Source organism: Marmota marmota, unplaced genomic scaffold (assembly GCF_001458135.2).
Source record: "Marmota marmota marmota unplaced genomic scaffold, marMar, whole genome shotgun sequence".
NCBI classification, from domain to species: Eukaryota; Metazoa; Chordata; class Mammalia; order Rodentia; family Sciuridae; genus Marmota; species Marmota marmota.
The window spans coordinates 4781614-4921194 of record NW_026000130.1 but is presented as its reverse complement, the minus strand read 5'-3'; the positions used below and the strand labels follow the sequence as shown (position 1 = coordinate 4921194).

Genomic DNA, 139581 nt, shown 5'->3' with positions numbered 1-139581 from the left:
TTTAGCAATCCTCCCTCCGGGTCCTGACCTTCACTCTCTTTCTCTCTGCCTGCAGGGTGACACTGTATGCCGAGTTCCTTCCCATGAAAGCCAGGGCCAAGTGTATTTTGCTGATTGAGGTAAGGAGGGTGGGGGATGGGCCTCTAGAAGAGGCTGGCTCTCTGGCAGGTGATTCACAGGTGTCCTGAGACAGGGGACAAGGGAAAAGGACTTTAAAAAAATTAACAGACTCAGTATGAGAAGACTCAGATGGACCACCCCTCACGTCGATTCCGACGGGCTGTTCTTCAGTCTGGACACACTCTTTGATTGACAGGAAAATTAAATCAACTGTCCCTTTAAAAAAAAAATGGTGGCAGTCAGGTGGTATGTCCTTATTCAATTGGAAATGGCTTTTACCTAAGAATAGGCGTTGAATGACACCTTGAACGGACAGACGAACTCCTGTCCCCGCTCTTATCATCACCCGCCACCCCTGGTTTTCCCCAGACCGGTACATATCTTGTGAGTGATCTCTGTCCTTGGTCACCCCCATGGGCCAGCCAGTCCCACCTGCCCTCCTACTTCCTGGGCTTATGACCCATTTCCAACCAGGACCTGAAGGATCTCAGGGCAAACACACGGCTTTCCAACAGCCCTCCACACAGGGGCAAAGGGATTAATTGGCCTCTGCTGGACATGGACGTCCACGGTATTGACTGTGAAGCCCCTGGGACCTCCTCTGTCACTGTGACCCCAATGACAGCGTTGGTCATGTGACCCCACAGGCCAGATTATCCATCCTGGCAGCATGCGCTCCTGACCAGCTGGGGTGGGAGTCAGCTGGTCTACACTGGATCAACCAGTTGTTTAAATAGAGAAATGCATCTGGGTCCCCCTGATCCTGGGCTCCAACTAGCCCTTGTCACCTAACACCCTGTTTCTCTCAGGATCCCTCAGAGCTTCCCACGATCCAGCAGCTAAAGCGTTCTAAGTTGCTGAGGCTGGCCTCGAACTTGTGATCCTCTTGCCTCAGCCTTCGGAGGAGTTGCTGAATGACAGGGGTGCACACCACTGAGCCGGTTAAGGACCAGGTGTTTGTAGTTGTAGAGGGGTTCCAGCAAGGGACAGTAATGAAGGCACCCTTTATTACTGCAGTGTGTCACTACCCAGGGCCTGTAAGGACCAAGGGACAGAGTAGTTAACAGCCCAGAGAGTTGTTTGGTGAAGGCTCTGGAGAGGGGCCGTGACCCCCTGAGGGGTGCAGCCAGCCCTGCAGGGAGGGGGCCAGAGGAGTGAGGGGGCCTCAGCCTCTCTCCTGCCCTCCCACCCTCCCTCTCCTGGGGGCTCCCTGGGGGCTGCACTCAGGGAAGACTGCGGATGGCATTGGGGCAAAGAGGTGCGCAGTGACTTGCAGAGACATGGAGCGATCCCACAGGGAGGGACCAGCCCATCCTGTGCAGGATGCTGGACACCACATAGCAAGGGGGGTGGACGGACCCAACAACAGAACAGCGTTCCGTGTGTGGCACTCTGTGCGCAGCAGCAGCATGCTGAGACACAGAAGCCAGGCACACGTCCATCTGTGGATGCCAAAGAGGAAAAATGTGGTCCATCCACACAGGAGGTTTTTNACACAGGAGGTTTTTTTTTTTTTGGTACCAGGGGTTGAACCCAGGGGCGCTTATCCACTAAGCCACATCCCCAGCCCTTTTTCGCATTTTTATTTAGAGACAGGGTCTCACTGAGTTGCATAGGGCTTTGGTAAGTTGCTGAGGTTGGCCTCGAGCTTGCAATCCTCCTGCCTCAGCCTCCTGAGCCGCTGAGATGACAGGTGTGTGCCACCGCACCCAGCCTAATAGGATATTATTCAGTCTTAAAAAGGAAGGAGATTCTGATGTGTGCTACAACTTAGATGAACCTTGAGGACGTGACGCTCGGTGAAGTAAGCCAGACACAAGTAGACAAATATTGTATGATTCCACTTCGATGAGTAGTTAGACTAGGCAAAGTCATAATAAAATAGTGAGCGTGGGGCTGGTGGGAGGGCCAGGAGTTCCTGTTTCATGGATATAAAGTTTTTGTTTTACAAGATGGAAAGAGTTCTGGAGACAGACGGTGCATTGGTTGTACAGTTTGAAAGTATTTCATAGAACTGAGCCATACTCTTAAAAATGGTTACAATGGGAAATTTTATATTACACGTATTTTGCAAAAAATAAAAAGGGGGTAGGGACCCTAAACCCAAAACCTCTCAATGCGCCCACTGTCATTTTGACATCACATAATACTGAGCGTATTACCTGCTCAGCCTGAGCTGCTAAGCTGCGCGTCCCGCAGGATATGCAAATATCATCGGTGTGGGCAGGACCCTCGGAAGATGGACAGCCCGACGGCCCTAGCCCAGCCCTCTGGACCGCAGAAAAAGGTGGCCATCCTGACCTTGCTGACCCCAGGGACCCCCTCCCCACCCCACGACTGACCCCGATTCTCCCGTGCCAGGTCTTCTGGGCCCTCGGGACGGTGTTCGAGGTCATCCTGGCGGTGTTCGTGATGCCCAGTCTGGGCTGGCGTTGGCTGCTCATCCTGTCGGCTGTCCCGCTCCTCCTCTTTGCCGTTCTGTGCTTCGTAGGTATCTTTAGGAGATCTCCTTCCCTGCCTCGCACTTGACTGTGTTTTGGTGGAAAGCCGGTGGAGGACAGCACCAAGACCACCTTTAAAATTTGTTTTTTGAAATCGGGAAATGAGATAAGGGAACAAGGCCTGAGGTAGCCCCAATACGGGGCGATAGATTTCCTCCAGACAGACACTTCTGGGGTGCTCTCCTGGAAGACACCTGGGGTTAGAGGAATACATTGGCCCCATCATTGCCAGATCCACACTTAACAGTGACCATAGGGTTCATTGGAATTCTTAAGCTATAAGTGACTGACACCTAATTCACACTGGCTTGAGTAAAACAAAGGGGTAGATGCATGACAGGATTAAATATCTAGCTTCAGGCATGGCTGGATCCAGGAGTTCAAATTAGCTCTGCATAAACCACACCCTATGGTGAGATCAAGCTACACACTCCCATTTCATGCACAAAGCACTTTACTACCAGTGGGGTCTCAAAATAAGCCGATAGATTAACAGATCTCATGTATGGTAAATGCTACAATAATTCATGGAAATAACAATGGGTATTAATGATACTGAGTTTAACTGTGTGGCCATCTCTGTGCCAGGCCCTCTACATGTATACTTATTCCTCCCTGTAACCACAGGAGGCAGGACTGATGAACCTCTACATTAACTAGGGGGGCAGATAAAGCCCTCAAACTTTGTAGCTTAACACAATAGAAGTTTATTTCTCACTAACATACCAGTTGAGAATGAGCGTTCTGGATGGCCAGTGGGATTCTAGACCCAGGTTTTCTTTGCAGCTTGGGGCTCTGCCATCTTCCAGGACTTTGGAGTCTTCTACGTGCAGATAATAGACAGAGAAGGGAAAGTGGAGATTGCACGCTTGATTCTTGGACAATCCTGGCCCTGGGATAGTTTACTTACATGCTATTGGATAAAAGAAAGTCACATGGTCTCACCTAGCTGCAAAGGAAGCTGGGAAATGTAGTCCATGGCTGGGTGGCCACATCCAATGATAATTCTGCACTTTGTTAAAGGAAGCAGTGAACTTTGGTGGGCATTGGCTAATCTCTGCCACAACCCACTTTACAGCTGAGGAAACTGAGTCCCAGAGAGTCCAGTGGACTTGTCAAAGGACCTACAACAAGTAAATAGTGGAACTCAAATCTGAGCTAGATTTTATGACTGTGCTTTCTCTGCTATACCTGTTGCTTGGCAGGTTACCATGGCTTCATTTGACAGAAATGGGTTGATCTGGTCACTTGGAGCTGGCACTCCATTAGGCTTTTTCTCTCTCTTTCTCTGAGTTTGCAAGATGATGCTCAACACAGGTGAGATAGTTTCTTGAGAATTGGGGGTGACATTTTTGATGGTGGTCACAATTTAATTCAGTCCTCCCAGCGCCAAATAGTAATAGGAGGTGACAGTAATAACTCCAGTAATCCAGGGGGCTCCAAGCCACACACTTTGCATAGATTATCCCATTTAGTGCTCTCAGCAACCTTATGTGGTTGGATCTATTATGACCCCCATTTTATGGGGGAGGAAATGGAAGAACAGAGAGATCAAGGCATTGCACAGGATCACACAGCTCAGAAAATAGCAGAGTCAGCATTTGAAGCCAGGTCTGTGGCTCCGGAGTCCCCAGCTTGGCGACCCCACCCTCAGATGAGAGCCAGGGGCTGGGAAGTTCCACCCTCACCAGCCATGCCTGGGTCTTCTGTCCCTGCAGTGGCTGCCAGAGAGCGCGCGGTATGACGTGCTATCCGGAAACCAGGAAAAGGCCATTGCCACCTTAAAGAGGATAGCGACGGAGAACGGAGCACCCATGCCACTGGGGAAGCTCATCATCTCCAGACAGGTCAGTGCCTGGACCCCCGGCCGGGGGCATGCGTGTCTGTGTGCGTGCAGAGGAGCGTGTACACGGGGACACTATGTGCGCATGTCCATGTGTGGGCAGGCATGTGAGAGAGCGCATGTATACAGGGTGGGGTCTGCACATGCGTGTGCGTGTGTGTGCGCGTGCACATGGAGTAGGGGGGTGGTGCAGAGGCAGGATCTGCAAGGAGAATTTGGCAACTTCAATCTGTGTATCCTCTGCCAAGTTCTAAAAATGCTACGTGGACAGGTTAGCCCATTGTAGGAGGTGCCATCTGCTGATGGTCCTGTAACTGCCTCTGCTTGGGGTCTGCCTTTCAGGACTGATGAAGTCCTGCTAGTAATGTGATTGATGGGCCACAGTTGTGCAGTAAGATCATTATATGCTGGGGATGTGGGGGATGTGGTAGAGTGCTTGCGCAGCACGTGCAAGGCCCTGGGTCTTATCCCCAGCACTAAATAATAATAAGAAGAATAAAAAGCTGGACACAGTGTGCATGTCTGTAATCCCAGCAGCTCTGGAGGCTGAGGCAGGAGGATCACAGGTTGGAGTCCAGCCTCAGAAACTCAGTGAGAACCTGTCTTGAAATAAAAAGAGCTGGGATGTGGCTCGATGGTAGAGTACCCTTGAGTTCAATCCCCAATACTGCAAAATAATAATAATAATAATAATAACAACAACAACAATAATTTATTACAAAGATATTTTTATTTGTGAAGACAGGGCTTGTAGGTGAACTAAGTGACCTATTATCTGGAGGGCTGTTTTCATTGTTAGCATGTTTAAATAACAAGCATTTCTCAAACTGCTCCTAGGAAAAACATGTACATGAACTACATCAAAGAAGAGCATAATCGCGGTCCTAGAATGTTTTTAAGGGAACATTGTAAAGCAAGGACTTGATAAGTTCTTGGATACTGATAAATCATAAATCTCATGACATTGGCAAATAGGTCATTTAGCTCATCTGTCTTTCGGAGGATTGTCCTGTGGTGGGTTGGCTTGTAGGTACCTTATTGTCACCTTGACCTAGAGCTAGCTTTGGAGGAGGAAGTGTGTGTGTGTGTGTGTGTGTGTATGCATGCATGCACGTGCGTGCATGTGCATGAAATGCCTGCACACCCTTGGAGTAGATTCCCACACCTGGGTCCATGGGACTCCCTGAGGGACCTCATGGCGTCCCAGTTGGAGGGGGTTGAGGCTGGCGGCGGTCGGTTGAGTCCTGGGTCCTCAGCATGATTGTCCTGCCCACAGAAGCTCCCTCCCAGCACTGGGGTGTACACAGGGGTCAGGCCACCAGCCAGAGCCCCACACAGCTGGAGGGGGGGGACAGTAAACCACGTGTCCTTGTCTTGAAACAGGAAGACCGAGGCAGGATGAAAGATCTTTTCACACCCCATTTTAGATGGACAACCTTGTTGCTGTGGTTTATATGGTAAGAGCTGCATGGCGACTGCTTTGGCCCTCCTGCACCACCAACTGGGCATGGAATTGGCTTTTGTATTAATGTGATGCACAGAGAATGCCTCCATCGCAGGCAGCAGATCTTGTTTTTGTTTTTGGTTTGGTTTTGGTTCCAGAGCCTGAACCCAGGGTGCTTAAACACTGAGCCACATCCTCAGCACCTTTTATATTTTATTTAGAGCCAGCGTCTCATCCAAGTTGCTCAAGGCCTTGCTAAGTTGCCGAGGCTGGCTTTGAACTTGGATCCTCCTGCCTCAGTCTCCTGAGCCACTGGGATTATAAGCGTGTGCCACCACGCCAGGCTCAAACTCGATATCTTTTAAAAGGAAATTTTATTTTTTAAACAAGGGCTGGAGGACTAGCTCAGTGGTAGATCTCTTGCCTAGCAAGGTTAGGCCCTGGGTGAAATCTTTAGTACTACAAAAAAACGGGTAAAAAACATTTTATATATCTGTTTTGAAGGAAAACACCTTAATTGCAGGCCATAGATAAAAGGTACTATCAAAGTTAAATATAGTAAGCTGGGCACGGTGGCACAGATCTGTCATCCCAGTGGCTCAGGAGGCTGAGGCAGGAGGATTGCAAGTTCAAAGCCAGCCCCAGCAACTCAGTGAGGCCCTAAGCAACTTTATGAAACTCTGTCTCAAAATAAAAAAGGGCTGGGGATATGGCTCAGTGATTAAGTGCCCCTGGATTCAATCCTCAGTGCAAAAAAAAAAAAGTTAAATATGGTAAAAAGCAACTATGTTGAGCTTTGAAGCAAGGAGCCTCTATATTTAAGAGACAGAGACTGGGGGGCAGTGGAGATGTTATGGATGTATCCGCCCACACACGGGACTGGGATGTAATCAAAAGAATCTAAAGAAAATTTAAAAGAGGATTTTCTACAATAAGAGTTAATAAACCAGGCACCCTGGTGCATGCCTGTCATCCCAGTGGCTGGGGAGGCTGAGGCAGGAGGATCTTGAATTCAAAGCCAGCCTCAGCAACAGCGAGGCACTAAGCAACTCAGTGAGACCCTGTCTCTAAATAAAGTACAAAATAGGGCTGGGGATGGGGCTCAGGGGTCCAGTGCCCCTTGGTTCAATCCCTGGTACCCCCCCCCAAAAAAAAAAGTTAATATGCATGATCTGTTAGTGTTCTCTCCGACTCCATTGCCTTGGGTACCACTGGTGGTACACGGTCCATAGTTTGAGAACCAGGATTTGGTCAACATGACCATTCTTGGAACTTCCAGTTGTGACTCTGTTCAGTTTTTCTTAAACAACAACCATAAGAAGGGGCCTGATCGGGGAGATGTCTGCAGAGAGCAATTATCTGAATCAACTTTCAGCCATCCTGTCAGCTAGCTTTGTACCAAGTCGTGAGCATCATGGCATCAACGGTGTGGAAAACCGGTTCAGGCTTCACGTGCTTTTTTAAACCAGTCCCCAGCTTTCCTACCCACCTTTGAGCACTGCTGTCATGATTAGCAGGGCAGTGTCCCCTCAGTGGCCAGTTACAGAGGAGAGGAGAAAAAACTCGATAATACACAGAACCAGGGTCCAGCCGCCCCCACACTGAGCTGAATCCATTCACCAAGCCCATGCAAATGTGGAGGAAGCCAGATTTTTCAGGGGGTTGGCTGGAGTGCAGAGCACCTCCCTATTCAGCAGGTAGCCAGTGGGTGGACAGCCCTGGGGGGAGGCGTGTGTCTGGGGTATGATGCTGCTGACCTTTCAAAGGACACAGAATCAATTCCTTGGATGACATCACCTGCTTGCTTGGTACCTGTCATCTTCCTGCTCAGGGTCTTCAGGAAGGCACTCAAAGACTCAGCATGGTCCACAGACGCCCCCTAAGTGGGTGGACGCGGATCCTTCCCAAGGGTGTGGGAGGAGAGGTCTTGGTGCCCTGCTGAGCTCTTCACCTCCTTGCTCTCTCCTGGCAGGTTTTCCAATGCCTTCTCTTACTACGGCTTAGTTCTTCTCACCACAGAACTTTTCCAGGCCGGAGACGTCTGCAGCAGTGAGTACTGAGATTTCCTCACCAGTCCCCCTCCCCTGCCCCCGGCCCCAGCAGGCGCACGCTGGCACCCGCTCCCACGCACACCAGTGGCTGTCCTCTATCAGCCTGGCCTGGCACAAACTGTGGCCTCCAAGATACTGCAGAGAAACCCAGATTGTTATTGAAAGCTTGGTCCTTGTCCCCAATGCCAATCCAGTAATGAGGACACTGTTTTGAGAAAAAGGAAAAAGAAGTTTTATTGCTTTGTTAGCCAAGGAGAAACCAGGGGACTCTGCAGCAGAGGCTGTGATTCTGCCCAGAGAGGAACAGGGGTGTTTTGTGTTTGTTTGTTTGTTTGTTTTTTAAAGAGATGATTCATTCTCTGTAATTCACTTGTTAATTTGGGAGATGGGCATTTCTGAGACCTTCTGATGCACTCCCAAGTCTGAATTCCTTTGTTCCCAAGGTGAGGTGCTCTTGCGCTCGAGGACACGGAACTCTGCCTTGGATGGGGAGGAAAGGCGACCCTGTTTTCAGGGAGATTAGGGACAGGGAAAGATTCGGTAGCAGTAGAGAGTGTGGAAGAGAAAGTAACAGGTCTTTTTAAAAATAAATTGCAAGCCAGGCGCGCCTGCATCCCAGAGGCTCCAGAGACTGAGGCAGGAGGATCACGAGTTCAAAGCCAGCCTCAGCAACAGCGAGGCCCTAAGCAACTCAGTGAGACCCTGTCTCTAAATAAAACACAAAATAGGGCTGGGGGATGGGGCTCAGTGGCGGAGTGCCCCTGGGTTCAATCCTGGACACCCCAAAAAAGTATTAAAAATAAATAAGTGGCAGTGGCAGAGCAGCAAGGGCTATTATATTCAGTGCATAAGGTGGACCACCATTACCAGGTGATCTGGTCATGATGGAGCCAACATTTACAGTCTCATTTTAGGTCAGGGTGGGGGTCCTGAGGTTAGCACATCAACGTTTTAGTTTATTTTAATAGACAGCAATTCATGAATCTGGCAGTGCCAGTGGTTTGGGCTTCGCTAAAGGGATACAAGGAGAAAACTTTTATAAGTGTCAGAAAACCAAATGGCAACAAATTTAAGTTTCAAATGTAACTGGGGGAGTAGGAATGTGACTCTGTTAGGATTCCAGCTTAGCATGCCTGAGGCCCTCGGTTCAATTTTTGGCAACACACACACACACACACACACACACAATTTTTGTTTTTTTTAAATAAAATAAAGATCTAATTGCTGAGCATGGTGGCACACATCTGCAATCCCAGCGACTCAGGAGGCTGGGGCAGGAGGATCACATGTTGGAGGCCAGCCAGCCTCAGTAATTTATGGAGGTCCTAGGCAACTTAGTAAGACCTTATCTTTGAAAAACACAAAAGGACCGGGGATGTGGCTCAGTGGTAAAGTGCCCCTGTGTTTAATCCCCAGTAACAAAACTAAGAATGAAAAAGATCTAATCGGCTTTTCTTGGTGTAGAGTTGGGGAAAACCCCATTCCCTAAAACAGAAAGGGTGTCCTGATGGACAGTGCCCAGGAGGAGAGCCCTGGGGTAGAAGAGGGCTGAGAGATCCAAAAATGGAATGGAAAGCAGATTGGTTGTCTAAAGTCACTTTCCCGAGAGGGTTAAACCCGGGGAACGTCCTTGTCAGGTCCCCTAGGCCCTTTCCTATTGGCTGCTGTGACTCCAGCTTTGGCAAAACCGACCCCTTTCAAAGTTCAGTTTGATTCTAAGCGGTCAGGTCAGCGGGGGCTGGGGCCAGGGGCAGGGGCCAGGGGCAGGTGCAGGGGGCAGGTGCTGGGGGCTGGTGCAGGGGGCAGGTGCGGGAGGGGGATCATCTGTGGACGCTAGCTGCCTTTTGCACCCCACCTTGGCACCAAAAGTAAAAATAAAAAAGATCTAATTGGCTTTTATTAGCTCTGCAGAAAAGCCTTTATCAGAGTTGTTGCCAGAGGCCTGAGTCCAGGGGTCCCAACTAATCAGGTCTGGCTGCTTGCTCCCCAAAACCAAGCAGGAAAAACTCATGGTGGAAAGAAGGAGAAGAAATTGGATCAGTGTGGTCACATTGGGAGAGCAAAGTGCAACCCCGCAGTTCAGCCCTGAGCTTTAGTTTAAATAGAGGAAGAACTGGGTCAGGGCGAGAGGTCTCGTCATTAAGCTGTCTTAATTATTCATTAATTATGTTCTGGCGGATTGTTCTCAGTTCTGGTTCTGAAGGAGGCTCTTTGTCCCTTGGGAGGGAGGGCGATTCCCACTTGCTGCTAGAGGCTCACCTGGCCCTGGAAGGGGCGGGTTCCCTGTCCATGATACCATCGCCCCGGCTGGGAGGTGGCTTTTACAGTGGGCTCATGTCCCTGTGAGACCAGGACTGAAGACTTTTAGGCGCCCCTTCAGGGTCTGAAGCAGGAGGCCATGAGTCTTGCCTGGTCTTGATGGGGGACCAGGTGAGTTAGGGGAACCCAGGGCTGACCCGCCTTGTTGTGCTAGTTTCTAGCTGCGAGCTGCTTAAGGATCTGACAGGTTGACAGCTGAGCAGGTGACACAGCTTAAGGTAATAAAGGGGACGACACAAAGGAAGGGGAGACGACAAATTTCCTCCTGATTTTAGTCACCAGGGGCATCAGCTCTGCTTTTACCAAGTGTTACTGGCCTGACGCTGGGGATGGAATAAATCGGGACCAGCCAAAACTCAACAGGACTCTCCCTGTCCCCCTCTTTGCCTAGTCTCCAGCCGCAAGAAGGCTGTAGAAGCCAAGTGCAGTCTGGCCTGCGAGTACCTGAGTGAGGAGGACTACATGGACCTGCTGTGGACCACCCTGTCTGAGTTCCCAGGTGAGGGCCCTAGGCCGGGTGAGGCCGGGCAGGGACGCCTGAGACCATGGTATCCGCTCAGCTGGGGGCCCACCTCTACCACCCAGAAGCAAGTCCCCGTTTCTAGGGAAGCCAGGGATTTTTTTTTCAACCCTTAGCTACAAGCAGTCAAGAACTGTGATGGACTGAGATTTTTTTAAAGGGGTGGAGATTTGGCTTTGTGGCACGGGAGGTCCTGGGTTCGATCCTCAGCACTGGGAAAAAAAAAAAAAAAAAAGAAAGAAATTCTTTGAAGCCTGACCAGGTAAGCTGCCCAGATTCTTGCATGCTAGCAGAAGACACGAATCTCCTGGAAGAAAGCAACATGAGTGACACATTGTATCAGTTCCTCTTGCCCCAAGTCCCACGCCCATGATGAAGAAGAGCCAATAGGATGCTATACATGCAATCGATTTGCAACATGGCTGAGTGTGTGAGTCCATTTGTCATTACTGTAACAAACTACCGGAGAGTGGATACTTTATAAAGAGGTCTATTTAGCTCAAGGTTCTGGAGCTTAAGTACCAGGTACCAGCATTGGGTTGGCTTTGGTGGGTGATATGACAGTGGTGGAAGCACATGAGAGAGGGAGAGATGACATAGCAAGACAAGAAGCAAAAGGCACTGGGCAGGGGCAGTAGCAGCTTCCCACTGGACCCCACTCCTCAAGGTCCCGCCACCTCTCAACATCACCACACTGAGGACCAAGCTCCTAACAAAGAACCTTTGGGGGACACGTTCAAACCATATTCCAAACATAGCCTTGAGGAACCCCAAGCTTAGGAAACCCAAATCTTTTATAATGGGCTTCTGGATGTCTGTCCATCCTTTGCTCCAAAGGGAGACATCATCTTTATTATATTACTTAGTGAACGTAGCTGCCCTCTGCACCACAAGGAGACAATACCTGTACCTTCCAAGGCTGTTTGCTGTATACAGCAACCTTGCAATGACGGTGTGAAATAATAGTCAACTTTGAAACCAGGGCTCTGCTCCTGAGATATGCAGAGATACAAGAGACCCAGGGAGAACTGCCCACCAACACCAGGAAGATGGGAAAGGACAGAGGGGCGTCCGAAATGCAAAACGGCACATGATGCAAAGGTTAGGTATCTTTTTTCCTTGAAGAGGAATGGTAATTGCAACACTAAGAATATCAACTTTTTTTTTTTTTTTTTAAGTACCAGGGATTGAACTCAGGGGCACTTAACCACTGAGCCACATCCCAGCCCTATTTTGCATTTTATTTAGAGACAGGGTCTCACTGAGTTGCTCAGGGCCTTGCTATTGCTGAGGCTGGCTTTGAACTCGAGATCCTCCTGCCTCGGCCTCCCGAGCTTCTGGGATGACAGGCGTGCGCCACCACAAATACTTACTGTAAACCAGGAATGGTGCCAAATGCTTTACTATACGAGCTCAGTCATCTTGTGAAGTAGTATAATTAATCCCATTTTACGAGGGAAGATGTTGAGACTTGGAAAAGTGATGAAACTTGGCCAGTGTAGTGGAGATGGTTCCTACAGCTTACGTCGACCAGTCTCTGCATCTCTGTACCTCAGTGAAAAGCCTCCTTATCTGAAAGGGGGCAGCTGGAAGAGCAGAGTTGATGCCCAGGAGCAGCCTTCCAACAGTGACCGCAGGGCTTGGGGTATAAACACCCGGCTGCCTTGCCTACCAGGCAGGAGGGTCCATGGGGCGTGTCCTGCTGGCTCCCAGGTCCTCCGGTGGAACTCGGCTCTGATGGCCGGGCACGGGAGTGACTTGCTTGAAACACGACCTTCTTGGTCATCTTCCCTCATCCCACTGCCCACGGTCCTCCTGGTGCTTGTGTGAACAACCTCCTGAGTCTGCCCCTGGCACCTGCATCCTTGTCCCACCGTCCACTTCTGGGAAGACCCAGCCAGGACGCTGAGTGTCCCACAGCTGGCAAAGCTAAGAACTGGGTCCCTGCGCAGGGTCCAGAGTCTAACCCTGCGACGCCCTCACTTTCCTAAAACCCTTTCCGCATAGAGCATAATAGGTAAGATTAAAGGCTCACAGGTTAAGGCTCAGCCCTGCCAACCACCATTTCTGTGACGTTCAGTGTGTGACATTTCCATAACCTTAAGCACTCACCGTCCTTGTGATTTCTCTCTGAAATGCAGATTCTTCTTTCCTTATTTATTGTTTTATATGTTTTTTTTTTATTCATTGACACATCCCAACCTCCTAGCATAGTTCCTGACCACAGTAAACACCCTATTAACCAACTATTGAATGTAAAAAATGGGATTATTGGTAGTGTTTATTTAGAGAGCTCTTTAGATGATTAAATATGATAATAGATCTAACAAGAAGTATTTCCCCCAAATATAATCATTAGTAGTAATAACAATCACTATGCAATATGGCCTCTACTGATTTAGGAAAGGTAGGGTTTTTGGGGTGGGTTTTAGTTTTTAGTCTCATTTAACAGTTGAAGAATCTGAGGTTCAGAGACGACCTGGGACTAGCCCAAGAACACAGGGCAAGTTAAGAGACAGATGCGGTCTTAGAACCGGGTGTTTCTTACTCCCAGCCTGAGCATGCTGCTGCCTGGATTCAGTGAACGTTACCATTCCAGTTCTTTTTGGCACCTGTATTACCTATTGTCATGCCACAAAGTGTCACAAAGTTTAGTGGCTTACAACACCACACTTATTATCTCACAGTCGCTTGAGTGGGTCAGGAGTCTGGGGGTCGTGGCTTCCTTTGGGTCCTCTGCTTTGGCCCATCTCCCACTGCTGCAGTTAAGGAGCCGGCCAGGGCCTGTGGTCTCATCTGAAAGCCCAACTGATGGTCATTGAAATCCTCCAGGGTTGGTGGACGGAAGGCCTGAGTTCCTCCCTGGCTGCTGTCTGGAGGTCACCTCCAGTTCTTTGCCAGGTCACCTTCTGCATCACACCAAGGATGTTAGAAGAGCCCGGGGAGAGAGGGGACGGGGGATGCCAGCAAGACGGAAGCCAGTCTTGGGAACCCTAACCCGAGCAGTGACCCCCCCCTCCCCTCTTCTGTCCTTAGAAGCGAGCCACTAGCTCTGGACCACTCTCACGGGGAGGGGAGGACCAGGGTGTGCATGGCAGGGAGGGTCATTGGGATCCACAGCAGAGGCTGCCCACCATGCCCCTGCTCCCGGCAGGCGTCCTGGTGACTCTGTGGATCATCGACCGCCTGGGCCGCAAGAAGACCATGGCCCTGTGCTTCGCCATCTTCTCCTTCTGTAGCCTCCTGCTGTCCATCTGTGTCGGGAGGTGAGTTCCCAGAGGGAGGCTCACGGCTGCCCGGCAGCTGCCCAGCACACCAGGCTCGAGGCTGGGGACTGTGACAGGGGTGAGGGCAGCAGGGACCTTTACCCCGGATTTGCTCTGAGAGCATCAAATCCAGGCTTTCCCCTCCTCTCCCAGTGAGATCACGCACAGAGCTGTCACACTTACGCAGGGATTCAGAGCGTCCGTTGGTTCATTGGAACTGACCCCGTTTCAAGTAGACCCAGTCTGATAATTGGGCATATCTCCATTTTCCCAAATCCCAACAACCTCAGCCTCTAGAAGCGATCGGTGCCTTCTCTTGACCTGAGAGAGCCCAGACCAAGCCCCAGGAGGAATCTATGGACCATGGAAAGCCGGGCGAGATGCAGCTTGGACCAGGAAATGTTGGCATTCCGGGACATGGAGTGGGACCATCGAGGGTCGGGAATCAGGATTGTCCTATAAATACTGAATACCCGTGTCCGTTCCCTGGCTCAGCCGGCTCCTGGCTCCACTCCTGACCCCCTAAGTTCCTCTCTGGGCTGATTATTAGTATCCAGTCTTGCCCCCCAAACCGGGCACTATAGATGTCCCCATGTCTCAGCCTGGTACCCTGGAGAGGGTCCTGGAATATGTATACCCAGGGGGACTGTCACTACCCTGTGTGTCTACATGTGCGTTCGATGGAGGTGACCTTCGCCAATTTGCAGGGTTTAAATTCCACCTGGAAAGGTAGGATTTTGCTGAGGGGCAGCTGTGTGTGTGTGTGTGTGTGTGTGTGTTTGCGCGCACACACACATATACACAAATACCTGATCACCTGCTTTTTTTCCCTTTCCCCAGAAACGTGCTCACCCTGTTACTCTTCATTGCAAGAGCATTCATTTCCGGAGGCTTCCAAGCAGCCTATGTTTACACACCTGAGGTAGGAGAAGGGTCTGGGAACGACTGGGGTGGGGTCGGTGGACCCCATAAACTGCCGCCTGGCATGCTCCTGTGGAATGTGTCCTTGGGTCCAAAGGGCAACTGGGAAGCCCTTCATAAAAACATCTGCTCAGCAGCAGAATCCAGATGTCACCTACCTGTGTAAACACAGAGAGAAAGGACCCCACATTCTCCTCCCTGGGGACAACTCTTTCCAAGCTGTCTCTGTGGGTGCGTGTGAGCAGTCACATTGGGCTAGCGGTCACTGAGAAGAGTTTAATAAAGGGATTGGTTACACAAGTGTGGCACAGAGCCTAGGGGAACCAACGCCCCAGAGTGTACAGTGAGGTGCAGGTGCCCAGGGGGACTGTCACTATCCAAAGCTGGTTGGTGAAGAGAGAGGTGGGTGGAATTTTTTTTTTTTTGGTGGGGGAGTACCAGGGATGGAACCCAGGGGCACTTAACCACTAAGCCATATCCCCAGGGCTTTTTATTTTTACTTTGAGAATGGGGTCTTGCTAAATTGCTGAGGCTGGCTTAGAACTCATGATCCTCCTGCCTCAGCCTCCCGAGCCGATGGGATTATAGGCATAAGACTGGGTGGGATTTTTAATGGAAGGAGACAGTTGACATTTAAATCTCAGTGTTCAGTAATCAAGTTTGACTGTGACACACCATACCCTTTCATGTACAGATGATTCACTCTGTGTGTGTGTGTGTGTGTGTGTGTGTGTTATCAGGGATTGAGCCCAGGGCTTTGCGTGTGCTAGGCAAGAGGTCTACCCCTGGGCTACACCCCCAGCCGCACAGATGATTCCTGATTTCTAAATGTTCAGCTTTAGGACGGAGTGAAAGCCCTGTGCTATTCAGTAGCACCCACACTGTAGTGTTCGGAAGGTTAGGTGTATTAAGTGCATTGTTGAGTTTTTAACTTGGAAGGGATTTATTGGGCTCTAACCCATCCTCAGGCAAGGGACCTCTGTCCATGGCTGCTCTGTGCTCTTTGGCATGGATGCCAAAGACCATCTGACCCACATTGCCCAGCGAAACTGTAACAAATAACCCCCAACATGGATCGGTAGATGTGAAAAGAGTTCCTCATCTGTGAAGCAGTCCAGTATCTAGGTGATCTAGGTTGGGGAGCAGCTTTCCATCCTGCAGTGATCAAGTGACTTTATCCCCCAGGGGATACTTGGCACCATCTGGAGGTGCATGGGGTTGTTGTAACTTGGGGCCAGGATCAGAGGCCAGAGATGATGCTGAGCTCCCTGCACAGCAGGGTCCCCATGACAGAGAAGGACCCATCCTAACCCCCGAGGGTGCTGAGGTCGAGAACCTGCCTGCCCCAGGGTCCTGGAGTCTTCCCGGAGACAGAGGAAGCCAGTGGAGAGGACATGTCCCCTCTGACGATCTTGGCCTGAAAGATGCACGTCCCCCTCTCTTGGTCCAGGGGACAGCTGTGCACGTGGCCACACCGGGGTGTAAACAGAAGCTGTGTAGCACTCTCGTCTCTCTTTGTGAAATTCCTTGAAAGCCCATGGTCAGAGCCTTAAGGGGAACTCGGGAGAAGTCGCAGGTGGGACCCTGTGGGTACAGAGGAGTCTCTGGGGGCCTCCCGGGGCAAGAGGAGCCCCGGACTGGATTCTTGCCCACATCCACCCCTGGGCCTCTGCCTTGGCTGAACTTGCTGCCCACTTTGGGGTGCGAATGCCCCTGCCCCCAGTCTCACACCCCTTAACTGTGTCAGCAACACCTGGAGGACGTGTCTGGACTTCAGGCCTGCCCATGGGGGTGGTCACTTCGGTCCTGAGCTGCAGGGGACGGAGGGAATTTCGCATCTTCCTGAGCCCACGTTTGGTTCCGTTCCAGGTCTACCCCACGGCGACGCGGGCGCTGGGCCTGGGCACCTGCAGCGGCATGGCCAGGGTGGGCGCGCTCATCACGCCCTTCATCGCTCAGGTGGGTGTCACCGACGGCAGGGGAGGGGCTCCAGAGCCCAGGGCACAGTGAGCAGCTGCTGTCCCTCCGAGCCCTCGGCGTTCACTTCACGAGAGTGGGCCTGCCACCCGCCTGCGTGCAGATGGGAACACAGAGGCACAGAGGGGGAGAGGAGTCGCCGAGGTCACACAGCTGGGACCTAGACAGGGCCACAGTGGAATTCAGGTCCTCCCTGGGCAGGAGACCCTTCGAGTGCTAGATGGTTCGACCCCAAGCAATTTCGATAAGCTGGGCATCAGTGCCCTGGTGTGAGGCAGGAGGGGGGCCTGAGCCCAGGAGTGTGAGGCCAGCAAAGCCAACAAACCTACCACCCCCCAAATTTGGGGATGAAAAATAACTGGATCAACGTGGGAAACTAATGTCCTAATCTCTCTTTTCAAAACTGAATTATAAGGGAGAGTTACACAATTTTGCAACTCTGTGTGCCTCTGAGCATTTCTGTTAAGCTTTGGGGATCTCACTAAGTCTATTGCTTTTTGAATATCCAACATTTTTTTTTCTGTTTTAATTGAGATAAAAGTCCTGTAATTAAAATTAATTTTTGGGGGGGGGGTACCAGGGATTGAACACAGGGACACTTAACCACCTGGCCACATCCCCAGCCCTTTTTATTTTCTTTTTATTCTGAGACAGAGTCTTGCTAAATTGCTCAGGGCCTTGCTAAGTTGCTGAGGCTGGCCTCAAACTTGCAATCCTCCTACCCCAGCCTCCCATGTTGCTGGGATTATTGACAGGCACCACCACACCCAGCCCTCTGCCCTTCAAACAGCCATTCCCTCCATTCTCTCCTTCCCCAGTCCTTATCAACTGTCCTTCTGCCCTCTGTCTCTGTGGATTTGCCTATTCTGGATGGTTGAAATAAATGGAATTCCAACACATGTGTTAGCCAAGTATTTCTCTGGCGCTGTGGTTGGCCACTGCACACCACTCCTAGCTGATGTTGGCTGTGAACCTACCATGGGGCTGCAGAGTGCAGGTGCTCTCAGCTGTCCTCTCACTCACGTGATAGTGCCCTTTTGCCCATTCCGCAGATGAGGAAACAGGAGTCAGCCGTGCCACGTGGCCTGCCGTGTGTTGTAAAGCTGGGAACTTGGCACAGGCCAGAGCAGAATTATGAGGAGTCCAGACTCTTGGGCTTGATGTGCTCAAGTTCAAATCCCAGCCCCATCCTTATTATCTGTATAACCCTAGGTATGCCTTTACCCTCTTTGAGCCTCAGTTTTCTCCTCTGTAAAATGGGGGTAAAGTGCTCCGCTCACAGGGCTGTTTTGTAGAGTTCCTGTGACGATTCCTTCCTCCCTCCATCCTTTCCTTCTTTCCTTCCATCCTTCCTTTCTATTGAACCCTAGGGTGCTTAACCACGGAGCCACATCCCCCCAGACTTTTGGATATTTTATTTAGAGACAGAGTCTCACTAGGTTGCTTAGGGCCTTACTAAGTTGCTGAGGCTGGCTTTAACTCAGGATCCTCCTGCCTCAGCCTCCCGAGCCAATGGGATGACAGGCGTGGGCCACCATGGCAGCCAGAGGGGATGTTCTCACCCACCTGCGTCTCCCTCCCCAGGTGATGCTGGAGTCCTCCGTGTACCTGACGCTGGCAGTGTACAGTGGCTGCTGCCTCCTGGCCGCCGTGGCTTCCTGTTTTCTGCCCATCGAGACCAAAGGCCGAGGACTCCAGGAGTCTAGCCACCGGGAGTGGGGCCAGGAGATGGTTGGCAGAGGGACACACGGTGCAGGTGTGGCCAGGTCGAACTCTGGCTCTCAGGAATAGTGACCGCTGGGGAAGCTGAGCTGGTGTCTTGGAGGCCGCAGAGCCGGGAGAGCTGGCGGGGCCCAGCCGGGCAGCTCGTGGTCACTGCCGACGTCGGGAACTCACCCGAGAAGACGGACTGGACTAACAGGGTTTTGTGTCTTGACTCCGTTTGCCGTGTTCACTGAGGCCGCCCGGGATGGGGAGGCTCTGCTCTAGGGGTTCTCTGTGTAGAGGAAGGCTTACTAACGACCTGTGGGTCTGCATGGGAAAACTGCCACTTGTAGGTGAGTCTGGGGGTCCTGGCAGCCAAGCAAATGCCACCCAGAGTCACCCTGTCACACCTTCAGTGAACCACCACCAAAAGATCTCTGTAGATACTGTCCAGGCCCAGACCCCTGTGACACTTGCCATCCACCAACTGGACCTGTTCAGTAGGTATCTCCTACACCCCCCGGCCCCAGGCTTTCTTCTTTGAGATGACAGGTGACCTAGGTGTGTGGCCTGAGCGGCTTGTTCTTAGACTGGGGAAATGCTCTCTTGCCCATCAGCAGGGGTCCTCCTGACTCCCTGGGGTCTGCCCAGTGGAGACTGGCTGGTGCACCTGCATTGGAACCTGAGCCCTGTGTCCCCACGTGGCTACCTCTGGAATTGTGTCTCTGGCTCCAGGGCATCCGGACGTGTCCCTGGGAAGAGCAAGGTTTGCACACGATGGCAAACTCAGAAAGCTGTGATCCCACTCCCAGCCCAGAAATTGGGGGCTGAGGCGCAAAGGAGAAGAAATTCAAGCTCGAAGCCCAAACAGGAGTCACCCCTGTAGCAGCAGCAAAGGCCACACTCAGGTGTTCTGTCCAGGTCTCCTCCTGGGCCAGCCTGAGTGGTGCCTCCTGGGGAGAGGAAGTGGCTCACTCAGGTTTCAAGGTTGGATTTTGCGCCTAGGTAGAGGGCTGAGTGGGCAGAGGAACCAAAAGGACGTGCCTGGGTCGGGGTCAGGGGAGCAGGAATCCCTGACGCGCACATGCTCCTTCCTTCCTGTTTGTGGGCACCCCCTGTTGAGGGCTGTGCTGGTCCAGACCACACAGTGAGCTCCCGGGTTCCCACCTGTGGCACCGCCCGTGGGGATCCTGGAGCGGGGAAGAGCAGGAAGGCCCGGATGTGGGAAGAGTGAGCATTTTCAGAGGAGGAGGAAGGAGGCCGTTGGGGGCTTGGTGTTGGCCTTCAGAGGAAGCCGGCTGCATCCCTCCCAGGATTGGTCGACACGAGCCTTTTCCCCACGGAGAAGGCGGAGGACCTACGGAGGGAGGAAGGAGGCTGCCAGAGAGGACCCACCCGTTGCTCGATGTCAAGGGAGCCCAATGTGTGCGTTCATCTCCTATTAAAACATGTCGGTGACGGACGTGGCGGAGGTCTCAGCCTGCTCATTTGTCATAGTGTCCCAGTGGCCGTTCAGTTTGACAGTCTTGGGAACTCTGTCCATCCGAGGAAATCTCAGCGTTTTGATAGGATGACCTCTTCCAAAAAGAGGGGGAAGTTGCACAATTGACCTGCACCATCGGGCTTGGAGTGTGTTGGTCATGACCCTTGGTTCTAAGGATGTGGAGGCCATGATGGATGCCTTCTTCAGGCTCAAGTCCTAGGTCGGCTGCAAACACTCCCCGGTCCTTGGAAACAGGCTGCAATCCCCCCCAGTCCAGGCTGTCCGACAGCACACAGCTTGGCAGATCTATCGTTATCTCTCTCTCTCTTTCTGACATCCACATTTTCTTGAACTCCAAGTAGCTAGAGCTCTAGTGATTTCTGGACATCTGAGTTCTCCCAGGTAATACAATCTTTCTTTTTATTTTATTTTTTTTTTCAGGGGTGGGGTGTGGGTACCAGGGATTGAACTCAGGGGCACTCAATCACTGAGCCACATCCCAGCCCTATTTTGTATTTTATTTAGAGACAGGGTCTCACTGAGTTGCTGAGGGCCTCGCTTTTGCTGAGGCTGGCTTGAACTCGTGATCCTCCTGCCTTAGCCTCCTGAGCCTCTGGTTTTGTTTTCTTTTTTTGCTTTTTGCCCCCCAGATGCTCAGATACTGCCAGTGGAACACATCTGCTTCTTCACCCTCAAATAATCCAGTAAATTGGGGACTGGGAAGGAGTATTTGGTAGGCAGGAAATATTTTCTAGGGACTATGTTGAAGGAATCAGTTTTCTACTTGAGAGAAAGAAAGTTTAAAATTCTTTACCTTCTAATTGGCTTGCCCTTTAAAAACAAATCAATGTTATTGAATGATATAAGAAATGTCACAGTAGTCATAAGTCTCTGAAATACATAGGGCCTGAAGCTAAAGATGTTTGTATCTAATTTTAAACAATTCTCTCAAAAGCTCCTATTTCCATTAATGGAAATGTCATTTGTTTCTCTCCACTTTAGAAAGGATTCCAGAAAATGTCAGAAAATGTTCAACATAGCCAGGGTCTTTGATTCTTATTTCAAGCATTCTCAAGGGTACATAAATGACCTTGGTGTTGCTGGCAGTGACATGAAAGAGTATCTAGGGGTCAGCTTTGAAAGGAGTGTAGATTGTGTGTGTGTGTGTGTGTGTGAGAGAGAGAGAGAGAAATTGAACTGAGGGGAGCTTATCCACTGAGCCACATCCCAGCCCTTTTTCATATTTTATTTAGAGACAGGGTTTCACTGAGTTGCTTTGGGCCTTGCTAAGTTGTCGAGGCTGACTTTGAACTCATGATCCTCCTGCCTCAGCTTCCTGAGCTGTTGGGATTACAGGTGTGCACCACCCCACCTGGGGATATTCAATATTGTAATAATGTTAGTCACTGGAAGTCTTTGAATGATGACAAGTTTCCCCTAGTTGTTACTAATAGACATCAAAGGACTGGCACACCCTTAGCCACAAGTAGCAGCTCAACAACAGCCTCAAAGTCAGACAGAGTCCAGGGGAGCTTCAGCAGCTCAGCAGTTCATCAAGGACCCAGCTGCTTTGTGCCTTTCCTCCCCGTCATCCCCTGCATGTTATCCATTAGACCCTATGTGTGAAACCTCGTGGTCACAAGATAGCTGTCAAAGTGCCAGCCATCAAATTTATTTTCCCAGGAAGTAGAATCGGAAGCAAGTGGTCAAGTGTGGCCTGGTCTCATGTGATGGAATGGAGAACTGGGAGCCCCCAGGCCCAGGCAGCTCCCTCTCTGCAGACTGACTTCCATCTCCTCGTGCCTGCTGTGCGTGCATAACTGTGCTTGTGGCTTCTGCTCCCTGGGACTCCCTGTCCTCACAACTGAGCTCTGCAGACACTGGCTCAGCTGCTGGATGTCCCACTTCTGAATTCTGGAGAAAAGAAGGTGATTGGCCCATGTGAGCATTGGTCCTGGGGCTGATTTTAATTGGGTGGGGGGAGTGGAGTCAAGAGAGACTGATGTGGCAGCTGCGGCCTGCCCTTTCATCAGAGTATCACAGGCAGCTGCCAGATGTCTGAAACCCACAACAACATACCAACTTGGTTCTGTTATTAAAGTCTCTTGTGGATCGTGTCATGCACGGGGTCAGTGTGTGTGGAGTAACTTCCAGGAACCGGATGTGAAACTCAACACCAAGGACGAAAAATGATAGCACATGGTCCTTGTCTTTTTTTTTCTTTTGGTACCATGGATTGAACCCAGAGGCACTTAACTCCTGAGCCACATCCCCTCAGCCCTTTTTATATTTTACTCAGAGACAGGATCTTACTAAGTTGCTTAGAGCCTCGCTAAGTTGCTGAGGCTGGCTTTGAACTTGTGATCCTCCTGCCTCAGCCTCCTGAGCCACTAGGATTACAGGCGTGCACCACTGAGCCCAGCCATGGTCCTTATTTTAATGAGACACGGTGAGGTAGGAGAACAGGCCCAAACACCATTGTAGAAATGTGACATGGGCCCTACTGGATGGAGGAGGCACCGAGGCTGCAAACCCAGAAGCTCTAAAACATCATGAAACATCTCTGACCCCGCAAAGTGGCTTCCTTGGGGTCACTTACTACCTTCTACCCTTGAGCACCTTAAACATCACATAAAACCATCCTTGATTAGTCAAGGATATTACAGGATGAGCTCCTTCACACGCCCCACCCGCCCATGCCAGAGTACAGAGCACTTCCTTTTCTCTTATCTTTTTTGAACCCAAGGGTGCTCTACCTATGAGCTACATCCCAGTCCCCTCTTATTTTTTATTCTTGGCTTTGCTAAGTTGCTGAGGCTGGCCTTGATCTTGTGATCCTCCTGCCTCAGCCTCCCGAGTGGCTGGGATTACAGGTATGCGCGACTGTGCCGGCTGAACAGCGTGCTTTCCAGATCTATCAGAAAAAGCATAATTCCACTCCCAATAGCATCAAAGAGGATAGCAAATGTAATTTAGGATTGGAAGACATGCCAACTACAAAACACTGCTGAAAGAAACATCGAAAAAATGGATAGATGTTCTCTGTTCACGCATGAGAAGACTGAAAAGTTTTAAGATATCAATCAACATTCATTGAATTTTCTATAGCTTCAACACAATCAAAATCTTAGCTGGTGTTTTTACAGAAATTGGCAAGCTGATTATACAACTCACATAACTATGCAAAAGACCCATAATAACCACAAAGAAAAGGAAATGAGAGGGAAGGAAAGGGAAGGAGAAGAAAAGGAAAAAAAAAAACTTGAAAAAGAACAAAGCTAGAGGACTCGTACTCCCCAATTTTAAAATGCACTACAAAGCTACAGTAAGCAAGGCAGTGTGGTACACAGGGAAGTCGGATAGAACTCAGAGTCCCCAGAGAAACCTATACATTTATGGTCAACTGGTTTTCAACCAAGGTGTTAAGACAATGAAGAAGGAATAATCTTTTAAAAATTCATCAAGCTGCTAACAATCCCTGAAAGATCACCTTAAGGGAAAGAGAGTTGTTTTAGGTAAACTACAGAAATCCACGTTGACACAATCTCTAGGACCTTGTAGGTTACAGAATACCTTCATGCTCCTTCTGATTCTGCATTTTAGGACAGAAACATGAGGAAGCCATTATTTCCAAGAAGTTCTTACCACTTACAAAACAAAACCCAGATCAGAACAGGAGGGTCACCTGGGTCTGAACGTGGACTTTGCTGGCCTCATACGTGGCATGCTGGCCCTCGAGCGCTGTGATGGACCAGGTAGCCTTGAATAGTCGGGGTCACTTTCCCTGAAGAATTTCAACTTGGGGAAAGAAATCGCTTAAGTTCTGAATCTCATTCTAAGTGCCATGGAGTGCCCCTTTCTGGGGAGCCTTGCTGGAGTCCCCTAGTCTTGTCCCAAATGTGGTTCTGAGGAGGGGAGATTTACTTCCTTTTCAGTGTGTTTGCTGAGAGAGTTGGGCAAGAGGCCCAGCCAACCAATGCCTCCGTAACTGTGGGGTTTGGGTTTTGTTTTGTGGTGCTGGGGATTGAACCCAGAGACTCATGCAGGCTAGGCAGGTGCCCTACACTGATCTATGTCCCCGTAACTGTCCATGTTCTCCTCAACTTGGAATTCACTGTTGTGTGCTGGTTGAAAGTGAGATACCAGAGCCATAGTTTGGAGCCAACTCTTGACCTTGGGCTGCCTTTCTGTGCCTTGGTCTCTAACCTATGAAGTGGGGATAAGAGCTACCCACCAAGCATTTGTGAGGATTGAAGAATAATGGGCACAGGAGCTGAGCACAGAGACTGCTACCCAGTCAGGAGGCAGCAGGTTTCAGCTATTGAAATAAAAATCACTGTCGTTAGGATAGAGCTCCTAGATCTTGGCAGTCTCACCTAATTCGGCTTAGGATTGTCCAGCATCATGGCAGGTGCCTCATGCAGAACCCCGTGAAATGACATGGGAAGGGACAGGTGCTGATGCATGGGCAGAGCCTGGGGTAGCATCCTATGGACCAGCGGAGACCTCCCCTCAACACACAGGGTACCACTGATCCAAGATGCCCAAAGCTTCCTAGGCTCTGGGCTTTCCCACAGACCCAGACACGTGAAAATTCAACCTCTGAGGTGGACGCAGGTAATTAGGGAAGAAGATGCTGAGGGTCTCTGTGATGGTTGATTTTAGGAATCAACAGGACTGGATTAAGAAATACCTAGAGCACAGGGTGTTTCCAGAGGAGACCAAGGTGGGAGGTGTTGGACTCAGTGGGGAAGGTCAGCCCTCAGCGTGACAGGCACCATACAGTACAGTGGCGCCTGATAGAACAAGAGGCAGAGGAAATGTTTCTCTCTCTCTCCCTCTCCCCCCCCCCTTGGTCTCTCCCTCTCTCTGGTCTCTGTCTCTCTCGGGGCTGGGAAGCTCTTCTGCTCTGGGACATCAGAACCCCAGGCTTTCAGGCATTTGAACTCTAGACTGACACCAGTAGGCCCCAGTATCTCAGACCTTTGGCCACCGTTTTCCCTGGTGCCGAAGATCTCAGATTTGGACTGAGATGTGCTATGAGTATCTAAGAGTTCTAGTGTGCAGGTCATGGGACGGCTCAGCCTCCAGAATCACAGGAGCCAACTCCCTTAACAAATCCCCTCTCATTTGTCTCCCAACCCATCCATCTGTCCATCATCCATCCATCCATCCATCCATCCATCCGTCTGTCCGTCCATATATCTAATCCATTCATATCCATCATCCATCCACCATCTACACCCATCATCCATCCATTCATCTATTCATCTATCCATCCATCCATATCCATCATCTACCATCCATCATCCATCCATCCATCCATCCCTCCATCCATCCATCATAAATCCATATCCATCATCCATCCATTCATCTGTCTGTCCATCCATGCTTTGGGTTCTGTCCCTCTGGGGAACCCTGACTAATTTAGTCTCCTAGGTTCATTTAAGGCTTTAAAAAACATCCAGCAGCCTTTTTTTCATCTCAAGGGTGCTAGACCCCAGATAAACCAGAGGCTAAATCTGCACACAAACAAGGAAGGTGCTTGGTGAATGAGTCTATAAAGTGGTTCCTTGTGGGATATCCTCCCCGTGGCCCCCTTAGAGGTTACCTGTGCCCATGGGGCTACTCTGTGGACAGCTGATGCCAGTGGAGTCCTGCGCTACCAGTTCCCTGCTTCACCTCCTCTGGCTCCTCCACACCCCAGTCCTACCTAAACCTCCTCCAACAACATCTGCTACATCATTTCTTCAAGTGGGTTCTCGTGAGTGTTCTGGATTTCATAGCCAGACGGGTTCAGGAGGTACTGGGTTAAACAAAGTCAGGTAAATGTTTTTGCAGCAGGACTTTTCCAGAAACTTTAATATGTTAATGATAATAATCAAGTGAATTCATCTCAGCTAGCCTCTATTTTCTGGGGTTCCAGGAAGCTGGTCTCTTTAGTTTTCCGAGCTGCCCTTTCTTCTGGGGACTTGTGGAGTAATAGCCTCAAATGTCCTTCACAGCATCAGACCCAGAGGCAGCAGAGAGGCCTCAGTGATCAGAGGGGGGTGCCTGTCCAGGCTGGACTCCCCTCCAGGACTGGACCTTGTGTTTTCCTGTCACCTCGGCCTTCTTTGCTGCAAGAATCCAGGGTGGGACGAGCAGGTTGTAAGCAAGAGCTAAAGCAGGAGCCATGATTAGTTGGCCAAGGGGAATAGGGGGTCCCTGTGGGCAAGGTGGTCCTCAGAGGTGGGAGGGTGGCCCCCTGGACAACTTCCTTTCCTCCAGGATCTTGCCAAAGAGCTTGGCTGCCTCCAGGGCACAGCCCCAGTGAATGGTGATCCCTTGGCCTCCGTGGCCATAGTTGTGGATGACCTGGGAGAGGCGAGAGGCAAGGTCACTAAGTGTGGCGGGGGTGGTTGTGTGCCACAGTTAAGGACACTCAAGTGCCCTGGCAGACCCGAGAGCTTTCTCAGGAGGCCTTGGCAAAGCCCATGTAGGAGCTTCTCCCGGGGCTTTGGTGGGATGCTGGGCTCCTGGGAAAGCAGAAGGGGGATCGTTGCAGAGCTGCAGGTCAACCCCGACTTGTCTTCTGCTTAGAGGGTGGGCCTGCTGTGTACAGGAAAAGCAGAATCCCATCCAGAGGTGCGAGATCTCCACATCCAAGTGTCGGAAGCCCCCTGAGTCACCATCTGCTCCCATCCTGCTCAGGATGGATGGACCCTCCCCGTCGACAGACAAGCTCTTCAACCCACCATGAGAAAAAGCAGGGGTACAGGGTGATGTGCTGATCCCCTCTGGGGACCCAGGAAGGCCTCTGGGCCTTTTTCAGAATGAAAATCATCATCAGGAAATGAAACTCCATATCTGACTCCCCCCTCCACACACAGGACACACACGTCTCTGTGTATTTACAACCTCTCCGCAGACACACAAGCCTTTACACACACAAACCCCTACCCACTTCACCCCTCCATGCACACACGGAACCCTCTGTACCTGCAGACGCACACACACGTGACCCTTGACACGCACACCACCCTGCAGACACAGGCACACACCGTATGCCTGGGGTGGGAAGGAAGCATGACTTCATAGGGAGGTGGCTTTGCTGGTGGCAGCCCAGCTGCCACCTGCTCAGGACCGTCCCTTCAGCTTGGGACAACCCCATAGTTTCATTAAACCTTCCCTGTGACAGTGAGACCCCAGAGAGCGGACAGGGCAATGACAAAATGGATATCGGGAGATGTCCCTGGAGTCAAGTTCAAGTCACACGCAGCCCGGCTCCTCACCAGCCGTCGGACGGGGGCAGGAGGCTGCACCTCCCAGAGCTCCAATTTCCTCATCTCAAGCATGGGGCAAACTGTCCCGATCCCAGAGAACTGCAGGGGAACGACCTCGGGTCGATCATGTCACCGGCTGGCCTCTGGGGACTGACACCTGTTTTGCTCAGCCACAGACTCCAGCAAGCCGAGGCACTGCCATCAAGGAAGCCCGTACAAGCCTTCAACCATTCTGAGCCTCAGTGTCCCCATTATAGACAGAGGGATGTCCCCGCCATGCCCCTGACCTCAGGCTGTGGGGGACTTTTCCCTGGAAACAACGGAGTTGTCTTAGGAGCCCGAGGGCTGCTGTCCCTACCAGGAGCGCACACTATACCTCTGTGTCTGCAGGTCCCCCAGGGAGCCGGTCCCTCTCTAGCCGGATCTGGGGGCGCGCAGGCCGGAAGCCAGCACCCACACCGACGAGTCTCGCATTCTGGAAGGAAAAGTGCCAGCTGCTCACCTCTGCTGGTTTCCTGTCCTGCTGCCATTGTTAGGCCACCTAACGAACCACCACTGCCATCGCTGCGACCACCGGTGCCAACTCTCTCACTCCATCTCCATTCAATGCCACCGACACCACCAAGCACTGCCCTGATATTACCCACAGTCCCCACTTCGTCACCATCGTCATCACCGTTCTTTGCATTTTTGTACTTATCAACACCCACCGCCACCTCCATCCCTATCTTCGTCACTGTCACAGCCCTTGTCACCACTAGTAGGCAACGGGACAACTGAGCTTGCTGTAACAGGCCCGTCTGCTCCTTGTGCAGACAGACGAGGTCACTTGGGCAGTGTCCCCTCAAGAGGAGACAATTCTCAGCCTCGGGCATTTGGACTTCATTAGCCTGAAGCCAGGACTTCCCTAGACATCGTCAAATCCCGGTGCGTCCCACAGTCCCTTGCTGGAACTCATCTGTCCACTTGTCCTGCCCCTTGTTCCAGGGGCGCTGTCTTCCCATCTTCCTCTTATTGTTATTCTCATTATTTATTCATTTATTTTGGGGGGGTACGGGGTATTGAGCCCAGGGTGCTTTACCACTGAGCCACGTCCCCAGCCCTTTTTTCTTTTTTCTTTTGAGACAGGGCCTCACTGAGTTGCTCAGGGCCTCGCTAAATTGCGGAGGCTGGCTTTGAACTGGCGATCCTCCTGCCTCAGCCTCCCGAGTCGCTGGGATTCCAGGTGTGCGCCACCCGCCTGGCTCTCTTCCCGTCTCCGAGTGTCCTAATAACCAGGAGCCTGGTCTAGGGCACCGAGGCCCGTCCCCACCTGACCTTCAGCGTGGGCTCCAGTCTGCAGCAGCCTTCCCAAATGGTGTCGTGGTCCTGGGTATCGATCAGCTCCGTCCAGTTCCCCAGCTGGAAGATGCCGCCCAGAGTGACCGTCTGGCTCCTGGATTAAAATGCGCGGGGTGGGGGGGAGACAGAGCCTTCGAGGTGCGTGTGGACCATCGTGAGCTGCCTCCTCCTGCCCTCGTTACTAAGTCACTACCACCACCATTGTCACCACCATCGTCACCACCCAAATCACCACGGCCATCACCATCAACCCCATTCAGTGCTCTGCCCACCCCTTTACCGACACCATGAGCACTGCCTTGCAATTGTCATTTCTGTCACTTGTCAACATCATGGCTGGTTGTCACCTCCATCAGCACCCACTCATCCCCGCACACGATCACCACCACTCACAGGACTGATGTCCTCGTCAATACCACGCCACCCCCCATCACCCCACGATCGTCACTGCTCCACCATCTGGACGCCAAGCAACACAACACTCCATCAGCACTGTCTCTCCCACCAGGACAACGCTGTCACGCCATGCCACTACCAAAAAGTGTCATTCCATCACGCGGCCACTGTCTTCACTAACATCGGCCACCGTCTTCACTAACATCGTCCCCTCCACCCTGGATGCTGTTGTTGCAATCAACTCCAGTCACCCTCCTCCCGTTTGCAGTATTGCCCACTTACACCCTTCCTAATTCCACTGTCATCGTATCCAGCACCTCGGTCCCTGCCTCGCCACTAGGGTCATCCAAAGAACCCTGGAAAGAGCCAGACGGAGTGAGGCCAAGCCCTGCCTTCCAGGGGTTTGATTGCCAGGTCTCTCTCACAGAGCACTGCCCCACTCAGCAAGGGGCCAGGGCAGGCAGGGGGACATAGAGAGGGCACAAGGTGCCTCCTCCACCCTAGAGCAGGCCGATCATTACCCTGGGATGATGTACGGGGTCTTGTAGATGCCTCTCTCTGGGTCATGGGTGATAATGAAGTGCTTCATCCACGGGGCTTCCACCTGGTGATTCGGAACAGAGACATCTTGTCAGGGGAGCAGGATCAAAGGGCTTCCTTGAATGGCTTCTGGCTACAACCAGAAGTTCCAACTAGAGTAGCTGGGCTGATCCCGCCCACTCCACAAACCTCCTGGCCCCAGGCTGCACCTAACTGCTTGTCCCTTGCAGCAGACCCACCCTGATTGACAGCTGCCCCTGCTCCCTAAAGTATGCTCACCTGTGTGTCGAGGAAGAGCCTTGTCACCTGGGAGAACGTGCACCTGCACACCCATGAATATACACTCTGCACTTACACCCAGGCAGCCCCACACACAGGGATAGGCAGCTTGAGACGATGACCAGTCCCCGGGCTCTTAAACCAGGTGGCCCGAGTTCTAATCCCAGTTCCACCTCTCATTTACCACATGTGAACTCAGGCCTGCACTTGACCCCTCTGTGCCTCAGCTGCTGCTTCTGTAAGATGGCCACGGTGATATGGTAGCACCCATCTCAAAGGGTGGTAGTAAGGACTAAACTAACCAAGCACTGTGCTTAGATCTATGCCTGGCACTTAGTACACATTGCATAACTATTTACTATTTTTTTTAATTTTTAATATTTATTTTTCAGTTTTTGGCAGACATAACATCCTTGTTTGTATGTGGTGCCGAGGATCGAACCCGGGCCGCATGCATGCCAGGTGAGCGCGCTACCACTTGAGCCACATCCCCAGCCCCATTATTTGCTATTTTTATTACAATACAGGCATAAGCAGCTGTTCCTACAAACATATCCACACGTGCTTTGCCATGAAGAAGAAATTGTCCATTGGGCACACCTGTGGTGCATGCCTATAATCCCAGAAATTTAGGAGGCTGAGGCACGAGGATCACAAGTTGGAGGCCAGCCTCAGCAAATTAGTGAGACCCTGAGAGACTTATCAAAATTTTCTCTCTCAAAATAAAAAGGGCTTGTGTATAGCTCAGTGGTAGAGCACCCCTGAGTTCAATCTTTGGGGAGGAGGGGGAGGGGGGGAGGAGGAGGAGGAGGAGGAGGAGAAAAGAAAGAGAAATCCCAAAAGAGCATTCAGGGTGGACAAGGCAGGATGGCCCTTCTCCTTTACCATGTCAGTTCCCCAAAGTCTGGGTCACTCTGACGCATGTTCCCCACTCTTCCACTAGCTGTGGAGGTGAAATAAGCATGCACAACAATCATCCTGTCAGCGGAAGCTGGGCGTCTCACTCTCACACTCACCCGAATGACCTGTCCCCGGCCTGGCTGCAGCAGGGGGTCTGGCTGCAGCGCCCCAGCCCACACCCCGGTGCAGTTGATGATCACATCCACGCCTCCTCTTGCCACCTGGCAGCAACCAACAGGGTGGGGGGATGATGAGGACCCTGGCATCCCTGTCTCTGCCTTCCTCCCTCCTCCTACCCCACAGCTGGGGAACAGTGGCTAGGAGTCCCCATGGGTGGATCAGAGGGAAGTGCCCCAGCATCTCCTTTCTGCCATTTACCCACAGTGTGACCTCAGAAATGTCCCTTTATCACAGCCGCCCCCATTACAGAATGGGGCCTGCGTCACCAGATGACAGGCAGCCGAGATCCCCGGCAGCTCTGTGTATAAAGGAGCTGGGCCCCGGGGGCTGTGGAGTGGGGAGACCTCTGGGAACCCTGAAGGAAGTCAGAAAGAAGCTGATGTCCCCCTTCTCCTTCTGACTCCTTTCCATCTGGTCTTCTATGGCGCCAAGGTGTTTGCAGAAAGATGCTAGAAACCCCAGCTCTGTGGGTGTCTGGGCCACTCGTCCACTCAAGGACACACAGTGCAATGACCGCCCCAGCACCCCAGCTCAGCCCTGACCGTGGATCGCAAGGGTCCATCAGGGCCCTGCCCAGAGCAGGTAGGTCCTCACTATAGAATGCAAGTACTGAGTACTAGTGCTCAGTACTGATAGCCACATGTGCTAAGCACCTTTCACGTGCCAGGCGTTGAGTGCTAGGGCTGAGTGGAGTCGCCCAGCACTCTTGGTGCTCAGTCATTGCCTGGTGATGGCGGCTGCTTCCACCGTCATCCACGGTGGTGCTGTTCCTTTGATCCGGGTCCCAGCTGAGGGCCTGGACTATTCAGAAACATCAACCTCAGTGTCGTAGGAAGCACCCAAGCGCCTGGACTTGGAAGGGGAGGGCAGCTGATCCCACTCTAGCCCTGAAGCTCACTGAGGCTCAACCTCATGGCCGCCAGGATTCCACTGTTCTTTATTCCTGCCACTAATGTCTGGGCAGATTCCTCCTGGAATCTCAGAATGCCTGAGTCCTCCTGGGGTTCAGAGAAGGACTAGCGTCGGGGACAGGCCTCAGGAGACTCTGGGAGTCTGGCAAGGAGCCCCCAGCCCAGCCGCAGGAAGCAGAGGCCCCTTCCCTCCCACACCCAGCCGTTCCCCCCATGGCTCACCTCCTCCAAAGACGCCACCTTCCGCAGGAAGAACTGCACGCCCCTCTCAGTCAGCCTGGGACGACCACACGGGTCAGAAACACCTAGAATTCAGTTCTCTGCCCGGCCTCCCAGAGGGTGGGGTGGGAACATTTCTGAGGACACGAGTCCCACCGGATGCTCTTTGAGAATAGGGCAGGGTGGGCCAATTAGATCACCAGCACCTTGCTGGACGAGGGGGCCAGGAATTGTCCCCTGGGAAACAAGGTCTTGGACATGACCCAAGTCCCTGGCTGGGTGGATGGCGGAGGGAGAAGGGAGTCTTCCTGAAGGTTCTGTAGTGAGTCAGGCAGTGAGGGGCTGGGCTCAGGCTCCTCCCTCCCTTGCTCTCTGCCAGCCCCCATGGCTTGGTAACATCAGGGGGATGAGATTTGGGGTGGACGAGGGGCAGAGTCGGGCCAATGCCAAATGCCCCTTTGACAAAAGCAGGACACAAGGAGGGAGGAGGCTGGGGACACTCACCCCTCCCTTGAAATGTCCCAGAGGAGGTCTGGGATGTGGCTCAGTGGCAGAGCGGTGGCCTAGCATGTGTGAGGCCCTGGGTTCAAGGCCCAGCAATATACAACACAACAAAAATGTCCCTGAGGAAAAATATCTGTCACTACCAGTAGTATAGTAAAGATATCCAAAGAATAGGACGTAAACCATCTTTAAGCTGAAGGATAACCTTGGGATGATTTCATCTGCATATTTCCTTCAAGATAGGAAAAATTGGGGCTGGGATTATGGCTCAGTGGTACAGACTTGCCTCACACAAGTGAGGTCTCGGGTTCAATTCTCAGCACCACAAAAAAAAATAAAATAAAATAAAAATAAAGACATAGAGCTACATTGTAGCAACAGATCACTTAAAAAAAAAAGGAAAAATTGGAAGCATTTTCTTCTGGAAGAGGCTGGACGGGGATCATAAGTGTCCCCAGGTTAGGAGAAGTGACCATGTCAATAGTCCCCAAGCCTGGCTGGTAACTAGAATCATCTTTCCTGTTTTGGTACTTGGGATTAGACCCAGGGATGCTCTACCACTGAGATACATCCTTAACCCTTTTTAATTTTTATTTTGGGATAGGGCCTCACTAAGTTGTTGCAATCTTCTTGCCTCAGCCTCTGGATCGCTGAGATTACAGGTATGCCCCACCACCCCCGGCCCAGGGAAATTTGTGAAATAAATTCTGAACCCCACTCCAGGGTTTCTGATTCAATGAGTGTAAAGTAGGATCCTGAAATGTATATTTTTAGGAATCACCCCCAATTATTTGGTACAAGTCACCATTCATTCCAGAATTAAAAAAAAAAACAACTCAGTAAAATAGTAAACTATAGGGAATACATGAAATCTTTCTTAATATGAATGTATGTGAATATAAATGTGGATGTATTCCTCAAGCGAGTGTTTGCAAGTTTGGAACACCATGAGATTGCTATTAACGTCAGGAAAGAAACAGGGATATCCATTATTCCATTATTACCCATATTAGTTAACATTCTAGAGACACCGACCAAAGCTGTGAGAGGGGAGACAGGGAGAGAGAGAGAGAAGGCGTCTAGGTTGTAAATATAGTCATGCATGGTGGCACACACATGTCAACCCTGCCTTGAGAGGCTAAGGCAGGAGGATCACAAGTTCAAGGCTAGCCTCAGCAATTTAGTGAAACCCTCATGGAGACCCTGTCTTGAAATTTTAAAAAGGAAGAAAGAAGGAACTGAAAATGTAGCTCAGTGGTAAGGTGTCTCTGGGCTCAAATTCACTGTATTAAAAAAAAGAAGAAGAAGAAAAATGGTGTCAATATACCTGGGAAACGTAGGAGAATGCACTAGAACTTTCCATGAAGTTGTTAATAAATACATGCTATAAGAAGCGGCCTGGGTGTTTCCAGTGCCCAGCCAGGTGCAGAGCCACGGTCTCAAGGACAGTGGTGATCAGAACCAAGGACAGCGCCCACACCTGGCCTAAGGGTTTTCTTCAGCTGGGGAATTGGTCTCTACCTGCAGGAACCCCATGACACTGCTGTCCCCCAGCAGGGTCCCTGGCAGGCGCCCGCCGGCCTGAGGTCTGAACTTACCTTTCCGTCAGCCACTTGAGGTAGGTCTTGCCATCCAGGATCAGGCTGGTGTTGAACCAGCCATAGCTGGAGTCCCCGCCACCGGCCAAAGGAAACAGCAAGTCAGAACCCCAGTTAGACTGGAAGGCTGACCAGTGGAGGTGGGGTCAGTATTGTTCCGTGGGTCCCCAAGAATCACGGGGTGACATTCATGGGGCTGGGGGAGGGAGCGATTTTGAGCTCAATGAAAAGAGCTATTTTCTGTCAGAAAAAGCCATCCCTGACGTTGGAATATAAAAATGGAGATGGGATGTGCCATTGGTAGAGGGGATTCAGGCACAAGGTGGGGTGAGGAGAGGATCCGGAGGCAGTGGGATTCGAGGCCTCTGTGAAGGAGTTGGACGGAGCATCAGGAGACCAGGGCACCACAGGGACCAGGGGAGGACGGGCCACAGAAAGCCGGGCGCCTCTCTCTGCTGCCCACGGGATGGTTCTGTGTGAATTCCGCAGTGCCTTGGCCCCTCTGCCCTTGAGGGTACCCTTACCCATAATCAGGGAACATGTCCAGCTCTCTGGGGGTCAGCTTCCGAAATCCCAGAACTAAGTCTTTCCAGACAGGGTCCTTAAGAGCAGGAGAGAAGAGGGACAAGGATTGGTGACAGTCGGTAAGAAAGAAATAACAAAGACTTAGACGGCCCTGTGTGCGAGGCTCGGTCCCACGAGTTTCCCGCGTAGAGATCCGGTTCATCTTTACAACCAGCCACGAAGGTGGGGTTACGGTCCAGATGTGGAGTCCTCTCAAAGCTCAGGTGTGAGACGACGTCAAAGGTTTGGAGGAGAAATGATGGGGTCCCAGCCTTGACCTAACCGTGAGTCATCCCTGATGGAGTTACTCAGTGGTGGCGCGTGGCAGGTGGGGCGTGGCTGGGGGCAGTGATTCACTGGGGGCGTGGCTATGGGGAATATATATTGTATCTGGAGAGTGGAATCCATCTCTCTCTGCTTCCTGATCGTCACCTGCGTTGCTCCCTCGGCCATGATGTCCTGCCACACCTCGAGCCCAGAGGAATGCAGCCTGCTGTCTACCGAGACCTCTGAACCGGTAAGTCCCCCCAAGTCAACTTTCCTGCTCTGCCATTACTCTGGTTGGGTCCTTTAGTCACAGCCATCGAAAAGCTGGATGCTCTTCTTATCCCACAGAGGGACGGATGGAGGCTCAGAGCTCCTCCAGGCTCACACAGGTAGTAAGTGGTGAAGCTGAGACCTCAGCCCACACAATTTGACTCTGGAGTTCAGGTTCTTACTTTTGGGGGGGGCGGGTACCAGGGATGGAACTCAGGGGCACTTGACCACTTGACCACGGAGCCACATCCCCAGCCCTATTTTTTTGTATTTTTGTATTTGTATTTTGTATTTGATTTAGAGACAGAGTCTCGCTGAGTTGCTCAGGGCCTCACTAAGTTGCTGTGGCCGGCTTTGAATGCGCAATCCTTCTGCCTCAGCCTCCTGGGCCTCTGGGATGACAGGTGTGTGCCACCGCACCCAGAAATTGTTCTGTTTGTTGTTGTTGTTGATATTGTTTTGTTTTTGGTGTGTGCGGTGCTGGGGACTGAACCCAGGGCTTTGTGCATTTGAGGCAAGCGCTCTACCTACCAAGCCGTTATCCAGAGCCCACAGTCAGGTTCTTAACCACTCTACAAAGGGTAAGGGTGAGGCTGGAGGTGAGTGATAGAGGAGAGGTCATAAATGGGGCAGAAACAGGGGCACCAGAGACAGTCACAGAGGGTGAGAGTAGAAGGCAGAGGGCACATGGGACCAGGCCTCCTGGGTGGAAACCCCAGATTTGCCACCTTATCTCTCGAATGACTGGAGACTCCGTTTTCTGGTTTGGGACAATCGTTTCTCTTGGCCCCATGACAGGAAAGAGATAGCGCAAGGCCAATAATCCTAGCACCAGAGATAAGGAGGGAATGATCCTAGCACAGAGTTGGAGAATGAGTAATGAGGGAGCTAAGCACCCAGGGCTGGGCCTGCCCCACCCCACCCTCTCCAAACAGCCCGAGCCCATCCTGAACGGCCTTGCTGTCCCTCTGTGGGCATCCCGAGGTCACAGACCACCTGGATTCAAACCCCAGCACTCTCTCTCTCAAAAGCTCTGTGGCTCCGGGTGAACCACTCCATTTCTCTGAGCCTCAGTTCTCTTCTCTGCAGATGACTCCCTGTTATTATAAAAATTAAAGGAGCCACTGGTTGTCAAAGAGTTAGGACAGGGCCTGGCACCGATTTTGCTATCACATCGTAAAGACCCCAGACTTCAGGGGACACACGACATCATGACTTTGGAATATGTAAATTTTGCCCATACCAATCAAAGGCTAGATCCACCCGTTCATCAGAGATTTGGGTATCTGCCAATTTAATAACAAAATTTGGAACAAAAGTTTTACATGTACATATACATTATATATACACACACATGTACACATACATATGTATTTCCTCCCTCCCTTCTTCCTTTCTTACATTCTTTCTGTGCCAGGCTGGCCCCAAACTCCCGGACTCAACCATCCTCCTGCCTCAGCCTCCTGAGTAGCTGGAATGATAGGCATGTGCCCTTGAAGCCTGTTAGATTCTGTTTGTGCTTTTTAAAAAGCATTTTTAGACAGGCACAGTGGCACATGCCTGGGGTTCGTGCTACCTGGGAGGCTGAGACAGGAAAATCACTTGAGCCCAGGAATTTGAGGCCAGCCTGGGCAGCAGAGCCAGACCTCTCCCAAAATTTTTTTGATTATGAATTAAAATAAAGTGGACCCAGCTTGAACCCAAGACTCTGCTGCCTTGACTCGGCCTCCTGGAATCTGTAGTTAGGACTCCTCACTCACCGGAACAGCTTCACGGAAGAGGTTGTAGCCCGAGATTAAGGCCAGGCCCATTTTGTCAGCACTGGGAGAATGGATTTGACTCAGTAGGTAGTCAAAGGTCTGCTGGTTCCAGTCCCTGCAAGGGTCACCCAGAGGAGTGTCACCTGATGTCCTGAGCTGGGCAATAATTCTCAGAGGTCAGCTGGGGGTATGATGAGGTGGTGGAGAGGCATCCAAAATCCAGACACCTACTAGGTGCAAGCCTGCGCTGCTCCAAATGCCTTCACTTCTTCCGATATTTCCCCAACTAATGGGATGGAGTCTCTCTCTCTTTTTTTAGTACCAGGGATTAAACCCAGGGGCGCTTAACCACTGAGCCACATCCCCAGCCCTTTCTGTTTTATTTTAAGACAAGGTCTCACTAAGTTGCTCAGGGACTTGCCAAGTTAGAGTCTGGCTTTGAACTTGCAATCCTCCTGCCTCAGCCTCCAGAGCTGCTGGGAAGACAGGCTGAGCCTCCGCTCCATTAAGGGACAGAGAACAGGCAGGAAGGGGATGGGCATCTCTGCCTGGGGCTCACAGAGCTGATGATTTCCGATGAAGGAGGCTCTGACCTGGTTTGGGGGGGACGATGATACAGACTGGCCACGAGACCCCACCCATTGTGAACCCTACATCAGCTTGCTATCCCCACGTGCCTTCTCTCCGCACCCTGTGCACACAGCCCAACTACACTTCTACTCTACCCAAAGGACTTAAAAACAGCACACTACAGAGACACAGCCACATCCATGTTTATAGCAGCACAATTCACAATAGCTAGACTGTGGAGCCAACCTAAATGCCCTTCAGTGGATGAATGGACAAAGAAACTGTGGCATTTATATACCATGGAATATTACTCAGCCTTAAAGAAGAATGAAATTATGGCATTTTCAGGTAAATGGATGAAGCTGGAGACTATCATGCTAAGTGGAGTTAGCCAATCCCCAAAAAACCCAAATGCCGAACATCTTCTCTGATATAAGGAGGCTGATTCATAGTGGGGTAGGGAGGCGGAGCATGGAAGGAATAGACGAACTCTAGATAGGGCAGAGGGGTGGGAGGGGGCATGGGGGTAAAAAAGATGGTGGAATGAGATGGACATCATTACCCTAAGTACATGTATGAGGACACAAATGGTGTGAATATACTTTGTATATAAGCAGAGATATGAAAAATTGTCCTCTATATGTACAATATGAAATGTAATGCATTCTGCTGTCATATAGAACAAGTTAGAATAAAAAGTAAATTCTAAAAATCCACTACAGCTTCTAGATTCACTTGCGTGTACTGGGGCCATGTGACTGTGTATTGGCTGGAGATTCTGCACAACACTGGCCCATGAGAATGGTAACATTGGAGGTCACCTTGGCAGTGACCTTAGAAGCCCTTAGAAGGGCCATGTCAGTGGATGACAAAGCCATGAGAGGGAGGGAGCTCTTGAATTGCTGCCCACTGACCAGGAACACTGGTTTTGGAATCTACAAGAGAATATTTTATTGGTTTGTTTGAAACATTATTTACTGCAGAGGGAGGGGTCGTCCACTTGTTGAAGCAGGTGTTAGTTTTTTGTTTTCTGGTGCTGGGGATTGAGCCCAGGGCCTTGTGCATGTGAGGCAAACACTCTACCAACTGAGCCACTTCCCCAGCCCATAGATGGTACTTTCTAAACAGATGTAATGACCTTTGTAACTCCTCCTTCTCCTTCTTCTGTGTTAGAGATTGAACCCAGAGCACTGTACTATTGAACCACATCTCTTTTTTATTTTGAGACAGGTTCTTGCTAAGTTGCTTAAGGCCTCACTAAGTTACCAAGGCTGGCCTCGATACCTGTGATCCTCCTGCCTCAGCCTACCGAGTTACTGGGATTACCACCATGTGCCACAGTGCCCAGTTATGACCTTTGCATTGATCCACCTGCTCAGAAATTTTCTGGATTCGTCAATGCATATGGTACGAATGGAGACAAACCTCCTAGCACACAGTATGTGGTTTAGAGTAGAGGGAATATCCTTGAGTATTTCCTTTCCTTTTCTTTTCCTTTTTTTTTTTTTTTAACCTGAGATTGAACCCAGGAGCACTTAACCACTGAGCCACATCCCCAGCTCTTTTTAGTTTTAATTTTGAGACAGGGCCTCACTAAGTTGCTGAGGCTGGCCTGCAACTTGTGATCCTCCTATCTCAGCCTCCCAAGATGCTGGGATAACAGGCAAGCACTACAGCACCTGGCTCTTTCTTTCCTTTTTTGAGCAAAAGACAGAGGGTCTCATTATGTTTCCCAGGCTGGTCTCAAACCCCTTGATTCAACTATCCTCTGTCTTTTGCCTCAGAATACGTGGTTTGCCCAGTTCATAGGTATTTTCTTTATGTCATGCCGGATCAGAGCTTCCAAAGGTACTTACTCTCGGTGATGGGCACCCTGACAGGGAGTGTCCTCTCTGCAGACTCACCCCCGTGGCCCCCCAGACTACCCTCTGGGATCCTCACTCACATTTCCCGGGGGTCGTCGGGCGGGGAGACGTAGGGCTGGATGAGCCCGGCAGCCACGTCGGTGGTGGTGTGCGGGGTGAAGCGGTCCGCGTAGACCTTCATGTCCAGCGGCTGCAGGTCCGAGTGGTAGCGCTGGTGGATGCAGAGGGCGGTGGAGAGTCCGATGACCCCGGCGCCGACCACCACCACGCGCATCGTGCCGCCTGCGAGAAGGCAGGGTGAGACTCACCATCTCCGCCACTATCACTGCAATCGCAGTCTCCTGAAGGCTCCGAAGGCACCAGGCGCCACCAAGCCCTTTCGTTTGTCTGGTGCTGGGGATTGAACCCAGGGGCACGTCACCACTGAGCCCCAGTCCTTTTGATTTATTTATTATATTATTTTGAGACAGAGTCTTGCTTACTTGCTGAGGCTGGCCTCAAACTCACAATCCTCCTGCCTCAGCCTCCTGAGTCCCTGGAGTTACAGGCATGCGCCACCCGTGTCAGGCCTGCCAAGCCCTAATATCCTCAGTAATCAAGATCCAAAGATGCAGGATGATCAATTTTCACATTTTTCACGTGGAAACACTGAGGCATGGAGGGGAAGGGCCTCTGCCCGAGGTCAAAAAGCCGGAAAGTGGTGGGGCTTTCTCTGGGAAGCCTGCCAGGTGTCCCATCCCTTGGCTGGGAATACAAAGGGCCTGGCAGAGCCCCTGGATGACAGTGTCCTGGGTGGCCTAGAGGTTAGCGCAGTGGGGTCTGGCTTCAAGTCTTCGGCCTCAGCTCTGCCACCTACCTGCCTTTGACCCCAGGCAAGATGCTCCGTGGGCTTCAAGTTTCAGTCATCCGTACCTCAGATGAGACTTTGGTGCCCAGCGCAGAAGTGATTTAGTGACCCTCGTGAAGCACCTGCCACGCACCAGCCCCAGCGCTGAGGGTTTCACGTGCACCGTGTCACCTGAGCTTCCCAACAGTCTCCTGAGATGGCAGCTGTTGCTATTTAGTCCCATTTTACAGATGAGGAAACCGAGGCACAGGAGGAGGAAGTGACTCACCTGGAGTCACACAGCCAAGGAGTGGTGTTGCTGGGATTGGAGTCCCACCCGAGTGAACACTGGCTGTGCGCATGCGCGGCTCTGAGTCCCTCAGTCCAGGGTGGGACTGGCCTGAGACTCAGCCTGACTCCCGGTGCTTGGCCGGCTGGCCCCGCTGAAGTTTAGCTTTTGACCTTGAACTGCTCTGTCAGCTTCTGCTGAGGGAGAACAAGAGGACTGTTTGTGTTCAGGAGGGCCAAAGTCCACTCTCCCTCTCTGTCTTCCCAAGCGGCCTCCTGGGGTCCTTGGCTCTGGCCGCTCAGCCTGTGGCCCTGAATAGCAGGACGTTCCCAATATGGCCTAGTTTTGTAAAAGAGGGGAAATGACTCCAACCCGCAAGAACTGGACTCCTGCGGGCTTTCAGAAGCCAAATTGGAGATAGAATCAACAAACAGAGAGGAGTCATTCTAGACTGTTCTCCCTCCAGCTTGGAATCTGAGCTTGGATACAGGCGCTGGTGGGGTGGGGGGACAGACCTTATCACGGTGGCTGTGTCTCCCCTGCACCCTCTTTTCCTCAGACATGGCTGACCTCATCTGCGAAATAAGGGTGACCCCAATCTCCCGGGTTGTGCTGAGGGTTAAATGGGAACCTCTGCAGAAGTTCTAGGTATGGTGCCTAACACACAGAGGAGGCCCTCACACAGAGCAGGCGCTCTCTGTCCCCTAGCCCTGTGACAACCACAGAGGAAAGAAAACATTGGCCATAGAGGAGGACAGAGGAAGAAAGAGGCATCAGACTTGGCTTCACTTCCAGCCTGCGGTGTCACCTGCGGTGTCGCCTGCTGAGTTACCTTTGCCAAGTTCCTCCCCCTTTCTGGGCCTTCTGACGGTTCCTCCGTAATCGCTGGAGAGCTGACCGCTTTTGTACATTAATAACAAAAAGGCTCAGGAGTAAAGGAACTTTCTTTCAATTTCCAAATTCCCTGTGATAAATCTGAGGTTGGGGGGAGGGGAGGAGGCCGTAACAACTCAGAGCCATGGTCAGACACCTCCAGGTTTGCAGCCCCGCCCTGGCACACACCCGCTATCGGATCTTGGGCAAGTCACCTGACGGGTGAGAGTGAGCAACCTTTTGGGTTTGCCCAGGACTCAGGTGTTCCCAGGATGCACACCTGCGGTGCTAAAGGCAGCAGAGTCCAGGGAGCCCTGGGTGAGCTGGGCTGGGATCCTAGGTCTGCTCTCTCTAGAGCTGCCCTTTCTCCATCTCCCTCTGCCTAGGAAATCAGCAAAGGGCTGAGAAAAAAGGGGCTGTTTATAAAATAGGAACGTGTGGTGGGGGGGAAGGGAGGTGCTAGAGGAGGCTTTGGAGGCTCCTGGGAAATGAAGAGACTTTGGACTGAAGTAAGGAAAAGAGAAGAGCAGGAGAGAGGACCCAGAGCAACACCGGGATCAGGGGCAATACCACGGGCAGCTTCCAGAACCTTCTGGAAGAACAGGCCCAGGGTCAAGAGGGTCAAACACAGCGCAGGGTGGTTTCTCCAGTGCAGAACTTTAAAGATGAGCTCATTGAGCTTGTGCAGCTGGGGAAATGGAGGCCTAGCTACTGTTTTCGGTTCCCTGCATCCTTAAAATATCTATGTATATTTTCTATTTTCTGGTACAGGGGATTGAACCCAGGGGCACTTAACCACTGAGCCCCACCCCCAGCCCTTTTTTATTTAGAGACAGGGTCTCACAAAGTTGCTTAGTGTCTTGCTAAGCTGCTGAGGCTGCCCTTGAACTTCGATCCTCCTGCCTCAGCCTCCAGAGCCTCTGGGATGGCACCTGGCTTGTGCTAAGAATCTGAAGTGCCTTATCTAGTATGGTCCTTGTGACACATTCAGACAAGCGAGCTCACGGCCTGAGACACCCCGTTGGTGACAAGCCAGGCCAGCCTGACTCCTGTCTTTGTACACTGTAACAGGCTGCTGCTGCGGGGCTGGAAAGTCCAGCCATTCAGAAAATCGCAAGTTGGAGCAGACCAGGAGAAACAGCTCATGTTTCAGAGTCCTGCATCTGCAAAACCCTCAAGTGCAACATTATGGGATTTGTAGTGTGTCGGTGAGAATCAAAGACAAAACAGTCCCAAGGTAATTGTCTTTAGGAAGCAATGCACACCATGAGTCCAGTTTGAACCAGATGATAGCAGCCTCAAGCATGGAGGGTGAATATAAATGCCTGAGATTCTCAAGAGACTTGGGACCCAGACTACAGGATCCGACAGACCTAGCCTCAGGTGAAACCCCAGGAAATGAACTTCTGGACTTGGTGCAGAGATCGGATATGAAGTCAACCATTTCTTGCTGTTTTGCTGGTGCTTTTTTAACAGTGTTGAATTTCTCCCCTATTTTATGCCAATTCCTTCAACCAGGAAAGTGAAGCAGCTGGAGTTATTTTGTGTGTGTGTGTGTGTGTGTACATGTGTGCATGTGCACTTGATTATAATGCCTGTGCAAGGACAGACCCATAGGAGAACCAACATAATTTGGATTCTACTTCTTGCCAGACACATGAAGACACAGTGCATACCCAAGCCCCTTAATCCTCTGGACAACTCCAAGAGGTGGGTCGGGCTTGTGGTGCACACCTGTGATCCCAGCAGCTGGGGAGGCTGAGGCGGGAGGATTTCGAGTTCAAAGCCAGCCTCAGCAACTTAGCGAGGCCCTGAGCAACTTAGTGAGACCCAGATTCTAAAAAATATATATATAAAAAGGACTGGGGGCGTGGCTTAGTATTATCTTTATTCTACAGGAGGGACAGAGATTCAGAGAGGGGAAGACATTCACCCAAGGTCACACCGCCTGCGTGAAATGCATTCAGATATGACCCAGGTCTAGCTGGGCTTTCTGCCTGTGTCATAGAAATATTTAGGCAGCTGGCACTTGACACTTTCTGCTTGCCTCTCAGTCTCGGCTTTGTTTGCAGAAGACCTCCCTCCTGTCCTAGAAAGCCCTCTGAGGCAGCTTCTGCCTTTGATGGCTACATGCTCATGAACATGAAAGATTGGTCCTATGAAAATCAGAGTCACAGGTGAGGTATACCAGTGAGCACAAGTCGGCTCTTCCAGGTTGATCACGTGGCTATGTCTTATGAGGTTGATATTTTCAGAGTTTATCTTTAAAACAGAAACGAAGCTATTAAAAAAATAAAATAGGCGGACACGGTGGCGCATGCCTGTCATCCCAGCAGCTCAGAAGCCTGTGGCAGGAAGATCACAAATTCAAATCCAGCCTGAGCAAAGTAACGAGGCCCTGAGTGATTTAGCAAGACTCCTTCTCAAGATAAAATATATTAAAAAAAAAAAAAAAGGGCTGGGGATGTGGCTCAGGGGTTAACTGCCCTAGACTCAGGTTCAATCCCTGGTACCAAAAAAAAACAAAACAAAAAAAAACCCAGCAATGACCACCACAAAATGGAACCAGCCTACCCACTCCCCCCTCCCAAAGATAATAATAATAATAAGGATCGTTAATTGAGTACTTGCTAAGTGCCTGATTCTACCCTGAGCATTTTATAGTCACCTCCTCTAATGTTCAGATCCGCCCTGCTAGATAGAGGTGAGTAAGGCCCCTGTGTTCCGGATGAGGAAACCGAAGCTCGGGAGGGGATTCTCCTTACCTGCAATCCCAGCCCAACTCCAAGGCTCGAGCTTCACCTCTGGGAGATGTTGGCCCAAAGTGCTCTGTCCTTCTTTCCTCCGTCGCCTGCCTCAGGCGCTGCTGTTGAGTCTGGCCTGTTGACACTGGGACATTATATCCCTCCGCCCCCTGCCCAACCCCCAGCTCAAAGGTGCACCTGTCACTCACCCCACGTGCCACAGACTTCTGGAGAAACGAGGCAGCGCCTGGGGATGCAGGTTCTATTTCCTGCAGGATTCTGGGTTGTCTGCCTGCCTGCCAGGGAGGACAGGAGTGCAAGGTCAAAGTCCGGAGCTGTGGATGGGACACCGTGCAAGGGGTGGGCCACAGTACCGCGCTGCTCCGCGGGACTGGACCCAGCCCGGCAGGGAGAACACGCCTCCCTCACTCCCAGTCTCACAGAAGTCCCTGACTTTTCTGGCTGATCCCAAGCCCCTGTGGACAGGCCTGGGGGAGGGCGTGCGTGGGGGGCATTCTTGGAAGACTGATGGGCACAGGGAGCTCTGTCTTCCGGGCCAGCTGGAGACCATCCTCTCTCTTCCTGCTGCCACCCTGGCAGAGGGGAGGAGGGTTGTTCCCTGGGCCACTGTGAGCCTGGCCTGTAGGGTGGGGTGGTAGCTTGGCAGTCCCAGAGGCACAGGACAGGGGCTCTCGGGCAGGCTGGCCAGCGCAGTGCCATTCTGGGACGCCGGAGAGACAACACTAAGGAGGGACTTGAGGGGACGCCTGTCTGGGCTGGGAGCCTGCGTGGTCCTCGGCTTCTGTATCCCAGAGACGCAAGGGGCAGGACTCCAGGCCCTTCCTCAGCCCAGACCAGACCTGGAGCTGGCACTGGGGGAGCCCAGGGCTCCTCGGGCACCTTGCTCTACGCGCAGAGGGCGAGACTGAGGCACAGAGAGAGGCCACCGAGACCTCGGGGAGCTCCCCCGGCCAGCTGGGGTGGTCCAGGCTCCTGACCTCCAGCAGCACCCAAAACAGGGGAAGAGGACACTGAGAAAAGGCACGCGGGATACTCAGCGCCTAGTGTTTGCTCTTTCACAGTAAAAGAAAAAAATGCACGGGGTAAAGCCCACCTTTCACTTCTCATTTGAATGTTTTTTTACAACACCATGTATCGTGTGTGTGTGTGTGTGTGTGTGTGTGTGTGTGTGGTGGTGGTGGTGCCGGGGACTGAACCCAGGGCCTTGTCCATGCGAGGCAAGCACTCTACCAACTGAGCTGTGTCCCCAGCACCTGCACCATGTATCATTGTTCTTGTATTTAAAAAAAAAAAAAGGCTTATTTATTTCTGCTATCAAAGAACAGAATTATGACAGTGTCATTTAACAATCCTAATTGGCTTCATTTTAAATTTTAAAATCAGGTAACACTTCATTCCATAAAACAGAATCAGTTTTCCTATGAGCCAAGCACTCCTCAAAAATGATTTGATGAGTGAACATCCGATTATTTATCTTGCTTACACAAAATAAGGACAAGGGAACTTCACGATTTCGCCAGTTGAGAATGGCTGTTCTCCTTCCGATCCAGATTTCTCTTGGAGGACCAGATGTGTCAGCTTGGTTTGATTGACTCCATGTTTGGTTTGGTTTGGTTTGGTTTTTTTCCCTGGAATATTGTCTCTGTTGAAAACTGGCATCACAAAGAAGGTGGCAGCAGGAAAATTTCAGAATCCAAAGTTTAAAAATAAGTCTTGGGCAGTGTGGGGTTATTTTCTGTCTCTGGGGGGGATCATCCGGTGTCCGAGGCCTGGAGACAGAAGCAAAGTCCCCAGCCGCCCTTCTAGGAGATGTCACTCTCAGTAGCATCTGGTGTCCTGACCTGTGCTAGCCCAGGAAGATGGTGGGTAAGGAGCAGCAGGTCACAGGGGCCCCCTGACCCTCTGGGAGACAGAGCTCTCCCTGGGAAGACCCCGGGGCTAAGGGTCAGCGGCCAGGGGAGAATCAACGACTGTCCTCGCCTGTGGTCCCTGAGGTCCTGGGGCAGGGATGCAGGAGGCAGCCAGTGTCACAAGACGTCCCTGTCTCCAGCCAGGCCAGGCGCCTGGCTAAGCGAGGAGAAAGATGGTGTCCCTCCTCAGGGTCTGGCCCCTGCCCCTGGTCTCACTTCCTCCCTGGCACAGCCTGGAAGGGGAGGAAGTGACACCCAGGGGAAGGCTGGGAAGTGAGGCCACCGTCACATTCAAGTTCAGGGTGTGACAGCTCAGTTGGCCTCCCAACAGGCCCCATACTCGGCTCCCCTTCATGGGCCATGTCCCTTCTGAGAGTCATGCCCTGCCCTTTATAGGCACAAGGACCCAGAAGTTCCAGGGACACGTCCATGTTTAGGCCCTCGGGATCTGGAAGTTCCTCAGGCATCCATGTTTAGGTCCCTGGAACTCAGGGACACGTCCATGTTTAAGCCCCAGGATCCAGAAGTTCGATGAGTGCATGTCCATATTTAGGCCCCCGGATCGGGAAGTTCCTCGGGCGCAAGTCCATGTTTAGGCCTAAGCATCCGGAAGTGCCTCAGGTGCACGTCCATGTTTAGGCTCTAGGATCTGGAAGTTCCTCAGGCGTCCATATTTAGGCCCACGGATCCAGAGGTTCCTCGGGTGCACGTCCATGTTTAAGTCCCCCGGGTCCAGAAGTTCCTCAGGCGTCCATATTTAGGCTCTGGGATCCAGAAATGCTTCAGGCGTCCATGTTTAGGCCCCCGGATCTGGAAGTTCCTCGGGTGCACGTCCTTGTTTAGGACCCTGGATCCAGCTGTTCTTGTATTTTTTAAACCTTTATTTTATTTGTTTATTTTTATCTGGTGCTGAGGATCAAACCCAGTGCCTCCCAGTTGTTAGACAAGCACTTTACCATTGAGCTCCAGCCCCAGCCGGCCATGTATGATACTTATTGTATTTTTTAAACATTTATCAATCTATCTATTTATTGATTTATTTAGTGGTAGATGGACACAATATCTTTATTTATCTGTTTTTACGTGGTGCTGAGGATCGAACCCAGTGCCTAACATGTACAAGGCAGCGCTCTACCACCGAGCTACAGCCCCAGCCGACCATGTATTATTTTTACAAATGATCCTGGTCCAAGTTCCTCGTGCCTCTCATACATCTTGAAGCACTTAGAAGTTCACAGAAGTTAGCCATATTTTTTTTCATATTTTCCCACTCACTTTCTAGTCACATTATATTTTGTGAAAAAAACATTTTTGGTACCAGGATTGAACCCAAGGGTGCTTAACTGCTGAGCCATATCCCCAGCCCTTTTTAGTTTTTGAGACAAGGTCTTTCTTGCTAAATTGCTTAAGGGTCTTGCTAGGTTCCTGAGGCTGGCTTTGAACTTGGAATCCTCCTGCCTCAGCCTCCCAAACCACTGGGATGACAGGTGTGGGCCACCATGCCCAGCTTGTCTTGTGATTTCCATGTACCAGTTCTATATACTTATCTGGCTGATCTCATTTAATCTCAAAACAGCCCTGTAAGGTAGATGCTGTTATTATCATGCCCACGTCAGTGCTGACAACCAGAAATGTGCCCACAATATTTACTAAAGCCAAACATCCTCCTACCCTAAGACTGGCATCTCACTCTTTTATAGATGCCCAAGAGAATGAAGACACAGATTGGTCAAAAGGCTTGTATAAGAATGTCCCTGGGCTGGGGATGTAGATCAGGTGTAGAGTGCTTGCCTAATGTGGGTGAGGCTCTGGGTTCAATCTGCAGAATTCCCAAGGGAAAAAAAAAATGTTTCCTTCCAGTCGAAGTAGTGTATGCTTGTAATCCTAGCAACTGGGGAGTCTAGGAAAGGAGGATTAAAGGAAGTTCGAGGCCAGTCTGGGCAACATAGTGAGTCCCTTCTTCAAAATAAAAAATTGATAGTGCTGGGGATGTAACTCCGTGGTAGAACATCCCTGGGTTAAATCCCCAGCAATGGAAAAAGCAAATCCCTAACCTCAAACCAGAAGCAAAGTCAAATGTTTATCAGCCAAACAGTGGTGTTTTCAAACAGTCTCATGGAGGAATATTACTCAGTGATGAAAAAGAAAATACAACAACCAGAATGAGTGTCAGTCTTACAGGGAGGAGAAGCCAGGCACCTAAAAGCCCAGACCGTACATTCCCATTTTTTTTTTTTTTTTTTTTTGAAAAGCCAACTGACCATGATAGGGGGTGTGGGAAAGTGGCTACGTCTGAGAGAGGAGGGAGAAAATGTTCTGAGATGCTGGAAACAGGTCTCTTAACCTGGGTGTTGATTATAGGAGTGTGTGCACGTGCAAAAATGTATTGACTTCATGCTTAAAATTAAGATTAATGTACTTGACAAAATGAAAGAGGGAAGGAATAAGGAGGGAAGGGAAAGACAGAAGGAAGGAGAGAGAGACAGAGACACAGACAGACCTTGCTCCCAGCCCCACTGTGTAGAAGCAGAGGCCCAGCTATCCATCCAGGTCAGGCTTGTCAGATCCAGCAAATAGATTACCCAGGATTGTACCTGTTGTCCCTTCCCCAGACGGCCAGAGTTCACGGCTGGGTCACTTTGTCACCATGACCAAGAGCTTAACCAAGAATGTAGAGTGGCCTCCGTCACCTGTGCCTATGCTGCAGGCCTGGAGGGGGGCTGTGGCTTCAGAAAGCCCTGAGCTGAGTGCAAAAAAGCATGTCCAGTACTGTTATTTAATTTGGGAAAATGAACTTAGGACATGCTTATTGTCATCTCAACCCAAACCTCGGGATATCGGATATCCCCTTTCTTTTCTTTTCTTTTCCTTCCTTCCTTCCTTTCTTTCTTTCTTTTTTTTTTTTTTTTTGTAGTGGGGATTGAACATAGGGGTACTCAACCACTGAGCCACTTCCCCAGCCCTTTTTTGTAGTTTACTTTATAGACAGAGTCTCACTGAGTTGCTTAGGGCTTCAATAAGTTGTGGAGACTGGCCTCCAACTTGAGGTCCTCCTGCCTCAGCCTCAGTGTGCACATCTGCACCTGGCCCCTTATCTTTATCAGAGTGAGGAATACTGATATGGTTGAACCCATCCATTTTATAGTTAGGGAGACTGACAGAGAAAGAAGAAAGAAAGAAAGAAAGAAGGAAAGAAAGAAAGAAAGAAACCAAATAGAGAAAGGGATGTGTGCCATGTCCCCCAGGGATGTGGGGCCCACTCAGAGAGCCAGGGGAGAGCAAGACCTCTCTACCACCCTCAAGTTCAGGGTTCATTGACCATCACAGCAGGAGGCCCCAGATCTTTGGAAGCAATTTCTGTTTATTTGACCAGTCAAAGGCCGTTTTGATCCACTTGCTGGCTGGTTGGTGAAAAACACAAACTCCTCACCTCCTGGGGCTCTGAAATACACTCAGGCCAGGGCCAAGTCTTGGAGAATCCTCTATGGAAATCAGAACTCCAGGTTGGAGAGGGGGGTTGAGGTCACAAGTTTTCTCTCTCTCTCTCTCTCTCTCTCTCTCTCTCATATGAAATTAGCCTTATTATAAATTTTCTGAGTATTACAGCACCCTCTGTTAGTTTATATAATGCAGAAGATATAAAGAAGATTGCAAGCTGGGGTCGATGGGTCATGCTGTAATCCCGGTGGCTCAGGAGGCTGAGGCAGGAGGATCACAAGTTCAAAGCTAGCCTCAGCATCTTGGCAATGTTGCAGAAACCTCAGTCCTTGTCCCTGATGTCCATCCTAACAATGACAGGGTTTTGAGAAAAAGGAAAAGGAAGTTCATTGCTTTGCTAGCAAAGAAGGAACACAGGTGACTCCTGTCTTAGAGGCTGTGATCCTGCCCATCAGCAGGAATAGGGAGCTTTTAAAGAGGTGAGTCAAAGGCTACATTCCACGTGTTCTCTGTCTGGAGTGGTAATTCACGTGTTAATTTGGGAGAGAGTCCTTTCTGAGATCTCCTCGTGCCATCCCCACAGTCTGGATGACTTTGTTCCTATGGTGGGTGGGTGCTCGAGGACAGATAAATCTGCCTAGGATGGGGAAAAAATGTAATCCTGTTTTCCCTGAGATTATGGAGGGGGAGAGAGGAAGAGAAAGAAACATATCCATTTTAAAAATAAGCTACAAAGACAGAGCAGAAGGGCTATAGTCAAAGCATAAAGTGGACCCCGGTTACCATTCCCACTGTCAATTTCTGCATTCCATTTCTATGGGAAAAAAATGGGCAACAACATCTCCAAACTGCTTCCTGATGAAAGGGGTCAAAGTTGGGGGAAGCAACCCAAAGTCCTTGTTCTCCAGCAGGTGAGACACGGACAGTTAAGGGCATTCAACATCAGAGCAGCCCAGAGGTCCACAGTGGCAGATGGCCAGTGACTGGACAAGACATACATAGGGCAGGGATCATGCTAAGAATAAATAAGACAGTGAAACATTACTTTTCTTGTAAACAGCACAAATGCAATTAGTATTTCAGCCTGTCTATAAAAACCATGAGGACAGTAACTCATAATCATACCAGTAGAAAACAGGTCAAGTTTATCAATGTAGGGGGTTAGGAAGATTTGTAGATCTATGTGATTGGACTCAAATTAACTCAGGACAAACTTGAACTCTAGAGCTCTTTGTGATCATTATTATTAGGCAGTCTCACACACAAACCCTTCCTTTCTAGCCTCCAGCTTTATTTACTTTTGGTAGGGCTGACACAAGTGTACATCTTAAGTTAAATTTTAAAAAAATCCTTTTCCTTTTCAATGTCCACGTAGGACTGTGCTCAGACTATGCTCTCCTGACAGGTATTTAAGTCTGAGTTGGTCAAAACTGACCTTGTTCCTATCTACTCTTAAGAGTCAGCTGAGATTCTTCAGAGATCATTCTTCTTGGGGACATATGTGAAGCCTCTTGGGTCCTTTTGCTTTCCTCTAGCAGTGGTGCTCTCTGCCAGGATGTGTCAGGGTCCTGCTGACCATATGTGGTTCCTCTTGGAAGCATCAGGGACATTTCCCTCTCCAGTGACCCTCTTTTTTGCAGAATGTGCACTGGTTGGCTTCCTGTTCTCTAGGGTCCTCTTGATCTCCCTGATCAGCAGATGGAGTGACTCACCAGAGTTGCGGGTCCAGAAAGGGGTCTGGGCATTCTCTTTGTGCTGGCTGACCTTAGAGGGCAAGAGCTAAAATGTTGGCTGCTTTTTCCTTGGCCCTTTTACTTCCTTGACTTTGGTCTGCCAATTTTTGGTTTTAAACACCAGCAAGCCAGTTTCACCAGTCTTAAAGAGGGAGTAACAGGTTATAACTTCAATGTCTATAATTTTACAGTTACCCCTTTCATTTAATTGGGGTCATCAGGAGTATGGAAGTCAGCATTACATAATATCTGTCCTGTAGGTGATGGCTTATTAGCTCATATTAACTCAGGTTGTTTTTCCTTTAGAAGCAGTACCTCTGCAAAGCACTAACCGCAGCAGTTATAGAGATTACAAGGAAAATACAAAATGAAATTAACAGAGCAGAAACATATTAAGTTTGTGTAATAGCTATGAACCAATAAAAATGACGTTTATATCTTGAACCTTCACTTAGTTATGTATGATATCCTCTGTTTAAGATCACAGTCATCTTTACAATGAAAGTCAACCTTTTGAACACAACTTTAAATGAGCTGAAGTCTAGCCTATTTTGGAGCCATTCAAATGTGGCGTAAGGTGAGAGACAGAGCTTTATCTCAGGAAAGGTGGGCTCTTCACAAATACGCAATACAACATTATATCTGAAACATGAATCAAAGAAAGGCTAAGAGAACTTTCAATTTTCTTTTTGTAAAAAAAAGTAGCAAAAATTCTTCCACATTTTACAATGTCACCTTTAAACTGATCAGGCTCTCCTTATAATCTTCCAAAAATGCATTTAAATTCCAATTCCAGTGTGAAGAGTACCACAAAATGGTGTGTGTGTGTGTGTATAATTTATTGACGGGTCACATTATTCAGCTATAAAACATCAAATGACATGACTAAATTACAAACCAAATTTGTTATTTCATGGTAGCAATAATCCCAGTTCTGCATGAGTTACCAAAAATCAAAGGACAGCCTTAAATCTCTTATACATTTAAGAAACAGTGTTAATGATCAGAAATTGACTTAGTCAAAGCAAACAGAAATAAGAGAGGCTCAAGTGTCATGTGTGCCTGATGTCAACTCCCAGCTCCATCCGGCAGAGTCCCCAGGATCTCAGTGGATCCTTTCTGGAAATTGGAAATCTCATGTGCAAAATGTATGGGGATGGGAGATCGACATCACTTGAAAAAAATCAGATGAAAAATTATCAATGAAAAAAATCAAATAACTAGAGCTTTTCTTCTATGGCTCAATTAAGAGGAAATGGTGATTGACACCAGAAGCAAATGTCAACTAGTAAGTCATCCCTCGTCCAAAGGCACCCACCCCACAAAAGTTTGAGATTTTTGACCGGAAATGCATTTAATTTATTTTAGAGAGATTGCTAAATCTACGACAATGAGTCTCCCCACTCAGCAAAGCCTCTCCCTCTCTCCAAATATGTCTTCTTTTTCTTTGCTAGAGTTTTATAACTCTTCATGTTTTTCTCCCCAAAATGGGATCCTCTTTTCCTATGCTGTTTACTGACCTGCGTTTTTACACTTAAAGTTTAGCATTTTAAAACAATAGAGCCCCGGTGACTGGGGAGAGGCCGAGGCAGGAGGATTGCAAGTTTGAGGACAGCCCCCCAAAATTAAAGCGGCCTGAAGCAACTTATTGAGAACCTGTCTGGAAATAACAACAAAAGGGCTGGGGATGTGGTTCAGTGGTTAAGCGTCTCTGGGCTCAGTACCAGATACCATTAAAAAAAAAAAAAAGCATTTACTATCCCATACATTTTCTTTTTCTTTTTTTTTTTTTTAAAGAGAGAGTGATAGAGACAGAGAGAGAGAGAATTTTTTAATATCCATTTTTTTCGTTTTCGGTGGACACAACATCTTTGTTTGTATGTGGTGCTGAGGATCGAACCCGGGCCGCACGCATGCCAGGCACGCATGCCAGGCAAGCGCGCCACCGCCTGAGCCACATCCCCAGCCCCCTATCCCATACATTTTCTGTGGGTCTGGAACCTGGAGCAACTTAGCCGAGTGGATTCTGCTCACTGTCTCTAGTAAGTTTTCAGTCAAGGTTGATCTGTGTCTGTGGTCTCTTCTAACAGCTGCTGGGGCTGGGATCTGCTCTCAAGGTGGGTCATTCATATGGCTGGTAGATTAGTGCTGGTCATTGACAAGAGGTTTCAGTTCCTTGTCACACGACCTTCTCAGTGTCCTTATGATGTGGACACCTGGCTTCCCCAAAAGGAGGGATCTCAGACAGAGCGAGATGGAAGCCACAGTATGTTTCAGATTAGCCTCAGAGGTCTGGCCCTGTCCTGTGTGTGAGTTCATAGTGACTCTGCGGTGGGTGCTATTTATTGTGGGAGGTGGCTCATTAAGGGTCGTCAAGGAGGGCCATCTTTTGTATGTACCCAGATACATCTGCCCAGTTCCTTCTTATGGGATATTTAATCAGTCCACCTTGCAAGTTGAGATTCTGAAGCCCAGAAAGTGTCATTAGGCTGCTTGCCGTCACTCAGCAAGTTAGAGGCAGAGGACAGTCTAGCCCAAGCCCTAGGACAACACCCCTACACAGGTGGGAGAGAGCTTTCCCCCTCCTAGGGAAAACCCCAGAAACCAGGCTAAATTAGGGGGTAAGCAGAGGGAGGAAGGCTTTGGCCTACTCTGCATAGGAACCAGGGGCCCTTAGTGGCATGGTTGCTCGTCTCCGTTGACCCACCCAGAGGCTTTGGTGTAGTGACCACCAAACCCATCCCTGGGCACTGTGAGCCAAATAGGCAAAGCTTTGAGTCCTCAGAAAACTATTCCCTGCACAAAGGGTACATCCAAACTCACCTCTCAGCCTAGAAAGGGGGACATGTGCATGGGCTCTGGAATTTGGTTGACCCAGGTTCGAATCCTACTTCTGAGCCTCAGTTTCTGCAGCCAAAGGAATGATCCTATTACATGTATCAGTGTCCTGTGGCTGCTGTAACAAAGTGGCACCAACCAGGTGGCTTAAACAACAGATATTTATGCTCTCACAGTTCTAGAGCCTGAAAGTCCTAAATCATTCTGACTCCTGGCAATGGGGTCTCTGCCGATGATCAAGGGAAAGTGAGATAGTTAGCAGGGGTCCTAGTTCATTACGACTGTGTCCCTAGGGAAAGGGAAACTAGACATAGAAACAGGGAAAATATCTCGTCAAGCTGTTGGCGGGATTAGCTCCCGTGGAAGACGGAGAATTCATTCCATACATCTCTCTCAGCTGCTGGCAATCTTGGATGTGCCTTGGCTTGGCTCGTGGCCACAGAACGTCTTCACAAGGCAGAAGGAAGAGATTTATTTAGCTCACAATTCTGGAGGTTCAGAGTCACGGAATGGCCCCATGTAGCCGCACTTGGCCACACCACATTCTGATGGATGGCATCATGGCAGGAGTTAGTGACCAGGGGGAGACTGTGGAGTGCATCTTGCTCTTTTGTAACAACCCCCGTGTGAGAACTCACCAGGGTCCTACAAGCACTCATTCCATCTGAGGGCAGAGCACTTAATGACCTAAGGACCTCCCGTTAGGCCCCATCTCTTAAAGGGCCCACCATCTCCTACTATTCCTACAGTAGGGACGAAGCTTCTAACACAGGAACCCTTGGAGTCACACCCAGACCACTTCTAATAACATGACCACCTCTGCAGGATCCCTTTTTCTATGAAGATGACAGAGTCACAGGGTCCAGAGAGTGGGACAAGAACATGTTTCAACCTACCAGAGCTTTGTTATCTCTGAATTTCATTACCAAAGGAATAGTTAAGAAGGAATTATAAATATTTGTTCCAAAAAGGGAACTAGAGGGCTGGGGTCGTGGCTCAGCGGTAAAGCACTCGCCTAGCATGTGGGAGGCGCCAGGTTCGGTCCTCAGCACCACATATAAATAAATAAATAAATAAATAAAGGTATAAAGAAAAAGAACTAATACATCACTTAAAAAAAAAGGAACTAGAGTTCTCTTCCCTTCCCTCTTCCTAAACCATCCTGGGAAAAGATGATAACATTTTGCCTGAATTCTACTTTTTCTTATTTTATATTATTTTATTCTTCCGTAGCACTGGGGATTGAACCCAGGGATGTTCTACTACTGAGCTACATCTCCAACTTTTTTTATTTTTTATTTTGAGACAGGGCCTTGCTAAACCACCCTGGCTGGCCTTGAACTTGACATCCTCCTGCCTCAGACTCCTGAGTAGCTGGGATGGCAGATTTGCACCACTGTGCCTGACTCTTTTGCCTGAATTCTAAAGCAGCACAACATGGATTTGCATAGTAACTCTACCACACCCTCGTTCTGTGAACTTGGATGAGTGACCATCTCTGGTCTCCATTCCCTCACCCATGAAATGGGATCATCCAGGAAATGAGAATCACAACTGACAAGAAGTGACTGACATACCTAATACTGCCCAACCCAGGGATGCACAAGGCATAGACAAGGGGCCCCAACACAGTCAGGGGCCAGGGAAGACTTCCTGGAGGAGGTGTCCCTGGAATACACCACATCCCACCGTACTTGAGAGTACCCAAACTCAACAACGTGCAATTTTTTTTTTCGATATTTATTTTTTAGTTGTAGTTGGACACAATACCTTTATTTTATTTATTTATATGTGGTGCTGAGGATCGAACCCAGGGCCTCACATGTGCTAGGTGAGTGCTCTACCGCTGAGTCACAACCCAGCCCTGTGCACCTTTCAATAGTTACACAACTGAACTGTGACTGCAAGGGTGAGGTCAAATGTGATTACACAAGTATTGGTAAAAAAAGGGTCACAAGGATGATGCCCCTTGGGAAGGGCTAGACGTAAAATAGCTCCAGAGCCGCCCCTAGCAAGAGCCTCCTCCTCTGCAGGTTCCTTGGGACTCCACTGACTGTGGTCTGAGGGTTTTCACTTCTCCTTCCCACCCCATCTCTTATAGGTCACCAGAGTCAAGCTGCAGGCTGTTTGTTTGGTACCAGGGATTGAACCCAGGGGCGCTTAACCACTGAGCCACATCCCAGGCCTTTTTTTATATTTTATTTAGAGCCTGGGTCTCACTGAGCTGAGGAGGGCCTCGATAAGTTGCTGAGGCTGGCTTGGATCCTCCTGCCTCAGCCTCCGAGCTGCGGGGATGACAGGCATGCGCCACCGGGCATGGCTACAGGCTATTTTCACGGAAGAGTTTAGCATGATCAAACTTTTAAATCAAGACGAATCAATAAAATTGTTATGGGAGACTGAGGTGAAAGGAAATTCTGTCTTTATTAAAAAAAAAAATTGGGGGGGAGGGTGCTGGGGTTGTGGCTCAGTGGTAGAGTGCTTGCTTAGCACGTGAAAGGCCCTGGGTTTGATTCTCAGCACCACATAAAAAACAAATAAAATAAAGGTATTGTGTCTATCTACAACTAAAAAAATAAAAATTAAAAAAAATTTTGGTTCCTCATGGACTTTCTTGCATTCTTTTTTAAAAAAATTTTTTTTTGTAGTTGTATATGGACAGCATACCTTTATTTGTTTATTTCTATGCGGTGCTAAGGATCACACCCAGTGCCTCACACAAGCTAAGAGCTCTGCCGCTGAGCTACAGCCCCAGCCCTTGCACTCATTTTTATATCCTAAAAAATTGCATTAAAACTTTATTTATCCTGCTGGGTGCAGTGGCACACGTCTGTAATTTCGGAAGTTTGAGGCAGGAGGATGGCAAGTTCAAAGCCAGCCTCAGCAACTTAGCAAGGCCCTAAGCAATTTAGTGAGACCCCAAATTTAATTCATTCTGATCACTGAGTTTTGGGGGCATCCCCTTCTGTTTTGCTCTATCTGTGAGGACTGTGGGACGGTGGTGGAAGAGAGATGAATGTATCCTGCTGGTGGAGTAGCTGTTGATCTGGCTGAGAGCAGACAAGGGCTATGAAGTCCAGGAAGGAACTCTACTGAGGGGCAGGGAGGGTTGGGGGCAAGAGTTTACTGTGGGAGAAAAGAGAGCTTCTCGCTGTAGGAGGAAGTGAGAAAGGGTGGGGCTCACCTCCAGAAAGATAGGGCCAAGCCAGAGGCCGTGAGAGGCAGGCAGGGCCAGGGCAGGGGCATTAGGACCTAGGGCCAAGGACAAATAGCAGGATCAGATCTAGGGCGAGAGTTTCTTGGTAAGGAGGCCATGGCAAGGGGTCTTAAATGGTAGTCCCCAAACCAGAAGCATCATTGGACTTGCAAATTTTCCAGTCCTACCCACAACCTAGTGAATCAGAAACCCTGGAGGGTGGGGCCTAAGGTGTGTTTTCTCCAGGGGATTCTCTAACCCTCAAACTTGAAAACTAACATAAAGAAGACACAGAAGAAATAAATAAAGCATGAATGAACCCACATGCATTGTCACATGCAAATGCTTGGACAGAGCTCCCCGGGGAGAGGATGTGGGGAGGTTTCAGAAGCTTATGCCTATTTCTGATAATGTGCTTGGATTTGAGAAGACAGTCCCTTTTCTATGGAACTGTGTCCACAACGCAGCTTTATATTTGACCTTTTAAAATAAGTATTAAATCCATGTGGCCATCTGTCCACTAAGAGCCTGGACAGGTGTGTAGTGCTGGCTGCTCTAATGTGAGGGGCACTTTGGGCTGGGGTGTAGCCCAGTGGTAGAGTGCTGGCCTGGCTTGCACAAGGCCTTGGGTTCCATGTCCAGTAACACAAACAACAAAACACTCCCTTTTCCCTAAAGGTGGCCCACTCTCGACAAAGCTTCCGAACGAAAAGTATTTCATTTGTTTCCTGCTACTGGGGATTTAATCAGGGCCAGTCGACCACTGAGCTACATCTCCAGCTCTTTATTCCTGATTGACAAGCCCCCTGAGATGGACAGTGCTGAGGCCTTGGCCCAGGGATTATGGAGGACTTGATGGATCAGGAACACCCAGTGGGTTTCTGTTTGGGCAAGGTGGAGCCATTTGCTACAATGGGGAGCAGAACTGGAGGCCTGCCTTAGAAGTGTGCCTACTACACATAGTGGTGTTGGGAGGGGGGTTCTGGGTGAAAGAGAAGCTTCCCATTATTATGTCCACCAGTACAATTTCCTTGGTGTCTGCCTCATATCCCTTTCCCTCTCTCCACCCCCACACTGCTCTCCCCAGGACCACAGAAGCCCACTGCCCAACGGTCCATTCTCTGCCAGAGCCATCTTTCAAGAGTGGACTTGACTCTCACCACTCCTTCCTCTTCCCCCAGCGGAGCCTGAGCCTCTGGTTGACAACCCCCTTCCTGTTTCCAGTCTTTGTGAAGGGGCTCCGCAGGGTCCCTTGCCAGCGGGCTGTCTCCTCTCCCTCCACGTGTTAAGCCCGCGCACAGTCAGGCCTTGGACACATCTCTTCCTCGGGGAAGCTTTCTCCCACCCCACCCGCTTGCTCTCCAAGGATCTAGCTGGGTTTCTGGACACATAAAAGGAATCCATAGAACAAGACTTTTTTAAAAAACGCCGCTGAGGCTCCCACCCAGGGGCTGCGGCTTGCTGGGGAAGCAGGCTACCTCGGATCTACACAGTCAACCCCAAGCAAACTCATCTTGAAAATGCACTTAATAACCCGATGAACCCGTCAGATCTCCGACGGCGCGCAGCCTACTCCACTGCACTTTCTGTGGCACCCTCCCCAGTGGGTTCAAGAAATAGTTCACAAATGAATGAAGGAACCAACGAATTGCTGCAGAGACTGGCTGGAGGAGCGCAGGGCGCAGGGTCCCGGGGTCCCTTTCCTGGTCCCTGCAGCGCCTCTCCCCCATGCATCCTGGCTGAGCGGTCCCCAGGCCTCAGTTTCCCCACCCGGGATTGTGCGACCAGGTCCCCAGGCCAGAGCGGCGGGCGCAAGGGAGCCGCGCGGCCGCNNNCCGCGGGACCAGCCGTCATGAGCAGCTGGCCTGGAGAGCCAGTGTGGTGATCCCCCGCCTGGGGGCAGCTGTGCGGGGACCCGGTGTGCGCGAGTCGCCCGTCCTGAGATCTGTGACCCGTGGCAGCTCTAGGCCCTTTTCCCGTGTGCCTGGCTCTGTGTGTGTGAGACTGTGGGTGACTTTGGTCCGTGGGTGACGTTCTGCCCGGTCCTGGGCTGGGGACTGTGCAGGGGTGATGCTGTGGGAGCGAGGCCACCAGTCCTGATCAAGCAAAGGTGTGAGATCTTGAACCTGACTGCACACCTCTAAGGTCTGGCTGTCTGTGGGACAGTGACTGAGTGCTCTGGGCGCTGTGCAGCTGAGACTGGATTTTCACCTTTCATCACGCCATTTAGGGCTGGGTGTTCATGTGCCTGTGTCCCCCTGCCTCGGCCCCTCCTGGGATTTGGTGGCTGCATTCCCCGAGCTGAGGGTAGATGGCTGCACTGGGAGGGTTTTTGAGGGTATTTGTGTGATTCCTTGCTCTAGGGCAAATGGGGGAACTGGCACCCTGAGTCTGCAGGATGGGAGCCCCAGCCTCTGAGCAGGTCACTCCTCTTCAGCTTCAATAGGCTGACCCTCTGGGTCCAGTCTCCACCACCCTCCCTTAGAGAACCCTTTAAAGGCCTCTCATCCAAATTCCTCTCCATGGCCGGGCTGAGCGTTGGCCTGCAGAAGGAGCAGCTGGAGGAGGAGCCCCTTACTCTCTTTAGGGAAGGCCCAGGAAGTTGTCAGGCCGGCTCTCGGTGGGGGAAGTTGACTGGCTGTGTGAGTCTCTGTGAGACGGAAGGGAGGGGACTCCGGCTGGGTCTCGCAGCCTTGTCTCCTGCGATGTAGCTTTTCAGCATGGTTTTGCTGAGCTTGGCAGGAACGTGTGCAGCGAGGCTGCGAGGTTGAGCCTCCACAGCCCACTCCTCTCCAAGGGCCGCCAGTGAGTTATCTCTTGTATAGACAGAAGGTTCTAGCACTCCCCCTCTGTGAGCTGATTAGAAGCAAACGGACATTGGTTGCTGCTTACTGTTACTGAGAAGTTTGGCTGCCTATGGCAGCTGCTCCCCACAGAGATCTGTTCTCGTCCATCATTCCTGTTACTTCTGTCTGGCAGTTTACAAAGTACTTTACAGTGCACTTCATCTCCTGTTCTTTTCGCATATGTGAGCTGAGGGGAGAGCTTGGCTTCAGGAAGGGGTTGCACAGGGCCTCTCAGCCTGCGTTTTCTGATTCCTGAACCCTACTCAATCTATTCCTGTCTTAGACACACTTCTAGAATTTAATTCTTAGTTGAGATATGTTCACCTAACAAATTCACCATTTTAAAGTGTACAGTTCAGTGATCTTAATATATTCACAAGATTGTGCAACCATCACCACTATAATTCCCGAACGTTTTCATCACTAGGAAGAAACCCGTGGGCACGACCTGCGGCCTCCCCTTCCCATTCTGCCCAACCGTGGGTCTCCACTCATTGGCTTTCTCTCCATGTTTGTTCTGCACGTTTCATGGAACTAGAATCATCCGACCTGTGGCCTGTGTGTCCGGCTTTGTTCACTTGGCCAGGGTTCCTCCATGTTGTGTGGTGTTTCATCACCTTTTTTTCTTTTCGGTACCTAGCATTGAACCCAGGGGTGCTTAACCTCTGAGCTCCATCCCTGTCTCTTTTTAGTTTTTATTTTGAAACAGGATCTCCTTGAGTGACTTAGTTAGGGCCTAAGTTGCTGAGGCTGGCCTTGATCTTGCTATCCTCCTGCCTCAGCCTGCCCCGAGTCGCAGGGATCACAGGTGTGTGCTACCTCGCCCGGTTACTTCATTCCTTTTTTGTGTTTGATAACACTGTCGTACACAGGTACCACGTTTGGTTGCACATTTGTTTTCTTTCCACTAGGCCCATTTTAAATTATTATATAAAGTGTCTTTTTTTTTTAAACCAAGCACCAAGGACCTAGTTGAGCAGAATAAAACTCGGCTGGATTTTATTTGACTTTAGTATATCAGCAGCCTTTTTTGCTCAATGAGGAGCAGAGGTTGGCCTGTTTTCAGGAGGGTGAGGCTGTCTTCCAGATGTGAGGCCAGAAGCCGGCTGGAAGGGAAGGCAGGTGTGTGTGGAGTCAGCAGACCCGGGTCCAGACTGGCTCTGCCTCTGGTCTACCCTTTCTAAGGTCACTTCCCTTCTCTGTGCCTCAGGTCCTCTGAAAGGACTGGGTCACCTCTTCAAGACGCTCTGTAGCTTCTCTGGGGTAACCGACCTCACCTTGCCTTGCATCAAAGCCTCAGAGGCTGGCTGAGAATCAAGTGGCTGTGAAGTCTGTACCCCCACGTCCCTTTATCACTCATCAAAGGGCAGCTCCTTGGGTGAGTCACAGACACCTCAGCAGCTTCCTGACACAGCTGTGGGACTCTGAGGGAAATCACAGCCCTGGGCCCTGGAGCAACTCTCTCTCCTCAGTTTTTTTTTCCCTTTTCTTTTTCAATCTGTAATTATCTCATGCATGAGCTTATCTCAGGTCCTTTGTGGGAACAGGCAGAGCAGAGAGTAGATAAATCAATAGCTTTCAGGAGTGGATCATAACATTGTTATTTTTGACCAAGATTCAAGGTGACCGATTTTCATAAGCAAATTGCCAAGTGGTTTTGGGGGGGGGCGGCCAGGGTTTCTCTGCCTGGGCCCTGCTGACCCCTGGATCCCGGGGTTCTCTGTTCCGGGGGGCTCTTCACGTGCTGTGCCATGCTCAGAGCTTCCCCTCCTGCACCCACTAGATGCCAGTAGCACCCTCCAACAACAACAAACGCCTCTGGACGCCGCCCAGTGTCCCCTCGTGGAGAGTCACCGGGTCAGAGTGTTGTTGTACTTCTCTGCAGGACCCAGCCCCGTGGTCGGGTTTCACTTCTCCAGTGTGGGGAAGGGACCCTGAGCACATGGACGCCTCTGCATGGTGCTGAGCGTCATCTCCACACCACTCGGGATTCCGGGATCCTTGGTGTACTCATTCTTGTTGGAACTGCCACCTCCCTGTTGGGGGTGTGTCCCCTGCTGCGCTGGGCCTTCTCCTGGCATCCTGGGCCTCTGCCTCGTCCTGCCCTCAGTGGGCCTCTCCTGGCCACCCAGCCTCCCCAGGGCTTCCTTCTCCATTCACTGGGCGCCTCTGTGTACGTCCCTGGGGTGCGGAGGCGTTTGGGGGGCACGCGTGATTTCTGCTCATTTCTGGAAAACAGTAAAATAAAAATAAGTGATTGGGACTTCAGTCAGAGTGACTTTTGGAGTTCCACCTCTCGGCCTTTCGCTTTTAGAAAATATTGGGTATTACTTCCTTTCATTTATATGAATGAACCAGCAGCCTGGAACCTTCCATATTAAACATTTAAGTCTTTTTGAGAACCAGCAAGATCGTCTCAGGCCCACGAACGGCCAGCTGCTTGGCTGCCCTCCACGGTCCAAGACTTGCCTGGAATGGATTTCTTAAATGGTCTTCCTCTCAGGGCTGTCGCCGGGTTGGCAGAGGAAGTGGATTCCATTAAACACGGCCCCTTCCCTTTAAGAGAAAAAACAAACAACAGCAAAAACAAAAATGAAATAAAATAACCCAGGGTGAGATCTAGAGCAAGTCTGAAGAGCACTAAGGGCTGAAGGACTGTCAGGTGGGAAATGGTCCCTCGGGGCTCAGCCCTCCAGGCCGTGGGTGGCAGGAGGGTTGGCATACAGTTAGAAATCTGGAAATTCCTCCCTGGGAATCACCCCAGGGGAACAGCAGACCAGGCTGGCCAGGAAAGGGCAGGGCTGTTTCAAGTGGCCAGGTTTCCTGGACATCTTTATCTCTCCCGACACCAGGGCAGAGGGCCGGAGCCTGCTGTCTGAGGCTTGTTGACAGTGCTGTCTGGCTGTGACATTCTCTTTCTTTCTCCCTAGTTGGAGGCTGGCAGCGATGAAGACCGAAAGTTAAACCTCAGGTAAGGAGGCCTTTCGTTTTTGTTGTTCAGTCTTTCTTCCAAACAGGTTTGGGATACTTTTGTTCCCTTCTTAAAGAGAAAACCTTAGAAAGAATACACCAAGTTTTTTTTTAGTGCTTTTACAATTATTCATAAAGCATACATAAATATAAAAGTACTGCTTTTAAAATCTCCAGGCATGGAGATATGGTCCTGTGACCATCCCAGCTGTTGTGGAGGCTGAGGCAGGAGGATCACAAGTTTGAGGCCAGTTTGAGCAATATAGTGAGACCCTGTTTCAGAAAACAAACACAAACAAAGCTGGGGCCTGGGTAGTGGCTCAGCGGTAGAGCGTTTGCCTAGCGTGTTCGAGCCCTGGGTTCGAGCCTCAGCACCACATAAAACAATAAATAAATAAAATAAAGGTATTGTGGCTAACTACAACTAAACAATAAATATTAAAAAAATAAAAATAAAAAGCCGGGCGCAGTGGCACATGCCTGTAATCCCAGTGGCTCAGGAGGCTGAGGCAAGAGGATCGAGAGTTCAAAGCCAATCTCAGCAAAGTAGTGAGGCCCTTAGCAACTTAGTGAGACCCTGTCTCTAAATAAAATACAAAATAGGGCTGGGCATGTGGCTCAGTGACCGAGTGCCCCTGAATGCAGTTCCCAGTACCCCCAAACAGAAAAATTAGACATGTTTAACTGTAAACAGCTTTGGTGGGGGAGGGGGTGTCGTTGGAACTGGAGCCCAGGCCCCTGAGCATTCTGAGCCATGCTCTTCCCCTGACCGTACCCAGCCCTGTACACACCTTTGATAATACGCAATAGCATTTGGAAAAAGAAGGAAAATAATCACCATTATTCTATCAGCTTAGCATTACCGTTGTGCACTGTTTTATGTACTTTCTTGCAGATTTTTCCTCTGATGTTTCGTTTTGTTTTGTGTTTTGTTTTTGCAGTGCTGGGGATTGAATCCAGGAGTGCTCTTACCACTGAGCTGCAACCCCAGCCCTTTTTATATTTTGAGACAGGGTCTCATCAAGTTGCTAAGGCTGGCCTCCCACTTGTGATCCTTCTGCCTCAGCCTCCCAAGTTGCTGGGACTCCAGCTGTGTACCACCACATCTGGCTTTTCCTCTTTTTCTTTTTTTTTTTTAAGAAAACAATTATTTTAATATGCCCTCATTTTTTTCATACTACTTTTTGATAAGGTAGCCTTTTGAGGTAAGCACAGCACTCATTTGAAACAGATATTTAGACCCTAAGTTAATAGTTAACTTGAGGTGGTTTTTGTGTGTGTGTGTGTGTGCTATCTGTGCTCATTTAAAAAAAAAAAAAAATTCCTTAAGATATCATCCTCACTTACCAATGATATTTTTTTTGTAGGTTTTTTTTTGGGGGGGGGGTACTGGGGATAGAACTCAGGGGCACTCGGCCACTGAGCTATATCCCCAGCCCTGTTTTGTATTTTATTTAGAGACAGGGTTTCCCTAGTTGCTTAGGGCCTCGTTGTTGCTGAGGCTGGCTTTGAACTTGTGATCCTCCTGCCTCAGCCTCCTGAGCCGTTTGTTTTGTTGTTGTTTTTGCCAAAAATTAAGGTCTTTTCTCTGTTGTGGTTTTTGCTTTTTTTTTTTTTTTTCTTTTTTCCAATACGAGGATCAAACCCAGAGGCACTGAGCTACATCCCCAGCCCTTCCTTTTTATTTTTTATTTCGAGACAGGGTTTTGCTAAATTGTTAGACTGGCCTCAAACTTGCAGTCCTCCTGCCTCTGCCTCCAGAGTAGGTGGGATTAACAGGAGCGTACCTTTGTGCCCAGCAAGCCCTTCTCTTTAGGAATTTTTTGGTTCACAGAGGATTCAGCACTTTATTATATAATGTATTTCTTTGTACCAAGGAGCCAATCTTGAAATTAGACCTTGGAATGTTCAAAGAAAAAGAAAGTAAACACACTGTCAGGGATATGGTTCATTCTTTGGAAAAGGAAATCGGTCTACAGAAATGACAGTCAACAGTTCATCCCTGAGAATGGGCATGCTCCTGGTTAACCGCCCAGGGGGACGCGGTAGGAACCTGGTGTCCAGGGGTTGAGTCCAGGAAGGGGGACGCTCACTCTGTCAAGATTTCCTGGGTAGAAACAGCGGCCTGCAGAACCCAGGAGCTGGGTCTTTGCTCACTGTCGTGTTAGGCTCAGCCCAGGGCAGATGGGCTTCTGAACCCTGGGGATCTGGGTGGGTCGGGGGTTCCCAGGCTGGAAACAGCTGCATTCCGTGGGGGCTGGGCCTGGAGACCGGCCCCTGTGCTGGGAGAAAACAGGAAGCCAAGGCTGGTGGTGAGGAGGAGGAGAGAGGGGCTGCTGGGGCTGCTGCCACCGAGGGCGAGGGGAGGGCTGGGTCTCCGACTTCCCCTGGGCCCCTCCCCTCCCCTGCCCCCTCTCCCCCTCTTGTTCAGGAGATGACCTTGAGCTGTCACCTAGACCTCTCTGGGGGTCATGTTAGCTGCCTGTGTTTTGCATTTGGAGTTAAGAACTGTAAGTGGCAGTGGGTGACATGGAGAGGTCTATGTGGCCCTTTCTCAGTAGGAAGGAGCCCCTTCCTCTGCCTGGTCGGGAGCTGGACGGGGCCTTATGAAAGCGTGGGAGTTATCCTCAAAACCACCCTGGAGGGGCTTCTCCCAGGGGGAGGTGAGACAGTGTGGTCAGAGGAGGTCACCATGACACTTCTGTTGCTTCTGGCCCTGTGTGTACCTTCCCTCATCACCTTTCTGTAGACCAGTTCAGTTGTCCTGTTCATTTGGCCCTCTTGGACCTGCACTTGAGGGAATGTGGCTGAGCGCGCCCAGGTGGTCCCAGGTCTCCCTGGGGTTCCACTCCGAGGACTCCTGCTAACCCTCAGGGCAGGAGCTTCCCAGGATGCCCAGTCCCTCCAGCCTGAGGCCCCCTTCCTGCACAGAGCAGGTCCTGCATGCCATTATGACCACGGGATGGGGCGGCCCCTCCTCTCTGTTTTGCCAGCTCACCCCCAGCCCCACCTTTCAGGCCAAGGTCTCCTCCTGCCTGTGGGTCCTCCCAGCCCCCAGACCCTCCTCTGTCCCTTTAACCTTTGACTGAAACTCACTCAGGGGGTCCTCATTTGCATTCTCAGGCCTTCTCAGCCTGTCTGGGAGGGAGGTCTAGGGTGGCCAGCTGTTTCTGTTTGCCTGGGGCCAGGGGAGTCAGGGCAGCAGATTCTCTGTCCCTGATCTGATCCTGGAGGGACTCTGCTGCTGTTTAGCTTCTGGGGTGTGGCCGGAGACCCACGGGCACCGGGGTTCCTCTCTCCTCCTTCCTTCCCTCTGTGTGTCCTAGAGTCAGTGCCCTGTCCCTGGGTCTCCATCCTGGGATGTAACCAACTGTGTATCTATAATATTCAAGAAAAAATAAAGTGCCAGGTTTGTCACTGCTGCTGCTGCTGCGGGCTGTACTGAACCTGGATGGACTCCCTTTTTAACATTTTTCTCGCCATGTTCCCTGAACAATGCGGTAGAGCTTTTGCATTGTGTCCCTGTTGCCTTGGGGACCCTAAGTGATCAGGAGAGAAGATTCAGAGCGCACAGAGTGCCCAGGTTGTGTGGGTTGGTACGCCTTTTATATCTGGGATGGAGCGTCTGCAGTTTGTGGTGTCCTCAGGGTGTCCTGGAACCAGTGCCCTCTGGGTACCAAGGGACACCTGTAGTGGTCACATCTCTCCATGCCTCTGAGGAGTCACTGGCTCGACCCTGGGCGGCCGCTGCTGAATCCTGGGGACTGGGTCTTCTGGGCGCGCCTGCCTCCTCTTCTTGATCCCCTTATCTCCCCTGTTGTGTCGCTGGGCCACCCGTCACCCCCCTGGTGGAACCCCTGTGTGCCTGTGTCCTCACCCTCGGGTCCCACTTCTCTCTGTGCCCCCCCATCCTCTTGACCTTGCTCTTTGGGGTCTGACAGGGCTGTTGGCACTCGCTGCCCTGCTCTGCCCAGGCCACCTGCCTCCTTTTCCAGCGCCTCTTTTCCTCCTGGCGGCCAGAGGTGCTCTCGGGTGTGTCCGGCTTCCCTCAGAAGCAGGCAGCACCGTTTCCATCCTGCCTCCTGGTGCAGGTGTGTGTGTGTGTGTGTCCCGTCCCAGCGGTGAGGGCGCTCTGCCTGCACACAGCATTTACTGGTTGGGAGCCATGGACTTTGGACCCTGCAGTTTACTACAGGCCAAGGAAGAGCAGGTGCAGAGGGGAGCGCGTGGGCGCAGCCACCAGGCCTGTGTCTGGCTCTGCCCCTGTGCCAGCCGTGGAGTCCCTCTGCCCCGGCTCTGGTCTGGGAACAGAGGTAGCGCTGCTCCAGCTCCGGGGTGCGGGCACCTCTGTGAAGCTCCCCCAGAGAGTCCGGTGCCTCTGGGCTCATTTGTTAGGTTGGGTCCTGTGTCTCCTTAGTGTTAGTTCCCAGCGTGGAAGAATCAGCAGGCCACCTCCCTGCCGGCCACCTCCCTGCTGGGGCTGCATCGGGTCCTGAGAGGGCCACCTCCAGATGCTCTGGCTGGGAGCCGGCTGCTTCCGGCTGCTTCCGTGCCAGGCGCGTCCTCATGAGATGTGGTCAGGGATGCGCACGGCACGGAGTCAGCGCCGGGACCTGACAGCTCCTCTGCAGGCCTTCTGGGAAGTGTCTCAGGAACTGACCCTCCCGTGCCGGGAAGGTGATGATGTGGCAGTAGAGCCCGGGGCCCCCTCTGTGCCCTGCTTTCTGCCTGGGCAGATGGCTGCGGCCCCTCACAGGACCCTGTTGGACGCAGTGCTCCTTCACTGTGGGGTCAGCTGTGGGAGCGGGCGAGCAGATGGCCCTGCTGGCCGCGGCTCCTGGCTCCCTCAGCGCCCCAGGAGCCGGCTCTGCTTGGCACAGACGTAAGTGGTTGTATGCCAGGCAGGGCACTGGGAGGTGATGGGCTGTGTTGTCCCAGAGTGTGGGCTGCAGCGAAGGGTTGTCTTCTTTTTTTTTTCCCAATACTTATTTTTTAGTTGGACACGACACCTTTATTTCACTTATTTATCTTTACGTGGTGCTGAGGATGGACCCAGGGCCTCCCTGTGTAGGTGAGCGCTCTCCCGCCGAGCCCAGCCCAGCCCATGAACGGGTGTTTTTCTTTAATCTGTTGTTTCCAAATCACGCACATGAGAGTCGTGGAGTCCTGTGGTCCTCTTTTTGGCTTGTCCTGGCAGACGTGGGCCCTGTGGTGAGCTGGGGTGTCCGGTTTTGCTTGGTTTCGATGGAGGACTTCGATCCCTCCTGCACCTCACTCTGCTCTGTCCCGTACACTTCTCCCCTTTTGGTGTCGACCCAGAGCTCCACGGGGAACCTCGTTCTCCTCACAGCTTCTGGGAGCGTGGTCGTCAGGGCAGGGTGGGGTTGATGTCCTCAGCAGACCCCACTTCCCTCTCCTTGAGCACCCCTGGTCACCTGGTCACCTCTGCACCCTCGGGTTCTGCTCTGCTCCGTGTGGGGTCATGACCCCTGTTGTTTTCTGTCCAGTTAAGTCCTGCCCTGTGGAGCCCTGACACCGGGTTCTGCATCCTGTGCTGGAGGTCTGTCACCTAATGCCACCATACAAGTTACCACAAACTTAACAGTTAAGACAACACGTGTCTGTTGGGCTGGGGGTGGCGCTCAGTGGCAGAGCACCTGCCTCGCACAGGGGAGGCCCTGGGTTCCATCCCTAGAATCAAGAATGCCAGTGCGCGGGTGTCATCTTGAAGTCGCCACGGGTCAGGACCTGGGCACATTCAGCTGGTCCTCTGCTGGGCTCTCCTAGGCTGCGGTCAAGTGTTGGCCAGGCTGGGTGCCATCTGCAGCTTGGGCTCTCCTTCCAGGTTCCTGCGGTTCTGGGTCAGACCCATGTTCTTGCAGCCGTAGAGGTCGGGGTAGTCAAGGCCAACAGGAGAGGCCCTGCTCGTCCCTGATCACATCCACACCCCAGGTAGGGGCTCACCCAGAGGTGCCCCAGGCAGAGTTTGCCTGCCTGCGAGCCCGTGTGCGAGAGCCTGGCTCAAAGGAAAAACGACAGAGGGCTCGGGGTGCAGCTCAGTGGCAGAGTGCCCTGGGTCCGTCCTGGGTCCCCCTCACCCCGAGAAAACACATAAGCAAGTGGATTTCAGTGTCCCATGTAGGGAGGGTGCCGAGATGGGCCGCGACGCCCAGCAGTCCTGAGAGGGAGCCCAGGAGGCCCGCTCCACAGGCTGCTCCTGCTCTGGGCCCGGGCATCTCCTGGACTTGCCCCACTTGAATGTGGTGCCCTGGGGTGTCACCTTCAGTGACCTTTACACCAACTGGCTTTTCCTAGAGCTTTGGTTTTGGGAAATGATGGGCCTGTGTTTGTCCCTGCCCTGTCCTTTGACACCTTGTCTGGGGTACCCTGTGACCTTGGGCGGGCTTTGTTTCAAATAGGCCAAATAGGAGCTCAGGGTGCAGCTCAGTGTTAGAGCGCTGGCCCCGCCTGGCCTCTGGCTCCATCTCCAACACCACACACTAACACACACACACACAGGCACATCCCCAGCACCCCCCCCACACACACACATGCACGCACATGCGCCCCGCCCCCCATAATGGCCAGAATAGCGTGCCCCTGTAGGGCTGCCATCAGAATCCAAAGCTCCAGCAACACGAACCTCTTCCCATCATAAACATTCAGCATATGCTTTCTCCTATCCCCCCTCGGGGTGCAGCTTCTGGGAGAAGGGACTAACCGACCCTCCTCCCTCCCTTGGCAGGTTCTGGGACTTCTCTGAGGTGTGTCCCTCGTCCTTGGCAGCCAAGCTGAGGTGAAGGGAGGAACTTGGTCTTAGACCAGGCGGGGCGGCCAGAGCCAGCCTGAGGGCAGCACCTTCCTCGCCTCCAGCCACGGCCCTGGCCCTGGACCAACCATGGCCGCCCGAGTGGACTCGTCTGTGTTCGATTTTGCACTGTGCAGCTGATCAGGGTCCTGGACCGTGTCCAGGAGTTGGGGGACAGAGGCTTCCTGCCATCTCCCTCTGTGCTTTGGTGACGGAAGCGCTCAGAGATCAGCGTCCATCGCCTCTGACCTAATCTGCCTGCTCTGGGGCCACTGTCACCACATGGTTATTGAGCTCCTACTGTGTACCAAGCCACGCAGTGTTGGAGCAGCCGGGGACACCACAGTGGGTAGGACACGACTGCTTCCCACGGCTGGCTTTCTGCCAGAACCCGGCTGTCAGTGGGGTGAGGAAGAGCGTCGCCTGCTCCTCCCCGTTCCCCCCTGGAGTTCTGCACCCCATCTGTGCACAAGTCCCATAAGGGGGGATTATAAACAGTCCTTCCCAGTCTCAGGACATGATGACCAAGCCCCCCAAGGCACAGCCTGCTTTCACAGAGCAGTAAGTGGTGCAGCCGCGACTCTAAAACCAGACTCTGCCCGAGATCTCTGCGGGGTCTCTGGCTGTTCTCACTCATCTCTCACCAGGCGGCAGGACGGGGCTCCGCAGGGCTCTCCCCTGCTCCCGCCAGGCGCTCAGGACCAGTCAGAGCGGGGTGCTCTCAGCAGGTCCTGCCCCCCCACCCCCTCGTCCACCTGAAGCTCCTGAGGGACTGGCAGATACTGGGTGTGAAAAGGTGTTCACAGGTGCCTCTTGGTGCAGGCTCTGGGTTGGGACCTTGTGCACTGACTCCTGCTTCATACCTGACGAGCAGGTGACGTGGGGACGTTCCCCAGCTTAGGCAGCTGCTGCTCAGAGAACAGAGAACCCGGAGCTGCTGCCGGATAGGCCTCTGCCCAGGACCTGTGTCCTCTGCTGCACTCTCTGCAGAAGACCTGCAGGGCTGTGGGCTGTGTGTGCCTTGCTGGCCCCACCCCTGGGTCCTCATAGGTCACCCCGGGGTCCCTATGGGTCACCTCTGGGTCCCCCTTGGCCCCACCTTTTTTCTTTTTTTTTTTGGTACCAGGGATTGAACTTAGGGGCACTGGACCACTGAGCCACGTCCCTGCCCTATTTAGTATTTTTTTAAAGACAGGGTCTGGCTGAGTTGCTGACCCCTCCCCGCTATTGCTAAGGCTGCTTTGAACTCGCCATCCTCCTGCCTCAGCCTCCTGAGCTGCTGAGCTCACAGGCGTGAGCCATGGGCCTGGCTTGCCTCCACTGGTGAACTTTGGGGAGTCTTGGGGAGCACAGACTCGCGAAGCCCCGGCTGCCACACCACGGGGCTGTTCTTGCAGGTGGGATTCCCAGCAGCCTGTTGGATCACTTGGTTTTTAAATCAGAATTTGCCTTTAGTATTAATATTTTTCTAAATTGGAGAACTCGGAGTGGGGACAAATGAGGACAGAGATGTGAAGACTTGATCTGATTCTGTCAGAGCTTCATCAAACTTGTTCAAGTTGACTTACACTGAATTTTGCTCAGATCTAGTAGATTTTATTAAACTTTTTAAATCCCAGTACCTAGACTGCTAAGGAATACCACTGGGCCCTGGTCTCACACTTTCTGAACTCTTAGCATCCCTTTTACAGGTGACAGTGGTCCCACTAATCATCCTTCTGGCAATGGGGCAAATCTGTGAGAGGGAGTCACCAAACTCAGGTCCTGTGTTGAGACATGTTGTCTGCTGTGCATCTTCAGGCAGGTCACTTCACCTCTCTGGGTCCCTGTTTCTTGTGTGAAGTAGAAAGACAGATTAGATTATGGTTTCCAAATCCAGAAGTGAGAGTCCTCAGACCCACCAATCACCAATCTAGTTTTGTGTTTATATTAGACTTCAAATCATGCCTGTAGGTATGTGGCAGATTGTCAAGAATTATATTCCCAATATGAAAACAAAGTCAAACAAAGTCATTACTTTATTTATTTGTTACTTTGAACTCAGGGTCACTTCACCACTGAGCTACATCCCTAGTCCTTTTAATTTTTTGACAGAGTCTCACCAAGTTGCTGAAGCTGACCTCCAACTATGATCCTCCCCAGGTCTCTGGGGTCACAGGCGTGAACCACTATGCCTAGCTCAGCAGCCCTTTTTAAATTTCATTTTGAGACAGGGTCTGGCTAAGTCGCTGAGGCTGGCTTGAACTTGTGGGCCCCCCGCCTCCACTTCCCAAGTAGCTGAGATCACTGGCCAGGCTCGGGCGCAGGCTCTTTTTAAGCAGACTCTGTTCTGAGAAGGCAGTTAGGCGGCGCTGCTCGCCAGCGCTCCCCTGCTCCTGCTCCTGGCAGGGCTGCGCAGGGCTGGGCGGGCCAGGAGTTCTGGGTGTTTACCAGACCTGGCCCTGGGGGCCTGGGGGCCGTGGGAGGGCCTGGGGGTGTGCTCTGCAGAGCCCCAGAAGTCACTTGGCACATCCCAGGCCCCTCAGGCCCACCCAAGCCGGGCTGTGCTGCCTGTTGCAGGGGGAAGTCTGGGGGCGACTTTCACGTCTGGGTCTCAGCCACTGGGTTCTCGGCTGCCTGTGCCGCAGTGGGACTCCATGGGGACTCCGTAGGGACTCACAGGCAGCCCAGGGTGCTGAGGGGTCTCGGTGAAGCAGCCTGGTGAGGGGGAGGGTTTGTTTAGTTATTTGCTGTATTCATCACGGCCAGCGTGGGCTTAGTGCCTGCCCTGCATTCCTGCTGAGTGCTGGGGATTCTCTGTTGAACCCCACCCCCAGGGTCACTCGCTGGCTGTGCCTACTGTAGCCTTTCCAAAGAGAGTTGAAACAGTAGAGAGAACAGTGGAATTTAACTGGGACATGGAGAGAGTAAGGAGATAAGGTAAAGTCAGGAGAAGGGTCACATGTGGAATGTGTGGTTTAATGTTGGTAGTTATTACAGTTTGGCTACAAGCCTTACTTTGAGCTTCCTAGTAGGCAGAGCAAAGAGAGAAACAAGATCAGTTGCTATAAAAACCACAAGAAACAAACAACAATAGGACCCCAGCAGGCCAGTTCCTCTGTAGAGCTCTTTCTGGTTGATGCTGTGATGCTCATAGGAGCCCCCGAGCGGAGGCTGAGCAAGGCAGGTTGTCATCAGTGTGGCCTGAGGCCCACAGGAGAGCCGAGGCTGCATGCCCATGCCACCAGTTAACCTGGTGATTTGTGGTCTTGAGAGGTGAGGTCAGCAGCAGCGCTCGGTGCCAAGGCTGCTGGCCGCCTGAACTTGTGAGCAGGATGCTGAGTCATGTCCTGCCGGACCGCAGCCTCCCGGCTCCATGTGCCTCCACAATGGGAGGCCCACTGCTCCCACCTTGTGGTCTCCAAGCAGGAAGAGACCGCACGTGGGAGGCCCTCAACCCCTGGACAGGGAGACTACGAGGAGCCAGCAGAGCCCAGCTGCCCACTGCTCTGTGCACAAAGCAAGGCCACTGCCCAGCAGAGGGCAGGGGGCGCAGGCGGGGCGCTGGCTGGTGAGGGTCAGGGAGGAGGCGGGGCCAGGAGCTGTGCCAGTGACAGATGGGCAGTGGGGCACAGGTTAGGGCGCTGGCCTGGTGTGTCCCATCCCCAGCACTGGGGGGAGGGGGCAGTGACCTACCAACATAGAAAAATGACACTTGTGGTGGTTTACCAAAGTCCCATTAAGTTAGATTTTTAAAAATCACATTTTAAAACTTGAAATCATTTCAAACTTGCAGAAAAGTTGCTCCGACCTCCTTTGGTAGTGAAGGGACGCAGCTCGGGGTGGCTGGGTGCGCTCTGCTGTCCTGTCCCAGGGCTGCAGTTGGGAGCCCCCGCAGCTGTCTCTGACCCCCGGCCCTCGGGCCCAAGACCCTGGTTAGTCGTGGGCGCCTGAGGAGTGTCTGAGGCTCCTCCTGCGGAGACTCGGGGAGTGGTCTCTGGCCGGAGAGCAGGTGGGGGAGCTGTCCTGTCCAGACCGCGGCAGGGCTTTGGGTGCTGCTCCACTGGGTAGTTACTCTTTAAGAAGATTTTTTTTGGGGGGGGTGTACCAAGGATTGAACCCAGGGGCACTCGGCCACTGAGCCCCTCCCCAGCCCTATTTTGTACTTTAAATAGAGTCAGGGCCTCACTGAGTTGCTTAGGCCTCGCTGTTGCTGAGGCTGCCTTTGAACTCATCATCCTCCTGCCTCAGCCTCCAGAGCTGCTGGGAGGACAGGCGAGGGCCACTGCTGAGAAGCATTTCTTGAGAATGTGCCTTGAGCCGAGTCGTGCCCTGCCCTCCGCAGCGGCTCTGCGCGGTGTGTGTGTCTGTATTTGGCCTGGATCATCTGTGCGTTACCTTATTGACCTTGATGTCTCGTGGCCCTGGTCTGGCCAGTGGGGTCTCCTTCAAGCGGCTGTCCATGGTCCTCCTCACCCCACACCAGTCTGTCAGCAGCCCTGCTTTCTGAGACCTGGGTCTCGGCTCTCCTTCTGCCCCTCCGTGCCCACCTCTGGGCACAGTCACTCCTCCAGGGAGCCCTGGTCACTTCCAGTGGAGAATGGCATTCAGGATGGACGTGGCCGGGCGGGGTGCCGTGGGTGTGCTGCCCAGGCCTTCCCACCAGGCCGGCCCCGAGTGGGTGAGGACTGTGTCCCCAGCCCCCTTGACCTCGTTGTCTGTAAATGTGTGAAAACCCTGGTCCGTCTTCCATTCTGGTGTCACCCTCCAGGTCCTTCTGATTTTCTCTCTCCATATTTATGATGCCCCTTGTCCTGTAATATGCACAGTGTGGTCAGCAAGTGCCCCGTCTCTCCTGGGTGGGTGCCCCCTCACCTGGCTCAGCATCGGCAGACCCCAGCTCAGATGCAGCTCCACTCCGCCCCACCTGATGGCTCCAGGTCTGAATGGTCTTTGACCCTGTTTTCCCAGGGTGTCACTTGAGCAGAAATACAGTGCTGACGAGCAGAGGTGCCAAAGCTGGAGTCCTGCTGCCCTCTCCTGCTTCTCTGCTCCGTGACCCCAGGCAAGTGACTTGACCTCTCTGAGCCTGTTTCCCTGTGTAAAATACTCAGAGAGAGACACTGAGGACTCAGTGAGTTAGTATACAGAATGCACTTAGTGGGATGCTGAACAAAGTGCCCATCATCAGCATATAATTATTGAGCACCCACTGTCTTCTGGGCACCGAGAGGGGTGCTGTTTGAAGGGCTTGGTTCCCATAGTACGTGACCCCAGGTGGCAGTGATCCTCATGGCCCCGCATTCAGCAGGGAGGCTTTGTCCTTTGGCTAGGGAACGCCTCTGGCAATCAGAGATCTTGGGTTCCTGTCACTTTCCAAGTATATGACCTTGGACAAGTGACTGAACTCCTAAGTCTCAGTCTTCTCACCTGCAAAATGAGAAAAGATGAAGAAGGTGCTGAAGGGGATGAGCCATGGCTGGCAGCGGGGGAGGCAGGAGAGCAGGCAGTGTGGTGGGCAGGTGCAGGGCAGAGCCCGGGCAGCTTGGAGGCTGGGAGAGGGCGGGGCCCAGAGGAGGATGCTCAGGAAGCACGTTTTTTGGTGGGGGGTGGCTCTGGGAATTGATCCCAGGGCGATCAAGCTCTGAGCCACATCCCCTGCCCGTTGCTGAGGCTGACCTCGGACCTGTGATCCCCCTGCCTCAACCCCACAGCAGCTAGGATCACAGTGTGTCTGCCTGCCTGGTGAGAAAGCAGTTCTGACTTTGCTGTGAGTACCTTGAGCTGGACCTGGACCGCCAGGTGAATGAATTTAGTTGACCGGGTGTGACGGCTAGTGTGGCCACTGCGGAAAGTTGGCACAAGAAGTTCAGACTTTGTAGATATCACATTGTGGAAAGTTCTGGGGCTGAGAAAGAATGCACTGGAAACAGGTGAGGAGTTGTGCAGAGTGGGCTCGAGGCCCAGGAGGCCCCGTCCTGGTTCCCATCAGGCTGAGAGCTCCGGGGCTGCCGTGTCCCCTGCCGCGGCTGCTCACCCCACGCGGCTGAATAAAGTCAAATTTACGTTGATTAAACAACAAAACCCACTCCTTCGTCACAGGAGGACCACATTTCAGGTTCCTGTAGGCTCCCGTGGCTAGTGCAGAGAGAGGACATGTGCATCCCCAGGGACAGCTCTCTCCTGCAGGGCTTCTCTGAGCACAGGGCAGCGTGCCTGGGCATGACTCACAGAGTGAGGAGGGCCTGCAGTTGGTGGTCGCCGAGACTGGGAAGGAAGGGGCACCTGCGTCTCGTGACTAATGGACCTGGGCTGAGGCTGCATACCAAAGAGAGGCTGAGGACCTGGGCCCTCGAGATGGCCGTTCTTGGAATTCTTGCATTGCTGCGAGGACATTTCTTGGCGTGCCTGTTGTTTCTGTCTGGCTTAAGTGACTTCGCTGCCCTAGCGCCTCCTGCACAGCGCAGCCTGGTGCCTTTGCCCCGCCCCGGCTCGCAGTGCACCAGGAGGACCTCACTGGCTCTGGCTTGGCGGGCCTGGGGGTCTTGGGGGTCACCAAAGAACTCTCCTAAGGGTTCTGGAGCCAAGTCAGGGCTCATCATCTGCTGTCTCGTTTATGGAGACACAAAAGTCCTGCTTTGTGGACTTGCTGGTAGCTTCAACCGCCTGCTCCCACCCACTGGTGGGAAGGGGAGCCGTAGCTGGCTCAGAATGCCTCTCGCTGTGTGAAATGCTTCTGGACATTCCTTGTCTCTGAGAAGCCCACGCTGGAAGGCCCCGGCAGCAGACACCATCACGAGCCCTGCCAGCATTGCCTGCCCGGGACCCCTTTCCCCAAGCCTAGTGCCCGCCGAGCTGGAATTGCCCTCTTCCGGTGTTCTGTGTCTTGGGGAACAATTTGGGAGCTCCAGTTGACAGGTGTGTCCCGAGAGCCACTTGTTTTCTTCCTCTGTAGAGTGGTGTTTGGAACAAGGCCCTGCCCAACCGCAGTGGGAAGCCTGAGATCAGAAAGCAGGACCTTGCTACCACTTGGGGCCTTTGTGACTTTGAACTTGGGTGCAGGATGAGGAAGGACCCTTTGGGAGAGTAATGGAAAGAATTTTCCTTTCCATCTGCAGCTTTTAGTCAGTCTCTCTCAACAGCTTCCCAATCTCTTTTACATCTTTATGAATGTCACCTTGTTGGGAGGGGCTTCTAAGCTGACTAATCACAGCCCGCGGGGGTTTTGAGGCCACTCTGTGTCCATCACCTTCACCGGCTTCTGCGGTTGCTGCAGGTCAGACAGTTCTGCCATCTGCCCTGGGGACTCAGCAGGAAGGACATTGAACTTGGAGCTTCTTAATCTGGTTTTGCCCCTAGAAACCATCTAACCACTGACAAGTCATTTATCTTATCTGAGTCTTGATTCTTTCATCAGAAGAATGGAATTGTAAGAATTAAGTGAAAAAAAATGCAGGGGCAGGCTCTCTGTGAACTACAAAGCACCATTCACATTGGAGCTGTTATTTACTTATTTAAAAGGGTACCAGGCGGCAGGGGCTGTGACTTGTTATGCTGACAGATTGATGGCCCGGCCACAAGCCCAGGGCTTGGCTCTTAGCTTTGCACATTCCGCAGCTTGACTTTGTGAATTCACACAGGGATGATCAAGTTCTGAGAAGCCAGTTTGGCAAACCAGGCTTACGAGGAACTGACGGATAAAATAGAATTTATAAGTTCACATTAGGAATCCACGTGGGGCCTTTTGCAACAAGGGCCATATCCTCCCTCTGTTCACGGTGAGGCGCGTAGAGCAGATTCTGTGGACTCTCCCATCCCGTCGCATGCTCCTGGAGGCAGGCTCACCTCAGCACTCCCGGGAAGACTCCCTGACCCCGGGTGCCCACGCTGTATCCAAGTTCCTGCCCTGTCCTGTCTCACCTTGCTTCTCCAGGGCAGCAACCCTGTCTGGCTGTTTCCGAATCCCCTGGGATTAGCGCTCTCTGGGCGCAACAGACGCTCAGTAGACACCTGTGATCTGAACCGGGCCACCAGAACCTCCTCCTCACAATTGTTGGCACCCGTCTTTTTGGTAGTGACAACTTTATATTGGTCCTTGAATGACCATCAGGTCCCCTTAGCTCGCGGTGCGGAGTGTGATTGAGGGTTAGTTCTATCCATGGAAAAGTAACTCAGTTTTAAGTACTTCTGCCACTTTGGGACCCTTGACAGAGCCTGGACCATGGGCTTAGAGCCTCTGATTTTTGTGAGATACAGAATTAAGAAACCCTGAAATCATGTCACTAAGCAGCTTCCTGTTTCCTTGTGCATAAATCAGTGTGGAAATGCCTGTGCTGTCTGCCTAGAGTCCCCTGAGGCTCCCCAGCGTCCCTCGCCGGAGTGCTTTGTCAACAGCAGAGCTTACCAGAGGCCTGCTCTGCTGTCGCGGTCCTCGTCTCATGTCATCGTGAGGCCTGGCCCTTTAGAGAACAGGAACATCTGTGACCGCAGTATTGGGTTGGAGGTGGGCATGTGCAGGGACCAGCTGACCATTGCTGCTTCTGAGGGGACAGCATCTGAGGTCTGGGCCCTGGCGTGGGCTCCCTTCACTGCACCTCGCTGTACCACCCCTTCTGCAAGGATCCTGCATTTCTGCGGGTGACTGCTTGGACTTAGGCTCTCCACGTGGAAAGTACCCCTCCGGTGATTAGGAGAGACTCAGGTGGAGATAGAGTCTGTTGCTCACAGGTCCCGGAGCCCGGGAGGACAGAGCAGAGACCTGGGGCCAACACCTTTGGGGGTCCAGGGTGGTCTACAAACAGGTTTGCATTCTGAGGAGGGACTTTAATTGATGGGTCAAAATTGAGCAGGCACGAATTCCAGGAGGTCACGCTGTGACTGAGAGGACATCACTGTGGCGTATCTGCACGTCCACTCAGCCAGAGGATCAGCAGGCTGCGGCTAGCTCCTCTCACCAGGAGGCAGAGTTCGGGATCAACCGCCCAGAGGGCAGGGAGGACGACTGGAAGCTGTCCCAAGGGTGACTGGGCCTGAGCCCCTCCTAATTTGAGAAGGTACAGCCTAGAGTCATAGTGGATGCCGAGGCAACGTAACATATGTAAGAATTCGCTACCGTGGTGATCGACTGAGCTTTTTTGCTTTTCCCAATAAAAATGTAGAAATGTTTTAATTTATGTACTACAGTGAATCAATATGAAGTCAGAATTCACAATTGCACGTTCCTAAAAATTCCAAGAATCCTCCTCAGAATGCTTGGTTTCTGTGTAGACTTAGGTGTCCAGCGTATGTGGTTTCTCTCACTGTGCTGCAGAGTTTAGAGCTCTGCTGGAACATTCCCCAGGTTCAGTGCAGAATCTGTCTCTTCACCCATTTCTCCAGTGACAGCAGCATTGTCACCTCCTACAACATATAGGCTAGTACCACTCGTTCTGCTCCCTGCGAAGAGCTGGGTAATTGTTCATGGCTTTCGTCCAAAATCAAATTAATGGTCTGGTCGAATCTTTCAGTGTTCCCGCAGTCGTTCTCCCATCAGAAGTAATGACAGCAACAGTTGGTGGTGTCCTTCTCCAAGGCAGGTGTCATGCTACTTGGCCCCGAGGTTCCCGGCAATGAAGTGGTACAGGCAGTAAATAGTGCCTAAAAGCCTGGCCTCTGTTTTTGGTGCTTCCAAAAAGGTTGCTGTTTTGTTTCCTGGCCCCTGAATGATCTCTTTCAGGGCACCTGATCATGCTTCTCAAAGGACCACGCATGTGTTTAGCCATGTTATCTTTTAGCAGCAAGTTGTTGAGGCTGATCTCCAACTTGTGATCCTCCTGCCTCAGCCTCCCAAGTCCCTGGGACTATGGGTGTGCACCACATGCCCAGCTCCACAAATGTGTCTTCCGTTCTTATTCAGTTTGCGGGTCCTTAACCTTGGCTGGGCATCAGACGCACCTCTGAACTTTCTAAAGAGCTGATGTTCCTGAACTTCAGACATCTGCATTAGACTGTGCTCAGGTTGGGCCTGGCAGGAGCGAGTTCCAGGAGTTCACTGGTTGCTCAGGCGTAAGCTGGGATCTGGGGCATTGGCCTAACAGTCTCCAGTGTGGTATTTCCACACCTACTGCTTTTGTTCTTGAAGGAGTTCTGTTTCTAAGTGGCATGGCATGCACCCTCACCACCGAGACAGGTACCCACTCCTTAAGGGAGACAGTTCTTTTTGCCCTTATCAATGTGTGTACCGCCCTGTACCCCCAGGCTCCCCATGCTCTGAGAATACTCGGCTATTTGAATGAATGAAGAGAGCCTCCTAAGGGGTATCAGAACATGATACAGGGACCATGGTCAGAGCCCGAGGGCCGGGGTGGAGCTTGCTTAGCAGGTGTGAGGCCCTGGGTTCAGTACCCATCCCTGGGAGAACAACAGAAAGACAGACCCCTCAGGAAGATTCGCAGGCCCGAGCTCTGTGTGTTCTAAACTCAGGTGTGCCCGACCTAAGGGAGTGGCCCAGGCTGTCCCTGGAGTTCCTGGTTCAAAGCTTTGACTGGGTCCCCTCATTTGGGGAAACGTCACACACTGCTGCCCAGCCACAGTGCTGAGCTGTGGGCGGTGGGTAACACGGCCCAGTGAGTGCCTCGTGCAGTCTTGGCCACAAGGTCACTGCCAGAATCACAGTCCTGGTGCTGAGAAGTACGGCCCTGCTGCTCTGAGAGCTGCTCACATTCACGGCCAATGAGCGGCACCGAGCACCATGTCCCTCCGCCCACAGTCCTGCCATGAGGGCCTCCCCCAGCCGCCCCCTGGGCAGCAAGGACCGGATGCCAAGGTTTCACTCCCTAGGGTTCCACTTCTCTAAGTCACTCCTTCACGGTCCTGCATTCAGACTGGAGAAGGCGGCCTCCTACCCAGCCATGTGACCCACTGCCCTGGGGCCCGTAGCCACCAGGGCAGGTGTGGCCACACCAGCAGCACAGCTGGATTGGGAGGAGAAATAAAGGCATTCTGGGGGGTTAAGAAGGTGGGCGTGGGGGGCACCTGCCTGTGGAGACCTGCGCTCTCTGGCACATGGTAGTGTCTGGCGCGACCCTCTAGGGTGGACTGATTGCCCTTTGGGAGCTGGGGGAAGCTTCCAGAAGTCCTACTCAGTGTCCCCCTTGGCCAAGTGTTCCACCGTCTCCCAGCTGGACGCCTCTGCTCCCTTCCAGAACCCTGCAGGCCTGGCTGGCTGAGGTTGGGAGGCCATTCTGCCCTGGCTGTGGTCACCCTTATCCCCACCCGCTGCACAGGTGAGGGAGAGGCAGACACCCAGCTCCTGGAGGCTCCTGCCCCTGGATTCTGGAGTCGTGTCCTGGCCCTGTGGGATCTGAGCCTCCCCTGGCTTTGCAGCCTGGCTTGCCTGGATACTGTGCCCCTGAGCCCACAGAAGCGCATGTGGCCCCCTCTACCTGGAATGTTCCCTGGGAAGGGTCACCAGCCGCCCAGAGTGGCTGTTAGCACACTGAAGCATTTTCAGAATGTCAAAGTGCTTTTGAAAACATAGGGTCCCTTCCTGTGGCAGCTGCCGTGTCCTGTCCTGTCCCACGGATGGATGATGATTGGCCAGACTGATACCCTTGAGTGTGTCGATTAACCAGGAGGGGGTCCTCTTGCTGGGGGCAGTTACTGGTGGCCAGCTGTTCCCCTCCCAGTTCCAGGGCACACCCTGCTGCTTGTTCCCAAGGCAGGGGAGCCCGTAGGAGTGAAGCGATTAGAGGAACTCGGCTCTTGGCTCCTCTGAATGGGCCTCTTTCATCAGGAGATGCTGGGACAAGGGCCTTTTTAAGCCAAAATATCAGGGAGAGACAAGAGTGCTACAAGAGCCACTTACTCCTGGGTGGGACCGGCGTCTGAGGAGGATGCGAGCCTGCCAGCCAGCCTCTTGTCGCCCTTCCTGTGTTCCGCACGCGGAGTCGATGGCAGGAGCTCCTTGGGCGCGTGGTGGAAGGGGTGCTGGGGACGTGAAGACTGCAGTCATGAACCTTTTTTATTTGTCTGATTTCTGCGTCTTCCTTCGGCCAACTCAGTACCTCTACCGTTCAGAGGCTTCCAGCCCGAATTAGTACGTATGACCTGCTGGCCTCTCCCTGCTGCCTGCTCCCCAGAGGGCCCGAGCTGGGTGTGCCTGGGACTGGGGTTCTAGGAGCATCGGTTGAAGGTCTTGTCTGTCTCCGTGCTTTGTAGAAGCCTGTTCTTGTGGACTCTTCCCAAAACGTGTTTGTGTTGCAGAGATAAAGTCCTGAGCCCTGAGGAGGGAGAGGGGGCACTGGGCCTTTGTTTTTAATCCCTCACCAAGATTTTTCTCAAAGCCCAGGAGGAGTTTCCTGCGCGGCCCAGGCCTTCTTTAACTTCAGTCTGTCTTTTGGGAGCACTGAGACTTTTTGTGAGAAGGCCAGTATTTTGGTGGCTGGGATGAGTGGTCGGCTGGTTTGTGGCTTCCTTCCCTGAGTACCTTGCAGGCATTGTCCCCTGAGCTGCAGCCCGGCCTCGCCAAGGTGGATCTCTTAAGGTCCACTTCCCGACGGTCTAGGGCCTCGATGGCTGGGGCATGTGCTGCCCTCAGGGCATCCCCAGAGAGAACCGCACCGAGCCCTGGCTGTAGGGGGAAGTGCTGTCACCCAGTGGAAGGCACAGGCTGCAGTGAGCTCCGGGCAGAAGCTGGGTCGGGAAGACTTGTGCATCTTGGTCCCGTGGATCCGGGCCTGCCCACCCACCCTGCCTGCCTCAGCCCTGGGAGTCACCGTGTGTGGGGTCCTCTGCTGTGTCCCAGGACACGGGGTCCTTACAGTCGCGGTCCCCTGCTCTCTGGATTCCCCTGCAGGGTTCAGACTCCTCTTTCCAGAGCCCAGGCCCCTCGGCCTGGTTCCCTGGCTCCTTGACTCCCAAGGCTAAGGTCACTGTCTGTGGTCGGCTGGCTGCAGCATGCTGGTCAGTGTGCATCCCCACCCTCGCAGACTCCAGTACAAGCAAGGGATGATGCCCTAAAGGAGTCCCAGCTCTGCTGCTGGCCGTGCTGATGCTGTTTTAATTTCCCCTGGGCTGGGAGTCCCTGGCCCAGCGCTTTGGGATTTGGATGAGAATAAGTAGTAAGTGATCTGTGTCTAAAAAAGAACGGTTCTGAACACAGACTTTGTTGTAAAATTCGAGGAAAGGAGAGGATGACAAGATTGAGGGGTAGAAGAATGTCAGGGGATCTGGAAGCAGCTAAAACGACACACCCTGGGTGACACATTGGCCACACTGTGCTCCAAGCATGTGCCTTCTCCCAGGAGAGCGAGCAGAGAAAGGTGCTTCTCCTGCTCTCCTGCTCGCTGGCCCTGGGCTCCAGCTAGAGCGGAGCCAGGGTGGCACATGCCACGAGGGCCACTGGAGAAGCGCAGGGTGCCTGTGGGAAACGGGGCTGGGGAGTGCCCGTGTGACAGGGGACCTTGCCTCATGGCCACGCAGGCCCTATTTTTAGCATGAGAACTGAGCCAGAAAAGTTAAAGAATTTTACTGTGGACTTGACATCATAGAAGATGAGTTTTCCCAGGAGCTGCCGACTTGAACGCCAGCTCTTAGCCCTCAGAATTGCCCGTTAGGCTTCGCAGGGTTTCGTTTTTGTTCTGTTTTATTCCAGGATTACAGTGTTTGACCACTAACATTAGATGTCTGGGGCAGCAAAAGTGAGCTGACTGCCTTATATCACAGAAGATATCCTTGTATTTCTGCCAGGGATTAATTTGCTTAAGTCTAGGTTCTGGGTTGGTTTTTTTTTTTTTTTTTTTTTTTAAGAACTGCTTTTTCTTAAAACATTTTCTGGTTGCTTAAGAAAGAATTGCTGTATTTTTATATTCCTTATCATTTAAACTGTGATGTTTCACAAAATTAATAAAAATGATTTTTATTATAAAGTAGCATTCATATTTTATATTACTTTGAAAATTAAAAAGAAAAAAACAGCCATTTTAAAAAAGTTAATGTGTTCTGGGTGTGGTGGCACAGGCCTGTAATCCCAGTTACTTGGGAGGCTGGAGGCAGGAGGATTGCAAGTTCAAGGCCAGCCTCAGCAACTTGGTGAGACCCTGTCTCAAAATAAGATTTATAAAGGGCTGAGGGTGTTGCTCATCACTAAAGCACTTGCTCAGAATATGCAAGGTCCTGGGTTCAATTCCCAGTAATTCCCTCAAAAAAAATAATAATAATTTAAAAATAAAAAGGGCTGGGGATGTAGCTCAGTGGTAGAGTAACCCTGGGTTCAATCCTCAATTACAGGGAGGGGGGAGGATAAAAGTTAAAGTGTGTTTGGTTTGAAAAATTTGGAAAATAGTAAGTAGAAAAAAGATAATCATAGATGGTCCAATCCTTCAAAAACCACTGTAGGGGCTGAGGATATGGCTCAGTTGGTAGAGTGCTTGCCTTGAAGGTACAAGGCCCTGGATTCAATCCCAGCACCATTAAAAAAAAAATCATGATAAATAATTTGGGGGCCTGGAAGTGTAGTTCAGAGGTAGAGTGTTTGCCTGGCATGTGCAAGACCCTGGGTTTGATCCCCAGCTTAATAATAATAATAATAATAATAATAGGACTATTATTATTTATGGGTTAACGATAATAATTGCTATTATTCATGGGTGTGTTTAATGGGTGATTTAAAGAGTTTATGGTATTTTTTAATAATTGATAGCAACTAATAGCTGGGGCTTTCCTCTTTTTTTAACTCTTAATTTCTGCACAGGCTGAAGATATTTTTGATAGACAGCTCATGAAAGTGAGATTTTTTAATTGTGACTTTTTTTTTTTTGCAGTGTTGGAGATTGAACCCAGGGCCTCCTGCATGCTAGGCAGGTGCCCTACCACTGAGCTGCATCCCCAGCCCAGGTTCTAGATTGAATATTAATGTTGTTGCTACTTAAAAATAACAAAGGCCAAAGATTCAGTGACTCAGCTTGAGACTCTCCACAGGAGTAGTGGACAGAGCAGCCTTAACTAAGTTAAGTCACAGGTCACCCACTTTTCTTAAAATGCAAACAGCCTGTACAAGTTCAGTTTGATCTTGAATCCCATCCGGGGAAGCACCAGGAAGCAGGAAAGTTGTTAACAGGGAGTTGGAAGCAAAGATCAACAGTGGGAGTGCGAAACTCACAGAGGGGAGCAGCCTCTCCTGCTCACGTTGCTCTGTGTTAGAAAGCAGTGCAGGGAGCCCCTTCCCAGCGCCCTGTGGAAGGGGCTTTTGGTGCTGGCAGAGCCCACCCAGAGCTCTGGGTGTTCAGCAGCAGCATTATGTCATGAGGAACACTCCTCCAAAGCAAGCTTGGAGCAAAGGCGCAGCGAGGGACCAGGACTGGGGGAAGGGTCGTGACCGCAGTCCCCTGCCATTGGCACTTTGTCTACTGTGTCCACTCAGAGCTTCTTCCCTGCAGCACGTCTTGGCTTTCCTCTGAATTCCCTCTAACTGTGCCTTGGTTTTACTCTTCCTAGCTTGAGCGAGAGCTTTTTCATGGTGAAGGGAGCAGCCCTCTTCTTACAACAAGGAAGCAGCCCTCACGGCCAGCGGAGTCTTCAGCATCCTCACAAGCATGCAGGTGATGGCTCTATGTTGACGCTCTTTAGTTGGGAATTCTTACCAGGTACAATGGCGCATGCCTGTGATCCCAGTGATTCGGGAGGTTAAGGCATGAGGATCACAAGTTTGAGGCCAGCCTCATCAACTTAGTGAGAACTTGTCTCAAATAAATAATAAAGATCTGGGAGTATAGTTCAGTGGTACAGTGCCCTTGGGTTCAGTCCCCAGTACCAAGAAGAAGAAGAAAGGAAAAAAGAAAGGAAAGAATTGGGACTCTTTTTTCTGAGCATCAGAGGAACCTTCCGTTGGTGGTGGTGGGCAGTTTGCTGGGTATCAAGGCCAGAGCAGTAGTGGAGCACAGGTTTGTAATGACTGGTGCAGGTGGAGGCTCAGGTGCTCTGGGATGGCACAGGGGGCTCGTGGGTCTGTCTATGTGAGAAGTCAGGTGGTCAGCAGCTCTCTGTTGGGATGTAAGATTTCCTGGGCACAGTGGATCAGGTACCTGCAGATTTTAAGATACTGTATGACTTTCCAACAAATGCGCCAAAGTGCAGTATAGCCAGATGGCCCCTTGAAAATAAGCATCTGGGTGCCATGTAGCTGGTCTGGGAAATGCTGTCAGTTCTCGAAGCGTTTGAAGACTCTTACTCGGGGAATTTAAGATTCTTTGGGTACTGAGGCAGGAATTGCAGCTTCGAGGCCAACCTGGGCAACTTAATGAGGTCCTGTCTCAAAATAAAAAATAAAAAGGGCTGGGGATGTGTCTCTGTGGTAGAGAGTCTGTGTTCAATCCCAGCATATCTCTCTCTCTCTCTCTCTCTCTCTCTCTCTCTCACACACACACACACACACACACACACACACACACACACAGTCTTCGGCTCTTGCCCTGAGAAGTCACTGTGGTGGGATATTTTTTTCTATAATGGACAGTTTGGTTTTGGAAATGGATAAAAATAATAGAGCAGGGATCCAACTGAGTGTTAATATAGGTCCAAAAGCAAACTACTAAGAAACGCCTGTGAACGAACAGGTGACTTGACTCTGAAACCAAAGGCAATCTGGAAAGAAACCAACAAGCCCTGTGCGCACAGTGGGTGTTCTGTACGCACAGTGGGTCTTGGTACCAAGTCCGAGCTCTGGGCCTGGCACGGTGTGTCTGTGAGCCGGAAGGGCCTGGCAGCCGGGGCCCTTTTCTTGTCGCTTGTCCCCATTTTGTTTGCTTAACCTCTGGCCATCCAGCTTCATCTCTGAACATCTAAGGTTAGAATTTCATACCTTGGAAGTTCTAGCAAATGCTATGTTTCAGTCGGTCTTTTGTTTTAAGCTAAAAAAATAATTGTCCTGTTCGAGAAGGTAGTGTGATTTGTGGAAAGAATATTTGCTTTGGAGCCAGACAGACCTGGCTTCTGAACCAAGTCCTGCAGCTCCCTGGGCAGTCACAGTCCACCTGTGAGTCTCAGTATTCTAATCTTTATAGTGGACATCAAATACTTGAGACAGTATGGAAACGGAGAATATGCATTTAACACACCTGCCTTCTACCGGGATGATGTATATAAACATACAGTACAGACAATACAGACGGTTAAGCTGGGCACAGTGGCACGCCTGTAGTCCCAGTTTAAGGCCAGCTTGGGCAACTTAGTGAGACCCTGTCTCAAAATGAAAAAAGGGACGAGGCATATAGTGCAGTGGTTAAGCTCCCTTGGGTTCAATCCTTAGTACCAAAAGAAAAAAATTATATATGTATTTGTATATAAATGTATATAATTATGGCTACTTACACACACACACACACACACACACACACCTGTATGTGCAGCTATAATCACTACAGGGACTCCTCGTACAGTTAAACTACAGAACCATTATTCCTAAGTCTGCTAATTGTCCTGCCCTTTTAGGAGTGTGGCCACTGTTTCTGTCTTGACTATGACGCGTACACTAGAAGAGGTGGTCAGGCCTTGCTCACCGAGTACCAGCCGCTCCGTGCTGTGTGAGAGCTGCCTGTAGAGCGGGTGCAGGCACCTCCTGACCACGCGAGGGCAGGGAGGCCAGGACAGCTGGTTGGCTCTGTCCCCTGGAGGTCTGGAACAGAGAGTGAGCTAAGGAAGGCCAAAGAGGACTCTCAGCAGATGACCCCAGACGAGCCTAGACTGGACTTCACACTGGTTCCTTTTTCCCTAGTATCGAGTCCCCCAGGATGAACTGCCCTCCCTCGCCATCACCACGCAGAGCTGAGGACAGTTGAGGGTTAATCCCCCCCACGGGAAAGCCACTCGCTATTCACTGGGTCCCAGCAGGCCAGGCCTTGGAGGCCCTGTCCAGAGCTGGTCTCCAGGCGGACAGCCTCTGGCTTTTGTGTGTGCCTGTTGGCCCGCGACTGGGATTCCTGTCTGTCAGCACTCTGCGCCCCAGCAAGCAGCCCTCTTGAGGAGTCTGTCTCTCCCACCCCCCACCCCCGTGGGCTGCGCTGTGCTTCCTTCCTCTGTCGTCTGTGACTGGGGGGAGGGCAGGTGAGGAGCCAGCAGGGGGCTCTGTGGTATCTTGGCGTTGGAGGCAGGACAGGGGGTGCTGCTTCAGAGGAGGAAGGGGATGGGAGCTCCATGTCCTCTTGATAGGACCCGCTATCTGCAGTCACTCCTTTTGGTCAGGAATGAGTGCCCGCGTGGGCTGTTTCACTGTGGAATCCTGTTACTGGAGAGAACAGATAAAAGTGGCAAATTTTTTAAAAATGTTATTTATTGTGAAAAGAACTCTTAACACGAGCACCACCCTCCTGACTAGAGGGGCAGGTTTCTGATAACCTGACTCCTTGCTGAGACAGGAAGTGCGGTGTAGACATCATCTGTCTTTCTGCCTTAAAGTAAAAAGATGCTTTTGCTAAAGGAAGAAATGTGACTTTTTTTCCCTGGAGTGCTTGAGTCTGTAGACAGTGTTCATTCTCCCGGGGTTCTCGGGGTAGTCTTTAAGATAGGTGGTTTGCCGGGCACGGTGGCACACACCTGTCATCCCAGCGGCTCAGGAGGCTGAGGCAGAAGGATCGCCAGTTCAAAGCCAGCATCAGCAAAAGTGAGGTGCTCAGCAACTCAGTGAGACCGTGTCTTTAAATAAAATACAAAATAGGGCTGTGGGTGGGGCTCAGGGGTCGAGTGCCCCTGAGTTCAATCACTGGAACAAAAAAAATTAAAAAAATAATAAAATATTTGATTTTTAGCTGGGTATGGTGGTATACACCTGTGACTCAGGAGAATGAGGCAGGAGAATCATAGGTTTGAGGGCAGCCTCAAAAACTTGGTGAGACCCTATCTCAAAATAAAAAATTTAAAAGGGCTGGGGATCTAGCTCAGGGCTAAAGCACCTCTGAGTTCACTCCTCAGTACCATAGATAGATAGATAGAAAGATAGATAGATAGATAGATAGATAGATAGATAGATAGATAGATAGATAGATAGATAGGGTTTCCTCTCTTTGGTGATGGGAATCAAACCCAGGGCTTTTGTGTGTGTGAGGCAGGTGCTCTATAAGTACTGTGGCTCAGTTATAGAGCACTTTTTAAAATTTGAGGTAATTCAATTTCTTTGGCGTGAAATTGATACAGACTTTTACGAGCTATTCCTTGCACCTTCTTCTAGATCAGCATCTTTGCAGATGAATCTTTTCTTAAGAAAGAGCCCCGTGAGAGGTTTCAGGAGCCTGTAAGCTCTGAAGAAAGCAGCGGCAGAGTCACACCTGCTCCGTCCTCGTGGCACACCTCAGTTACAGGGTCCCTGCCACCTGTGGACACTTCCTGCACCCTGCCCCGTCAGGGCGGAGTGTTGGCCCCTGAAGTCCCCAGACAGGAGCATGGCTGAGACCACCCTGCACAGCACAGTGAGACCCCATCTCCAAAACAGACCTTCCCCTGGGTCACTGCCCGTCCCATGTAAGAAAGATAAAAGAGAGAGAGAAGATAATTTTTAGCAAGAAAAGGGAAAATGGCAGATGGTTGTCTCCGTGTTATTTCCCTGAGCGCCCAACTTACAGCAGCTCCCGATAACCGCGTAGACATTTCCCCTGGTAGAGAAATAATATCTGAGTGTTATGGAAAATGCAGAAGAGTTTGAAGAGGAATGATGGCACTTGGCTGTTTGGCTGTCCTGCTGCGTGACCCTGCCCGCCACTGCTGGTAGAAATACATTCTCTTTAGATTCGTCTGTATTTCCCAATTTTTCTATTAAAAGCACCCATGTTGCAAGCAGTTCAGAAAATAGAGCAGCATTAGCAACAGGATGGTGAGGGGCCAGTCACTCTAACATGCATGCGCATCAGGCAGAGAGGAGGAGCCCTCAGGACAGAGCTCTTGGGAGGCTTCTCCTGTCGTGTGGGTGGAGAAAGTTAACTTCTAAATCTTTCTCCAGGCCCCTAAAACCAGCCTTTCAAGGTTTCTTCCTGGAAAGCAGGTGGGTGACCTTCTAAACTTCCTTGTTGGCCTGACAGGTGACCTGCCCCAGCACCTGCAAGTCATGATCAACCTCCTGCGCTGTGAGGACAGGATCAAGCTGGTAAGCAGGGTGGAGAGCGCAGGTCCCTGTGTCCCACATTGTGACCACAGCCAAAGCCAAGGGGGCTGGGGTGCAGCTCAGGGGTGGAGGCTGTGTGGGCCCTAGGTTCAGTCCCCAGCGCCACTTGGAAAACAAACCCCAGAGGGGCCCGCAGAGGGCCACACCAGGGCTCCCGGCAGCCTTGCCTAGAACCTTCTTCCCCTGGACGTGTGCTCATTGCACATATTCTGGGTGTCCCCCTTGAGCCAGGACTGTCCCTGCTGCTCAGGAGACAAGTAGGACCTGGCTCCTGCCATCAACAGTGGCACCCTTCCTTCTTCCTTCACGGGGGGCGGGAGGTGCTCTAGCTGTGGTCTTGGGCGGGCCGGGGAGGGAGGTGCTCCTCTGGGAAAGGTCAGCGAGCAAGCGCGTCCCTGCCCACACAGGCCGTGCGCCTGGAGAGCGCCTGGACGGACCGTGTGCGCTACATGGTGGTGGTGTACAGCAGCGGGCGCCAGGACACCGAGGAGAGTATCTTGCTGGGAGTCGACTTTTCCAGTAAGGAAAGGTGAGTCCCATGGGGAGGCGGTTCCGCCTGGGAGGGGGAGAGATGCTGCTGGAGCAAGGTTTCCGGGTGTCCACGTTCAGCGGGGAGGAGTGTGGGAGTCCTGCAGAGGTCAGGGAGTGGCGAGGTCTGGGCTCTCGGGGCCCGTCAGATGCAGGCTGTGCCGTCCAGGGGCCGAGTCGGCTGAGGCACAGGAGACCTGCGCCGTGATGAGCGGCCGTCCGGAGGAGCCACCCGAGCCGGGCGGCAAAGAGGTTTGTTCAGCTCGCGGATTTAGAGGCTGGAAGTCGGTGACGAGGCAGCTGTTTGGCCTCTGGCGAGGGCCTCATGGCAGATGGCATCCCAGTGGTCAGAGCATGTGCAGAGGCTCCCTAGAGAAAGGCTTGTTCTTGCTGACTGTCCTGCGCAGACAGAACAGGTTCCTCCCTCTGGGGGCGGAGCCACGACCCTCCCCTGGGCCCCGCCTCTTAAAGGTCCACCACCTCAACTCTGCCACCCTGGGACCAGCTTCCAGCACGTGACCCCTTCAGGGAGAACTTCAAACTGTGTCCATGTCACAGCAGGAGCCACTTAGCCAGGAAGGAGGAGCCCGCTGTGGTGAGCGTGGAAGATGGCCCATGGGAATATGCGTTTGTGGCGTCTGTCTAGCTCTGGTGCAGCAGTGACAGGTCCTTGGTCAGCGGCTGTAAGAGAGGCTTGCAGTTTGGGTGGGTCAGCTGAGTTACATCACAACCCCTGTTGTGCATGTGAGGCGGCTCCCCTGGCCTGTCGTCCTGCATGGACAGGTGTGCGGGTCATTGCAACCCCAGATTCATAGAACCAGGTCAAAGCGACGTCATTCAGTGTCCACTAGTCTACCTGCCCATCAAGCACGTAGTGAGTTTTGTGTTCTTGTGTGTGTGAGACCCGGCTGGGCCCCAGGGAGGCCACAAAGCAGCCACACGCAGCTCTTGGTATCACGGCACCACCCTCCAGGAGGGGGGTAGGCTTCCAAGGTGACATGGCAGCTGTTAAGCCAGACCTTACAGGACCAGCGGGCAGCCATCGAGGTCGGCCAGCAAGGTTGGGGTGGGTGGGGCCAGGAGGCCTGTCTGAGTTGTCACCGGCAGAGGCGGGGACACGGCAGTGAAGAGCCACAGAGTGGTGCAGCCTCGTCTTCTGAGCTGTTAGGAGGCCCAGGTTGGTTCCCAGAGGCAGTTCCTTTGTTAGAGGTCTTGGATGGAAAGGGGGGAGCCCTCCTTCCCGTGCCTCGGGGCCTGATGAAAACACCTCCTGTGCGCACTTTCGGGGAGCAGGCCTCGGTGGCCTCATGCTGGTCGGGAAGTCTGGGTCTAGAAGATGTGTAGCTGCCGTCTTAGGAGGCGCACTCTGAAGGGCCACTGAGGGCGTGGGGTGGTGTCAGATGCCACCAGGCAGGTGTCTCAGAAGTGGTCCAGGCCCACCTTCCCGGGGGCTGTGTGCAGGCTGTTCAGTGGTTAGAGAGCTGGACGTCTCCCCTGGGCAGGGGCTTCTCTCATTGCGTGTAGTCTGTCTAGTGACCCTTTCTGATCCTGAACCGGAGTCTGCCTTCCATAGACCCTCCCCGTCATCTGGATCCTGACCAGAAGCTTCATAGGAACGCAGTCCTCCTCCTGGTCCTCTCTGTTGCTTGAGCTGGCCACCACAGTACAGTTACCAGATGCCCCGGGAGCAGCCCCCGTGGTCCTTCGCCCTCCTGTGGAGTAGGCAGCCCTATTCACACCCCACAGATGAGGGGTCCGATGCCAAGAGACCACACGAGTGCACGAGGGTCACCCCAGTGAGTGGCTGAGCTGGGCATCCGTTCGTCCTTGCACTGTGGACCTGCCGTGTGGAGGACCGCACTCGTTATTCCCTGCCACGCTGGGCTCTCCACACTCCACCCTGCTCGTCCATCACCTGCAGCTTGTCACCCAAGGACTTGTCAGTTCTATGTGCCAGATCTGCCAGGTGCCGGGGGCTGCGTCAGGGGGCACAGGACAACAACCCGTGCCCCCTCAGCCCAGGCCTGCACGCAGGACCCCCTTTTGTTCTTCCCACTCGGGATGCTGCCCAGGCCCCTCCCTTCCGACGTGTCCTGCCCGTCTGTGCCTTCTTCCCTTGCCCTCCTCCTGACGCCCTGGCTCGGGTTCTCTGTGGGGTCCCCTTTCCCTGGGACTGTGGCCCTGTGCCAGCGTCTCCCTACCCTGTCTGGTCTCAGCTGCTGCCTCCTGTGGGCACCAGCCTCAAGGAGGAGCTGGCTTGTGGCTGGACAGGGGGTGGAGAGGCTGAAAGAGCAGGACTCCGGGAACTCTGGGCATGTGGGGGTCTGGGAGCTGCTGCTCTGTGGCTCCCACACTGCCCAGGTGCCCGCTGTCCTCCTGTGCCCTGGCCTGCAGATCCCTAGTCCTCACCAGAAAGGCTTCCCCTGCTGAGGTCACGGTTCTCTGGTTTTCCTAAATTCTTGCTGCGAGATTTCGTTTCCTTAGCCCAAAAGAGAGAAAGCAGAGCATCGCCTCCTGGGGACCTTCCTTGGTTCCTGGTGACAGGGTGTCCAGGCGAGCCGTGTTAGAAAAAATCGTGTGGAAACGATGGCTGGTGCGGCTGGCATTGTCCCCGGAGTTCTAGACCTGCTCATGCCTCCTTGGGAGGCCAGGTAGCCGCCCCAGGGATCCATGTCTGGTTAATTGTCATTTGAGATTCAGGAACTTCTTGAGAGCCACACTGCTGTCCTCTGTGCATTAATGTCTGCCTCCTGTAAAGGTCTGGGGCAGGCCCTTCTCCTGCCGGTGCCTCCATCCTGTGCAGGCCCAGCTGGCTTCTCCGTTTCCACTGCCTGGGCCCCAGGGTCTGGAAACCTGCTTTCTGGTAGAGTTGCCACCCCCCACTTGACCCTTCAGCACGTTCTTCTTCTAGGAAGACCCCTCCCCAGCTCCCATGTTATCCAATCCATAGACCCACCTCTGCTACAGAGACTTGGTGTTGGTCACTGTGGGACCAGTGGAGGCACAGTGGCACCTACAGGGTGTTAGAGGAGTTGTGGGGCGGTACAGTCTTGTGGTCCCCTGTCTGTGCTCTGGGCTCTAGTTCAAGGCTGTGAACAGAAGTCCTCTGTGGAGCCGGCACAGTGGCTTGGAGGCTGAGGCAGGAGGATGGTGAGTTCAAAGCCAGCCTCAGCAAAAACAAGGCCCTAAGCAACTCAGGGAGACCCTGTCTATAAATAAAATACAAAATAGGGCTGGGGATTCGGCTCAGTGGTCGAGGGCCCCTAGTTCAATCCACAGTTACCCGCCCCCCCAAAAAAACACAAGTCCTCTATGGACTCTGACTGCTGCCAGCTTCTTACCCTATCTGGGCCCAGGGGAGGATGGTTGAGGTGCCCCTTGTCCCATGCAGGCTGTGGGGGTTTCTGCCTGCCCTGGAGCCCCTCCTGGCCTGGGCTGTGTGTGGCTGTCTGTGCTGTGACCTCTGTTCTTTGCTAGTCCCTGGCTTGTGCGCTCAGTGCCAAGGCCTGCCTTTCCAGGATGGCTGGGTATCGGCCCTTCCTGGCCCTGGTACAGCTGAGTATTAAGGACATATGGTGAGCCCATCGAGATTGGGCAGGGCTGCTGGGGCAGAGTCAGAGAATCGGCTCGGCCCGAAGGCACTTGAAGGCCTTGAACAGATGTGGAAGCAAGTGGTCAGGAGGAGGGGCCTGCGTGGTGGGGATGCTCTGGAGGAGGAACTGGCCTGAGTCCCAGAGCCCCTGGTCTGGCGGAGTCAAGTTACTCCTCAAGGGGACTGTTGAGTGGCAGACGCATAAGTCCAGGATCCTGGTGGCTAGCAGGGCTGGCCCCTGGCACGGTCGTGGCCGTTTCGCACAAGCTGTTTTAAATGCCCCGAGAGTGTTCCTGGTGATCTGAGGAGCCCCTCTGATAAGTGTCTTCGGTCTGCTTTTCGGTGGCGCCAGTCGCTAAAGTTGACAAGTATCATTTCCCTGTTGGGATGGGCAAGACAAAACCAGATTCAGCCAGTTTGTAAGGTGGCAGCTGCACAAAGGGCGGTAAACAGAAGTCTGAAAGTACATTAATAGTAAGGCGGGCACTCGCCCACTCCTGCCCCCCAGGACAGTGGAGGCTGGGGCTGGCTCTGCCACCTGTCCAGGGGCCCTGGTTGGATGTGGCCTTCTGCCAGCCCCGTGCCAGCGTCGGTGGCTTCTCCGCTGCAGTGTGGGTGCAGACCAGTCGTCTGCTGCCCATACCCCACACGAAAATGGTGCGGCCATTGGTGCTCCCCTAGCAGGGCCACCCAGACCCCTGTCTTCTAGAATCCAGTTATAGAGGACTCTTCCCAGGCACCGAGGACTTCTTCCAAATACAGGCCCAGCAGCCCATCCCAGTCGGGTGGTGGCTGTCTGGGAGCCGGACAGGCTGGGTAGAGGGACTGAGGGAACACTGGGCCAGTGCCTGGGTGGACACTGACTCCAGGTGTCTTCTATCCCCTGATGTAGCAAAAGCTGCACCATCGGGATGGTCCTGCGGCTGTGGAGCGACACGAAGATCCACCTGGATGGAGACGGGTAAGGACCGCTCGGAAAGACCCTCTCCAGTCGGCGCTGAGGCCCGGCCGGCCGGCAGCCTGGGGTCGACTTTATTAGGAGGGTAGTGCTGGGGTCCAGGGAGCCCCAGGGGAGCGTGCGTTCTGGAGGTTCTCTGAGGGAGCTCGCATCAGGCAGCAGCGGAAGCCTGCCACAGGTCGGCTGGGTGACGCTCAGGAGCAGCCATCCGCTGCCCCGCAGCCACTCCCCTTGGGCTCAACGCCGGGCCACCCTGTCAGCTCCCAGAGGGGTGTGATACAGCTGGAGTCCCGTCTTGGGGTGCCAGGAAGACACCTGCCAGTTTGGGGACTTCAGAGGAGGACGCCAGGGGCCTGGGCAGGTAGACAGGGCTAGAGGCTCCAGGCACCTTCTCTCCTGGGGCAGTGAGGGCCTCCGGATGCGCGGACAGGAGGGAGGCGGGTGGTCACTCCTGCACATGGATTCTAGGCTGCTGAAGTGGCTCCCTGGAGAGGACTGGAAAGGACAGACATTCGTTGGGTTGAAGTAGTGGGATCATAGGATACTTTTCCTTTTTAAAATTTTGTTTTCCGTTAATATGTTTTCATGTAATTAAAAAAAAATATCGATGAGTGTGTGGTGCCAGAGGGAGCAGGTAGGCAGGGTCAGTTATTGAGACAGATGACACCAGGCACTGTCCTGGGCCCGCATGGTGATGCACTTTGAGTTTTGGGAGTGTCATCCTGCTGGGTGGGGAGCACCCCGTCCTGGCTTGCCTTTGGCTCACCTCGCACCACGCCCGACGGTGGAGCGTGCTCTTCCCCAGTCCCTGGCAGGGCTGCTCTGCCGCCGGCGGGGATCTGACCACAGGGTCCGACCTTCCCCACAGCTGCCCTTCTCCTTGTTCTCGTCCTCAGTGGGTTCAGCGTGAGCACGGCAGGGAGGATGCACATATTCAAGCCCGTGTCTGTCCAGGCCATGTGGTAAGTGTGTCTTCAAGGACCCCATCCCCTCGGCAGGGTGCTTCTAGCTGACACCACGAACAGCAAGACCCCCATTCAGCACACACCTGTGATCCCGGGAGGCTGAGTTCAAAGTTCAAAGCCAGCCTCAGCAACTTAGTGAGGCCCTAAGGCCTCACTAAGGAACTCACTAAGGAACTTAGCAAGACCCTGTCTCAAAATAAAAAATTAAAAGGGTTGGTCATGAGGCTCAGTGGTTAAGTGCCCCTTGGTACCAAAAAAAAAAAAGAAAAGAAAAGAAGAATGAAAAACTCTTTCTGAGGAACCTATTGGGGAGGAGGAATGGCAAGGGTGGACGGCGTCACGGTATGTGATGTGCCTGTGAGGATCGCCACAGTGACACGTTGTTGGGATCAAAGCCTGTATGACAGACATCACTAGTAAAGCAATGAAAGAGAAGCCCTGCTCTCCAGGGCCCGAGCTGGGGCGTGCCCAGCAAATAGGCTCAAGAGGGCCGTGCCATTGGAACCGTGTTTTAAGCGTATAATTCGGCGGTGTAAAGCCTCTTCTCGGAGCTTCGTGGCCGTCCCCACTGTCCGTCTCTGGACTTGGTCCTCATCACAGAGGGAGCTCTGTGCTTGCTCCTCCTTCCCCAGGCCTGGCAACCCACATTCTTGTTGCCCCAGTGGATTTGTCCTTTCTAGGAAATTCATAAGCAGAATCTTCTGTGTCCCACTTGCACTTAGCCGTGCTGTTTTTAGGGTCATTCATGTTACCGAGTCTGCAGAATTACCTTCTTTTTATAAGCTGAGTACTGTTCCCTGTGTGAAGGCACTGGTGGTGTTCACGTGGCCAGCTCCTGCCCACGGAGGGTCGGTTCAGCTGCGTGACGGTTCCCGTGAGGCCCTGCTTCCCGTTCTTTTTGGTTTTTACCCAGAAGTAGAATTGCTAGGTCACGGGTTGCGTTGACTTTCTGGGAAAGCACCAGTTCTTCCCACTGTGGCTGAGCTGCTCACGTTCCCATCAGCAGAGTGCAGAGTTCCCATTTCTGCATTTCTTTATCAACTCCTGTCATTTATTTACCTGTTTATTGAGTCGGGGTCTTCGGATGTTGCCTAGCCTGGTCTTGAACTCCTGATCTTCCTGTCTCAGCCTCCTGGGGAACTGGGGTTATCAGTCATTTATCTTATTTTATTCTTTTAATTGGTTGTATGGACGCATGTCTGTGTGTGTGGGAATTAAACCCAGGGCCTTACATGCTAGGCAGGTGCTTTACCACAGGACTAAACCCTAATGCTTTTTATTTTATTTTTGAGCCAGGGTCTTGCTAATGCCAACGCTGGCCTTGAGCTTAAAACCCTCCTGCCTCATTCTCCAGGTAGCTTGGGTTATAAGAGTGTACCACCAGGCCCGTCTCACCAGTTTTCACATCTTATACTCACCGTCTTAGTAGCTGTGAGGTGGTACCTCGCTGTGGTTTTGGTTTGTCTTCTCCTGAGGATTCTTGAGCATTTTTCATGCACTTATTTCCCATTGGATGTCCTCATCGGAGGACTGTCTGTCCCAGTCCTTGGCCTAGATGTTTCTATATTGTCATCTTGCCTCTCTCTATGGGCTCTTGGCAATAAAATGTCACCTGGCATCAGTCCACTTAATCCCCGTGCCTGGCATGGAGTAGCTGCTCAGCGTGTGCAGTCGAGGAGCAGCACTTTGCTGGACATGGAGCATCTGGTGGGAGTGGTCACAAGACTGACCTGTTGGGTTGGGGGCCACAGCACATGGACAAGTTACATGATACCTGGAGCGCTGGGCAGGTTCTCCCAGGTGTTGGGCCACTCCAGGGCCCAGGTCTGCGTGGGCCCAGGGCCTCCACGGACACACCACTTGGGCTGAAGGTGGCACTAGGCTGCTAGGTGCCTTGGAACAGCTTGTCCTAGAGCCTTCCTCTCCGTTGGAGGGTCTCACTCCACAGGTGCAGCCTGCTCAGCCCAGCGCCTCTCCAGATGAGCTGGGAGAAGTTCAGGAGGGGCTAGTGGCATCAGAGAGACGGGCTCTGCCCACGGTTCAGGTTAACTGTGCTCTTCTCAGGGGCAGTGAGTGACGCAGAATTCTCCTGTGGGCCCCAGGTTAATGCCATGCCACATGCTTTACCTCCTTTGTGACCACACCACAGTCGATTCAGGATCATTTTGGAGGGAGAAAATCATGAAATTGTAGTTCTGGTCAATAAACCAATACATGCCCCAGATGTCTCTGTGTGGCCCTAAATAATTTACTCTCCAGGCAAATAAAAAACAGGCCCACGCAATTTTTCAAAAACTCTGGGACCAGAACTAAATTTAGTAACATTCAGCTCAGGTTGATCTCCTCAGCCAGCCTGGGGACAGTGGACCAGATTGGGTGTCTTACACCCAAGGCAGGGTCACTCTGGCAGTTCCCTTTCAGGGCCTCTGCCACCCTTTGCTGGTTCCTAACTCGCCCCACTGCGGAGGACCTTCAGCCTGGGCTTCTGGTGGACGAGGTGAACTACATTGTGGGTGTCCCTGTTTCTGCCCCTCCGCCCCCCACACCTCCTCTTCCTCTGGCTTCCGCATCCAAACGGGCTGCTCCGCGCCTGTCCTCAAGGAGTCTCCCTCTGAGTGATGGTCACATGGAGGGCGACCATGTGGGACGCAGCCAGATTTCCTTCCTGCGGTCAGGGCTCCTATGGTCCCCACACTCAGGGTCACTGTGACTTCCGAGGTCACCCGTGATTCTGTGGTTAATCAGTGGAACGTAAAGCAACGTGTGAGCCCGTGTGTTTGGGAGTCGGGAAGTTTGGGCTTGACTTTCGTCCTGTGGTGCTGGTGGAGCCAGGGCCCTGCGCGTGCTCCGCTGAGGTACCTCCCGCCCCTGGGTTTCTGTTCTGGTCTGTCTTTCCCTGTTTCCGGACAGTGAAGGACATTCCCCCACTGTGGGCTCAGCAGAGGTGAATGTGCAGAGGCTAGCTCTGGGACCTGGCAGCTGTCCGTCTCCAGCTGCCACGTGTCACCCACACGCCCTCGTATGTAAGCAGGACTCCAGGAGCTAAGTCCTTGTGCACTGGCCCACGCCTGCCCTGTGAGCCCTCCTGGGGAGGGAGGCCGTGCTTCTCCTGGTTTCCCAACCTGGCCTTCTCCCCACCCAGGTCTGCCCTGCAGGTGCTCCACAAGGCCTGCGAGGTGGCCCGAAGACACAACTACTTCCCAGGGGGTGTGGCGCTCATCTGGGCCACCTACTACGAGAGCTGCATCAGCTCTGAGCAGAGCTGCATCAACGAGTGGAACGCCATGCAGGACCTGGAGTCCACGCGGCCTGACTCCCCAGCCCTGTTTGTGGACAAGTATGTGCGGCACCTGCCCAAACACCTCCCTGCAGCCCTGGGCCAAGCATTCCCTTCCCAGAACGCTTCTAAAATGGGGCTTCTAGGAGCCGGGCATTTTGGTGCAGCCTGTCATCCCAGCAGCTTGGGAGGCTGAGGCAGGAGGATGGCGAGTTCGAAGCCAGCCTCAGCAAAAGTGAGGCCCTAAGCAACTCAGTGAGATCCTGTCTCTAAATAAAGTACAAAATAGGGCTGGGGTGTGGCTCAGTGGTTGAGGGCCCCTGAGTTCAATCCCCGGTACCAAAAAAACAAAACAGCTTCTAACCTGGGACCCCGGGAAGCCTGGCTGTGGGGAGAGTTTGTGACACACCTTAAAAATCATAGATGAGGGCTGGGGATGTGGCTCAAGCGGTAGCGCGCTCGCCTGGCATGCGTGCGGCCCGGGTTTGATCCTCAGCACCACATACCAACAAAGATGTTGTGTCTGCCGAAAACTAATAAATAAATATTAAAATTAAAAAAAAAAAAATCATAGATGAATTTGGGGAGTGTACTTCTGGGGAACGAGTCCTCGTTTCCATCAAACCCCCAAGGGAATGAGCTGCCCCGCTCACCCCTCCTGGGTGATGCTCTGTGTCTGGGCCTTTCCTCTGTCGGTTGCAGTTCCTTAAGTCCCGAAAGTCACTTCCTCTGCTCTAGGAGAGTCATGAATGTGACCCCTGCTTCCTTAGGTCCTTCTGTCCCGAGGGCAGCACCCGTTGGCAGCAGGGACAGTGAAGCACGTGGCCTTCGTGTGGCCGCCGGCGCACCACTGGGCCTGAGTCTGATTTGAGAGGGGAGCTGTTCCCTCCTGGGTCAGGGCCCACTCCCCTGTGTGTTGTGTCCCTGGGACGCTGCATTCTGAGGACTGTACAGAGCAGAGTGGCCAGGTGACTGGAGGCCCAAGGAAATGGAAGGGACGGGGGAGAAGGATCGAAGCTTAGGGATTTGACGGGGCCTCCTGGGAAGAAGGGTCACCCTGGCCCATGTGGCCCAAGAGCTGTTCACGCTGGGCTGGGCTGTGGCGGAGGCTGGGCTGGGAGGCCTGGACCTTCACTGTGAGGAGGAGGTGAGGAGCACGGCCCGCCGAGGCCGCCCACCCCATGTGGCCAGGCAGAGGCAGAGACCCAGTGGTGTGGGACTGCTCCCCTGGCAGGTCCAGAGTCCTGCTCTAAGAGTCTGTGACACCGAAGTGGGGCCTGAGTGAGTGGGTTTCCAAACCTCCCGATGTGCTGTCCAGGCGGGCGCCAGTGCCTCTGTGACCCGAGAACATGCACACCCAGAGCCGACCTCGCTAGTCCCTGCCGCGTTCCTGCGACCTGGGACCTGAGCATCCGTAGCCGCGCACCTTCCTAAACGGCATTTCTCTCCAGGCCAACTGAAGGGGAGAGGACCGAGCGCCTCATCAAAGCCAAGCTGCGGAGCATCATGATGAGCCAGGATCTCGAAAACGTCACCTCCAAGGAAGTAAGAGCCCTCTTCCCAGAGCTCCTTCCCCTGCCGGGGGCGGGCAGCGGCAGCAGGCCAGGACCTGTCCCCAGACACACTCCCCTCGGCCCCCTTCTGCCCTGGCAGCAGGGCCACCATTTACTGGCTGTGGGGCGTGGACGTGTTTCTGGAGTCCTCGGAGCCTCGCCTGTGTCACCTTTGGTCACGATTCCATGAGGTGCTTGGTTTCACCCGGAGCGTGTAGCTTAGGCCCTCTCCCTCTCCGCCCCCACTGCCCTGTGTTGTAGAGAGCCAGCTGACTTCTTCCTGCTCGGGATCGCAGCCGACCAGCAAGGTGTCTTCTGTCCGCCTTTTAATGTTTTCCTGATCACTTTTAAAATTCTGTCTGTTGCTTTTTATCTGTTGTTCAAGGAATGCAATGAATTATGACAGGCAGCTTAAACTAGGTGTTTTCTTTCTTCTTTTTTTTAGTACTAGGGATTGAATCCCATGTGTTAGGCAAGCACTCTACCACTGAGCTACATCCGTAGCCCCCTTTTTAAATTTTTAATTTTGACATGGAATCTTGCTGAATTGCCCAGCCTGTCCTCAAACTTGCAATCCTACTGCCTCAGCCTCCCAAGTAACTGGGATTACAGGTGTGCACCATTGTACCTGGCTCAGTTAATATGTTTTCAGAAATCATGTGGCAATGCCTTCCCAAACAAGAAGAAACTGACTTTAGGTTCTCATTAAGATGTGTTTTGTTATTTAATTGTTAAAGTATAAGTGGTTGGCCAGGTGCGGTGGTGCATGCCTGTAATCCCAGTGGCTCAGGAGGCTAAGGCAGGAGGATCAAGAGTTCAAAGCCAGCCTCAGCAACTTAGCAAGGCTCTAAGCAACTCAGCAAGACCCTGTCTCTAAATAAAATATAAAAAAGGGCTGGGGGTGTGGTTTAGTGGTTAAGCACCCCGGGTTCAATCTCTGGTACAAAAAAAAAAAAAAAAGCAAGTGCTTCAAACTCAGAAAAGATCCCTTGGAAATCACATTCCTTATTCAAAATAATAAACGCCCCCCAGTAGGGTTTACCTGGAGGCTGGGTGATCCACATCCCTCCCACCACATCTGGGTGCTGTGGATGCCTTCCTCTGGACACAAAAAAGAAAAATGCACCCTTTTTGAAAAGTGCTTCAATTTGTTTAAATTAATCACGTTTAAAGCTAATTATGACTTAATTGTTTGGAGGTGGGCAACTTTTTTTGTTTTTTTTTTTTTCTTTTTTTTAACAAATCACTTTTCCTGATGTTCCCACGCCACAGATCCGTAATGAGTTGGAGAAACAGATGAACTGCAACCTGAAAGAGTTCAAGGAGTTCATAGACAACGAGATGCTGCTCATCCTGGGGCAGATGGACAAGCCCTCCCTCATCTTCGACCACCTTTATCTCGTAAGAGGCACAGCCGTGGCAGTACCGGTCTGGGATCATAAGGCAGACCTCCTGGTCTGGCGCTCGCAGCAGGTCAGAGGGAGGAGGCAGGCAGGATGCCAGCTCAGGCAGCCCCACCCTGGCTCGGACCCCCTTGCCCAGCTGCAGCCCATGGTCTGCCCTGCCGGGTGTCTGAGAAGTGGCTCCAGCTGAGCTGCGGGGACTGGTCTGGGCACACCTGGCAGTCACCTGGCGAGTGTCTTCAGACCTTCAGGGCTCTTTGTCTTCATTCACTAACACACAGGTCCCACCCAGATACTCTCGAGTGGTTCATGGGCCACGAACACCCAGCTGGTGGTGGGCACGTGCCCACTGAGCCCCAGCACCATGCCCAGGCATCCCCAGTGGGGCAGGATGGTGCTGACGGCTCCTCCGCTGCCCTGCCCGCAGCCCATCAGGAGGGTCGCCTGGTCACAGAGGCTCTGCACAGTGTGTGCAGACTCCCCGCCCCTCCGGCCTCTGCTCCCAGGTCCCCACGCCGTGAGTCTCCACAGAAGGCAGCTGGCCAGTGTTCAGCGTCGGGGACTCTGGAGGACGGCCTTGCTAAAATTAGACGGGAGGCCGCGGTGGAATGCGAGTTGGCCCAGAGGGCCGGACCCTCCTGCCTCACCTGCTCTGTGACCTGGAGCGAGTCTCTTTCCCCTCTTTTTCTGGATCCTTCATGATTGTGAGGATTCAGTAAGATGCCTGTTGAAGGCACTGAGCGCCGTTCCCTTGGACACTGTTGTACACAGCAGCCATGAGTTGAGGAAAAGCGCTCCCGGGAAGCCAAGGGGGGGGGTCTTGCTGCAGACGCCAGTGGCTGCTCCCCGCCTGCAGGAGTGGCCCGAGCTCTGTGTCTGTCAGGATAGCTGCACAGATGGGGAAGGCGCGGTGCTCACAGGACTCACCCTCCTGTGCCGGTGGGCTTCCTATTTGTGCTTTAGACAAGTGATGGGTGACAAGGGGGCTCTGCCTGGGAAGGTCCAAGGGAACGCAGGGCCCTGACCCTGTCCTGGTGAAACTGACATGGGCCACTCCCCCTGTCTCTCCACAGGTGGTGGTCACAGCTAGGGGGTGCTCATGGCCTTCTCAGAGCCGTGGTTATTTTTTCGGTGTGGTTTGGTACTTTATGTCACTTTTTCCATGAGAGATATTAAAGGAATTTTTATGGTTGAGACTCCGTCAAATACCAGAGTGCAGCCGCCCCGCACACGGCCAGCCGGGCCCCATCCTGGAGGGCCCGACCAGGAGCTTAGGACAGGGGCATCAAGGAGACTGAGCCCTGGGTGCCTCTGCCCTCTGTGACTCTGTGTCCTCCAAGTCACCTAAGAACAAAGTGGTCATTTTTGCTTTTATTCCCTTTCATGTTGTTTGTGTGTCACAGGGTTCATTTTTGAACAATGGCATTTTTATTTTTAAAGTATTAAAAAGAATTAAATGAACACATGTTGTAGAAAGTTGGAAAAATAAATCCGTCTAAAGAAGAAACAAGCACTCCTACACCAGAGCTGGTCTCTGAGCAGTCTGTGTCCACTTCCCATCCTCTGTGTTTGGGGCATCTGGGGTTTTTCAGGGCTGGGCCTTGAACTCAGGCCCTGCAATGGGCCTCTTTCACGCCTCCCAGCGTTTCAAACACGAGAGGGAGATGGTCACACGGTCGATGTGCCCCTGTGCTCTGCTTTCCTTTGTATTTTTTGTTTTCCTCACATGGTATTTCCCTGGGCCGCTGAACAGCCTCCAAAAGGCTGCTTGTCTTGAGGGCCCTGTTGTAAGGAGATCACTGCTCTGTCGGCCTCTTCCTGTTGGACCTGTGGGCTGTTTCCACTGTTCGTCCTCTGAGTTCTGACCGTTTCCTCAGGGAGCTTTCTGTAGGTGGAATCACTGGGTCAGAGGATAGGAACGTCTAAACTATTGCCAGAATGCTTCCCAGAGAAGGGACACGATTCCCACTGTCCTTAGTGGTGAGGAGGTCACGGTCCCGGCCTCCGTGACAGGGCCCCACCATGGCCCCCGGGAAGGAAGCAGTTTCCTGGACTCGCTCTCTCCCCAAGGCCAAGGGCCACCCTCCCCCTCACTGTCACCTCTTGATCTGTGAGGGCCTTGGGAACCCACGGGGGTATGAGCCTCGTCCTCTGGTCTCTGAGGCCGGCAGACCCACCGTCCAGGGTTGGGCACCTGCGCCTCCCACAAGCAGCTCCGGGGCTAACTGCGACACTCACGGGGTTTGTGTGATCTGTCCCCCAGGGCTCTGAATGGAATGCGTCCAACCTGGAGGAGCTGCAGGGCTCAGGGTGAGTCTGCTCCCCTTGTCTTCCCCTGTCCTTTCAGGCAGCTTGGGAATGCCGAGGTGGCCCGGCTCCCCTCTAATTGCCTGCACCCTGGTCTCTGAAGTGGCTGGAGGGGCTGATTTGCATAGCTAAACAGATGTGCTTCAAAATGCCATGTTCTGAATAATTCATGGATCTGAGATCTTGTGGAGTCTGTGATTGTGTGGGTCACGAGCAGCCTCCTAAATCACACTCCGGTGGCACGTCCGAGAGCCTAGACCCGACAGGCCCTGGACTCACCCCGCCCCGCCGCCCTGCGGAGCTGCTGCTGCTTCTTGCAGGGCCGCACATCTCTGTGGGCTGTCAGGCCACTCAGCAGCCCTGACACCTGGCCCATTCCTGGTTCTGTTGGAGGTTACACCTCTGGGCCTGGTGGGAATCTTGCAGCTCAGTAGCCAGGGTCTCTGAGAATGCTCAGCAATAAGAGTGAAAAATGTTTAAACCTAGACCTTCAAGAACACATGTCTGCACTTTAAAAACAACGACAACAACAACACAGCCACAAAATCACCATTCTCTGGGTCTGACATGATGGCATTCTTAAATTACCACATTTGAAAACCAAGACTAAACAAATCTTAAAATATATCTTTAGAACTACTGGTTAAGATGGGTTCTTTCAACAGAGTATTCTTCAAATGTGGGCTGGGACTCTATGCTTCTGTCTTGCTGGGAATCAATAGATGACTCTTAAAGCTCTTCGAGTGCATGATAAGTATTCACTTAAGAAACTGATTTGAGATGTTTTCTAACTCCCGAAGTTATTTTGGTCTTCTAGAAGTGAAAATACTGATTAGGTTAGAGAACTACAGAATCTGGGTCAGCAGACTCCTCAGATTCTTATTTATTTATATCTTGCCTTGTTTCAAAAGGCTTTAAGACTGTTCCCAAGAACTTAAATAATGGATGGTTTTATTCTGCTTTTTAACTATTTAAGACTGTAGATTGTTGGGAGATTGTTTTTTTAATGCCACTGTATACTACTGATAGTTATAAATTTTGAAACTTTAAGGAATTTAGAAATGTATTTAAGAGACATGTTTACTTTCCATAGTTAAGATTGCTAAGCAATGCTTCAATGCTTCAAACTGAGTTTTCTTTTTTATAAGACCTTTCTAATCAAGGTACTTTTTGGTTTTGTGTGTATATGTATAATACATTCTCATTTTGTACAGGAAATACAAAAAAAAAATTCCCAGTGCTGGTGATTGAACACAAGGCACCCTACCACTGAGCTATACCCCCACCCTTTTCTATTTTGAGACAGGGTCTCACTGAGTTGCCCAGGCTGGCCTTGAACTTGCCATCCTCCTGCCTCAGCCTCCTGAATCTTGGGGATTGCAGGCAAGTGCCAGTGCACCTGACAGAAATTCAATATCAAGGAAAAGCAGACGTCCCACCAGGAGCATGTACCTCATGTGTATTTCTTTTTCTCTGCTGGTGTTGTGTTGCTTTATTTTCGTGGTCCCTCCTTCTCATCCTCCACTTTTTGTCTATCTGTCTCACTGCAGGGTTGACTACATTTTAAATGTCACTCGAGAAATAGACAATTTTTTCCCTGGCTTGTTTGCATATCATAACATCCGAGTGTACGACGAGGAGACCACGGACCTCCTTGCCCACTGGAACGAAGCATATCACTTTATAAACAAAGCCAAGTAAGTGGGCGGGGCCTGGTCCGAGGGGGCGTGGCTCCGCAGAGGGCGGTGGCTGGGGGGGGCTGGGGGGTGCTGGGCAGGCTGCGAGGCTGCTGGCTGAGGACTCCTTCTTGTCCCGGGGACTTTTGGTGTTGGCTGCAGAACCCCAGGCACCAGAGGGGACAGCGGGTGCTCGTCTCCTTTGGGTGGCTCTCTGGCAAACTCCTTCTGTCCTGGTGGCATGACCCTGTTGTCGTCTGTGGTGTTCTAGGCAAGGACTCAGCACCAAGTGCATGTGGAAGCTTCCCCTGGGGGCGAAGAGCTGGGGAGGGTGCCCTCAGGGCTCTGTGTGACTCCCCAAGTAAGGTATTCCTGTGTGCCTAGCACAGGCGACAGGGGTGCCGGCCCGCTGCCCCAGACAGGGTTCCCACCATGTTCCCACCCTCCTTCTGTCCCCGCCTTATTCCCCTGCAGAACAGCTGTCTTACCGAAGTCCACAACAGAGAGGGCTCCCCCTTGGAGATGCTATCAGGGAAGCTCCCCCTTCCCTCGTACCCCTCCAGCCAGAGCTGCACGTCCGTCCTTACCAAATCCTCGCTCTCTTTAAGCCTGGGGTACAGGAAACAGCACCTGCTCCCCCGGGGTCGCCTTCTGGACTGATGAGTTCGGCCCCTACAGCCAGGTGTCCCCCGGTGTTCTCCAAGGTGATGTGTAGAGCGTCCCAGTTCCTGGCCCTTCTGTAGCTGTCACTCAGCCGCACCTGGGCCTGAGCTGCTTCCTGGCCCGCGGCAGGTCGGCCCATCTCTGTGTTGGCCGAGCCCGGTTCTTCTTGCCCCTGGGCCTGTGTCCGGCGAGCATCTCACTCTCCCCGTGCAGTTCCGCTTGGCTGACCCCGTTTTCTACAGCAGCTCATTCACTGTCTGCGTTTGCGGGAGCAGCTGAGTGGCTTGTGTGGCCATCTGCTTAGCTGCCCAGTCCTTCCCAGGAAAGGGCTTTCGGTGTCCAGCCTGTCCCAGTGACTGCAGGATCCACTTTATGTCTGAAAGCAGCTGCTTTTGGAGCTGTCCCGCAGCAGGCCAGGGCCAGTTGACCCTGACTTCCTCCTGTGTGCTAGTTGGTTTTGCAGCCGAGTTATTTCCCTTAGAGGGCGTATGGAATCTGCTCCCCGACATTCCAACAGGATTTGTGCCACGAGACAACTTTGGGGCTTAAAAATTCAGTGGGTAAAGCCCAGAGAAGGCAGTTGCTAAAGACTCCAGTACTTTGCTCACACCACTCCCTTCCCTGCAGGCGGAACCACTCCAAGTGCCTGGTCCATTGCAAAATGGGGGTCAGCCGCTCGGCGTCCACCGTCATCGCCTATGCCATGAAGGAGTTCGGCTGGCCCCTGGAGAAAGCCTACAACTACGTGAAGCAAAAGCGAAGCGTCACACGGCCCAATGCAGGCTTCATGAGGCAGCTGTCTGAGTATGAAGGCATCCTGGACGCAAGGTGGGTGCCCCCTGGAGAGCAAGGGCAGGGCAGACTGAGCACAGCGCCCTGTGGCCACGCTGGCCAGCCTGCTCTGCGTCCCAGAGTTCTCCCGTTGGCCAGCGGCTTCCGCAGCTGTCAGTCTGCCTCGCAGGGGGAGCTGGCTTGAGAGAAACGCCATTGTTTGGGATTTGATGAGTAGTTTCCAGGAGGGGTCTGTTTTGGCTTTGTTGGCGCGCACACAAAGCTTGTTTTGCTGCTGGAGGGAATGGGGCCTAACTTCCCATCCAGGGCCCGGCCTGCTGCGTGGTGGGCATGTGCCTGTCCTGTTTCCTGAGCACCTGCTTTGTGCCAAGGCCTGCGAGCCAGTCTCCCAGCAAGGCAACCCCAGGACAGCCCCAGTGACTGGCCAGGTTCCACCACCGGCCAGCTGGGTGATCAGGGAGGCTGGTCAATCTCCCTGGGCCTCAGCACCCTCGTCTGAGCTAAGAGCTAATCCCACCTGAATGTCGCTGCCACAGGCTGTGGTCATCCCTTAGAAAATGAAAAGCGGAGTCACTATAGGTCCAGCAGATCACAGAAGGACTGAAAGACTTGGAGATTTCTACCCTCAGGGCACCAGCATTATCCACGGTGGCCAAAAGGTCGGGACAGAACGGGGGTCTTCAGCTGGAGAGTGTATAAGTACGTGGAACATCTCTCTGTCTTACAGTGGAAGGCAAGGGTAGCTGGGTGAGGTGGCAGACGCCACCAGGAAAGGGCTTTCTGTGATCCCAGTACTGGAGGCCAAGCGGACAGGTCCTTGGAGCCCAGGAGTTCAAGGGCAGCCTGGATACCACAGCAAGGCCTCACTCAGTTAGCAATGAGCACACCTCAGAGAAACCTCTTTGGCTACGAAGCTGCCACTGCACAAAGCCACAAGAGCTGTCTCAAAAAGAAAAAAAAAGAAAAGAAAGAAAGAAATTCTGGCACCTACTACAGTCTGTTGGACCTTGGGGCATCATGCTGAGAGAGACAGGCCAGTCACAAGCAAGCACCCTATACTACAGAAGCCCATTTGTAAGTGGCCCCGAGTGGTCAGGTCTGAAGAGAAAAGCTGGGGTCCTGGTGGCAGGGGCTGGGGAGGACAGCGCCGTGTTTACTGGGTGTGGCATTTGAGTCTTGTGAGGTGACAGGAGCTACGGGAGCAGATGGGGGTGGTGACTGCAGGGCCAGGGGCATGGCCGACACAGCGGAGTGGGACACTCCAGATGGTCGGGTGGCAGGGTTTAGGGTTCTCTTCAAGCGTTAGAAATCGTCCTGTGATCTTTGACCTGCGCAGATATCCACGATTTTCTAGGACCTTTCCAGTCATTTTCATGTGTTTCCTGTGGACGTAGTTCTGTCGGTCAGTTGAGCTCCAGTACTTTCTGCCCTGACCCCCTTGATGTCCTTGCAGTGTGGGTGGGAGGGGGAGTGTTCTCCTGCCACAGAGAATCCTAAGTGGCACGATTACGCTCACACGGTGAGCAGGGACCAAACACCAGGTCAGTTACCATTCAGGCCACCTTGGCATGTCCGCCATCCCCTGGTACAGGCACATGCGTGTGCAGCTTCCAGTGCAGCCATGGTGACTCAGGGTCCTCGCACATCTTGACAATGATAGCGAGAGGCATGACCTAAGCCAGGCAGAGCCAGCCCGGCACCCCGCTGACCTTGGACTGTGCCCACCATCCCCTGTCAGGACCTCTGGGTGCTGTCCCCCGCGCTCACCTTGCTCTGCTCTCTCTCCTCGCAGCAAACAGCGGCACAACAAGCTGTGGGGCCAGCAGGCAGACAGCAGCCTCCAGCCGCCTTCCGAAGACCCTCCAGAGCCCAGCGACTTCCTGACGGAGACCCTGGATGGCACTCCTGATGTCCCGCTGCCCTGCTTGGACAATGCTGCCCAGCTCGGGCTCCAAGGAAGCCGGGCCCCAGGAGGGCCCGCTCTCCCCTGCTGTTTCCGGAGGCTCTCAGACCCCCTCCTGCCTCCCCCTCCTGAGGACGCCGGCAGCGTGGTGCACCTGGAGGATCTCGAGAGGGACGCTCTGTTGGAGGAAGAGGCCTCGCCCGCCGAGGCCCACAAGCCCACCAGACACCCCCAGGATGGCGCTGGACTCTGCGAGAAGGATGTGAAGAAGAAACTAGAGTTTGGGAGCCCCAAAGCCCGGAGTGGCCCCTTGCCCCAGGTGGAGGAGATGGAGAGGGAAGAGGGCCCGGGCGCAGGGAGGTGGGGGCGGCCCTCGGTCCAGCCTGAGCGGGGCCTCCTGGAGCGCGGCAACCTCAACAACAACAACAGCAAGAGGAGCTGCCCCCAGGACTTGGAGGTAGGCGGGGCGGTGACTCTGGGCTGCGGGGAGGCAGCGTGACCGGCCAAGTGACTCTGGGTCCTTGGGGAACAACCTGCACCCCTGCAGCTGTCTTTGCCCCAGGCACCTTATTGGCACCTGGAGCAGGGCCGCCAACTCAGGTTCTTTTTCCTTTCGTAAAATGTAAAACAACCTGTCGCCCACTTCACAGGAGCTGAGGCAGAGCTCTTCTCCTGTCGCCTCACCCTCCCACACCTCCTCCCTCGGGACTGTTTTGAAACAAGTTCCCGAGGTGTCATCATTGCTAAGTGCTCTCGTGTGTAGCAGAGCCACAACACCGTCACCCCCTTTAAATGTGCCTGACATCTTCAGGCGTCTGATATTCAGTTCATGTCCCAGTGCGTGACACGAGCGCCACTGTCTCCACGGCTGTGGTACTTGGTGGATGGTGTGGAACACGGTGGACCTCTGCCCGTGTCTCACTCAGGTCCCCCCTGATTCCGCCCCCGTCTCCCTGCACCCTCAGCGGGCAGCAGCCCAGGAGTGGGGACTGGCTTAGTGGAAGGGTGCAGTTGGCAAACTCCAAATCAAAAAACTTACCCCCAACCAGGTAGGATTCCAGGTCCCCCCACACTCACGACTCCCCTCTGAGAGGAAACACCCATCAAGACAGGTGGCATGGGACCACTCTGCAGGACAGTGGTGCCACCAGTCGGCTCGCATGGTGCTAAGTCACTGGCCCAAGAAGGGGAGGGGCTTAGCTGGGAGGGTAGATGGTGAATGTGACATCACCTAGGAAACAGGACCTCCAGAACCCCGAGACGAGCATTCATTCCCGTGTCTGACCCCCACTTACCATGGTGCCTCGCCAGCCTGGGGTAGGGCGCACTCATGTGGCCCCCGCGCACCTGCAGCTCAGCGGGGCGAGTGGAGAGTGAACACATAGGGATGTGGCGAGGCGTGCCGCAGGCGGTCAGCATGCCGACGACAGGCTGTGGTGTGACGGAGGGGAGCAGCTGTGCAGGGAGCCAGGGGAGGGACTTCATGTGGCAATACTGGCCCCTGCACACCTGCTGAGCCCACCCTGTGCCCCATTGACTCTGAAAGGTGCCCTCACACCTGATCCCAGCCCTCCACAGTAGATTTCCTTGCAGATATGAGAAGAAAGAACATGGGAGCCCTTTGGTTAGAGCTTGAGAGAAAATTCTGGTTCAAGAATTAGGCCTCGTTATGGTGAGGGTCCCTGAGATTGTCAGACTGAGGGTCGACTGGTGGACCCAGAAGCCGACCCAGGGTTCCTGGCAGAGAGACGTCCTCTAAGAGGGCCCGCTCCCATGCCCACCGCACATCCCCTGCAGCCTCCAGGGCAGGGCTGGGCCTCCTCCAGTGCTGGGCCACCAGGACTTCCTGTCTTGGGAAACCGAGTCTGCGCAGCTCTGGAGGTTCAGGGAGAAGCCCTCCTCCCGTGAGCACCTCCTCCAGCCCTCGGCCTGGAAGGCTTCATTTCAGACCATTCCAGAACCTTGCGGGGCAGTGTACTGGTCCCCTCGCCTGCCCTGCATCTCCCTGCCTCCACCTCAGCCCAGAAGAACAACTCCCGACTAGTCAGTCCTTTGGCACTTGAGGGGGTGAAGGGTGGCCCCACCTGGCAGAAGACTCCGGATAGCAGAGGGTTTCCCTGGGAAACAGTGTGAACGGCGTCTTCTGTGGGTCTGGCCGGGCCTGGAGGCACCTGTGTCTAGGTCTGGGTTGGGGTCTCCAAACGCTGTCTTCGCCCTTTGCCCCCTCTCTTGTGGAGACCGTGACTAGTGCCGTTCCTTTAGCTGGGCTGGACAGGAAGGGCTCCATCTAGGGGCTGCGTGCTCCCCAAATGCAAATTATTTCTGCAAGGGGAAGACCCCCGGCTCTGCTTCTGCAGCCGACTCGCTATTTCACTTCGTTCTCAGTGCCGTGAGCTGGCACTGAGCAGGGTAGGTGCCTTACTTCCCCGGGACACTGCAGCCTGTCCAAGAGGCACCCTGTGCAGGTGAGAAGGGAGGTTCCAGAGGCCCTGCCTCAACCCTCCTGGCCGTGCGACCCACGCCCAGGTATTGGGCCTCAGCTTCTGGGTCTTGGTTCTGTCTCTGAGGTTTCTCTGACCTGCGTCGTCACAGTCAGGTGGGTTCCAGGAGTTCTTGTTTCCACTGACTGCAGTGAGGGGTGCCCCTCCAGGTCTGCCCCTGCACATTGCCTGCCCTCCTCCTGTGTCTGCTCCCTGGTTGACGGTGCTCCGTCTCACAGTGTTCTTGTCCCCTTGCAGCACGATGCTATGTTTGGGATCCTGAACAAAGTGAAGCCATCCTATAAATCCTGTGCTGATTGCATGTACCCTGCAGCCAGCGGAGCTCCCGAGGCCTTCGGGGAGTGGTGTGAGGACCCAGGTGCTCCCGCCATCTGCACCCAGCCAGACTTCCTGCCCCACCTCACATCCTCGCCTGCTGCCCACATGTCCAGCAGGTCCCGAGGTCTGGAGAAGCCGGCCTCTGGCGTGGCTGACGCGTCCTCCTTCCTACCACCAGCAGGTTCCAGAAGACCTGATGCCAGCAGCTCTGGAGCCGCAGCTGCTCCGGAGCTAACAGGTAGCATTTCAGAACCTTCTAGAGAGACCCCCAGAGTCCTGCCAAAGTCCCTCCTGTTGAAGAATTCTCACTGTGATAAGAACCCTCCCAACATGGAAGTGGTGAAGGAAGAACTGTCACCCAAGAAAGATCCCAAGCCTGCGAAGGACCTGAGGCTTCTGTTCAGTAGCGAATCCGAGAAGCCCACGACCAACAGCTACTTGATGCAGCACCAGGAATCCATCATCCAGCTGCAGAAGGCCGGCCTGGTCCGCAAGCACACCAAGGAGCTGGAGAGGCTGAAGAGTCTGCCCGCAGATAGCGCCCCCGGCCGGCTGGAGGCCAGCATACCCGAGGAGAGCCAGGAGCCCGCCGCCCCGCAGGACCCTGGGCCCCCAGCTCTGCCTGGCCACGCGGGGGGTGACGAGAAGCCAGAAGCCGCCCCCCAATCCGTGGAAGGAGCCTCGCTGAAGAGCCCCCCACCCCTCCCCTGCCGCCTGGACCATTCCAGCACCTTCTCCAGAGACTTCCTGAGGACCATCTGCCACACCCCCACCTCCTCGTCCCTCAGCTCCAACATGACCCGCAGCTCCAGCAGTGACAGCATCCACAGTGTCCGCGGGAAGCCAGGGCTGGTGAAGCAGCGGACGCAGGAGATCGAGACGCGGCTGCGGCTGGCCGGCCTCACCGTGTCGTCCCCCCTCAAGCGCTCCCACTCTCTTGCCAAGCTCGGGAGCCTCGACTTCTCCACAGAGGACCTGTCCAGCGAGGCGGACGCCTCCACCCTCGCCGACCCCCAGGCCGTCCCCAGGAACCCGGCCTCCAAGCCATCAGGGAAATGCGCCCCAGGAAACTTGAACAGCCCCTCCTGGGTGAGCAGAAGCTGACCCACGGCAGACTCGTCATGCGATCCCTCCCTTGTCCCCCGTGGGTTTTGACCCGCCTCTTACATCTTGACTTGTAAAGAACCCAAGTCACCTGAGCCTCCCGCTCTTGCCATGGAGAGGAGGAGACACGGCAGCACAGGAAGGAAGGGGAGGTGCCGGGTACGGGGATTTGTCAGAGACGCGGAACTCTGTCCCCAAGGCCCGGCTCTGAGAAGAGTACCGAATCAAGAAGAGCACGTTCAGATATGCACACATCCAAAATGTTTTATGGCAACATGCAAAAGAGGAGTCATGGTGACGCCACCGTCCCTGTGGCCCACGTTCCCAGCTCATCCCACCCTCAAAGACACTTGCGATGGCAGCCTAGTCCTACCTCTGTTCTCGCTGTGCTTTTTGTTTTTTAAATACGATGATTCCCAGGGCTCATCCCAGGGAATGCTGCTGTCAGAAAGGGGTTTCCAGGGAGATTGGCTTCCTTTGGTGGGGACCCCAAGAGCGCCACCCGCCCTGGCTCTGGTGCGGCTGACAGGCATTGGGTCGGCACTGGGGTCAGTTGGGGGAAACGTGTGCAATACCCACAGCGCCCCTGTTTCAGGGACGAGGACCCCAGACCGCTGCTTCTCTGTTCCTGCTGCTGAACTGGGCGTGGTCGGGTTGGGGTAGTGCTGGGGCTGCGGTTCTAGGAGGTGGATCCTCCCAGGAGCCCACCCCTCAGGGTTGTTGGGTCCCATTTTCCAATGTTTGGAAAGGGAAGGGATTTCGGGGGCAGAGACCTCTCCTGGGTCCTGCTCCAGGAGCTACTCGCTGCAGCTTCTCTGAGAGGAATGCGACTGGGGAAGGACAGGGAACAGCGGTGTCTCCAGTCGCCACTTCCTGTGGGGAGAACTGCTTCCTGTCTTTCCAGTTCTCCGGCGGCTTGGCAGAGGCAGTGACAGCCCAGGTCTCCTTGGGCTCCTCTCTGGGCAGCGCCTCGAGGAATCAGGTGAGCTCAGCAGGGCGTGTGACCCGGTCTGGGCTGGGTCCCCGATCGAGGAAGATGCGGGGACATCCTGAAGAGAGAGAAGCAGCTTGGGAGCGAGGCAGGGGCTGGTGTGCAGCCCCCCTCAGCTGAGAAGGGCTTTTACATTCTCTAGGGGTTGTGAGACAATAAACTAATGGTAGCAGGGACCTGTGGCCCCCGAAGCCCTGGGTGGGTACCGCCAGACCCTTCGTAGAAGTCGCCCACCCTGGTTTTATATGATGAAACCAGGCAGCCCATGACCCTGTAGGAAAAAGTAAGACAAATTGGAAGTCCTCCTCTGGCTCTTGGACACCTCAAGCCAAAACCTCCCCCGTCTGTACCCAGGCCTCACAGCCCACCCCCACCAGGGTCTCCCGTGGAGGATGGAGGAGTGTGTGGTGGAGGGATCACGGAAGCTTCCCGCAGTTCCATCTTGCCCTCGGCAGGATCATCTGGATTAGCTCAGTGAGACCCAAAGCCTTCAGGGACAGGCAGCCCCAAAAGCAGATGCGTGAGTCGCCATCTCCTGTTGGTGGGAACTGGGCCCCACAGCGGCTGTGCTGGAGGAGACCTGGTGGGTTCAGGGTCCAGGCGGGTCTTACTCCACCTGGGGCGCAGGGTTCTGCAGACACCCTCTCCAGGGACTCTCTTCCCACTGCATGATTTTTTTTGCAGTCTGCTGTTTTACTTTGTAGGGTTCCCCCCACCCCCGCCCGGCCCACTACTGTCAGTTAAAGTCACTTAAAAAGGTGATTATCCACTTACATTTGAAACCATGTGGGGTTTCCCCTCATCCTCAGCCAACAAAAGCATAAAAAAAAAATACCAAGTTCAATGTTTTGCCACATCCAATTTCACGCAGTAGATCAAGTTTTGTGTCAACATAATTCTTTAGATTTGGTGATGATAGGCTTTTGTTGGTTTTTTTATCACCTCCGTAGAGGATAGTGATATGTTTTTGAAAACTTAAATTTTGAAAGCCATAATTTTTCTTTTGACCAGCTAAAGAGTGGGGGGTGGGGAAGATTACAGATACAAGGGGGTCTTTGGCTTCTGGCAAACTTGCCCATTTGTTGTGGAACCACAGCCAGCATATTAGGTCATCAGGGCAATGGGGGGAAGCATTCTTGATTTCTTGGTTTACATCCATCCTGGAGAGAAGGAGGAAAAGTTTTCTTAGAGGCCAAGACGACTGTTTTTGTTTTTGTTTTTTTTTAATTGTCGTCGTAGTTGGTTTGTTTTGTGGTGCTGGGGATTGAACCCACAGCCTTGTGCATGTGAGGCAAGAATTCTACCAACTGAGCTACACCCCCGTGTTACATTAACAAGACAAAAGCATTCTGCCAGATCAGAGGCACCTTGACAATGACATTTACACTGTCTCAGCAAAGAAAGTGTGCTCCTGCTCCGTGAGCTTGGCCAGAGATTGGCGCTAGGCAAGTGATTTTGGTGATGGTCATTTTCCTTGAATGCCTGTGTGAACTAAGGGAAAAGGGAAATATCCCCATGGGGCCGCATCCCCCGCCACATGGCCTTCATGCGCACCGTGCCACAGTTGGGGTGTGCTTCAGCCCGTCCTGTGCTGGTGCAGGTTTGCCTGGATTATCAGGTTTCACGAGGCACAGAGGTGGTGCTGGTCGAGAAGAATCTCCAGTTCTTCCCTCCTCTGACTGGGATCTGGCCCGGCCCAGGTCCATTTCTGTCTCTTCCAGCCACTGCAGGGTCTTCTACAACAAGCCCTGGCTGCTTGAACTTCCCATGAGAAAGGTTTCACTCTCTGCCTTCCTTGCCTCCTTGTTCTCAGCTGGGGACCTGCCAACCTCTGGACTGTGGACAGCTCACTGCTGCTGGCAGGCCCTTTCCCCTGCCCCCACCTTGCCCCTTCATGCAGGTGACACTCCCCAGAAGCACACAGGTGGCTGCCCTGTGCAAGCCCCTCCCCCCATACCTGCTTTCTCCAGCTCAAGAACATTCCAGTGAGTTCTGAAGTCCTCCCCCACCCTGCAAGCCCAGAGGATGCCTCCGGAGAGAGCTGAGGTTGGACAGACCTGCAGAGCAACCCTGCCCTGCACTCTGTCCCCAGGCCCATCCTGGAAGGTTGGTGAATACCCCGATCCCTGGGGACCCTTCCTCCCTAGTGAGCACAAATGCTACATGACTTAGTTAAGATCATACTAAAAAACTTCCCCAAGATACCCTAAAAGAAAAGCATTGCTTTTGGTGGTGCTGGGGATTGAACCCACGGCCTGGTGCATGGGAGGCGAACACTCTACCAACTGAACCCCAGCCCCAGGCATTGCTTTCTGTTTCCAGGAATTCTCGGTCCCAGAATTCAGTTCACCCAACCCTGCTGGTTGAATGGCCACTTAATGGGGCTCCCCTCAAACACACAAAACTCTCCAAGGGCCACCTCTTCCCCTCTGGCAGAAGTGCTAAGTAGATCAGGAAGGATGCCTGGGCAGCTCAGGGCAGCCTCGCCTGTCTGGTCCTACTCCCTAGTTAGCTGCCGAGGACACAGGCCACGTGTAGGTGGCTGCTTCACTCCACACCTAGCCACTGGCTCTGCTCTTGCCTGCTCTGCCCTGAGTGCCTGGGGAAGGGGTCCCCTCTGCGGTATCTGGACATGCATGGTGTGTGGCGTGTGCGTTCATACATACCTGAGCACATACAGATGAATCCAACCATGTGCGTCATATCTCATCCACACATCTGCCATGTCACCCAAGCTACAGAGGAGTCATCTGGACCATTGTGACGTGATGCTGCCCAGCGCTGCCCTGGGCCCATGCACATGTCCCTGCCCTGTGCTTGTCTTGCAATAGGTGCCACAGCCCCGCCCTCCAACACAGGCGTCTAATAGACTCCCCATGGGCCGCTGTCCTGGCCAGGGTCCTGCTGCATGAGAAGATGGCTGCTCCCTCCCCTCCCTACGCCGTGGTCATTGTTCTACAATCGAGTGCCTTAATCCTAGTTTACAAATACTGTGTATTTATGGAGACTGTTGCGCTCTCATCTTTGGTGACTGGGTATTTGTCTCATCAGTGGTGGTTGGTGTGGGACACGAGCTGTCCTAGGCCATTCTCGTGTTGACTCCGCTGTGCAGTTGGACGTGGTGTGTCCACAGCTACTCCAGGGAGCCTTGCTAGAAACAGCACCTGTGGTTCCGGGGGCCAGGCCAGCCTCGGCCATGGGTGCGTCCCTCAGGAGCCCACGAAAGAACACAGTTTGGTTTGTGGCCAGCTGGGGAGCGGCACAGGCCAAGCTCCAGACCCCAGCCCCTCGGCCATCCCCATCACAGCTGTGCCCTTGTCTCATAGAGGTGTGACTACCGCCTGGCCACCCTGGCTTTCCTCTCTTAGTGTCCTAAACTCTTTTGCAACAAAATGTAGGTACAGGTCCCCCACTGGGACACCACCGGGAGAGTTAGTCTTTGGTATTTCAGAAGCTGCTGGTGGGTTCCTGTGTGTTGTGTTATATCAATGATTTTTTAATTGTTTTTCTTCTTGTTTTTTTATATTATATATTTAAAGGCAGTATCTTTTGTACTGTGAATTTGCAGTAGAATATGCATAATGCACTTTTTTTTACTTCCGTTGGTGTGTATTATATATAGTCTGTGTGCTTCTTGTGATGAAAATAAACTTTTTCTTTATAAATGCCTGATGACTATGCATTTGTTCAACAGGAAACTACCTCGTCAGCCTTTGCCAAGACAGTCTGATTCTTCATCTTCATCTTCATCATCATCCTCATCATGGACAGTCTTTACTGAGCACCTACTGTGTACTATGCTCTATGCCCAAAACCCTGGACAAGTTAGACCAGGGAGAACCAAAGAGAGAAGTGTCAGGTCTTTCCAGGACGCGTCCCGTTCCCTGATTCTGTCAGGAAGGAACAGGCCCTCTGCCGGGTGGCCATTTGTACACCAGAAAAAATGCTCCTCACCAGGATGGGACTTGGATTTGGGGTGGTCTCTCCATTACAGTAGAAATCAGAGAGCCAGAGGTGCGCCCCAGAGGATCACCAGGTGGGAGTAGTCCCCCCACATGGCAGGGACCAGAGGCTGGTGGGGCCGGTGACTGCTCACTGCCATGGCAGGAGACGGTCACTGCGCCCGGCAGAGGCTCCTCGTGCTCACGTCACACCAGACAGTTTTGGTGGCGCTCTCTCTCTCTCCCTGGGTGTGCCACCTTTCTGTCACTGTGACAGAGTACCCGAGATAAACAGAAGGAGGGGAAGGTCGGTTGTCCCCTCACCACCCCGTCCACGCTGCTGAAGATGGAGCCCAGGGCTTGGGGCGTCCTGGGCCAGCGCCCTGCCACCAAGCTGGGTCTCCATCCCCAGCAGGTCGTGTTTTGGCTCAGGGCCTCGGAGGCTTCAGTCCTGGTCCATCCATCTGTTTGCTCAGCCCAAAACGTGGAGGAGAAAGCTGCTCCCCCCGGGGTGACAGGGAGACAGAAGGTTCAGGAAGGGCCCCTGGACCCCCAGGAGGGCAGGCGTCCAGCGGCCTGACTTCCTCCTGCCAGGCCCTAGCTCCTGAAGGCTCCATCAGCTGGGGACTAAGCCCTCAAGGCATGGCCTTCGGGGAACCTTTAAAATCCAAACTGTCGCTAAAGCTGCACAAACAAGCAAATAACCCCCCCCCCCCCCAGAGAGTATCCATGTGAGGCCAAATCATGGCTGGAAACTGCTTATCAAGTATGAAATTCAAAGCAGAGGTTAGTGTTGTCACGCTAGAATGCAGTCCTGTCTATAAGGACTCCAAACGGAGAACATTCCCAGGACTGCAGGTGTAGCTCAGTGGTAGAGCGCCTGCCCAGCCCGCCCAGGCCCTGGTTCAGTCCCCAGCACTACCGAGGGAGGGAGAGGGCCCTGGCTTAGGAGCACCTCCTGGCAACCTGCAGGTACCAACCATTTCTCTTTGGGTCCTAAATGTGAATCCGATTCTGGGGACAGGGCCCAGCAAACTGTATGTCGATTCCCTGGGAATCTCTATGGCCGAGTTTAGAAACTACCAAAACAAGACTGATGCAATTGAGCAGGCTCACACTTCACCAGTTCCAATCACGTTCCACAGGGGCTCTCAGGAGACAGCACCATGTCGCCTAACAGAACATGGGTGTTCCCAGGCCTGCCCAGATCCTTGCTTATTGGGGGCTCTCAGAATGTTCCATAACTGGCTGGTGTCACCCGGCTTTCATCTCAGAGTAGACATCCAGGTTGGGTGTGGTCCCAGATCACGCCTACAGGATGCGGAGCTTGCAGGGGAGAGTCCACGTGCCTGTTTAAGTCTGGGGCAGCCCCTCGGGGCGAGATGCTTGGAAAACCTTCCAGAAGGCAGAGAGGGCTCCCGGAAGGAGCCCTGAAGTTGTCAGGAAGCCCCTTTCCAAAGAGATGTCCACCCAGGGCGCGCAGAGTGATCCCTGCCCAGAAACGCCACTCGTCCTTGCACCCTAAAGCCAAAAGAACCAAAAGGACACGGTCCCGAACCTTCTCCCCATGGAGAGCACAATTCACAGATGTCAATTCCCTAAGTAAGACGGGCTAGTATTAGCAAATAGTCTTTGTACACCCCCCCACACTTTAAATCATCTCCAAATTGCTTATGACATTGAATACAATGTAAATGCCATGTATATAATTGTTTATTGCTTAGGGAATGGTGACAAGAAGTCTCTGTATAGTCATGCAGATTTAGGTGTTTTCTTGGGGGGGGGGGCGTTACCAGGGATTAAACTGAGGGGCACTGAGCCCCACCCCCAGCCCTGTTCCCTGTTTTGTATTTTATTTAAACACAGGGTCTCAGTTGCTTACTGCCTCACTAAGTTGCTGAGGCTGGCTTTGAACTTGCGACCCTCCTGCCTCAGCCTCCCGAGCCGCTGGGATGACGGGCGTGGGCGGCTTCACAGAGGACTTCTGCTTACAGTGATGCAGGGTGTTTTTTTCCCCCTGATATTTTCTAATGGCTTTTGAATCCCCAAATGCAGAATCAGCTGCACTTATGCATCTTCCATGTGCCTGACAGTGAGGAATCCCTCTGAATCCTCCACACAGCCTCTTCCTCAGTTTATGGAAACTGGCCTGCAGAGAACAACGAATTAGCCTTTGGTTACATCCAGAGAGTGATAAACCAGATAGATACTACTGACTCCCATCTGGAACCTTCTCTAGAGCGGAGTCTCCCGGCCCAGGAGTAGAAATAAGCAAACAAAAGATGCATCCTGTCCCCGCTTTAGGTCCCAGCAACAGAGCAGAGGGGTTAAAGCTGAAGCCTCGAGCCCCGAAAAAATCAGACCCACTGCATGCTCCAGAGGCTGTTGGGGCCACACACAGCGGGTCTCCTGCTCCCAAATCCTATTCACCATGCTTTGCCTTTAAAGGGAAACTGCTCGTGCATGCTGAAGTGTACTTGTCAAGGGTCCAGTTCCAACTTCAAATTCCTTTTTTTTTTTTTTTGTAAACTGTTCCAGCAAATAAAAGATCAACACACACATTAGCAGCCTCTCAATCTGGGAAAGGATGTGCTGGCATCTGACACTAAGAGTCCAGTTCTCCGAGCTGGGGATGTAGCTCAGTGGTAGAGTGGGTATGTAGCATGTGCAAGGCGCGGTGTCCATCCCCAGCACCACCCAAAAAAAAAACAAAAAGATTCTCCCTAAAGTGTTGCATTGGAGTGAGCAGCTCCCTCTGGTTCTTGACATGGGATATCAAAATGTGGTGAGAGCCGGGCACGGTGGAACACTCCTGTCATCCCAGCGGCTCAGGAGGCTGAGGCAGGAGGATCAAGAGTTCAAAGCCAGCCTCAGCAAAAGCGAGGCCCTAAGCCACTCAGGGAGACTCTGTCTCTAAATAAAATACAAAATAGGGCTGGGGATGTGGCTCAGGGGTCGAGTGCCCCTGAGTTCAATCCCCAGTACCTCCCCCGCAAAATGGTGCGAGAACAATGCTACTTGCCTCCTGGGACCAGTAATTTGAGAATTAACTAATAATTGGGAGATGCAAGGCCCACTCTGTATGGCACCCTGTCCATGCTGAATGATCGCTATTGTGGGTCCTGGTAAAAGAGGAAGGAACGGAGGATAGTGAGAAGAACTATATCTCCACTAGTGGCAATAGTTTTGCAAACAGCTGTCACTGAGGGATTCCCAAGGTCCTTGTGTGAAGTGGTGTTGTATTTGCAGAGAACCTACCTGCATCCTCCCCTGGAGTTGAAATCATGTCTGGGTTTCTCCCCACACCTAATGCACTATCCATGCTGTGTGAATTGTTAAACTGTCATGTTTAGGGGATAATGGCAAAAAGGTCTGCACATTTTCACTACAGATGAAATTTTTTCCCAAAAAATATTTCCAATCCGAGAGGTAGGTCACGTCCTTGGTTGGGGACCCCTCAGACGTGGAGGGCCAACCGTGTATGAATGACTGAGTTCATCTTTATAGCCGACGTTGGGCCTGTTTTATAAACGAAGAGCTGGATGCTCAGACCAGGTAACATGGGTCAGGGGCATGCCTCCAGGAGGGGGCAGAGAACCAGAGGCCCCCAATTCCAAGTTCATGCCCTCTCTACCCCAACATCTTCTTTCCAAAGAAAATGGCTCCTCATCCGCTGGGCACGATGCTGACTGTGCTCCGTTTCAATGGGTACTTGCTGATAGTGAGTGAATGGGATGTTCCGCCAAAGGAAGCCTCAGCTTCCTTCTCCAAGGCTTTGGAAGCTTGGGGACTCCCAGGATTGCCAAACCAAGTTCTTCTGCGACAGGGGCTGCATCTCAGTCTCCTCCAGTTCTGGGATGTTGGGACTGTGAATCAAAGAATCCTGAGTTTTCCAGAAGAGTCCAGAAGAATCAAGAAAACGTGCTGCTAGCCGAGCCCCTGTATTTCACGGTTCTGGAATTCTGTCTCTGTGTCTGGAGCCCCTGCCTGTGCCAGGCACTTGAGAGAAAAGGGGAAGCGATTTCATGGCTGGGGGTCCTCTCGGGCCTGCAGTAAGAAAGGAATCTTACACCTGCTGACAGCGATGGGCGTGGATGGGAAAGGTTTGAGAACTTTTACATGCTAAGCACAACTTTGAGCCCAACCTTGAACCCTGAGTTTCATTGCTTGATTGTGTGTGTGTGTGTGTGTGTGTGTGTGTGTGTGTGGTGCTGGGGATTGAACCCAGGGCCTTGTGTGTGCCAGGCAAATACTCTACCAACTGAGCTATGTCCCCAGCTCTCATTGTTTTATACTTATAAGTGTTTCCCAAAACCTCCACAACAGGATCATGTTACTTTAATAAAAAACTAAAATATATCATTCACTATATTGTAAAAATATTCATTACCTGTGTATAGTGATGCACCTCTATTAATCCCAGCTTCCTGGGAGGCTGAGGCAGGATCACTTCAGCCCAGTATTTGAGACCAGCCTGGGTAACACAGTGAGATCCTAACGCTTAAAGAAACAAATCGAGCACGGTGGCCCACGCCTGTCATCTCAGCGTCTCCGGGAGGCTGAGGCAGGAGGATCGCGAGTTCAAAACCAGCTTCCGCAAAATCGAGGGGATAAGCAACTCAGAGAGACCCTGTGTCAAAATAAATTAAAAGGACTAAGGATGTAGTTCCATGGTAAAGTGCCCCTGGGTTCCATCCCCAGTTCCAAAATAAATAAATAAAAATGTAAAAAATAATAAAATTTTAAATATTCGTTTCCGAATTAGGGAGATGTTATTTTAAAAAAAAGATGGTTTCATATTGAGCTCAAAAGTACTCTCTGAGCTCCAAGAAGCATGGTTCTGGGGCGCTGAGCATAACGCTTTGGGAGAAGGGTCACTTGTCCCCCTTAATGAGATAGCAAGGGTCCCCAAGCAGACAGAGTGCTCTCAGATTGCTGCAACTCAGGGTGCCAGACAGGGCTTCCTGTCCTCCCACCAGCCCCTCCAGGCTATAGTGCCCAGCCCTCTCCCGAGTGACCGCAGCTGTCACTGAACTGCAAAGCACGGCCAGCTTCGGGCCAGCTACACAGGACTCTGGCTCAGCAAAGCCCCGCGCTTGTTTCAATGCTCTCCCATCGCGGTCTTGAAATCCCCAGTGATTCCTTCCCAGGGGCGCAGGCTTCTCATTTTGCACTGAGCCAGACAAGTTGCAGAGTTGGTCCTAGCGGTTTGACGGGTCCATCGAGGGTTTTGCAGCGACAGCCCTGGGCTCTGATCCCAGCCCTGTAATTTATACACTCAGGACGAGTGATTGAATCTCTCTGTGCCTCAGTTTCCTCATCTGAAGAACACGAATAACCTCACAGTGGTGATATAAAGATTAGAACCATGTTATGAGTACAAAAGTAAACACCCTGAATTTCTTTTCTTTTTCTTTTTTTTTTTTTTTTTGGCACTGGGGGTTGAACTCAGGGGCACTGGACCACTGAGCCCCATCCCCAGCCCTATTTGGTATTTTATTTAGAGACAGGGTCTCACTGAGTTGCTTATGGCCTCACTTTTGCTGAGGCTGGCTTTGAACTCGTGATCCTCCTGCCTCAGCCTCAGGAGCTACAGGGATGACAGGCATGTGCCACCACACCTGGCCATCCTGGACTTTTTTTTTTTTTAATATTTTTTAAAATATTTTATTCATTTATTTATATGTGGTGCTGAGAATTGAACCCAGTGCTTCACCATGTGAGGCAAGCACTGTACCACTGAGCCACCACCCCAGCCCCTGACTTTTGATATCATGCGTTATATAGGGAACTTAGCCAAGGTCATGGCACAAAGCGATCCCTAGAGAAGTGCCTGTAATAGCGGGAAGGACATTGGGCAGCCGTCCCTTCGCCAGACCCTCTTTCCTCTTGCCTTCTTAGCACCTGTGTGAAAGGCAGAGGGAGGTGATCGCGAGCTCCCTGGACAAGGAGGCCCTCAGCTGGGGTGTGTCCTCAGCCCCTGACCCCTCAGAGCATCCAGATTTGCCTCTCTCCATTTGTCCTCGTCCTGAGTCTGGGAAGTTCTTCCCTGCGAGCCTTTGAGGAGGGAAACACATGGGCGGCCTGTGAGCGTGGGCTTGTCCCTGCTGTGATCCAGAGGTACATCCTGTTCTGCCGTTGCCATGGTAGATCCAGAAACATCTACCACCACAGAGGCTGCGGCTGGCGGCTGGCAGCGGGGCCAGGGCCGGGCAAGGGCCTGGGCAGGCTGAGCACCAGAGGCCAGGCCGGAGAGAGGGCCAGGCTTGCCGCTGGACAGGGACCTGGGAGACCTCCCCCTGCACCCCCACCTGTCCTCAGGCAGGCACACGTTTGCGCACACACGGGCACAGAAGCCGGCACATAGGCAAGATTTCCCACGGGGAAGAGTCCCTAACTCGGTTTTCTTCCTGGAGATGCTGAGAAAAGAACTGGGCCCTCCCAACTTCTTACCCCTGTGCAGTCCACAGCCAGGACACGGAATCACCCAGTCCCATCTTGCTCCCCAGATGGAATTCACTTTTCTGGTTGTCGTCCCCCCCAACCCCCATCAGTGGGTAAACACAGTCATGGTAACAAACTCACAGGATGCGGAGGAGTAAGGGCCACTGAAAGTTTGCCTACTGCTGTGGTCTGAGCCAGCTGCAGGTCACATGTCTCGAGCAACATACATGTATAGAGCGCTCAGAACGGTCCCTGGCCCCCAGAGCGTGCCCAGCATGCATGCATCTGTCCAACGAAACAACTGGCGAAGTGATCTGATTTTGTGGGACACCCGGGCCATGATTAGTAACACCTTTTCTCAAAAGAGACACTAGAGCTCTGAGCTCAGACCCCCGCCCTTCGCTGCTTTTCTTCATTCTTCATTCTGCCAAGCACTTCGGGGTTGCCCTGGGACTGCGCTCCAGCCCTGACCTCATGCCTGCTGAGGGCTGCAGGTGCGCCTGAGCTCACAGACTGGCCCCACACTCACTGACGTCACATCCTGTCTGAGCCTTCAGGGTTTCTGGTCAGTGGTAGACTCCATGATCCTGGGCTCCGAGGGTCTGTCTTCTCCAAAAGCCTGGACTTGAATGGTGACCGCCCCTCCCCACTAACTTCTTTGTGCTCTGCAGTGGTGGGGGGGGCACTCAGCTGGGATCATAACTGTCATTATGGATGACATCCCTTGAGTCACACTGGACAAAGCGGCCTTTCTCAGATGAAGGGACTCATAAGGGAAATGACTCACCCATGGGGCCCAGCCAAAAGGCAGAGAGAATTGCAGGGCCTTCTCTTCCAGGAAGCCACCCCTGATAGTGCCTGTCTAAACTCTGAAGAGATGGCTGTTCAGTCTGAACACCCCATGGGCATACCTAGGACTGTGAGCTCCCTGAGGGCAGGGGCTAGGGCAGGTTTATTGGAGTCATTCCTGTGCCTGACATAGGAGGTGCTTGATAATATTTGTTGAATGACTTAACAAAGAAGACACCAATAGATCAACGATGGGGCTTACTTTTTTTTTTTTTTTGGTACTGGAGATTGAACTGGTACTCTCTGCTACTGAACTATATCCCCAGCCCTTTTTATTTTGAGACAAGGACTCCCTAAATTGCCGAAACTGGCCTAGAATTTGCAATGCTTCCTGTCTCAGCTTCCTGAGTTGCTGGGATGATATGTGTGCACCAGGTTCTTTTCCTTTCTTGAGACATGAGGGTTTTGAGGCAGTTTGGTAGCCGGAGTTAGGCTCTTGCTCTGACACTTCCTGGCTGTGTAGTCCTGGGCACTTTATTTAACCTCTCTGAAGCTCTGTTTCCTTCTCTTTAAAATAGGGTTATAGACTATGGGAGGGTCAGAGAGGACCCACATTGGCTGACACATAGTAGGTGGTCAATAAACAGCTCTACATGAAGTCAGTCTTCTGGGGTTCAAACCTCTACTCCAACACTGTCACTGAGTAACCTTGATAAATCTCGTCCTCTCTGTGGATCTCATTTTCCAGACACCTCACTTGGGGATAATAGAGCACTGTTCCCTGAGTGGGGGTGGGGATTAATGGAGACCCTCTGCATAGTTAGGTCGCCTATGAACAGGGCTTCTGTGATTTAGGGCGAGCGCTCGGATGGCACGGACGTGTGTCCCTTCTCCCACCCCTTCCCTAGGGCCTCACTCAGTGCCAGACACATAGTAGGGCCACAGACAGCTGAAGGAATGGAATCCCCGTTTGGGCTGCAGGCGCAGAGCCAGCGCAGGCGCCCGGAACGCCCCCCAGGCTGGCCACCCTCACGTGTTTTCCCGTCTCATTTCCTGGCTAGGTGGGGACAGAGCCGCAGCCGCTGTGGCCTTTTGTGCTGAGTTTGGTGGAGGCTGGTGGCAGCTGCTGCCCCAGGAGAGCCCAGGAGGCTGGGGAGGAAGGAAGGAGGAGAGGAGGGCTGAAGGGAGACCCCGGAAGCTTCTCCAAACTGAGCCCAGCGCCCAAGGGGACCAGCCACTCGGGAGAGCAGGACTGGGGCCTCCCAGCTCTGCCTCCAGCTGCCCCTTGTGGATGGGCCCATCAGCTCTGAGCCCTGCTTCCTGTACAAGGGGCTGTTGATGACACTGCGACCAGGGGGGTGGGGCTGCGAGGGAAGCCTGAGGCATACAGTAAGTGCTCCATAAATGTACTCGTCACTTCTGCCCCTCAGAGAGGTTGTAGGGTAGCATCTGCCTCTACACATGGGGACACTGAGGCCCAGAGAGAGGCAGGGACTGGTCCAGGGTCGCAGGGCCGGTATCTTGCTGGTTCCAGCTGGGCTTTAGCCACCCCCTGCCTGAGCCCCGCAGAGGAGGCCGGAGAGTGGGGGCTGGGGGGAGGGGGAGGGGAGGAGGCTTCACCCCGNGGCGCCCCACCTCTGCCCCAGGCACACGCCCACCGGGAGGAGTCCGGGTGCATGGGTCCTGCTCACCTGCCGGTGGCGCGTCGAGCACGCCTGGGGAGGAGTCGCAGCCTGCGCCTCCCGGCCCCTGCGCCTCCAGTCCCAGGTCCCGCTTGCCTGCGGCACTTGGTGCCCGACACCTGAGCGCCCCCAAGGGACACTGGGGCATTTCAGCCTCGGATTCCCCAGGGGAGGATGCTGGCGGGGGGGGGGGGGGGCAGGATTGACCAGAGAGACACAGCGGGCTCTGCCCGGGAAGGCCAGCCCCTTTGGGAGCTCCCTCCCGCTGTTGGGGCCACAGATTTTGGACACATTGAATCCAGGGAGCGTCCCCAGACCTGAGACCTCGGGACCTCGTCCCACGTGCACAGTGACTTGGCCAATTCCTAGCCCTCTCTGACCCTCAGTTTCCTTATCGGTCACCAGGGACTGGATTTAGATTTTCCACTCTTTAAAAAAAGACCAGACTTCGTTTCTGTGGGAGAAGGGTTGCTGTGGGGCTCTAAGGACTGTGCCCATTTGCTCCACTAAACCCTCCCCAGCAGATGACACCTCCTTCTGGGACCAGCCCTCCAGGGCAGGTGTGGTACCCGGTCCCATTGCTATGAAAACGAAGATAATGAGTGGGTGAGAGCAACAGAAATGGGCCCCCCTCCTGGCCAGGCCTGCCTGCTTGACCTCAAAGCCCCCGCCCTCTCCACTACCGTGCAGGTCTTGTCCAGCCCCCCTGGGGCTGATTCTCTGAAGGGATGCCTAGGGCTCCTTGCCCTTCTTGCTGGTTGGCACCCTGAGGTGCTGGTCAGCACCCTGAGGCCCCTTCCTGCACTACCTTTGGGAATCTCTGGGGAACATTCCTCATGGGCAACTTAAGGCCATGACCCAAAGCTTTCAAACCCAAGGGAGAAAGGCCCCCTCACAGAAAATTCATCAGGGACCCAAATTTGGGAGTCAAAGAGTGAAGTGAAGAAGTGGGGGTTTCATGAGAGTCAGAGAAGGAATGTTCCAGGTGGAGGGAGGAGCTGGTGCAAAGTTCCTGAGGTGTGGCAAGCGCTCTGCTTCCACGGACTTAAGCGTGCAGGGCACAAGTGGAGAGCCTGGCCTGGCAGAAAGCGTGGCATAAACCATGTAGAGCCCTGTAGGCCATTGTCAGGAGGCTGGACTTGATTGACCCTGAGGGCGCTGGGGTGTCATGGAGAGACTGCAGACTCCCCTGGGAGTGGTCAGCATTTCCCTCTAGAGCTGTGCTATCAAAAATCAACCAAAATTAGCCGGGTGGATGGTGCACACCTGTCATCCCAGCAGCTCCAGGAGGCTGAGGCAGGAGGATCATGAGTTCAAGGCCAGCCTCAGCAATAGCAAGGCCCTAAGCAACTCAGTGAGGCCCTGTTTCTAAATAAAATACAAACTAGGGCTGGGGATGGGGCTCAGTGGTCGAGTGCCCCTGAGTTCAAACCTCAGAACCACCCCGCCAAAAAAATATTACTGACCAAAATTAATGGTTAATTTGGTTAATTTTTAATTTAAAAATTTAACCAAAATGTTGGCACACCTGTACACCCAGAAGCTTGGGAGGCAGGGGGATCTCAAGTTCAAGGCCAGCCTCAGCAACTCAGCAAGGCCCTGAGCAACTCAGCAAGACCCTGTCTCTAAATAAAGTATAAAGGGGAGGGGGAACTGGGGATGGGGCTCAGTGGATAAGCCCCCCTGGATTCAATCCCTGGTACCATAAATAAATAAGATTACAGTTCAGTCCCTTGGTCACTCCTGCCGCATTTCAAGGTCTCAGGAATTTCCGTCATCACAGAAGTTTCTATAGACAGTGCTGAGCTGGAGAGCGCCCTCAAGGTTCAGGGTGGAAAGCATTCTGCAGAGAAGGGAACCCGGGGGGATAGGTTGCAGGGATTCAGTGAGAGATGCCAGTGGCCAGTGCCTAGCATGGTGCCTGGAATACAGCAGGTGCTCAATGAAACACCACAGCATGGCTGAACTGGCCTGGATCTGAGCAAGGATATGGTGACTGATAGAAGAGGCAGGGTGGGCGTGGCAGCTGGGTGGATGCTGGGATTGCTTCCTGAAATGGGCTGTTAGTGCGTTTTCTGTTACTATAACAGAAAACCTGAGGTTGGGTAATTTATAAAGAAAAGTTTGTTCAACTCGTTGTTCTAAGAAGCTGGAAGTTCAAGGCCATCGGGCAAGGGCCTCATGCTGCATCACACATGGTGGAAAAGCGGAAGGGAAGCTGGTGGAGGTGGAAGAGACAGAACAGGGCAGCTTCACTTCCTGACAGCCCACCCCTGGGGTCCCTAGTGACTGAATTTCCACATGCATTGCAGGGTGGGGAGACACCATGTTGGAATCATAGCAGATCAGAACCCGGGAGGAGGGGGCACCAGGCTGAGTTCACAAGTCAGGTGCCTGTGGAATGGCCACGGGGACGTGTCCAGGAGGCTTTTAGATGTTTGGGCCTAGACGTGTGGGCCAGGCTAAGACTGGGGACACTGACATTTGAGAAGTGGCCAGAGGAGATGGAGAGAGCCAGGCCAGAAGCTGGAAAGAGGCCTGGAGTGGCTACAGCTCTCAGAGGATGGCTGAAGGGGTCAAGGCTGTCACTGAAAGGAGACCCCGGAGTCAGGGAAGGGATTTCTGGCTTTCAGATGGGAAGGACCTGAGTCTGTTCACAGGTCAACAGGAAAGGGGGCGGGGGTTGTGCTTGTTGACTGAGCCAACACACCGTGTGTGCGGCACGCCCCAGGAGTGCGCACCAGTTCCTACGGCCGAGCTTCTGAACACCAGTGGTCACAGGCATCCTGGCTGGTCACGGTGGCCCACGCCTGTCATCTCAGCAGCTCAGGAGGCTGAGACAGGAGGATGGAGGGTTCAAAGCCAGCCTCAGCAAAAGCGAGGCCCTAAGCACTCAGTGAGGCCCTGTCTCTAAATAAAATACAAACTAGGGCTGGGGATGGGGCTCAGTGGTGGAGTGTCCCTGAGTTCAATCCCCAGTACCCACCCTCTCAACAAAAACAGGCATCTTATTGATGTCTATTTTAGAGATGAAGAGGCTGAGGCTCCGTGTGGTTTAGCAGTTTCCCCAGCCACACACAAGGTTGGGGGACCTTTCCCTAACATGCAGGGCCCAGCAGCGAATCCGCCTCTCAGACTCTGCTCCAGGATGTGTCTCCCCTATTTTTTTGCTACTTTCTGGATCAACAAGCCACAACGTAATTTTTAGAAGGCACCAAAATTCTGCCAAATGTGGTGGCCCACGCCTGTCATCCCAGCCACTCATCTGGCTGAGGCAGGAGGATTGCTCGTTCCAGGCCAGCCTCAGCAACTCAGCAAGATCGATCCTGTCTCAAAAATTGTAATGCAAAAAAACAAAAAAAACAAAAACCCAACAACCAAGTACATGAATAAAGGCATAAATTGGCGTGAGCATACTTTATATATGCAGAGATATGAAAAATCGTGCCCTATCTGTGTAGTAAGAATTACAATGCTTTCCACTGCTGTTGTGTATTTAAAAAAATAAAAAAAGAAAGACTTGAGAATGTAGCTCAGGGGTAAAACGCTCCTGGGTTCAATTCTCAGAACTCAAAAACAAACAAGCAAACTAACAGAAAACCCCAAAATTCCCAAATGGGAATCATTTAGCCAGAGACAATGAGTGAACTTGGGATGCTGCTCATGGTACTGTGGGTATTTTCACATTTACTTCCTGCTATTGTCCTCTCCCCAGATATGGTGTCTTGTGAATCTGCAACCCTGTAATCATATAATTGTGGCAACCATTTATTATGCTCTTAGTATATCCTTTGCTTATCATTTAAATGTTATCGCATTAACTCTCACAGCAACAATGAGAGGTAAGCCCTATTATTCTCCTCTTTTTGAGGTTAGGAAACCGGTGGGGGGCGGGGCACAGAGAGGTAAAGGGACTTGTCCAGGGCCACACAGCATACCTTGGCCAGAGATGAAAGGTTTTTAAAAAAGGGTCTTTTTGTGGTCAAAGTGGTGCTCACTTGTCAAACTGGTTCGTGAGTATAAAAGTCATAGCAGAAAACTGATTCTTTTTCTCTATCACATCTAGCTTGAGGTTGGGGGAAAGTTAGCACCCACTTATCTCCTTTGACAGGCCTCTTCTGCCTTTGGCTGTAACTGCGCAGGCCCCAGGGCAGGACGCTGTTTGGTCTGCAGGGAGATGGCAGCAGCCCTGGGTCTGGAAGGAGCCTGCACTTGCATTCACAAAAGGCTTTTTGAGACCTGAGATCCTGAGGGAAATAGGAACAGATGGGACCACAGATTTCTTCCAGAAATGGTCTCATTTCTTTGCAACCCTGCATAATGAACACATCGGGGTCAAGAACACGGCTGATCATTTCCCACTGAACTCGGGGAGGGAAGGAGGCGGGAGGGGGGGTGATGATCTGTTAATAATCAGCTGCAGAAGGAGGAGCCCCGGGCCCTTCCTTGCTGGGGCGCACAGGGTTGATCAGCGCAGGTTCCAGAGAGGATTGGTGGGGGGCTGGGCGCTGACCTGGACATCTAGGTGGGCAGTGGGTAGTGGACCCCGGGTGTCAGACCCAGCCGGTGGCTGCCAAGTCACAGCCAGGGTAAGGGGCTTTTTGCCACATGGACATTCAAAAGCTCAGCCCCAGTTTTCTGGGGGTGGAGGAGAAAGCAGCTGTGGCAGGACAGATCTTTCTTTCTTTCCTTCATCTATTCTGCCCCAGGACTCCTGAGACTCAGTTTTCTTCTGATGGTATAATCACATGCCCATCCCTGGAAGTAGCCATTGCTGGGAGTGTGGGGGTGTCAACCCTATTCTTCCTGGCCTCAAGTCCACATGGAAAACCGTTCATCTACTGGGGACCTGTGCTAAGTTAACTCTACCAAGCTCCTGTAGATGGAGGAGTAAGTTGTTTTCAACTTTTTACTCATAAAGAACAGTGTGTGCAGGGCGCCGTGACACATGCCTGTCATCCCAGCGGCTCGGGAGGCTGAGGCAGGAGGATCGCGAGTTCAAAGCCAGCCTCAGCAACTTAGTGAGGCCCAAGTAACTCAGTGAGACCCTGTCTCTAAAGAAAATACAAAATAGGGCTGGGGATGAGTCTCAGTGGTCGAGTGCCCCTGAGTTCAATCCCTGGTACCTAAATAAATAAATAAATGACACTGTGCTGAACATCTTTGTGCCTGAGGCATTTGTAGCACCGGCTATCTTCTCTTAGGTCAGGTTCTCAGAAAGGATGACCTCCTTGCAAGATGGCCCCCTACAAGCCATGATTTCTAATTCCCATGCCCACTACAGACTGAATATTATATCTCCCCAAAGTCCATATATGGAGCCTTTAATCCCCAGCATGATGGATCTGGAGGGGGACCTGTGGGAGGTAATCAAATTTAGGTCAGATCATGAGGGGTAAGCCCCCAGGAGGGGATTAGTGTCTTTATAAGAAAATAAAGAGACCAGAGCTCTCTATGTCCTCCAACTGTGAGTGCAGTGAGAAGGTGTCCATAAACCAGGAAGAAGGCCCTCACCAGAGCCCAGCCACTCTGGCACCTGGCTGTCAGACTTCCAGCCTCCAGAACTGTGAGTAAACAGTTTTTGGTGCTTAAGCTACCTGGTCTCTGATAGTCTCTTATAGCAGCTCGGAGAGACTAAGGCCACACCCTCATGTGACCTTCCATACTGAATCAGGGGTGGCCTCAGTGGACAACAGAATTTGGGGTGAAAGCAATAATATGTGACCATCAAGGCTAGGTCATTGCAGCTTCTGCCTTGGTCTCTTGAATCTCTCAATCAGGGGAAGACAGCCACCACGTCATGGGGACACTCGGCCTGTAGAGATGCCCCCTGGACAGGGAGCTGAGCCCTCCCACCAACAGCCAGCACTGGCTTATCAGTCATGTGGGGGGACCTTATCAGTCATGTGGGGGGACCTTATCAGTCGTGTGGGGGGACCTTATCAGTCGTGTGGGGGGGCCTTATCAGTCGTGTGGGGGGGACCACCGCGGGAGTGGAACTGGGGTCTCAGTCAAGTCCAGCCCCAGATGGGACCTGGCTGTGACCCCATGAGAGGCCATGAACCACACCAGCAGGTCCAGCTCCCGGATTCCTGACCAAAGACATGACCCATGGTCTTGCTGCTTTACGCTAATGTGTTCTGGGTGATCTGCTTCCCCCACGTGTGGCCTACATCAGAGACCAGAGCCCTTTTAGGACTTAAAATGCCATTTTTTTCCTTCCCTTTTCATATCAGCAGATGGTCAGTTCTTTCATTTGACATGAAACTGACCCCTCCGTGTGCTCGGAGATGACTTTCCGGAAGGAGTTCCTATCAGCTCTGAGGATGTGGGGCTATTGGGAAAGATCGGTCTTTGATTGGCGGCCCTGAGCACTTCCGGAGAAGGATGTTCACAGCGTGCTGTGATGTCCAACTAACCCACCTAGGCCAAAGAGGGGCCCTCGAGAAAGCCCGGCCTGTTAATTGCTCCTTTCTTCTTCTGGATTCTCCAAGTGAAGTGTAAACACATCTGGCTCCTGGGAGAGTGCTTTCTCTGCTGGGCACGGTGGCACACACCTGTCATCCCAGCGACTGGGGAGGCTGAGGCAGGAGGATCGCAAGTTCGAGGCCAGCTTGGGCAATTTGGCAGGACCCTGTCTCAAAATAAAAAAATAAGAAGACCTGGAGACGTGGTTCAGTGGTAAGAGTGTCTCTAAATTCGACCCGCAGTCCAAAAACAAAACAAAAAGCGGAAGCCACGTGACCGGAATAAAGGTCTTGTTGCCAGTTGCAGTGGCACATCCCTGTCATCCCAGCAGCTTGGAGGCTGAGGCAGGAGGATCGTAAGTTCAAAGCCAGCCTCAGTAAAAGTGAGGCCCTAAGCAACTCAGTGAGACCCTGAATAAAATACAGAATAGGGCTGGGGACACGGCTCAGTGGTTGAGGGGCCCCAGAGTTCGATCCCTGGTACCAAAAAAAGAAAAAAAGAAAAGTTCATGTTAAAGAAATCAGCTTCCATTTCTTTAGCTCATATTCTCAAACGATCCCCCATGTGAGGCACAGACTTGGGAATCCCACTTAGGGACATGGAGACCTGTCTAGGCCTCCGTTCATTAATGATTAGTATGTTCAGTCAATGTTTTTTCAGCATCCCAGACTGTGTGGGGCTTGGGGAGAATGCAAAGACGTGGACGTCAGCACACCAAGCTGGACCTGAGGCTGCTCACAGAGGCAGCAAATGGACGGATAAGTCCACAGACATTATAGTTTGAACTAAGTTCAAATTTCAGCTGCACCAGCTACAAACTGTGTGACCCTGAGCAGGTTCTGGACCTCTCTGGGCCTCACTTTCCTCTTCTAAAAGGAGAGGATGATAAGAGAGGATATTTTGAGGATTAAATGAGATATGCCCCTGAAACATTTAGTACCCAGTCTAGAGAGTAAGTCATGGGTCAACACTTGAGATGATGATGGTGACAAATGACCATGATTATGGGTGTGGCACTGGGGATTAAACCCAGGGGCACTCTATCACTGAGCCACATACCCAGCCCTTTTTATTTATTTATTTTTTTCATTTTGAGAGAGGGTCTCACCAAGTCGCTGAGGCTGGCCTCGAACTTGCAATCCTCTTGCCTCAGCCTCCTGAGTGGCTGGGATGACGGGCGTGTGCCACTGCCCAGGGCTCCTGTCTTCATTTGCAGAGAGCCAGGTGGCCGTTGAGCCTGTCATCTGTGCTCTAGGGTTGAGCCCAGCTGACTCTGGCGCAAAACGGAAACCCGAGGACAAATGTTTGGGACATGGAGGAAGAGCTCCTCAGTTGCCGCATGGCACAATATTGCTTCTGCTACTCACACAGTCGGTGGCCGGAGGGTTCCTGTCCCCAGACACACGTCCCCTCATCTCAGACCACGGGAAAAGCCATTTTCTCATGGGGGAGAAAAAGAGGTGACCTCACCTGGGGACAGAACAGACCATCCATCTGAGATGGAACTCCTCTGCTGGGAAGGGGGGTGGAGCGGTGGACGCCTGAGGGCCCGGGCCTGGCCTGCAGTACCTGGGGGTGATCCGTTCTGCAGGGGAGCGGGCTGGCCTCCATGTCCTCTCTGTAGCCCTGACTCTGAGCAGGGGGTCCCTGGGGCCTTGCTCAAATGGCTTCTCCACTTTCCTTGATTCCTGAAAGTTAGAAGCACAGCGATCTCTCAGCAGTGTGGGCAGGGGAGGCAGCGGCTGGCTGGACGTCAGAGGTGTGATCCGAGGCCTCGGGTGCGAGCTGCCCTGTGCCTTCTCACGTCCCTTCCACTCTGAAGCCTCGGTTTCCTCTTTGGTGAAATGGACATGATAAGAGGCCCCAGCCCCAGAATTGCTGGCAGGGTTGAAGGCACTCTTTCCTGGAAAGGCCCCTAAGACTCAGCCAGGCTTCCTGTGTCCGAGTGGCCAGGTCCCCATATTCGGGGCTGAATCCCAGCTTGTCCCGCCGTGCAGGGGAGTCAGCAGCACCTTGTCGTCTACCCACCGGGTGCCAGGAGCTTGCTCCTACTAGTAACAATCCAAAAAAGGTCTCCAGACTCTACCTGATGTCCCCTGGGGGAGGGGGGGAGCAAAACGGCCCCCACCCGGGGGAGACTCACTGGCCTAAGTCTTTGTGGCATTAATAACCAGAATTCTCTTTACGTGAGGCTGAGACGTCACCTTGGCCAGGGGAACACGGGCCAGGTGGGGCCTCGGAGGCTTTAGCTTGTGCCTTTGCTAAAGGAGGACAGTCGCAGGTTTGTTGCCTTCATAAGAAGATTTACGTGGATGAGCAAGCACTTTAGGGGCCAAAATTCATATTTAAGTGTTTTTTCCCCCCAGTCCTGGGGACTGAACTCGGGGTCTCATGCGTGCTGGGCAGGTGCTTTACCTATTTCAGTTTTGGAAAAATCTGCCTGGGTGGATTATCGGGAAAGCCTGCTAGCTGGGGGTCCACTGAGGAGATCCAAGGGGGATATGGGGCTTGGGGTCCTGATATTGTACCTTGAACTTACAGAACACTTTCGCCTTAAAAAAAGACAATGACTTCTCTGATCTCCAACCACTGGAAACACTTTACAGAAAAGTTAGAAAATACACACAGGAAGGGCAAATAGGAAATTTCTTCATGGTAATGTTTAAGTTAATTTTTGGTGTTAGCTTGACTGGGTAATAGGCTTTGGAGAATTCTTTTTTTAATTTTTTTTTTAATATTTTAATTTTTTAGTTGGAGTTGGACACAATACTTTTATTTATTTTTATGTGGTGCTGAGGATCGAACCCAGGGCCTCACACTTCCTAGGCGAGTGCTCTACCGCTGAGCCACAACCCCAGCCCCTTAAATTTTTTTTTTTTTTTTATAATTTGTTCTAATTAGTTCTACAGGACAGTAGAATGCATTTTGACACATTGTACACAAATGGAGCACAACTTCTTTCTCCTGCTGGACATGGTGCACAGTCACACCATAGTGTACTCATACATGTACACAGGGTAATACTGTCTCATTCCACCGTCCTTACCACCCCCTCCACCCCCTCCCCTCCCCTCTGCCCAATCCAAAATTCCTTCATTCTTCCCCACCCTCCCCCCATTATGGATCAGCATCTGCTGAGTAGAGACATTTCTCTGATTTCAGCCTTTGCTTTGGGGAGATGGGTTTATGTAACTTAGCAGGATATTCTCTGGCTTCATCCACTTACCTACAAATTCCATGATTTCATTCTTCTTTAAGGCTGAGTAACATTCCATTGTGTGTGTGTGTGTGTGTGTGTATATACACACACACACACACACACAATGGAATATATATATACACACACACACACACACACACACACACAATCGAATATATATATACCACTCATCTGTTGAAGGGCATCTAGGTTAGTTCCATAGTTTAGGTATTGTGAATTGAGCTGCCATAAACATTGATGTGGCTGTGTCACTGTAGAATGCTGGTTTTAAGTCCTTTGGGTATATGCCAAGGATTGGGATTACTGGGTCCAATGGTGGTTCCATCCCAAGTTTTCTGAGGAATCCTTATACTGCTTTCCAGAGTGGTTGCACCAATTGGCATTCCCACCAGCAACGTACAAGTGTTCATCCACCAAGACTTTTATGTTTTCCTACTTAAGAAACTCCTCAGAGGTAGCGCACTCACCTAGCACGTGTGAGGCCCTGGGTTCGATCCTCAGCACCACATAAATATAAAATAAAGATCTGGTGTCCACCTGTAACTAAAAAATAAATATTAAAAAAAAAAAAAAAAAAAAAGAAAGAGACTCATTGGCTCCCAGGAGCCTGGGAGCCCTTGAACTTTGCAAAGAGAACAGACGGAGGCTGCCCATCCCCATCCTGTTGAACCGCGATCCTTTACCTTTGCCTCACCTGGGCACGTGAAGGCCAGAGACCACGGACTTCACGGGTGTGGAGGATGGGAACGGGCAAGTCGTTTTTTGCCTCCGGGATGAGGTGCGGTCCTTTGTAGCTGCTGCTCGTTCTTTCCAGCACCCAGCCTCCTTCTCTCAGTCTGTTTTGTCTTTCTTTCTGTTTTTTTTTCTTTTCTTCTGGTACCAGGGATTGAACTCTGGTGTGCTTAACCACCAAGCCCCATCCCCAGCCCTGTTTATATGTTATTTAGAGACAGAGTCTCACTGAGTTGCTTAGTTCCTTGCTAAGTTGCCGAGGCTGGCTTTGAACTCGAGATCCTCCTGCCTCAGCCTCCCAAGCGGCTGGGATGACAGGCGTGCGCCACCACACCTGGAAGTCTGTTTTTTTTCCCCTGACTTTCCCTCATTCAGAGCACTGGAGTGTACTGACCCATCTCCTCCTGTTGTATGGCAGAGGTTGTTTCTATACCTGTCAATGGGGTGATGATACCTGTTCTCATACCCAGTTGATCTTCTTAGTGAATTCCATATTTTTGAACTAATGTACTCATGTTTTGGGAGGTGCTATGGTTTGGATGTGGATTGAGTGAGTCCCCCCCCAAAGTGCATGTGTTGGAAGCTCGGATTGCAGGTGGCAGAGACTTTAAAGTTAGGTCATGGGGACATCATGCTGGTCTGTCAGAGGGCATGTGTTCTTGTAAGAGTGAGTTGTTATCAAGGGAGACCACCCCATGGACTTGGTCTCTGGTCACATGGTTGATTCCCTTCCCATTCTTCCAAGTTGATATCATGCAGACCAAGAGGCCCTCTTCAGAGGCCAAGCAGATGGGCCATCTAATCTTGGATTTCAAACCACCAAAACTTTCAGCTAAATAAATAGCTTCTCTTTATAAAGTTCCCAGCCTCAGGTATTTTGTTATAGCAACAGAAAATGAACTAATACAGGAGGCAATTAGGTCATAGAGGTAGATCCCTCATGAATGGGATGAGTATCCTTATGAAAGAGGTCTAGGAGTGACCCTTTTCCTGGGAGAAGGCTTGGTCTATGAATCAGACAATGAACCTTCACTTGACGCTAATCTGCCTTGATCCTAGACTTCTGTGTTCCAGGATCCCATCAGGACACCACATCACACTTGGTTTTCATGTCTCCTTGGGCTCCTCTTGGTTGGGAGAGTTTCTCTGAGTGCCCTTGACACTTTGGAGGAATACTGGTCATATATTTGTAGGATGCCCTTCAAATGGGAATTGACAGATGTTTTTCTCATGATTAGAGTAGGAGCTATGGGGTTTTCTGAAGGAAGACCACAGAGGTTAAGTGCCAATCTCATCATGTCATCTCAAAGGTCCAAACTATCAATGTGACTTATGACTGTTGATGTTGACCATGATCCTTGGCTGAGTTGCTATTTGTCAGGTTTCTCCATTTGGGGAAAGTGTTTTCCATACTATACCCTTTGGAACTGTCAGGCACAGCCCACACTTAAACATTAGAGTTATGTTCTGATATAAAATGCAGCTTCTCTGTATTTTTACATCAGTTGCCTACTGTCTACTCCTCATTCCCTCCAGGACATAAAAATCGATTAGTGTTCCTGCCAGGTGCAGTGGTACACACCTGTCATCCCAGCAGCTC

The 139581-nt window shown here is 52.4% G+C and overlaps 3 protein-coding genes and 2 long non-coding RNA genes across 23 annotated transcripts in view; 2 read left to right on the top strand and 3 right to left on the bottom strand.

Moving 5' to 3' along the window:
- The window catches only part of LOC107154621 (SV2 related protein), an 82135-nt gene extending 62006 nt beyond the window's left edge, over positions 1-20129 (top strand). The window contains exons 7-16 of the mRNA XM_015500262.2: positions 56-119; positions 2482-2607; positions 4340-4468; positions 5848-5921; positions 7881-7957; positions 10670-10777; positions 13953-14064; positions 14905-14986; positions 16855-16944; positions 18547-20129. Of these exons, the coding sequence (XP_015355748.1) occupies positions 56-119; positions 2482-2607; positions 4340-4468; positions 5848-5921; positions 7881-7957; positions 10670-10777; positions 13953-14064; positions 14905-14986; positions 16855-16944; positions 18547-18753 (1069 nt within the window). The 3' untranslated portion in view covers positions 18754-20129. The remainder of the gene's footprint in view (positions 1-55; positions 120-2481; positions 2608-4339; positions 4469-5847; positions 5922-7880; positions 7958-10669; positions 10778-13952; positions 14065-14904; positions 14987-16854; positions 16945-18546) is intronic.
- LOC125611116 lies at positions 2480-3497 on the bottom strand. Its single transcript, XR_007341251.1, has 2 exons — positions 3348-3497; positions 2480-2693 (listed from the first exon to the last, which is right to left on the bottom strand). It is a non-coding gene; the product is annotated as an uncharacterized LOC125611116 (long non-coding RNA).
- LOC107154622 lies at positions 14894-17577 on the bottom strand. The gene is made up of 2 exons (XR_001505094.2): positions 16739-17577; positions 14894-16569 (listed from the first exon to the last, which is right to left on the bottom strand). It is a non-coding gene; the product is annotated as an uncharacterized LOC107154622 (long non-coding RNA).
- A 1317-nt stretch (positions 20130-21446) lies between the features above and the next one.
- Dao (D-amino acid oxidase) lies at positions 21447-44635 on the bottom strand. Of its 7 annotated transcripts, none has more exons than XM_015500261.2 (14): positions 44520-44635; positions 44332-44446; positions 41847-41967; positions 40694-40887; positions 39659-39860; positions 37144-37258; positions 34807-34883; positions 34283-34348; positions 32184-32238; positions 30987-31091; positions 29673-29755; positions 28732-28849; positions 27791-27889; positions 21447-21521 (listed from the first exon to the last, which is right to left on the bottom strand). In XM_015500261.2, exons 4-14 carry the CDS (start codon positions 40764-40766, stop codon positions 21462-21464), a joined length of 1053 nt encoding a protein of 350 aa, XP_015355747.1. In that variant the 5' UTR covers positions 40767-40887; positions 41847-41967; positions 44332-44446; positions 44520-44635; the 3' UTR covers positions 21447-21461. The 7 variants fall into 7 exon arrangements, with proteins under 7 accessions (XP_015355747.1, XP_015355742.1, XP_048640955.1 ...); XM_015500256.2 differs by lacking the exon at positions 21447-21521 and adding an exon at positions 21783-22063 and having other exon boundaries at positions 44520-44633; XM_015500260.2 differs by lacking the exon at positions 21447-21521 and adding an exon at positions 25994-26506 and having other exon boundaries at positions 44520-44625.
- Positions 44636-61067: 16432 nt separating this feature from the next.
- Positions 61068-123012, top strand: Ssh1 (slingshot protein phosphatase 1). Of its 13 annotated transcripts, none has more exons than XM_048784993.1 (15): positions 61068-63263; positions 79556-79620; positions 85524-85627; positions 90092-90156; positions 90582-90703; positions 95187-95255; positions 96149-96214; positions 99360-99554; positions 100946-101039; positions 102320-102448; positions 104714-104760; positions 106308-106454; positions 107724-107924; positions 109681-110248; positions 112530-118372. In XM_048784993.1, exons 3-15 carry the CDS (start codon positions 85543-85545, stop codon positions 113712-113714), a joined length of 2973 nt encoding a protein of 990 aa, XP_048640950.1. In that variant the 5' UTR covers positions 61068-63263; positions 79556-79620; positions 85524-85542; the 3' UTR covers positions 113715-118372. The 13 variants fall into 13 exon arrangements, 6 of the variants coding, with proteins under 6 accessions (XP_048640950.1, XP_048640949.1, XP_048640951.1 ...); XR_007341250.1 differs by lacking the exons at positions 61068-63263; positions 79556-79620 and adding exons at positions 81098-82125; positions 118400-123012 and having other exon boundaries at positions 112530-114696; XR_007341248.1 differs by lacking the exons at positions 61068-63263; positions 79556-79620 and adding exons at positions 81098-82125; positions 118400-123012 and having other exon boundaries at positions 112530-116811.
- Positions 123013-139581: the final 16569 nt, after the last annotated feature.

Coding starts and splice junctions, on each gene's coding strand:
- Dao (XM_015500256.2), bottom strand. CDS start 40,766: ATGCGCACAGCCAGTGTTCACTCGGGTGGGACTCCAATCCCAGCAACA. Junction 39,861..40,693: donor CCTTGGCTGTGTGACTCCAG/GTGAGTCACTTC, acceptor GCCTTCTCGCAG/GCGGCACGATGCGCGTGGTG. Junction 32,239..34,282: donor CTCAAGTGGCTGACGGAAAG/GTAAGTTCAGAC, acceptor TGGTCGTCCCAG/GCTGACTGAGAGGGGCGTGC.
- Ssh1 (XM_048784991.1), top strand. CDS start 81,923: ATGCGAGCCTGCCAGCCAGCCTCTTGTCGCCCTTCCTGTGTTCCGCAC. Junction 85,628..90,091: donor GCATCCTCACAAGCATGCAG/GTGATGGCTCTA, acceptor TTGGCCTGACAG/GTGACCTGCCCCAGCACCTG. Junction 99,555..100,945: donor CCAGCCCTGTTTGTGGACAA/GTATGTGCGGCA, acceptor ATTTCTCTCCAG/GCCAACTGAAGGGGAGAGGA.